At 39.6% G+C, this 144,179-nt stretch overlaps 1 protein-coding gene and 1 non-coding gene across 6 annotated transcripts; one reads left to right on the top strand and one right to left on the bottom strand.

Moving 5' to 3' along the window:
* Positions 1-43,944: 43,944 nt before the first annotated feature.
* Positions 43,945-137,869, bottom strand: PHF8 (PHD finger protein 8). 5 transcript variants are annotated; one of them, XM_032847990.1, is made up of 22 exons: positions 137,740-137,869; positions 136,508-136,697; positions 115,236-115,321; positions 114,760-114,868; positions 110,032-110,192; positions 109,269-109,410; positions 107,675-107,861; positions 105,012-105,174; positions 96,547-96,634; positions 96,072-96,178; positions 94,469-94,560; positions 91,561-91,650; positions 89,406-89,708; positions 88,542-88,645; positions 84,080-84,258; positions 83,691-83,776; positions 83,038-83,171; positions 82,115-82,428; positions 57,900-57,995; positions 50,043-50,152; positions 45,447-45,783; positions 43,945-44,491 (listed from the first exon to the last, which is right to left on the bottom strand). In XM_032847990.1, the coding sequence occupies exons 2-22, from the start codon at positions 136,603-136,605 to the stop codon at positions 44,403-44,405; spliced, it is 3,075 nt and encodes a 1,024-aa protein (XP_032703881.1). In that variant the 5' UTR covers positions 136,606-136,697; positions 137,740-137,869; the 3' UTR covers positions 43,945-44,402. The 5 variants fall into 5 exon arrangements, with proteins under 5 accessions (XP_032703881.1, XP_032703879.1, XP_032703883.1 ...); XM_032847988.1 differs by having other exon boundaries at positions 137,618-137,808; XM_032847992.1 differs by lacking the exon at positions 137,740-137,869 and adding an exon at positions 136,909-136,993.
* Positions 137,870-140,163: 2,294 nt separating this feature from the next.
* On the top strand, positions 140,164-140,270 carry LOC116861437. The gene has a single exon (XR_004381488.1). It is a non-coding gene; the product is annotated as a U6 spliceosomal RNA (small nuclear RNA).
* Positions 140,271-144,179: the final 3,909 nt, after the last annotated feature.

Here is a 144,179-nt window from a genome sequence, read left to right as displayed (position 1 = left end):
AGTGATGAATCACTGAATTCTACTCCAGAAACCAATATTGCATTGTATGTTAACTAAAATTTAAATTAAAAAATAATTTAAAAAATGTAGAAATCCTTCAACAAAAAAACCCCTCAAATACATTCTGAGATTATGTTAAGAGATTTCATATTGCTTGGTTCCCAGGGCTAACTAGAAAACCTGATCAAATATATTGGCCAAGTATACAAATTGAATTCATATCATAGCCTCTTCAGGGATCTTAAATGAAAATCAGCATATTATTTGGGAAATAGTGGAACTTTGACAATTGGAATGGGGTTCTGTGAGATGATTTATGGAAATTCCTTGGTGAAAATCCAACCAACTCAGGGTGAAAGAAAAGTCAAACTTGTGGGGAAAAGGCCAACACAATATGAGTATTTGTGAGAATAGGTTGTGAGAGTCCCTGGTGGAAACAGAGTTTTAGTTTGAGCTGGATCACCAACATGGATGCACTTTTAAGCTTTAACAACTACATGTGGCTCTATGAGTTTCCAGGGATGGTTAACAGGAACTAGATCCATTCCTCATTCTCTCTAAAACAACATGAAATAGCAGAAATCCCTTGGTATGTTGTATGGAAAATGTACTAAAAATGTTGGGAAAAACTGGATGGGAACCATCACGTATGTCAACCCACCTCCTGGCTATGTCACCTGGGTGTGACTATAGAGTCACTCTCCACAATTTGAGAATATGCTGGTGAAGAAAATGGAAGCATATTTTAATGATGCTTTATCAGATGTTCTCAACTGACATGGAATTCTTTGAGGAGACACTGAAGCAGAATTGGAAACCCTGGTCTAGATGAGGATGTGGAAATACCTGAATGGCAGTGATCAGGTAATAGCACTTAACCATCACAGGGAATGTGAGTGTGGTGACCATAATGGACATCAAGGTCAAGGTGGTAGTAAGAAAGGCTTGATGTTATAGATCACTGACTATAGTCAATTAATCATGGAGTCTGAAGGAATAAAATTGATGGGTCCTGCAGGATTTGAGGAATTCTTTGTGGTGGCCATATCCCCTATGAACAGAACATTTGACATATTAAGATAGTTTGGAGTGCTGACTCTGAGCTCATTCCTGAGTTCCTAAAGGAGGAGTGGCTGAGGGAAAATTCATTTAATATTAAAAAAATTGTTTAGCAAGACTTGTCAAAAAGAGAGAGAGAGAAAGGACCCAAATTAATAAAATCATTAATGGAAGAGGAGAGCTCACAACCAACACCAAAGAAATACAAACAATTATAAGAACATATTATAAGAAAACATATGCCAACAAATTAGGCAATCTGGAAAAATGGATGCATTGCTAGAAACATATAAACTACTAAAATTGAAACAAGGAGAAATAGAAAACTTGGACAGACCCATAACCATCAAGGATATTGAAGCAGTAATCAAAAAACTCTTTCTGGAAAACAGTATGGAGTTACCTCAAAAAGTTGAAAAGCGGGGCGCCTGGATGGCTCAGTGGGTTAAAGCCTCTGCCTTCGGTTCAGGTCATGATCCCAGGGTCCTGGGATCCAGCCCCGCATCGGGCTCTCTGCTCGGCAGGGAGCCTGCTTCCTCCTCTCTCTCTGCCTGCCTCTCTGCCTACTTGTGATCTCTGTCTGTCAAATAAATAAAATCTTTAAAAAAAAAAAAAGTTGAAAAGCTACCCTACGACCTAGCAGTTGTAACTAGGTATTTACCCTAAAGATACAAACGTAGTGATCCAAAGGGGCATGTACACCCAAATGTTTATAGCAGCAATGTCCACAAAAGCCAAACTATGGAAAGAGCCTAGATCTCCAGTGACAGATAAGTGGATAAAGAAGATGTGGTGTATATATACAATGGAATACTATGCAGCCATCCAAAAAACCCCAAATCTTGCCATTTGCAATGATGTGAATGGAACTGGAGGGTATTATGCTAAGCAAAATAAGTTAATCAGAGAAAGACAATTATCATATGATCTCACTGATACAAGGAACTTGAGAAAGAAGACAGAGGATCATAGGGGAAGGGAGGGAAAAATGAAACAAGATGAAACCAGAAAGGGAGACAAACTATAAAAGACTCTTAATCTCAGGAAACAAACTGAGGGTTGCTGAAGGGGAGGCAGGTGTGAGGGATGGGGTGACTGGGTGTTGGACGTTGGGGAGGGTATGTGCCACAGTGAGTGTTATGAATTGCGTAAGACTGATGAATCACAGACCTATACCACTGAAACAAATAATACATAGTATGTTAATTAAAAAATTAAAAATTAAAAAAATATCCCAACAAACAAGACTCCAGGGCTGGATGGCTTCCCAGAGAAATTCTACCAAACATTTAAAGAAGAATTATTATCTATTCTTCTGGAGCTCTTCCAAAAAATAAAAATGGAAGGAAAACTTCTGAACTCATTCTATGAAGTCAGCATTACCCTGACCCCAAAATCAGACAAGGACCCCACCAAAGAGAATAATTACAGACCAATATCCCTGATAAATATGGATGCAAAAATTCTCCCCAAGATACTAGCCAATAGGATCCAATAGTGCATTAAAAGGATTATTCACCATGACCAGGTGGGATTTATTCCTGGGATGCAAGGATGGTTCAACATTTGCAAATCAATCAATGTGATAGACTACATAAATAAAAGAAGAGACAAGAACCATATGATCCTTTCTATAGATGCAGAAGAAGCATTAGACAATTTATGGCATCTTTTCTTGAGTAAAACTATCCTTCGTATAGGGATAGAGGTAACATACCTCAATATCATAAAAGCCATCTATGAAAACCCCACAGCGAATATCTTTCTCAATGGTGAAAAACTGAAAGCATTTCCCCTAAGGTCAGGAACATGACAGGGATGTCCACTCTCACCATTGTTGTTCAACAAAGTTCTAGAAGTCCTTGCCTCAGCAATTAGACAACAAAAAGAAATAAAAGGCATCCAAGTTGGCAAAAAAGAAATCAAACTTTCACTCTTCACAGATGGTATGATACATTATGTGGAAAACCCAAAGACTTCACACAAAAATTGCTAGATCTCATACAGGAATTCAGCAATGTGGCAGAATATAAAATCAATGCACAGAAATCAGTTACATTTCTATACACTAAGAATGAGAGAGAAGAAAATGAAATTAAGGAACTGATTCCATTGACAATAGCACCAAAAACCATAAGATACCTAGCAATAAACCTAATCGAAGAGTTAAAGGATCTCTACACTGGAAACTCTAAAATATTCATGAAAGAAACTGAGGGAGACACATAGAAATGGACAAATGTCTTACATTTGTGAACTGGAAGAACAAATATTGTTAAAATGTTTGTTCTTCCCAGAGGACTAGAAACCTTCAATGCAATTCCTATCAAAATACCACTGACATGTTCTCAGAGCTAGAACAAATAATCCTAAAATTGTTTGGAACCAGAAAAGACCTTAAATAGCCAAAAGAAAGTTGAAAAAGCAACTGGGTGAAGGGCATTAAGGCAGACACATGATGTGATGAGCACTGGGTGTTATACGGAACTAATAAATCATTGAACACTACATCAAAAATTAATGATGTACTGTATGTTAGCTAATTGAATTTAAATTTAAAAAAGAAGATAAAAAAGAAAACCAAAGCTGGTGTCATCACAATTCTGGACTTCAAGCTGTATTACAAAGCTGTAATCACCAAGATAGTGTGGTACTGGCACAAAAACAGACACATAGATCAGTGGAACTGAGTAAAGAACCCAGAAATGGAACCTCAATTCTATGGTCAACTACTCTTTGACAAAGCAGGAAAGGATATTGAAAGGAAAAAAGACAGTCTCTTCAACAAATGGTGTTGGGGAAATTGGATAGCCACATGCAGAAGAATGAAACTGGATCATTTTCTTACACCATAAACATAAATATACTCCAAATGGATGAAAGACCTAAATGTCAGAAAGGAATCCATCACAATCCTAGAAGAGAAGATAGGCAGCAACCTCTCTGACCTTGGCCACAGCAACTTCTGGCTAGACACATCTCCAAAGGCAAGGGAAACAAAGGCAAAATGAGCTATTGGGAGTTCATCAAGATAAAAAGCTTTTTCACAGCAAAGGAAATAGTCAGCAAAACCAAAAGACAACCTACAGAATGGGAGAAGATGGTTGCAAACATCTTATGAGATAAAGGGTTAATATCCAAAATCTGTAAAGGATTTATCAAACTCAACACCCAAAGAACATATAATCCAGTCAAGAAATGGACAGAAAAAATGAACAGACATTTCTCCAAAGAAGACATGCAAATGGCCAAAAAACACATGAAACAATGCTCAACATCACTCAGCATCAGGGAAATACAAATCAAAACCACAATGAGATACCACCTCACAGCAGTCAGATGGCTTAAAATTAACAAGTCAGGAAATGGCAAATTTTGGCAAGGATGCAGAGAAAAGGGAACCCTCTTACACTGTTGGTGAGAATGCAAGTTGGTACCGCCACTCTGGAAAACAGTATGGAGATTTTTCAAGAAGTTGAAAATAGAGCTTCCCTATGACCCAGCAATTGCACTATTAGGCATACACCCCAAAGATACAAAAGTAGTGATCCAAAGAAGCACCTGTACCCCGATGTTTATAGCAGCAATGTTCATAATAGCCAAACTATGGAAGGAGCCCAGATGTCTAGATGTCTATTGACAGCTGTGGGATGGATACACACACACACACACATACACACACACATACACATACACACATGCATGCACAATGAAATATTATTCAGCCATGAAAAATGAAATCTTGCCATTTCCAATGATGTGGATGGAACTAGATGGTATTATGCTAAGCAAAATAGGTCAATCAAAGAGAGACGATTATCATATGATTTCATTTATATGTGAAATTTAAGAAACAAAACAGAAGAGTATAGAGGAAGGGAGGGAAAAGTAAAATGTAATAAGACATAATAAGAGAGGGAGACAAACCATAAGAGATTCTTAACTATAGGAAAGAAACTGAGGGTTGTTAGAGGGGAGGACTGTGGGGAGATGGGGTAACAGGGTGATGGGTGTTAAGGAGGACAATGTGATGTAATGAGCACTGGGTGTTATACACAAGTGATGAATCACTGAACTCTACTACTGAAACTAATAATATACTATATGTTAATTAATTGAATTTAAATTTTAAAAAATAAAATTTATTGATCAAAATGTATGTGCTAAGCATTGTGGAAACACTGGGGAAATAGTCATGAGCCATGGTACCTGCTACCATAAATTAGAAGGGAAGGTAGATGTGTTCAAAGCAAACAGTATAATGGTGTTGTAGAAGTACAGGGGCTACAGAAAAATAGTTGTAGCAGGGATAGTCAGAAAACTGTTCCTGTAGGAACTGGCTGACAAACTTAGACCTGAAGCATCAGAATGAGTTGGCCAGGCTAAATAAAGGAAAGGGGGTATTTTCTGCTGAGTAAATGCCACGTATGGAGGCAAGGAGATGAGAAAGAAAAGGGAAGGTAATTAAACAAATTAAAGAATGAGTCTGTCTAGAAATGTATGATTATAGATATATCCTTCTAACATACTACAAAACTCCTGAACATGTTAGACAAAGTGGAGCAAACATTCTTTCAAAATATAACTGAAATCACAAACAGACTAAAGCATATTTACAGAGGCTAAGAAAAAAAAAAAAAAAGGAAACCAAAACACAATGCTGTAAGCACAAAAGCTGACACCATAGCTTCCCTGAGGGAGGTTAGTGGTCCCAGTAACATAGCATTTGGGTTTCAATGACCATGTGAGGATGAGAGACAAGGCCTTAAATGTACTCCCAGGCTGATGAGACTTTGGTCTTTTTGCCCACCAGGAGCAAACACAAAACTTCTCTGGAGGGGCATTCTCTATAGGACTCTCACAAGGCCCTGCCAAATAGAAGACCAAATTCTAAAATCACAACACATGGGAAGAAAGACTCTCCCATGAGCAAGAGTCAACAAACACAACAAACAGCACAATTAGACCCCTAGGAATTTCAGCTAATAGAATGACAATATGGAGATTTAGAAATATGTGGTACAAAAACAATGAATACTGTTATGCTGAAAATAAATAAAAAAAAAAGAAATAGTGTATTTATGTAAGAGACATAAAAGAAGAAGTGTAAAAGTAAGAAAAGAGCAGGTTATTATTTTTAAAAGATTGATGTGAAAAGAATCAAGGGAAGCTTCTAAAATTGAAAAATATAGTCACTGAAAACGAAAACCTAATACTCAGTTTAAAGAGACCATAGCCTGGTGATGGGTATTAAGGAGAGCACATATTGCATGGAGAACTGGGTATTATACACAAACAATGAATCATGGAACACTACATCAAAAACTAATGATTTATTGTATGGTGACTAACATGACATAATAAAATTTAAAAAATGGACCATTAACCTGAAAAGAGAAGCAAAGACTTAGAAGATAGATTTGATATGTTTGACCAGAACACAGCAAAAATGGTATAAAGAGGGAGACAATGAAAGAGAGGTGAAGAGAAGTGGAAGGAAGACATAGAAGGGCCAATATGCTTCTAAAATATGTTCCAGAAGACAGTCCAGAGAAAATATTTTAAAGGTTAATGGCTGAGAATATTTCAGAATTGCTGAAAGACATAAGTCCTTACATGAAAGAAGCACAAGACCTGAGCTGGATTAAAAAAAGGAAAAAAAGAGAAATCTATAACTCAGTATATTGTAGTAAAACTACAGAACATCAAAGACAAGGCAGACAGAGTGATAATGGAGATTACCACTATGGAATGACAATCAGACTGATGGAAGCTCTCAGGAGGAACAATAGAAGTCAGGAGACAATCTGGAAGCACATTCCCTATAATATCATTTAAGAGTGAGAACAAAGTAGGAATTTTAAGGCAAATAGGGATTGAAAGAACTTTTAAACAGATACTACTAGAGGAAGAAAGTTGTACCCAGATGCAGGAACAAGTGTTAAGGAAACAGACTGGACTAAAACTACTTGCAAACCAGCATGTTTTATTTGTGTAAAGACAATTTAAAAAAAAAACTCTGGAGGTGTGTTGAAGAGTCATTTGAATCACCATCCACTGAAATTTAGTCCCTGACATGGGTCAATTAATAGACCCAGACTCCCTCAAATTAAGGTAAATCCAGGGAACGAATGAAAATGTATAATGTGAGGGCACCTGGACAGCTCAGTTGGTTAAGTGACTGCCTTCAGCTCAGGTCATGATCCTGGAGTCCCGGGATTGAGTCCTGAATTGGGCTCCCTGCTCAGCAGGGAGTCTGCTTCTCTCTCTGACCCTCTCCCCTCTCATGCTCTCTCTCTCTCACACTTTCTCTCAAGTAAATAAATAAGATCATTTTAAAAAATGTATAATGTGAACCATAATTCTAATATTTCTCCAAGGAACATTTAGATAAGTGTATATGCACTACTGAAGGGGAAATATTCACACTTTTTAATGCTTACTAGACATTGACTTAAAGTTGATATTAATGCCTTGCAATGCAGAATGTCACCATGGTCCATCAGCCAGAGGGAAGCTAATGATGGCCAGACAATCAATTTTGAATGGGAAGAAACTGAAGAAATCTCCATGTTGCCTCTGTTGCACATGGAATAAGAGCTACTGTGCTAAGAAGGGCTAAAAAGTAACTAAATTGTTCCCTCCCTAACAAGATACTAAATGAAAAGTGATATCACATGCTTGTAAAAATATCAGATAATTTGTGCCACCAACTGAGTATTATAAGATGCAGAGATAGTGATTTATATCTCATTCTGATTCTAATTTTATTCAGTGTAAGAGATGGATGGTCCTCGGAGCATGAGTGGGATTATCATAAATATAATCAGGTGGTGACTCCAAAGCAGTTGCTTTCCCAGATGTGGACTCCTTTCTGAAATAAACCAATCCTCTTTTCTAGACTGCAGTAAGCAGAGAACACTAAAAGCAGTTTGCTTTCTTGGGCATAGAAAATTCTATACTTATGTATATTGTATCTCCAAGTCTGAGCTCCAGTTTAATCTTTGGAGATTTTAACTACACCACCATCCAATAGGAATTATGCTAGTCAATTTTTTATGACACCATCCTGATAGAATCTAGAGAGGAGAAAGGGGCAAGTACCTTAGATACCTAGGAAAGGATCATGAGGTTCCAGAGGTTTTGAATTAAATCCCTTGAAATGATAGGAGCCTATGTCTGTGAAATTGCTTAGGGGCCTATTTGTTTAGACATGTCAAGTAATTCCTTCCAATGTGGAGGAAAATTTGCTTCAATTTTTTTCCCTTATCAGTAATGAGGCACAATGCTTGCTGGGCCAACTGGGATTTTAAAGATAAAATTTGTCATATTCTGTAATGTGTCAGGATACAAAATCAATGCACAGAAATCACTTGCTTTCTTATACACTAACAATGAAAATATGGAAAAAGAAATTAGAGAATTGATTCCATTTACTATAACACCAAGAACCATAAGATACCTGGGAATAAACCTAACCAAAGAGGTAAAGGATCTGTACTCGAGGAACTACAGAACACTCATGAAAGACATTAAAGGCACAAAAAGATGGAAAAGCATTCCATGCTCATGGATCGGAAGAATAAACATTGCTAAAATGTCTATATTGCCCAGAGCAATCTATAGTTTCAATGCCATTCCGATTATAATTCCACTGGCATTTTTCAAACTGCTGGAACAAACGATCCTAAACCTTGTATGGACCTAGAAAAGACCCCGAATTGCCCAAGAAATGTTGAAAAAGAAAAACAAAACTGGCAGCATCACGTTGCCTGATTTCAAGCTTTACTACAAAGCTGTGATCACCAAGACAGCATGGTACTGGCACAAAAACAGACACATAGACCAGTGGAATAGAGTAGAGAGTCCAGATATGGACCCGCAACTCTATGGACAAATAATCTTTGACAAAGCAGGAAAAATATCCAGTGGAAAAAAGACAGTCTCTTCCATAAATCGTGCTGAGAAAATTGAAGAGCTATGTATAGAAGAATGAAACTGGACCATTCTCTTACACCATACACAAAGATAAACTCAAAATGGATACAAGACCTCAACGTGAGGCAGGAATTCATCAGAATCCTAGAGGAGAACATAGGCAGTAACCTCTTTGACATCGACCATGGCAAATTCTTTCAAGACATGTCTCCAAAAGCAAAAGAAACTAAAGTGAAAATGAACTTTTAGGACTTCACCAAGATCAAAAGCTTCTGCACAGCAAAGGAAACAGTCAACAAAACAAAGAGGCAACCCATGGAATGAGAGAAGATATTCGCAAATGACACTACAGACAAAGGGCTGATATCCAAGATCTATAAAGAAGTCCTCAAACTCAACAGTCAAAAAACAGATAATCATGTCATAAAATGGGCAGAAGGCATGAACAGACTCTTCTCCAAAGAAGACATACAAATGGCTAACAGACATATGAAGAAATGTTCATCATCATTAGCCATCGGGGATATTCAAATCAAAACCACATTGAGATACCACCTTACACCAGTCAGAATGGTCAAAATTAACAAGACAGGAAACAACAAGTGTTGGGAGGATGTGGAGAAAGGGGAACCCTCTTACACTGTTGGTGGGAATGCAAATTGGTGCAGCCACTTTGGAAAACAGTGTGGATATTCCTTTAAAAATTAAAAATAGAGCTAACCTATGACCCTACAATTGCACTACTGGGTGTTTACCCCAAAGATACAGATGAAGTGAAAAGAAGGGTCATCTGTACCTTCAATGTTCATAGCAGCAATAAACAATCACCAAACTGTGGAAAGAGCCAAGATGCCCTTCAACAGATGAATGGATAAAGAAGATATGGTCCATGTATACAATGGAATATCACACCTCCATCAGAAAGGATGAAAACTCAACTTTTGTATAGACATGGACAGGACTGGAGGAGGTTATGCTGAGTGAAATAAGTCAAGCAGAGAGAACCAATTATCATATGGTTTCACTTACTTGTGGAGCATAAGGAGTAACATGGAGGGCATTAGGAGAAGGAAAGGAAAAGTGAATTGGGGTAAATCAGAGGGGGAGAAAAAGCATGAGAGACTGTGGACTCTTAGAAACAAACTAAGTGTTTTGGAAGGGAGGAGGGTGGAGGAATGGGTGAGTCTGGTGGTGGGTGTTAAGGAGGGCACTATTGCATGGAGCACTGGGTGTGGTGCATAAACAATGAATCTTGGAACAGTGAAAAAATAAAATAATTTTTTTTAATTGCCATATTTGGTTGTCCTGCTCTAACCCGTTTTGTAGGTGACAAGAAAAACAGCCAGTACTGAGTGTGGCCCAGAGCAAATGAAGGCTCTCTGATTCTCTTGGGCTCCAAGTCAAGCAGCTCTGCCACCAAGCCCTTATGACTCAAGAAATTGAACAGTGCTTGAAGCATCTATAACAGATCATGGTACCATATAGAGTCTGCAGTAATTCCTGGTAACAGAATTATATTAGTAGAGCCTAGAGTTGAAGTAAATCCATAGCTCCATCAGCAAGTAGCTATTGTCTTTTAAAGAAACTATTCCTAGCTCGCTACTGGCACTGGTAGAGAATGACCATGAGAAGAGAGGTGATTGTGTGACTTCAGTTCCCCAGCACACACTGGGTGTTGACTAATCTACTAAGCCATTAAGTCTAGTGTAGCCAGTAGGACTTCATCACCAAAGATAAGTGGTATATACAAAACTGGGTTTTTATTCCTCTCTCTGCTGCCATCTGTTCCTCAACCCACACATGTGAGTTTAATGGGAGTTTCTCATGATCTGGTGACTGAGGAGGAAGACTCTCTAGTCTGGTTTAATGAAGGGTTCTATAAGATGTGCCGGAAACATGTGGAGATAGGCTGCTGTGTTATTACAGTAATAATTAGATGCGGACCTAAGCACTGTGGGAAAAGGAAAATCAAAACAATGAGGGGAACTTTGATAAATGCGTGATACTCTTTTTCCTGAAAATTTTCCTGAAAAATACAGAAGCCTGAAATCAGGACTTGCACCAATGTATAGGGCTGTGGTTAATAATAGGAAGATGCAATGAGACTGGCGAAATTGTAAAAAGACTTGAGGAGGAGGTATGTGGATGGAAACTCTCCAGATGGGCCCAGAATTTGAGAATATTTGTGTCCAGTGTGAAGCTCATAGAAGGGCAACCACTGTAAAAGAGGCTCTTACTGATTAGGTGAATTATAGGGGACTGTCTGTCTTTTTTTAAAAGATTTTTTTAAATTTATTTGAGAGAAAGAGAGATCGCATGACCAGTGGGGAGAGGCAAAGAGAGAGGGAGAAGTAGACACTCCACTGAGCAGGGAGACTGATGTGGAGCTTGATCCCGGGACCCTGAGATCATGACCTGAGCTGAAGGCAGATGCTTAACCAACTGAGCCACCCTGGTGCCTCTTTAAGGGACTCTCTATGCAAGCAAGTCAGCCTTTTTCCGAGGGCTTGAACAACACTGCAGTGAATACTTCTACATATCTCCTTTGACATGTGTAAAGAGATTCTGTAAGACAGTGTTTAATATTGTTAAAATATCTATACTATCCAAAGCAATCTACACATTTAATGCAATCCCTATCAAAATACCAACATCATTTTTCATAGAACTAGAACAAACAATCCTAAAACTTGTATGGACCCACAAAAGACCCTGAATAGCCAAAGCAATTTTGAAAAAGAAAAGGAAAGCTGGAGACATCACAATCCCTGACTTCAAGCTATATTATAAAGCTGTAATGATCAGAACAGTATGGTACTGGCACAAAAACAGACACATAAATCAATGGAACAAAATAGAGAGCTCAGAAATGGACCCTTAACTCTATGGTCAACTAATCTTTGACAAAGCAGGAAAGAATATGCAATGGAAAAAAGATAGTCTCCCCAACAAATGGTGTTGCAAAAACTGGAAAGTAAATGGAGAAAAATGAAACTTCCTTCACCATACACAAAAACAAATTCAAAATGAATTAAAGATATAAATGTGAGGACTGAAACCATAAAAAGTGCTAGAAGAGTGCACAGGTACTAATTTCTCTGACATAGCCCATAGCAACATGTTTCTAGATATGTCTTCTGAGACAAGACAAATAAGAGCTAAAATAAACTATTGTGATTACATCCAAATAAAAAGCTTTTGCAGGGGTGCCTGGGTGGCTCAGTGGGTTAAGCCTCTGCCTTCGGCTCAGGTCATGATCTCAGGGTCCTGGGATCGAGCCCCGCATCAGGCTCTCTGCTCAGAAAGGGAGCCTGCTTCCCCCTCCCCCTCTGCCTGCCTCTCTGCCTACTTGTGATCTCTCTCTCTCTCTCTCTCTCTCTAATAAATAAATATATATTTAAAAAAAAGGTTTTGCAAACATTTTTGACAGAGACCGCAGAAAGAAATACATTTTGTATTATGCCTTGGAAATCACAAATAGACATACACATACTTATTCTACATATAAGGAGTCACATATATTTATAAATGAAATAAAATTTTCATAAAACATTACTTATGCATTATGTATTGCATGGAGCACTGGGTGTGGTGCATAAACAATGAATCTTGGAACACCGAAAAAATTTTAAAAAATTTAAAAAGTAATTATTAATTAAAAAACATTACTTATGCTTAGTACATGCAATGAAATCTGATATTTTCTATTCTGTTTTCCTCAAGTTAATTTAACAATAGTCACAACCCACTACACTAATTTCACAACACATTCACTGAAGTATTGTAGCCAGCAATTTGAAAAAGTATTGTTCTATGATATACACCTAAAAGTAGAATTTGCTGGATCACAGATCACGGGCATCTTTGACTTTACTAGGTTATTCTAAATACCTATAGTTGGATGGTATATATCAATCATATATAATATTTTATATTTTTATACTATATATATATATATATATATATATATATATATATATAAAATACATGTTCCTGATATGAAACAGAGTTTAAAAGTGGTTAAGAAAGTAAAAGAAAGCCAGTAATGCTAATCTGGAGATTGAGGAGGACCAAGGCTGAGATGAAACTAGAGAAGTAGTTAAGGTTCACATCACTTATGGTCTTTTAGGCCCTGTAAGGAGTTTGGACTTAACTCTAGGTTAAGTAGGAAACCACTAGAGAGAATTAAGCAAAGGGATGGCCTTGATCAGACACATTTCTTTAGAAACACTATTGCTGGTTTTTGAAAAAGTACTGGAGATGGGCCAGAGGAGATGTGTTAAGAACGATTTTCAGTAGTCCAAGAGATAGATGCTGTGAAGTTAGACTGGAGAGGTAGCAGCAGATATGGAAATATTGGAGAGATATTTAAGAAGTAGAATTGACAACATTGGGTAATAGGATATTGGGGTGTGTAGCTACAGAAGATTCAAAGGAAACTGATGTGTTTCTGACTTAGACAACTGAGTTGATGGTGTGAAAAGTTACTAAGATAGAGGAGACTGGGGCGTGTTCGTGGCTCAATGGGTTAAGCATCTGCCTTCAGCTCAGGTCATGATCTCAGGATCCTGGGATCAAGCCCCGCATCCGGCTCTCTGCTCAGTGGGGAGTTTGCTTCCCCCCCTCTCTCTCTGCCTACTTGTGATCTCTTTCTCTCTGTTAAATAAATAAATAAAATCTTAAAAAAAAGCTGGAGGAGACTGAAAGAGTTTAGTGAAGAGAGGCGTGCCTTGGTGGCTCAGTGGGTTAAACGTCTGCCTTCAGCTCAGGTCATGGTTGCAGGGTCCTGGGATCGAGTCCCATGTTGGGCTCCCTGCTCAGCCAGGAGCCTCTTTCTCTCTCTCGCTCTCCCTCTGTCACTCCCCCTGCTTGTGCTCTCCTGCTCTCTCTCTCTTTCAAATAAATAAATTGAAAGTGTTCAAAAAAAAAGTTTAGTGAAGAGGATCACGAGTTCACTTATGTTCATTTTGAGGAGTGGGCATCACTAATTCTTTCAGCTGCTGACACCAATGCAGATGCCAACAGAATGCCCAGTTAGGGGTAGTTGAAACAAACAAGACCTAAACTTCCACAAAACGAAAGGTCTTGGTGTGAAGATGGTTGTTGGAGTTGGTTCAGTGATTCAAAATGTCAATGCTGAGGGAGGAGTCAAGATGGAGTAGAAGTAGCAGGCTGAGACTACTTCAGGTAGCGGGAGATCAGCTAGATAGCTTATCTAAAGATTGCAAACACCTACAAATCCAACGGGAGATCGAAGAGAAGAAGAACAGCAATTCTAGAAACAGAAAATCAACCACTTTCTGAAAGGTAGGACTGGCGGAGAAGTGACGAGAAGATAGACCGCGGGGGGAGGGGCCGGCTCCCGGCAAGCGGCGGAGCAACGGAGCACAAAATCAGGACTTTTAAAAGTCTGTTCCACTAAGTGACATCGTTCCAGAGGCTTAACCGGGGTGAAGCGCACGCGGGATCAGCGTGGCCTCAGGTCCCGCAGGATCACAGAAGGATCGGGGGTGTCTGAGTGTCGCAGAGCTTACAGGTATTAGAACGGGGAAGCCGGCCACAGAGACAGAGCCGAGGAGTGAGCTCTAAGCTCGGGTTTACCTTGAACCACTCACAGGCTCGGTCAGCTCGGAGCGCGGCCGGAGGCCAGGGTGACGGGAGCAATTGGGCGCTGTTCTCTGAGGGCGCACTGAGGAGTGGGGCCCCAGACTCTCGGCTCCTCCCGGCCAGAGACTGGGAGGCCCCCATCTTCATTCCCGTCCTCCGGAACTCTACGGAAAGCTCTCAGGGAACAAAACCTCCTGAAAGCAAACCTGAGCGGATTACTCAGCCCGGCCCCTGGTAAGGGTGGTTCAACTCCGCCTGGGGCAAAGACACTTGAGAATCACTACAACAGGTCCCTCCCCCAGAAGATCAACAAGAAACCCAGCCAGAACCAAGTTCACCTACCGAGGAGTGCAGTTTCAATACCAAGGAGAGCAGCGGAATTCCAGAGGAGGAGAAAGCAAAGCACGGAACTCATGGCTTTCTCCCCATGATTCTTTAGCCTTGCAGTTAATTAAATTTTTTTCTCTTTTTCAATTTTTTTTCTCTTCTTCTGCTAAATTTTTTTTAACTTTTACCTTTTTCTTTTTTAACGTTTTTTAACTAGTTTATCTAATATATATATATATATATATTTTTCCTTACTGGTTTTCTTTTTTTATTTGTTTCTTTTTTCTTTTTTTTCTTTTTTTCTTTCTGAACCCCTTTCCCCCCTCCTCATGATTTGGGATCTCTTCTGATTTGACTAAAGCATATTTTCCTGGGGTTGTTGCCACCCTTTTAGTATTTTACTTGCTCCTTCATGTACTCTTATCTGAACAAAATGACAAGGTGGAAAAATTCACCACAAAAAAAAAGAACAAGAGGCAGTACCAAAGGCTAGGGACCTAATCAATACAGACATTGGTAATATGTCAGATCTAGAGTTCAGAATGACGATTCTCAAGGTTCTAGCCGGGCTCGAAAAAGGCATGGAAGATATTAGAGAAACCCTCTCGGAAGATATAAAAGCCCTTTCTGGAGAAATAAAAGAACTAAAATCTAACCAAGTTGAAATAAAAAAAGCTATTAATGAGGTGCAATAAAAAATGGAGGCTCTCACTGCTAGGATAAATGAGGCAGAAGAAAGAATTAGCGATATAGAAGACCAAATGACAGAGAATAAAGAAGCTGACCAAAAGAGGGACAAACAACTACTGGACCATGAGGGCAGAATTCGAGAGATAAGTGACACCCTAAGACGAAACAACATTAGAATAATTGGGATTCCAGAAGAAGAAGAAAGAGAGAGGAGATCAGAAGGTATATTGGAGAGAATTATTGCAGAGAATTTCCCCAATATGGCAAAGGGAACAAGCATCAAAATCCAGGAGGGTCAGAGAACCCCCCTCAAAATCAATAAGAATAGGTCCACACCCCGTCACCTAATAGTAAAATTTACAAGTCTTAGTGACAAAGAGAAAATCCTGAAAGCAGCCCGGGAGAAGAAGTCTGTAACATACAATGGTAAAAATATTAGATTGGCAGCAGACTTATCCACAGAGACCTGGCAGGCCAGAAAGAGCTGGCATGATATATTCAGAGTACTAAACGGGAAAAACATGCAGCCAAGAGTACTATATCCAGCTAGGCTATCATTGAAAATAGAAGGAGAGATTAAAAGCTTCCAGGACAAACAAAAACTGAAAGAATTTGCAAACACCAAGCCAGCTCTACAGGAAATATTGAAAGGGGTCCTCTAAGCAAAGAGAGAGCCTAAAAGTAGTAGATCAGAAAGGAACAGAAACAATATACAATAACAATCACCTTACAGGCAATACAATGGCACCTAATTCATATCTCTCAATAGTTACCCTGAGTGTTAATGGGCTAAATGCCCCAATCAAAATACACAGGGTATCAGAATGGATAAAAAAACAAAACCCATCTATATGTTGCCTACAAGAAACTCATTTTAAACCTGAGGACACCTTCAGATTTAAAGTGAGGGGGTGGAAAAGAATTTACCATGCTAATGGACATCAGAAGAAAGCAGGAGTGGCAATCCTTATATCAGATCAATTAGATTTTAAGCCAAAGACTATAATAAGAGATGAGGAAGGACACTATATCATACTCAAAGGATCTGTCCAACAAGAAGATCTAACAATTTTAAATATCTATGCCCCTAATGTGGGAGCAGCCAACTATATAAACCAAATAATAACAAAATCAAAGAAACACATCAACAATAATACAATAATAGTAGGGGACTTTAACACTCCCCTCACTGAAATGGACAGATCATCCAAGCAAAAGATCAACAAGGAAATAAAGGCCTTAAATGACACACTGGACCAGATGGATATCACAGATATATTCAGAACATTTCATCCCAAAGCAACAGAATACACATTCTTCTCTAGTGCCCATGGAACATTCTCCAGAATAGATCACATACTGGGTCCTAAATCAGGTCTCAACCGGGATCAAAAGATTGGGATCATTCCCTGCATATTTTCAGACCACAATGCTCTGAAGCTAGAACTCAATCACAAGAGGAAATTTGGAAAGAACCCAAATACATGGAGACTAAACAGCATCCTTCTAAAGAATGAATGGGTCAACCAGGAAATTAAAGAAGAATTGAAAAATTTCATGGAAACAAATGATAATGAAAATACAACGGTTCAAAATCTGTGAGACACAACAAAGGCAGTCCTGAGAGGAAAATATATAGCGGTACAAGCCCTTCTCAAGAAACAAGAAAGGTCTCAGGTACACAACCTAACCCTACACCTAAAGGAGCTGGAGAAAGAACAAGAAAGAAACCCTAAACCCAGCAGGAGAAGAGAAGTCATAAAGATCAGAGCAGAAATCAATGAAATAGAAACCAAAAAAACAATAGAACAAATCAACGAAACTAGGAGCTGGTTCTTTGAAAGAATTAATAAGATTGATAAACCGCTGGCCAGACTTATCAAAAAGAAAAGAGAAAGGACCCAAATAAATAAAATCATGAATGAAAGAGGAGAGATCACAACTAACACCAAAGAAATACAGACAATCATAAGAACATATTATGAACAACTCTATGCCAACAAATTTGACAATCTGGAAGAAATGGATGCATTCCTAGAGACATATAAACTACCACAACTGAACCAGGAAGAAATAGAAAGCCTGAACAGACCCATAACCAGTAAGGAGATTGAAACAGTCATCAAAAATCTCCAAATAAACAAAAGCTCAGGGCCAGACGGCTTCCCGGGGGAATTCTACCAAACATTTAAGGAAGAACTAATTCCTATTCTCCTGAAACTGTTCCAAAAAATAGAAATGGAAGGAAAACTTCCAAACTCATTTTATGAGGCCAGCATCACCTTGATCCCCAAACCAGACAAGGATACCACCAAAAAAGAGAACTACAAACCAATATCCTTGATGAACACAGATGTGAAAATTCTCACCAAAATACTAGCCAATAGGATTCAACAGTACATTAAAAGGATTATTCACCAGAACCAAGTGGGATTTATTCCAGGGCTGCAAGGTTGGTTCAACATCTGCAAATCAATGTGATACAACACATTAATAAAAGAAAGAACAAGAACCATATGATACTCTCCATAGATGCTGAAAAAGCATTTGACAAAGTACAGCATCCCTTCCTGATCAAAACTCTTCAAAGTGTAGGGATAGAGGGCACATACCTCAATATTATCAAAGCCATCTATGAAAAACCCATCGCAAATATCATTCTCAATGGAGAAAAACTGAAAGCATTTCCGCTAAGGTCAGGAACACGGCAGGGATGTCCGTTATCACCACTGCTATTCAACATAGTACTAGAAGTCCTAGCCTCAGCAATCAGACAACAAAAAGAAATTAAAGGCATCCAAATCGGCAAAGAAGAAGTCAAACTATCACTCTTCGCAGATGATATGATACTCTATGTGGAAAACCCAAAAGACTCCACTCCAAAACTGCTAGAACTGGTACAGGAATTCAGTAAAATGTCAGGATATAAAATCAATGCACAGAAGTCAGTTGAATTTCTCTACACCAACAACAAGACAGAAGAAAGAGAAATTAAGGAGTCAATCCCATTTACAATTGCACCCAAAACTATAAGATACCTAGGAATAAACCTAACCAAAGAGACTAAGAATCTATACACAGAAAACTATAAAGTACTCATGAAAGAAATTGAGGAAGACACAAAGAAATGGAAAAATGTCCCATGCTCCTGGATTGGAAGAATAAATATTGTGAAAATGTCTATGCTACCTAAAGCAATCTACACATTTAATGCAATTCCTATCAAAGTACCATCCATTTTTTTCAAAGAAATGGAACGAATAATCCTAAAATTTATATGGAACCAGAAAAGACCTCGAATAGCCAAAGGAATATTGAAAAAGAAAGCCAAAGTTGGTGGCATCACAATTCCAGACTTCAAGCTCTACTACAAAGCTGTCATCATCAAGATAGCATGGTACTGGCACAAAAACAGACACATAGATCAATGGAACAGAATACAGAGCCCAGAAATAGACCCTCAACTCTATGGTCAACTAATCTTCGATAAAGCAGGGAAGAAGAATGTCCAATTGAAAAAAGACAGCCTCTTCAATAAATGGTGTTGGGAAAATTGGACAGCCACATGCAGAAAAATGAAATTGGATCATTTCCTTACACCACACATGAAAATAGACTCAAAATGGATGAAGGACCTCAATGTGAGAAAGGAATCCATCAAAATCCTTGAGGAGAACACAGGCAGCAACCTCTTCAACCTCAGCCGCAGCAACATCTTCCTAGGAACATCGCCAAAGGCAAGGGAAGCAAGGGCAAAAATGAACTATTGGGATTTTATCAAGATCAAAAGCTTTTGCACAGCAAAGGAAACAGTTAACAAAACCAAAAGACAACTGAAAGAATGGGAGAAGATATTTGCAAACGACATATCAGATAAAGGGCTAGTGTCCAGAATCTATAAAGAACTTAGCAAACTCAACACCCAAAGAACAAAGAATCCAATCAAGAAATGGGAAGAAGACAGGAACAGACATTTCTGCAAAGAAGACATCCAGATGGCCAACAGACACATGAAAAAGTGCTCCATATCACTCGGCATCAGGGAAATACAAATCAAAACCACAATGAGATACCACCTCACACCAGTCAGAATGGCTAAAATTAACAAGTCAGGAAATGACAGATGCTGGCGAGTATGCGGAGAAAGGGGAACCCTCCTACACTGTTGGTGGGAATGCAAGCTGGTGCAACCACTCTGGAAAACAGCATGGAGGTTCCTCAAAATGTTGAAAACAGAACTACCCTATGACCCAGCAATTGCACTGCTGGGTATTTACCCTAAAGATACAAACGTAGTGATCCGAAGGGGCACGTGCACCCGAATGTTTATAGCAGCAATGTCTACAATAGCCAAACTATGGAAAGAACCTAGATGTCCAACAACAGACAAATGGATAAGGAAGAAGTGGTATATATACACAATGGAATACTATACAGCCATCAAAAGAAATGAAATCTTGCCATTTGCGACGACGTGGATGGAACTAGAGGGTATCATGCTTAGCGAAATAAGTCAATCAGAGAAAGACAACTATCATATGATCTCCCTGATATGAGGGAGAGGAGATGCAACATGGTGGTTAAGGGGGTAGGAGAAGAGTAAATGAAGCAAGATGGGATTGGGAGGGAGAAAAAACATAAGTGACTCTTAATCTCACAAAATAAACTGAGGGTTGCTGGGGGGAGGGGGGTTGGGAGAGGGGGGGTGGGGTTATGGACATTGGGGAGGGTATGTGCTATGGTGAGTGCAGTGAAGTGTGTAAACCTGGCAATTCACAGTCTTGTACCCCTGGGGAAAAAATATATGTTTATAAAAAATAAAATTAAAAAAAAATGTCAATGCTGACATCCCTGTAACTCACTTGGCTTTTTTCCTCATGGCCACAAATGCTGTTCAAAGCAGGAAAAGTTTTTCTTCCTTCGAAACTTCGTCATTTTGTACAAAAAGGGAAGTTTCTCCCTGGAAGAATTCCTCTTGTATCACATTAGCCTCGCTTGCATGCCCACCCTTAGGCCAATCAATAACTAAGAGGATTCTGAACACTATCGCTCATTTAGATCAATTCTCACTTCCTCCTTGAAATCAAGGGATCTCTGTGAAATATCTGCATGGGAAAGGTGAAGCAGGAAATTGTTGTGGTAGGCCAAGGACAGTGGTTGCAACAACATAAAAGGGGGGATGCCGATGACTCCACTGGTTATATGAATCCAGAGAAGAAAGTGAAGTCCAGACTGGAAATATAAATTATGCCATCAGCTGCCAAGAAAAAACATGGTGGCCTAGATTCAAATCACAGAATTTCCCTCCTCCTATGCCTACTAAAGTGAGCTCCGAAGAAACATAGCAAAATCCAGCAAAAAGCACACAAGGCACAACAAAACAAGGAAGGAAGCTTACCTCATGCCATAAATTTGAAAAGCGTTAGAGCCCTGATACTCTGAGTGACTACTCACCACCACCACTATTACCACCATTCTGTGAACCCTTGAGCTAACAGTGAGATGGACCATTAGACACACATCCTACAGTGTAGTCCTGAGAAGGGGGAGAAAATTTTCCAGATAAACTAAATACGAGTGTGGAAGAATTGATCTACTGCATATCAGAGAAAATAGCAGACTGAACATGGCTTTCGATTTAAGTATAAGCAGCATGAAAAGAAACAGGCTATTATGCTAACGTAGTAAAGTAAAAAAAAGTAAACAGGAACATAATATGCAAAGACAGGTTTAAAAACGCATTTGAAGGAAAACACAACCCAAGGGACAAAAGAAAATTGCCCACTAGTGCATTATCTTCTAGAAGAACTTAATGACATTTTCTCATGCATTGGGAGATGTCTGAAATGATGTTCACCTGATGTTAACGATGGCTAATTTGGAGTGTGGCATTTTAAGGTGATTTTTTTTTTTTTTTTGCTTTCTTCTTTGTACTCTTCTGTATTGCTTGGATTTCTTATAATAAGCACTTTTTATCAGTGCACAGGTGGTACTTAGATCCATAGGTGTGTGATTTTTTTAAGAGGTATAGTATAAAATGCAGAAGACCTTTAGGAGATATCTCTGAGGAATTTTTGTATTTAATGGTTACATATAGTGAAAGTTCATAGCAAAATAGGCTTAGAGTAGTAACCAGAGAACAAGAGGATAATGCAGTATGTTGTGGGTGACATTTAGATGACAAGAGGGAAAGATAGGAGGATGGGGCAAATGGAAATAGGTTTATAGATTTAGTGGTAGAAGGTAAGTCTCATCTATGTTTTAGTATGTTTCAGTACTTCATCTGTTTTTATGTCTAAATAATATTCTATTGTACTGGTATAACACATTTTTAAAACCCATTCATTCATTGATGGACATTTGGCCATTGTGAATAGTGCTGCTATGAATGTTCATGTATCAGTAGTTGTTTAAATACCTGTTCAATTTTGGGGGTTATATACTAGGAGTGGAATTTCTTCGTCGTATCGGAATTCTATATTTAACTTTTTGAGGAACTGCCAAACTGTTTTATACACTGGCTGCACCATTTCACAGTCCCATCAGCAATATACATGAATTCCAATTTCTCTGTATCATTGGCAATAGTAGTCATTTTCTGTTTTCTGTGTTTTTTTTTTTAATTATTATAGCCATCCTGGGCTCCTGGTTGGTTCAGTTGGTTAAGCATCTGACTCTTGGCTTTGGCTCACATCATGATTTTATCTGTTGTGAGATCAAGCTCCATGTCAGGCTCCATGCTCAATGGGGAGTCTGCTTGAAGATTCCTTCCCTCTGTCCCTTACTCCACTCACTCTCACTCTCTGTCTTAAAAAATCTTAAATTATAGCCATTCTAGTGGGTGTGAAGTGGCATCTTATTGTGCTTTGGATTTATAAAACCCCAATGACTAATATTGAGCATCTTTTCATGTTCTTATTTGCCATTTGTATATCTTTTTTGGAGAAATATATATCTATTCAAGCACATGTCTTAATAGGGGTTGTCTTTGTTGTTGGATTATAAAAGTTGTTTTTTTTAATATCCTGGATATTAGACCTTGTCAGATATATGATTTGCAAACATTTTATCACATTCTGTAGGTTGTGTTTTCACTTTCTTCATGGGGTTCTTTAATGTATAAGCTTTTAATTTTGATGAAGATCATTTTATCTTTTTTCTTCTTTCTTTTTTTGAGAGAGAGAGGGCACACACAAGAGTGGGGGTAGGGCAGCCGAAAAGGGAGAGAGAGAATTCTGAGCAGACTCTACAGTCAGGACAGCGCCTGACACAGGGCTCAATCCCACCATCCTGAGATCATGACCTGAGCTGAAATTGAGAGTTGGACACTTAACTGAGCTACCCAGGAGCCCCTCTATTTTTTTCTTTTGATGTTTATCTTTTTCATGTCATTTCTAAGACTCTATTGCCAAATCCAAGGTCATAAATATTTACTTCCATGCCTACATTTTCTTTTAAAAGTTTTATATTTTTAGTTCTTAAATTTAGTTTTTTGACTCATTTTAAGTTAGTTTTTGTATATGGTGTGCAACTTTATCTTTCTGCATGTGAATATTCAGCTGTCCAAGCACCAGTTGTTAAAGAGTATTCTTTGCAGTTGAATGGTCTGGAAACTCTTGTTGAAAATCAATTAACCATAGGGGTATGAATTTATTTCTAGACTCTCAATTTCATTTCATTGGCCTATATGCCTATATTTATGCCAAGACCATACTCTTTTGAAAACTGTAGCTTTATATTATGTTTTAAAAATAGGAAAGTGGGGTGCCTGGGTGGCTCAGTGGGTTAAGCCTCTGCCTTCGTCTCAGGTCATGCACGATCTCAGGGCCCTGGGATCGAGTCCCACGTCAGGCTCTCTGCTTGGCAGGGAGCCTGCTTCCTCCTCTCTCTCTCTGCCTGCCTCTCTGCCTACTTGTGATCTCTGTCAAATAAATAAATAAAATCTTTTAAAAAATAGGAAAGTGTATATGTTCTGTCTTTGTTCATGTTAAGATTGTCCTGGCTATTTTTGGTCCCTTTCAATTCCATATAAAATTTAGAATTGGCTTTTTGTATTTCTGTAGAAAAGGTCATTGGGATATTTCAGATACTTCTGGAAGTGGTGATGAAAGGGGGACTAAAAACAGAGGAATTGCATGAGTGTTGGTTTAAGAAGCACTTAGATTTCAAGATTCCCTTGTCATTCTGTGAACTGGGTGATTTATTTCCTGTGTCCTGACAGAAGACTGAAGAATTTTTCTTAGCAGAGGGTAAACCAGAGGGTGTCTGGAATGGGCGACTCTAGACAAAACTGAGGCTAGGAAACCTATATTGCAATAGGGAGTTAAGGGAACATGTTTACAAAGACTATCAGTCCCTTGAGGAAAGTCTGAACATGAAAACAAGGGATGGGAAGAAATTTGAAGGAAAGTATGCAGTAAGAAGAAAGCTTTGTTTAAAAGCTATTAACCATTTCTCAGAAGTAAGATAAAATATTTATGAAACAAGAACAAAACACAATTTTTTAAACAACAAAATGTGCTCTTTGAAATTAAAAAATACAGTTGACCCTTGAATAACTCAGAGGTGGAGGACTGACCCTGGTGGGGGATATGAGTGAAATAGGTGATGGGTATTAAAAAGAACACTTACTGTGGGACACCTGGGCGGCTCAGTGGGTTAAGCCTCTACCTTCAGCCCAGATCATGATCCCAGGGTCCTGGGATAGAGCCCTGAATCGGACTCTCTGCTCAGCAGGGAGCCTGCTTCCTCCTCTCTCTCTGCCTGACTCTCTGCCTACTTGTGATCTGGGTCTGTCAAATAAATAAATAAAATCTTTAAAAAAAAAGAACACTTACTGTGATGAGCACTGAGTAATGTATAGAATTACTGAATTATTGCATTGTACATTTGAAAATATCATAACATAGTATGTTAATTACACTAGAATTTTAAAAATAATTAATAAATAAATTTTTAAAATCTGTATATGGGGCACCTGGGTGGCTCAGCCACTTAAGTGTTTAACTCTTGATTTCAGCTTAGGTCATGATCTTGGGTTGTGAGATTGAGCCCTGTGTCAGGTTCTGTGCTGAGCATGAAGTCTGCTTAGAATTCTCTCCCTCCCTCTGTCCTTCCCCTCATCTGTCTCTAAAAAAAAAAAAAATCTAAATATAACTTTTGACTCCTCTGAAACTTAACTACTAATAACCTATTGTTGACTGGAAGTCTTATTGATAACATAAATTGTCAACGTATGTCACATATGATATATACTGTATTTTTATAATAAAGTGAACTACAGAGAAGGTTATTAAGAAAGTCATAAGGAAAATACATATATTATACTGTGCTATATTTACCCCCCAAAATGCATATAAGTGGACCCCCACAGTTCAGACACTTATTTTTTAGGGTCAACTATATTAGCAGAAATTAAAAACTTGTTGAAAGGGTTGGCTGATACATTTGAAGAAATACTCAAGGAAGTAAATCCAACCAATTAATATGGAGAGAGAGAGAGAGAAGAAATAAGAGGTCCAGACCAGAAAAGCTAATTTCTAATTAATAGGGATTGCTGATAGAACAGGAGAAAGCAGAAAGAAAGAATCAAAAAATGAAGAAAAATCTCTAGAACCAAGGGTTATAAGTTTTTAGCTAGAGCAAGGGCAGAAGGAGCATGCGTGGCACTTTTAAGGAACAGCAAGGAGGCCAGTGTGGCTAGACTAGCATGAACCAAGGGACAGTGGGAAAAAAGGTCAGAAAGTTGTTATGGGTGATATGGGAAGGCCTGACAAACTAAAGATTTGGACTTTTACTCCGAGTAAAGTGAGGAATAATTGCAGGATTTTGAGCTGAGTAATGATATGATTTGACTTGCATTTTTAAATTTTTTTATTTTAAAATTAGGTATTTTAAGACCATTGCAGAGACAGTTTAAAGGAGTCCCATGTTCACCCTGTTTCGTTTAATAGATGGATCTTACATAATTATAGTACAATATTATATTGCACTATGTGTGTGTGAGTGTGTGTAACCAGGAATTTGATGTTTTTGTTGTGTTGTGTTGTGTATTATTCTGTTATTTTATCACATGTGTAGATTCAGGTAACCACCACAATTAAGACACAGCATTATTCCACCACCATAAAGATCTTCCTCATGCTTTCCCACTGTTATAGTAACACTCCCCACTTCCCTTACAACCATCCCTAATCCCTGACAACCAATAATCCTTTTTTCCTTTTCTATAATTTTGTCACTTAAAGAGTATTATATGTCCCTTACACAGAGCAAAATTTGATTAAGTCCAATTTATCAATATTTTTATGGACAAGTTTTTGGTGTCATGTCTAAAAACTCTTCACCAAGCATTAGGTCCTGAAGATTTTCCCCTGTGGTGTAAGTTTTATAATTTTATATCTTACATTTAAATTTATGATCCATTTTGAGTTAATTTCTGCATAAGCTGCAAAGTCTAGGTTGAGGTTCACTTTTGCCTATAGATATCCAATTGCTCCAGCACCTTTTTTGTTGAAAAGACTTTTATCCCTACCAACAAACAAGAGTCCAGGGCCAGATGTCTTCCCAGGGGAATTCTACCAAACATTTAAAGAAGAATTAATACCTATTTTTCTGAAACTGTTCCAAAAAATAGAAATGGAAGGAAAACATCCAAACTCATTCTAAGAGGTGAGCATTACCTTGATTCCAAAACCAGATTCCAAGCTCACTAAAAAGTAGAATTACAGGCTAATATCCCTGATGAATATGGATGCAAAAATTCTCAACAAAATCCTAACAAATCAAATTCAACAGTACATTGAAAGGATTATTCACCATGATCAAGTGGGATTTATCCCCAGGCTGCAGGGGTGGTTCAATATCTGCCAGTCAATCAATGTGATACATGACATTAATAAGAGAAAAGATAAATACCCTGTGATCCTCTCTATATATGTAGAAAAAAACATTTCACAAAATACAGCATCCTTTCTTGATAAAACCCTCGACAAAGTAGGGATAGATGGAACATACATCAACATCAAAAAGGCCATATATGAAAGACTCACAGCTAGTATCATTCTCAATGGGGAAAAAAATGAGAGCCCTTCTCCTATGGTCAGGAACAAGACAAGGATGTCCACTCTCACCATTACTACTTAACATAGTACTGAAAGTCTTAGCCTCAGCAGCTGGACAACAACAACAACAACAACAACAACAAAAATAAAAGGCATCCAAATTGGTAAGGAAGAAGTCAAAGTTTCACTCCTTACAGATAACATGATACTCTGTATAGAAAACCTGACAGACTCCACCAAAAAATTGCTAGACCTAATAGAAGAATTCAGCAAAGTTTCAGGATGTAAAATACATCGATCAGCCTGTTGCATTTCTATATACCAATAATAAAGCAGCAAAGAGAGAAATCAAGAAATCAATACCATTTGCAGTTGCCCCCCAAACCATAAGATACTAGGAATAAGCTTAAACAAAGAGATAAAAGATCTATACTCTGAAAACTATAGAACACTTGTGAAAGAAATTGAAGAAGCACAAAGAAATGGGAAAATATTCCATACTTATGGATTGGAAGAGCAAATATTTTTAAAATATCTCTACTACCCAAAGTAATCTACACATTCAATCCAATCTCTATCAAAACAACACCAGCATTTTTCACAAAACTAGAACAAACAATTCTAAAATTTGCATGAAACCAGAAAATACCATGAAGAGCCAAAGTAATGTTGAAAAAGAAAAGCATTAAGGAGGACACGTGTTGTGATGAGCACTGGGTGTTATATGCAACTAATGAATCATTGAACACGACATTGAAAACTAATGATGTACTATATGTTGACTAATTGAACATAATAAAAAATAAACTTAAAAAATAATAAAGAAAAAAATAAATAAAATAGAGCTACCTTACATCCCAGCAATTGCACTACTAGGTATTTACCCCAAAGATACAGGTATAGCAAAAAGAAGGGGCACATGCACCCCAATGTTTAAACAGCAATGGCCACAATAGCCAAACCATGGAAGAATTGAGATGTCCTTCAACAGATGAATAGATAAAGAAGGTGTGGTTCATATATGCAATGGAATATTACTCAGTTACCAGAAAGGATGACTACCCACCATTTGCATCGACATGGATAGAACTGGAGAAGATTATGCTAAGTGAAATAAGCCAAGCAGAGAAAGACAATTATCATATGGTTTCACTCATATATCGAACATAATGAATAGTCCAGAGGACCACAGGGGGAGGGAGGGAAAACTGAATGGGAAGAAATCAGACAGGGAGACAAACCATGAGAGACTCTGGACTCGGAACAAAACTGAGGGTTACAGAAGGGAAGGGATTGGGGGGATGGGGTAACTGGGTGATGGGTATTAAGGAGGGCACATGTTGTGATGAGCACTGGCTGCTAAATGCAACTTATGAATTATTGAACACTACATCAAAAACTAATGATGTGCTATATGTTGGCTAACTGAACATAAAAAAAAAAAACAAGAAAGAATATCCAATGGAAAAAAGTCAGTCTCTTCAACAAATGGTTTTGGGAAAACTGGATGGTTACACACAGAATCATCATTCTGGCCCAGAATGAAACGACCACTTTCTTATATCACACACAAAAATAAACTCATAATGGATGAAAGATCTAGATGTGAGACAGGAAACCATCAAAATCCTAGAGGAGAACACTGGAAGTAACCTCTTTGACCTTGGCTGTAGCAACTTCTTACTAGACATGTCACAGGAAGCAAGAGAAACAAAAGCAAAAATGAATGATTGGGACCTCATCAAGATAACTTCTGCACAATGAAGGAAACAGTCAACAAAACTAAAAGACAGCCTATGGAATGGGAAAAGATGTTCGCATTGACATATCTGATAAATGGTTAGTATCCAAAATCTATAAAGAATTTATTAAACTCAACATCCAAAAAACAAACAATCCAGTTAAAGAAATGGGCAGAAGACATGAAAAGACACAAAACAAGAAACAGAGAGGGAGGCAAACCACAGGAGAATCTTAACTATAGAGAACAAATTGAAGGTTGCTTGAAGGGAGGTGTGTGGGGAAATGGGTTAAATGGGTGATGGGCATTAAGGAGGGCACTTGTTGTGATGGAGCACTGGTTTTTATATGTAAGTGATGAATCACTAAATTCTACCTCTGAAATCAACACTAACACTATATGTTAACTAATTTGAGTTTAAATAACAACTTGGGGAAAAATGACTATCTTTCCTCCATTAAACTGCTTTTGCACCTTTGTCAAAAAATGAGTTGGCTATATTTGTTTGTAGATAGTTTAGCTCTTTCTGAGTTCTTGTTTTATTGATTTCTGTGTTCATCTTTCTGCAAAACCGCACAGTCTTTATCACTGTGGCTATAAAATTTGCTGAAGTCAAATAAAATAATTCTTCCTAATTTTCTCCTTCCCCAGAATTGTGTTAGCTATTGTCTTAGCTTTCCATTATCTATTACAAATTATCTATTACTGGCCTGGCCCCAAACAACACAAATTTATTCTCTAACAGTTCTGTAGGTCACCTGTAGAGGTGTTGGTAGGGTTGCCCTCTCTCCAAGAGTGATAGGGGAGAATGCTTCCTTTCCTCTTTCAACTTCTGGCGGCTCCAGGTGTTCTTTGGTTTGTGACTGCATAACTTCAATCTTTGCCTCCATCTTCACATGCTTTATCCTTTGTGTTTGTGTCATCTCTTTTAAGGACAGTTGTCATTGCATTTAATGTTCACTCGGATAATGCAGGATGATCTCAAGATCCATAGCTTAATTATATTTGCAAGGATCCTTTTACTGAATAAAGTCACATTCATAGATTTTGGATGTATATTTTAGGGGACCAATATTTTCAACCCATTTCAATTATTCTTGTTCCTTTGCCTTTCCATGTAAATATTAGAATAATCTTATCCACAGAAAAATCTTGCTGGGAGTTTGGTAGGAATTCCATTGAATTTATATATCATTCTAGGAGAAAAAATACCTACTATGGTGTGTCTTCTAATCAATGAGCACAGAATTTCTCTGTTTATTTAGATCTTTGATATCTTTCATTAGCATTTGGTAGTTTTCAGCATACAAGTCTTATACATGTTTTGTTAGATTTACATATAAGCACTTTGTTTTTTAAGTAATTGTTCATTTTAAATTTATATGTTTTAATTTATATAACCTTAATTTTATGCTAGTATATAAAATACAATTGATTTGTTTTTTGCATGTTGATCTTGTATGTAAATAAGGCCTAGCTGAAGTCACTTTTCAGTTCCAGGAACTGTGTTCAACTGGGTCATTTCTATTCTATCTTCAGTTTCTCTGGTTATTCTCTCATTTGTCTTCATTCTGCTGTTGCAACCTTCCACTGTTTTTAATTTTAGTTATTTTATATCTTAGTTCTAAAATTCCCATTTGGTTCTCCATCCATGGTTGGTTAAGCATCTGCCTTTGGCTCAGGTCATGATCCCAGGGTCAGGGAATCAAGTCCCCCTTCAGGCTCCTTGCTCAGCAGGGAACCTGCTTCTCCCTCTGCCTGCCACTCCCCCTGCTTGTGTTCTCTCTCTCTGACAAATAAATAATAAAATCTTAAAAAAAATAGAACAGATCCCCCTAAAGAAATAGAACAGAGGAGCCTGCTTGGGTTAGTTGACAGAGCATGTAACTCCTGTCCCACACTGGGTGTAGAGCTTACTTAAAACACACACACACACACACACAACAAAAAACGCCTGGACATTTTCAGTATTACTACATGAGACTCTGGACCTTAGTTAAATCTTCTGTTTGAGCTGACCTCTTTGAGAAGGCTCTGGCAGGGGAAGGTGTGGTGTCAACTCATTACTGCCAGGTGGGGGTGGAAGTCCTAGTTCTCCACTTGGCTTTCTCAGATACTACCTTGATGATGGGTGGAGGGAGGTTGGAGACTCTCATCACAACCCAAAAAGTGTCTAGACTCTTCACTTGGTCTTTGTGGGGGGTGTGGGGGTGGGGTGGGAGCCATAGCTTTTCTGTGCTTTGCTGCAGTAAAATAGTCATTGCCTCAAAGTTTTCTATATTGCTAGGTTGCCCCTTTATTGGTCCTTTGGTTAGAAAAATCAGGATATTCTTGTCTGCTTCTGTTGGTGTTTGTGGGTTGCTGGCTTCTCCAGTATTCAGTTTAGGTTGTATAAGGCAAAAAGTAAACCAAGGAATTTACTACAGTGTTGTTCCTCAGGTCCCAATGCTCTAAATGGATCTGACTTCTCTTTACCATTCAAAGTCCTATGCGTGTTTTCAGTATAATATCCAAGGGGTTTAGTTGCACTTAGTGGATGGAATAGGGAAAGGTATATCTTCTTCATCTTCTCTGAAATAGAAGTCTCCAACATTTTATTTATTTATTCATTTTTAGAGAGAGAGCAAGTGAGCAGGGGGTGCGGGCAGAGGGAGAGGGGGAGAGAAAATCTTAGGTAGGTTCCATACCCCTCGTGGGGCCTTATGGGGGGGGTCTCAATTTCATGACCCTGAAATCATGACCTAAGCCAAAATTGAGAGTTGGCCATTTAAACAGCTGAGCCAACCAGTTGTCCCACCAACATTTAAAAAAAATATTTCTCGGGGCGCCTGGGTGGCTCAGTGGGTTAAGCCTCTGCCTTCAGCTCAGGTCATGATCTCAGGGTCTTGGGATGGAGTCCCGCATCGGGCTCTCTGCTCAGCGGAGAACCTGCTTCCTCCTCTGTCTCTCTCTCTGCCTGCCTCTCTGCCTGCTTGTGATCTCTCTCTGTGAAATAAAATAAATAAAATCTTTAAAAAATATATTTCTCAACATTTTATTAGCGATTCAGGGTCTCTTCTGGTTCCATACAAAATTTTTGGATTATTTGCTCCAGCTCTTTGAAGAATACCGGTGGAATTTTGATTGGAATGGCATTAAAAGTATAGATTGTTCTAGGCAGTATAGACATTTTAACAATGTTTATTCTTCCAATCAAAGAGCATGGAATGGTCTTCCACCTTTTTGTGGCTTCTTCAATTTCTTTCACGAGTGTTCTGTAGTTCCTCGAGTACAGATCGTTTACCTCTTTGGTTAGGTTTATTCCCAGGTATCTTATGGTTCTTGGTGCTATAGTAAATGGAATCGATTCTCTAATTCCCCTTTCTGTATTTTCATCGTTAGTGTATAAGAAAGCCACTGATTTCTGTACATTGACTTTGTATCCTGCCACGTTACTGAATTGCTGTATGAGTTCTAGTAGTTTGGGGGTGGGATCTTTTGGGTTTTCCATATGAAGAGTCATGTCATCTGCGAAGAGAGAGAGTTTGACTTCTTCACTGCCAATTTGAATACCTTTTATTTCTCTTTGTTGTCTGATTGCTGTCGCTAGGACTTCTAATACTATGTTGAACAAGAGTGGTGAGAGTGGGCATCCCAAATCGCTAATCAAATGTTGAAAAACAAAAATAAAACGGGGGGCATCACGTTACCTGATTTCAAGCTTTACTACAAAGCTGTGATCACCAAGACAGCATGGTACTGGCATCAAAACAGACACATAGACCAGTGGAACAGTGTAGAGAGCCCAGATATGGACCCTCAACTCTATGGTCAGTTAATCTTCGACAAAACAGGAAAAAATATACAGTGGAAAAAAGACAGTCTCTTCAATAAACGGTGCTGGGAAAACTGGACAGCTATATGTAGAAGAATGAAACTCGACCATTCTCTTACACCGTACACAAAGATAAACTCAAAATGGATAAAATACCTCAACGTGAGACAGGAATCCATCAGAATCCTAGAGGAGAACATAGGCAGTTACCTCTTCGATATCAGCCACAGCAACTTCTTTCAGGATATGTCTCCAAAGGCAAAGGAAACAAAAGCCAAAATAAACTTTTGGGACTTCATCAAAATTAAAAGCTTCTGCACAGCCAAGGAAACAGTCAAGAAAACAAAGAGGCAACCCACGGAATGGGAGAAGATATTTGCAAATGACAGTACAGACAAAAGATTGATATCCAGGATCTATAAAGAACTCCTCAAACTCAACACACACAAAACAGATAATCATATCAAAAAATGGGCAGAAGATATGAACAGACACATCTCCAATGAAGACATACAAATGGCTATCAGACACATGAAAAAATGTTCATCATCACTAGCCATCAGGGAGATTCAAATTAAAACCACCTTGAGATACCACCTTACACCAGTTAGAATGGCCAAAATTAGCAAGACAGGAAACAACATGTGTTGGAGGGGATGTGGAGAAAGGGGAACCCTCTTACACTGTTGGTGGGAATGCAAGTTGGTGCAGCCTCTTTGGAGAACAGTGTGGAGATTCCTCAAGAAATTAAAAATAGAACTTCCCTATGACCCTGCCATTGCACTACTGGGTATTTACCCCAAAGATACAGATGGAGTGAAAAGAAGGGCCATCTGTACCCCAATGTTCATAGCAGCAATGGCCACAGTCACCAAACGGTGGAAAGAACCAAGATGCCCTTCAACGGACGAATGGATAAGGAAGATGTGGTCCATATACACTATGGAGTATGATGCCTCCATCAGAAAGGATGAATACCCAACTTTTGTGGCAACATGGACAGGACTGGAAGAGATTATGAAATCTTGACTTATGAAATAAGTCAAGCAGAGAGAGTCAATTATCATATGGTTTCACTTATTTGTGGAGCATAACAAATAGCATCGAGGACATGGGGAGTTAGGAGAAGGGAGTTGGGGGAAATTGGAAAGGGAGGTGAACCATTAGAGACTATGGACTCTGAAAAACAATCTGAAGGGTTTGAAGAGGCGGGGGGGGGGGGGGGGGAGGTTGGGGGAACCAGGTGGTGGGTATTAGAGAGGGCACGGACTACATGGAGCACTGGGTGTGGTACAAAAACAATGAATACTGTTATGCTGAAAATAAATTTAAAAAATGATTTAAAAAAACATAAAAAAATATTTCTCTTGATTCTGTGTTGAGATTCGACTACAGGGGATAAAAATGGAGGAACAGTGAGATGAGTTAGCAGGGTATTTGTAGTTTTCCACGTAAGAAATGATGATGGTTCTGGCCAAAGTGACAGCAGTGGAGATGGTAAGAAGTGGTCAGATTCTGGAAACATTCTGAAGGAAATTCAACAGGATTTCCCTACAGCTTGGATACAGATTGAGAGAGAACGATGAGTCAGGGATTATCCAAATTTTTTACTTGAGCAACTGGAAGGATGAAGTTGCCATCTACTACTACTGCCATCTATTATGAGGGAGGGCAGAGGAGAAGCAAGTTTGGGAAGGGGAGATCAGGAGTTACATTTTGGATATATTTCCAGGTGAAAATGGTTGTACATTACTTTCCCCCCTTACCCCTATTTATTCCTTCTGCAACTCCAGTTACTCGTTTATGAGAACTTCTCATTGTTTTCCACATATTCTAACCTCTTACCTTCTTCCTCTCTCTTACTCTATGTGCCATTTGCTGAGTAATTTCCTAAGATCTGTCTCCCAGTTAAATGATCTATTCAACAGTGTCTGTTTCATTCATTCATTATTTAATTTCAATTATTGCATTTTTCACTTCTAGAAATGTTTTGGTTCTTTTTTTCCCATTTGCCTGTTGTTTTTAAATAGTGTTTTGTTGAGGGAAATTTGGAACGGGAGATGAACCAGGAGAGACTATGGACTCTGAAAAACAATCTGAAGGTTTTGAAGGGGCAGGGGGTGGGAGGTTGGGGGAGCCAGGTGCTGGGTATTATGGAGGGCACGTATTGCATGGAGCACTAGGTGTGGTGCATGAACAATGAATTCTGTTACGCTGAAAAGAAATTAAAAAAATAGTGTTTTGTTCTTTTATGTTTTTAATTTATTCTTTTATATCCATAATCAATTTTAACATACTTTATTGGATTCCTTTATTATCTGAAGTTCATGGAAGGTTAACCCTACTATTTGTTGTGTTTGCTCTTGCTTATTGTGAATTAATTTATGTTCAACTGAGTTGTATTTATAAAATTCTTGTTCAACCTGTTTACAGACATGTTCATACCGAGAGGTTTGGTGTTTGCTTTTGCCAGATGCCCCAGAGAGACCATTTCTTCTGTACATTTCGTAAGTTGTGGATTCTAGAACCACATGAGCAGTATAGGCTTGAATCACAAACCCATGTGAAACTTCATTAACTGATTAAGAATTCACATAGGAGAAAAACTTGTCCCCTTACAAAGCCCAGGCCAAGACAGACAAGCTACCTCATTGTGTCCATATGCCAGTGGGAAGTCTATTTTAGAGAATATACCTTTCCCTGAGGATATAGATCTTTGAGGACTTCCTCATCTCAAGTGGGTCCATGAGCTTATCTCCTATGTCTTTTGTGTTGACTCAATCCCCTAGGTGCTACTTATTATGCTTCTTTTTTTTTAAGATTTTATTTATTTATTTGATAGAGAGATCACAAGCAGGCAGAGAGAGAGGAGGAAGCAGGCTCCCTGCTGAGCAGAGAGCCTGACGCGGGGCTCGATCCCAGGACTCGGAGATCATGACCTGAGCCGAAGGCAGCGGCTTAACCCACTGAGCCACCCAGGCGCCCCCTTATTATGCTTCTTGAACTGGGTAATGATTACACAGATGTGTTCACTTTGTAACAATTCCTCAATCAGTACATTTGGAGATTGTGCCCTTCTCTGTATGCATATTATACTTTAATTAAAAATTATATAAAAATCTACAAGTATTTAAAAACCTGCAACATGTTAATTCTCTCCAAATTGATCTACAAATTTAATGCAATTCCTTTCAAAATACCAGCACAGAAAAGCTTTTATTCTAAAATATATATAAAAAGGCACAGGGCCTGGGATACCTAAACAACCTTGTGAAAGAAGAATAGAGTGGGAGGAATCACTCAACTTGATATTAAGGTTTACTATATAGCTACAGTAATCAAAACAGTGTGGTATTGGTAGAAGGATAGAAACATATGATCAATGGAACAGAATATAAACTCCGGAAATAGACCCATATAAGTACAGCTACCTGATTTTTGACAAAGGGCAAAGGGAATGGAATAGAGAAAAGACAGTTTTCTCAACATATGTTGTTGATATAATTAGATATTTCATAGGCCAGAAAAGAACTTTGACCTAAATATCTTACAGTATACAAAAATTATCTTAAAATGGATGACAGATATAAATGTACAACATAAAAGTATAAAACTTTTAGGACACTGGAGAAAATTTTCATGACCTAAGGTTAGTCAAAGAAATTTTAAGCATGACAATTTATAAAATAAGTAAAATTGATAAATTAGAATTTGTCAAAATTAAAATGGTTTGCTCTACAAAAGATACTGATAAGAGAATAAAAGGATAAGGTACAGACTGGGAAAAATATTTGCAAAGAATTTATATCCTAAATACATAAAAAAAATATCAAATCAAAGAATTTATATCCTAAATACATGAAAAGTTCTCAAAGTTCAATTATGAGAAAACAAACAGACCAATTAGAAATATCAAAAAAACTTGAACAGGCACTTTCTACCCAAGAGGATATGTAGATGGCAAATGAGCACAAGCAGATGCAATGTGTTGTGTGCCACCACCTTGTAACCATGAAGACGTATCCAAAGACAAAGTTAATACACACATGAGGGCAGAACTGAGATAATCAGAACCAAAGCTCTGATTAAACTGTGCCTAAAATCCACGTACTTCTAGACTTTGCAATTACATGAGTTAATGTTCCATGGTTGACTTGAGTTTTCTGTTATTTGTAATTTAAAACATCTTTATGCCTACCAATCTTATTATCAAAGTAAACAATCTTCAAGAATTAACTCCTCTCACCTCCAGGAAATTTTTCATGGCTGCTAAATGCTCTTTTTCCCTTTTTCTTTTGAGCTCCTCCAGTCCCAAGAGTGTAACATTCACCTTCTATTTCCCTGTTCCCCAGTCCCCTCTCCTCTACACACATATGCACATACACTGCAAACCCTTGTGGCATTTATGTTTTACCTCATTTTCCATTCTCTCCCGTTACAACACTGACCGCGGTGCAATGCAACATTCAACATTTGTGACATTGAATTGTGACCATGAGTGTTTGTCTCCCCCTGCAAGACTGTAAACTCCTGAGGGCTTTGCAGTCCCATGGCTCCACTCTTCTCTGCTTCACTGTTTCATGTACTGACCTATAAAGATGAGGCTCTGCAGGGGGATTGGAGAGGTAGCAAGGCATCCATTCAAGCTTGTTTACTAGTGCTCATTGCCTTATGACTTCACTGGAGAGGGAGCCACTCAGGCTTTCTCCACCTGGATCATCTATTTTCACACATTTCAAATCCTACACATTCAAACTCAAGGGCTATTCTAGAAGGGGAGAGGGCTGTGACTGACTGGGAAGGGACATGTGGGAACTCCCTGGGTCAAGGATAATGTTCTGTATCTTGATAGGAGTGTAGGTTACATAGGTATATACACTTATCAAAACATATGAAACTATACTCTTAAGATACCTGCATTTCATTTTATGGAAATTTTAGCTAAAAAATTACAAATGTACATTCAACTCTAGTTAATGGCATGCATGCAGAAGTGTTCAGGGGACATATACAAATGTCTAATTTGAAGTACATAAAAAATAAGATGGGTTGATGGAGAGATACAAGGATGAATAGGTATGTGTGACAAAGCAAGTGTAGTAACATGCTAATTGTAAAATCTAGATGGTGGATATATATATGGGTATTCACGGAATGATTACTTTTTTTTTTCCCCAAGACTTTATTTATTTGAGAGAGAGGGAGAGCACAGAGGAGTGAGAGGGAGAAGCAGATTCTCTGCTAAGCAGAGAGCCCGATGTGGGCTCGACCCCAGGACCCTGAGATCATGACCTGAGCTGAAGGCAGATTCTTAACTGACTGAGCCACCCAGGCTCCCTTACTTTAACTTTCTGAATGTTCAAAAATGTTCATAGTAAAATGTCAGGGGTAAAAAGGGAGTGTGGTTTAACGTCTCTAGTATCCTTACAGCCACTTCCCTGGTTTAGACCTCATTGCATCTTAACTGGGATCTTGCAACCCCTTTCACACTGGCCTCCACACTAATCCACTTCTGTCTCTCCTGCCCCAAGGATCACCAGAGAAAACATCCATGATCAGATCCCTGCCAACCGCCTTAGCTTCATTCCCTAACACTTGCCATCTTACTCTAGCCTTTACACCAACTTACTCAAGGGCTTATAGCTCCACCCACACAACAAGCTTCAACTTTCCACTTTTGCTTATGCTATTCCTTTTGCTTGGAATGCTCTATTCCAATACATTCTTCTGCCTTCCCTTGCCTAGTGAATGCCCTTCGATATTCAACTCAGAATTCCTAAGTCTTTTCTGCTTCTCAGACAGGGTTTGATGTCCTTTTTTCATGCTTCAATAGCACCCCATATTTATTTGTAACATAATATTTATCCCAGCACGCTGTACTTGGGTTTCCAAGTCTGGGTACTAAAACTTTTGCTCCGTGAAGATCGAGCCCTCCAAAGGCATGCACAGGGACAGACACAAGAGCGTTTAATAAACCATTGTAAAACTGAACCAGTGATATTGAATTAGCATGGATGATACTCTGGCACTTTTCACCAACTTCGTGTCCTGGATTTAGTTTTATCTCCTCTACAGGAGTGTAAAGCTCACCACATTTATTGACTCAGTCATTTCTCTGTCTTTCAAGCACTTTCATATGAAGCCAACTCATTTTCCTGCCACGGTTTGGAATATTCTCTTCAATTCCTTTGAAGGCTTGTTATATTTCTGTAATCATTATAAGATTATAGGATTTATTGGGAAAATTTTAAGTGGGTAAAATTCACTGATCACCTGAGTGTCAGATGTTGAATTAAGTTCTTTAAAGAAACTAGCTACTTTAATTCCTCCCAACAACCCTGTGAGGTAAGAATTATATCTTTATTTTACAGATGATGAAACTGACTCAAGGAAATATAAAGTAGCCAGCTCAAGATTACATAGGTGGTAGAGCTGGAATTCAGTCATTGGTCTTTTCAACTTCCAGGCACATCCTTCTACCACAGACCATTGTCTTCAGGTTGGGCCAGGTTCTGAAAAGCCTTGAAATCCAGAAGGTATAATAAGAAGCAGGAAGCCAGGAATGTTCTTGTGCAGGACGGGATGATGAAAAGAGGACTTTCAGGAGATAACATTGAAAAGCTGTGTATGATAGAATGGAATGTGAGGGAGGCTTACTGGGCTCCTGACAAGAAAAATATAAAATGGGTATTGTAGATCTCTTACCACATTCATAGGTGTATGCTGGCATTATGTTGTGGTCCTATGGGGAAGGAGAGGGCCTTAAAAAGTGAGCTATTTTGAGAGCTAAAAAGCCAAAAGTGGGATAAAGGAGTGCAACTTCTGTCTTGTGGGTTGTATGAGTGGACAACTCCATGGGTCTGCCTCCTGGAAATAGCCTAGGATATCTGACCTTTATGAGATGTACAAGTCTAAGAAAAGGTCTGAATTGACTTGACAGTCGGGTGAAGGCTACCTTAGGGAAGTGGCATTTTATGGGGCATTAGAAGATAAGATGGTGCCCCCTCCGCCTCTTCTTCAGTAACTTCCTCACTGGTCTTCCTGACTTCATCTTGCTTCCCCTGAATCCACTCCTGAGTTGACTGACAAAGGGATATTTTTAAAAAGCAAGTTGGATCATGTCATTTTCTGCTTAAAACCCTTTAGTGGTTCTGTTATTCATGGGATACAGTTAAATCTTTCGACTAACATCAAAATTACATCTCCTCCAATTACATATCTGATATTAAAAATAAATATCATGGCTAAAAACTAATCAACTTTGATCATGTCTTCTCCAACTACACATTACCTCTTGGAGATTCTTCATGATGATCCCCCAGGTCAAAGTCACAGCTGCAGTTATACTAAATTGCTTGTCCTCTATACACATGTATGCCCCCCTCCCACTTGTTTTTATTCATGCTATTGCCTTGGCTTGAACTATTCTTCCCACTGTTCTCCACCAGATTGGCTAATCACTTTAAATGCTTCAGCTCAGGCCTCACCCCTGACAGGAAGACCTACCTGCTTCCTGAATTCCCTGCTTTTCTTCAGGACAGATTCCCTGACTAGCATCTTGTGCTCATCTCTATCACCACACTGTACCATGTGGTGCTCTTCTGCTCCATTCAGTTTAGTGGAGGGCAAGTGCCATTTCAGTCAACTTGGCATGAACAGGGTCCTATTAGAAAGGGAAGGGCCTGTGTACTTGAGGCAGGGAATGCAATATGAACAAGCAGAATTGGGGATCTGTTTCGGTTTGGGAATCAACAGTATCCAGAAAGTTTGGGGGTGACCATGCTTCTAGAAGTTTTCATAGTTGAAATAATTCCATCTGGGCAATGTAGAAACTGAGATCCAAACAATGAGAAATATCACCCAAATTACTTGGTCACTGAGAAGGCAGGCTCTTAGTGACAAGTCCTATGTATTTTTCTACTCCATATTGGAAAGAGGAAAGACTGAAGTTGGGTGCTCTTGTTTTCCTAATTTTTAGACAGGAGCCTCTGATCTGCTGGCACCTCCTGCCTAAATGAGAAGGTGACCAAGACTCTTTATCCTTTAACCTGAGGCTGGTGACAGTGCTTTGGGTCCCTCCCTGGGAAGGGTGGGTTGGGAGCTGATGACAAAGAGAACCCACCCCACCATTCCTGCAAAGGCTCTGAAATCCCTCCCCTCTTTTCTGAAGCATTTCTACCAAAAGACACAGCTCCCCATGGCCCAGACAAGAACCTTTGCTCTTTAGATCCTAATACAAAGATTCAGATTGAAAGAGTGGAGGAGGCCATTTAGCCAGTAGGTGTCAAACCCAGAGAGTCATCCCAGACCCACAGTAGTAGAATCTCTAGGATAAAGAAATTCTCATTGGGTCCAAACTCCTTTTACAGTGAGTCTCAGACAGTAAGCAGTCTATCCTGGGTCACACAGAGTCAGGGCGGTAGTGGATCTAGAACTGAGGCTCCTGACATTATCCCATTGGGCTCTCTTCAGGACATAATTCTCAATGCTACATTTTGCACACAACAGGTGCTCAATAAACATCTGTTGGGTCATTGATCTGCAAAAGATTTTCTAAGACAGTGAGGGTAAAGAACATTAGTTTTGGAGTCAGACAGATCCTTCTGTGGAAGACCACTGGCAAACTTCAGTCTCCTTCACTGTAAAATAGGACTAACAACCATCTCAAAGGTCGTCAGTGAGAATTAAATGGGATATCCTAGTAAAACCTCAAGCCCATGCCTGGCACAGAAAAGGCACTTAATAAATAGTAGTGGTTATCAGTAAGCTGTGGTATAGTGATAAGAACACACACTCTGGAACTAGGCTAGCCCCACAACTTAAGATGTTTGATGCTGCAAGGTTTCTTTGCCTCTGTTTTCTGCATCTGCAGAAATGAGGATGTCAGTGAGGACAAAATGAATCAATATACACAGAACACTAAGAGTAGTGTCTAGCACAAGGAAATGAGTGTGTCATGTTAGCTCTAATAATTATATTCTATCCCTTGAACTGGACCTAAGCATATTAATCAAGTTCAGCCTGGAAGAGCATTTCAGAAAAAGAGGGAAGAAAAACAAAACCCCCAAACTCCACATTCAAAGAGCATACAGGTGTAGCTACTAAAAATAGCCCATGGGAGATATGGAAAGGCTTCCCAACAAACTTGTCAGGCCACTCTGAATTGTTGCCCCCTTTGTTTTCTGTTCACTGTACTTCTTTTTTTTTAAAGACTTTATTTATTTGACACACAGAGAGAGAGATCACAAGTAGGCAGAGCAGCAGGCAGAATGAGAGGGGGGAAGCAGGCTCCCTGCTGAGCAGAGAGCCTGATGTGGGGCTCAATCCCAGGACCGTGAGATCATGACCTGAGCCGAAGGCAGAGGCTTAACTCACTGAGCCACCCAGGTGCCCTCACTGTACTTCTGATGATCTGTTTCTGGTGTGTCAACTGTATCTCTCATGAAGACTGGGATTCTGTCCCTTCCCCACCTCAGTTGTAAGTTTGTGCTGAGTTCATGAAAGGGAGGGACAGAGAAAATATAAAGAGAAGGCGGCACTCCTGGACCCATCCCACCACTCACCACCCACTACCCACTACCCACTACCACCACCACCAAAAAAGAATTCCAAGCAAAGCAATTGCCAAGATAAATCACTTTTATCTCTATAGGAAAGGGAGGATCTAAAAAAAATATAAATTACATTAGTAACACAACATAAGAAAAAAACAGGGGGAAAAAAACAACAGCGAAGTCTGTATGATGCTATTCTAACCTGTTTATAAAAAGGCCCTGCATCAGAAATTCACAATCCTACCCACTTCTAAAAATATATTTAGACATGTACAGAAGCGGTGGGCTTGTTTTTAAATTGTTTGCTTTTTTTGTAAAAATATATTAAAGGTGAATAGAAATCCTCTCTCCCTGCCCCCTATCCAATCCCCAGCTCTGTGCTGGGGATTGGAGACCAGAGGTAACTCTCACCATGTTCTACACCTTAGTTACTACCACTCCCAACCCCTCCCCAACTTACTTCATCACTTAGAACCTGATAACATTAAAAAAAAAAAAAGCACACTAGCCTCTTTGGAAAAGCATAACTCTGAGGGTAAACTTGCTTTTCATTTAAAACACAAAACAACAAACAGGAGGCTCTGAGAGCCCAACTAAACTAAATGGAAACCCAGTCAAATGGAGGTTGGGTTTCAGCTCCACAGAAACTTCTAACAAAGAAACAGAGGGGAAAGAGGCCCGGAACCAGGGGGATTTGCTAGCAATTAGCTGCCTTTGAAAGATCAAGGGGGTGGGTGTTAATGGGCAGAAGGGCTGGGGTCCTGGTCTTGGTTACAGCAGTCAGGGCCTAGTCAGGCAGTTGCCTACACAGGGACACAGGCTGCCCCCCTTCCCTCCCCTCACTACCCTCTGCTGCCTTGAAATCCCCAAGAAAGCAAAGCTGGGTGGAAACAGAGGAGAGGGGAGTGGGGACCTCACATGCTAGGGGGGAGGTAGCCAGGCTTTTTGCCTTTGGTGTGACTAGATGGAGGACTGCATGGCCCCTGGAGTTCCCAAAATTAAAAAAAAAAAGCAGATGGTTTTAAGGGACCCCTGATTCCAAATAAGGAGAGTAGATGTGGGCTGTAGAGAAAAGAGAGACAAATTGGAGACACAAAGACGATATGGGAAGCCTCACATACTCCTGTGGCCTGCATGGTAGCTGTTAAGCTCCCCAGAAGCACTAGGCAAACTGGGGTGAGGTCGAAGTGGGAAGTAGAGGGCAAGGATGCTCTCTACTTGCGCAGTACCAAAATGGAGGGAGTGGGACATTCTCCATCCAGTCCAGGGTGCCAGGGAGGCAAGACAGGCAGAGGTGGAGGGAGTTAGGGGGAGGAGAAGGAACAGGGAGAGGGGTTGGGCATTGTCTGAACAACAGAGACAGCCACAAGGGGAAGACAGGGAGTGGAGGATCAGAAGATCTGCTCCTTTACAGATGGGCATCTCCTCTCCCAGGCTCAGGCTCCCGAGTAGTGCATCTGCACTCTGCTTGGGCGTTGACCTGATGTCTGGGAGCACAAAGGCCAAGAAGTGAAGATGTGAGTTCTGAGGTCTTCTTCAGACCAAGACCTCAGGTGGGGAAAGAAGCAGGGAGGCTCCTGATGGAGAACCCAGGGGTGAGCTCTCCTGTCACATCCTCTCCAGAAGGTCCAGACTGTGCTCTGTGGTACAGGTGAAGAGAGCAGGCTGTACATAGGGCCAGGGTTATCTGCTTCAGTGGTAGGAACTCTCAGACTTTTGGAAGATGGTTTTTCACCTGTTGGGGCCCAGCTACAGCCATGTGGATAATGTTCTGTGGGACCTCAAAATCCAGGCAAATCCCTGAAGCTCACCCTGGGACAGGGGACCTCATCTATAGCCACCTGAAAGTAGCTTCCTCCAGTGGGCTCCAAAGTCATGGTCAAAGGCTTGGGTGTCAGTCCTCTCCCCACCTTGAGAAGTGATAGAAATCTCTCTTCTTCCCAAAGGTGAGTCAAGTCAGCCCATAACCTTTCAAGTCCACCTCTGAAAATGGCCCATGGTGGGGCAGGAAGGAGACTCTGGAATCTCCTCTTTATTTTCATGAAGCATTTGGCAAGAGGGGGCGGAGGCTAGACCCTTCTCCCAAGAACAAGTCTGGAATGGGACATGTCCACTAGGCTAGGGGGAAAAAGGGGAAGGAAACATGGACAGGCTTCTGGAGACAGGGTGGGAGCTACAGCAAGTGTTGAGCACTGGGCGTCCCACTTCATGACTAGGGAAAGAACAAGGGACCCAGGCTCACTTTATGCCTCTCCTGAACCTGTCTTCCAGCTTTAAGTGGGAATAAGAATAAAGGGCAGACAAGGCTGGTAAAAAGGAAATGGGCTGGAGCAGCAGAAAAGAGGGCTCTAGTCAGCCAGAAACCTCTCCCATTCACTGCTACTCAGAGGTATGGAGAAGGCAGGATGCTTTAGTGGAAGTAGGGAAGGGAGTTAGGGGAGTTGGTGCAGGAGCCCGTTGGGGAGTCCGTGCCTTTGGTCAGTTCCAAGAAAGCAGGACAATGCGCCTCAGCACCTTGTCCGGGGCAGAAAGGATCCAGGAGTGCCCCGAGAGTTGACAATGGAGAAGGCAATGGGGGTGAAGGGGTGAGGGGCAGGACATGAGGGGGCTCACAGAAGTAGTTTGCCATTTCTGTGGATTTTCAGGATACGGCCAAGTCTCTGCTTTGCTGTGGCCAGACCCTTTTTAGGACGCTTTCCTGTGAGGAAAAGAGAGGTAAATAAAAGGCTGTGGCACTGGCTTTAGTAGCAATTCCAGCATCAACTATCTTCAGTCTGCCCCCCTCCTCTGTTCCTCTGCCCACAGAGTCTCCCCATCCTTATGCTGGCTCCAGCACATATTGGGCAAGAAGGCTTCCTTAACCACTTCCATCCAATACCACATGCCTTGGTTCTTCCTATGACCTCCCGCAGCAGCTATTAACCCCCTGGTTAGTCTATCTGGTTCCTTTTCCTCAGATTTCTTTGGTCCCAATCATTTTTCTTCCTAAATTCTGTGGGGCTGTGGTTATGCCTCCCTGTCCTCTTATCCTGAGCACTGTTATTAGCTAAGAGCCTGGTTAGTGATTATATTTGGTGTCCCAGAAGGTGCTATCCCCAAGGCCTTTTTTCATTAGAAACCCCCATCTTCAAAAAAAAGAAAGAAAACCCCATCCTCATTACCCAAGGCCACACTGACCTCACTACCCTTGAGCTGCATGCTCTAGGGACTGGGCTTTGAGGGCCAAAGTAAGGAAAAGGGGGGATTAAGCCCTCGTCCCATCACCTCTTCCTCTCTCTCCACACATCAAATCATCTCTCAGGTCCCATGTGACCTCCTCCGTATTTGATCAATTTATCCCCTCCCTCTCTGTTCCCTCTGCTATAGCCTCAGCCTCTCTTCACTGCAGCCTGAACCTATGTATATGCCTCCTCCCTAGACTTCCCACCTGCAGCCCACCCTCTGGTTACCAGAAGGCTCCTTCTAAACCCACACCTGAAATTCCTCTGTTTAGCACCAGTTAATGTCTCTTCATGGCCTAAGAGATCAAATCCAAGCATATGAGGTTGGCCATCAGTATCCCTCCCAGGTATTCCCATCTATCAGAGTGCTTAGGGTTTGGAGCTGGTGACCCTAAGATCCTTCTCAGTTTTGCAACCATATGGCCATCATACCTTGTCCTGCTTGATTGCTCTGGGAGCCAACTGAAGGGCGCCGCTGGGTCAAGAAGACACCAGGGGCCATGGGTGTGGTGCTGCGGTTCGCCTGGGCCATACCAAAGGCATTGGGACGAGCAGTATATTCGTGGTCAGCAAGACTCCCTGAGAGGGCCTCTTGTTTAGGCTCAGGAGGAGGCGGGGGCGAGGAGGAGGTGAGAAGCTGGGGTGTAGTGGCCAGAGCTGGAGCTGGTGCTGCCACATTGAGAATGGACTCCTGAGGGCGAGGCTGTTCTACCTCCTTCGGTAAAGGCTTCTTCTTGATATATTTCTTCTTTTGGGCTTTCTGCAGCTCCTGAAATACAAGCCAGGTGGAAGGAGAAAATTCAGAAGTGGAGAAAAGAAAAGAATTGCCCAGAAAGGAAACTAGACACTGGTCAATGTGGTCCTGCAGCCCACCCCCACCCCAAGTCTAGCCTGGATGTATGTATACACAAGGCACAGGGCTTCTAACACCTAAGATCATCTCTTTGGTACCATCCATCCTTAAGTTACCACTGCCATGAATCAGTACAGGGGTAACAAAAGGGTAAATGAATTCAGAGACGGGTTTTGGTCCTAGCACTGCCATTTATGAAGTGGACAATGGACACTTCTAATAAGAATAGCTGAATTTATGACAGCAGCTAAGGCCCTTTGTACAGTTAACACTTGAAAAACATAAGGGTTAGGGATACTGCCCCCCCATGTGGGCGAAAAATCCACATTTTAACTTTTGACATCCCTAAAACTTAACTACTAATAGCCTACTGTTGATTGGAAGCCTTACTAATAACATAAATGGTTGATTAACATATATTTTGTTATGTTAAATGTAATATTATAATAAGGTAAGGCAGAGAAAAGAAAATATTAAGAAAATCATAAGGGAGAGAAAATACATTCATAGTACTACTATAATTTAAAAAATCTACTATAATTAAAAAAAAATCTATGTTTGAACCTACATAGTTCAAACCCATGTTGTAAAAGGGCTAACTGTATACTTCATTTATTCCTCATAGTAGCCATGAGAAGGAAAATGCCTCAGGTTATAGAGGAGAAAACTGAGGTACAGGGATATTAAGTTGAGCCCAAAGCCTCACAGGTGAAAAGTTGTTGGGTCTAGGATTCAGCCAGGTCTAACTGAATACCCACTGTGCACACTTCTCAAAAACGGACCTCTGGGTGTGAGAGAGTAGTAGCTTTGGAATGAAAGAAACTTGGGTTCAAATCTAGGTTTGTGTTCCCTAAATGGGATGACCCTTGTCAAGTTACTTACTAACCTTTGTGAATCTCAATCGCCTTATCTGTAAAATGGGCAAAATAAATCTGTTTTTTTAGGGTTGCCAGAAAGATTAAATAATGGTGTAAAAACTCATAGCACATAATAAGTACTCAACAAATGGAAAACTGTTATTCTATGTTCATCTCTTACAATGGTTTCTCTTCCTCTTGCTGGTCTTTTCTTTTAATAGAGGACTTGGCAATCCTCCAGGTCGCTGGGTCTTAAAAACCTCAATTCTGGATGGGAGGGATGAATAAGGAGTTGTGTCAATTCTCCCAATATCTTGGATTTCATCCATCCATTGCTTTATGGATCTACTATCCACTGTGTAGTGGGTACCTGTATAGTGGGCATCTGGAGCCCTGAGAACCTGGAAAGGTGGTGCTGAGAGCATGTGAACGACTTCACCTTCTGAAATGCTACACAGCCACACAGACCAACTCAGTGATTACATTTCTTTGCCTTGGCAACACGGGCCTACTCCTGCCTTCGGAAGATCTGACAGGCTGTGGCTATCATAGGAATTTCTGGGGGATAAGAATAATAATATTAGTAATACATGCCAGGTACTGTTCTATAATTTAACTCATTTAATACTCAGAAGAAGTATGAGAAGAAAGAATGAAAATCCCATTTTTAGGAGAAGAAACTGTGGCACAGGGAGATTAAGTCATTTTTCCAAGGTTATAGGACCAATATGTGACCAAGCTTGGATTCAGACCTAAGCCATCCGGCTTCAGAATCTCTTTTCTCAACCACACTGCTATTCCACCCATACCAGAAAGTACATTTCTGCCCCCATTTCTCTCACCTGAATCCAGAAATTATCTATTCACACCTCAATCACATAGCCTAAATTTTTCTATTGTCATTGCCAATCTCCTTGTATAATTCATCCAGATTCCCTCACTAAAGACTAGACCATCTTAGGACAGGACCACTTACACCTTGCCAATCCTTGCTCAAAAACCTGTTAGCATATCTGACATTCATGTTTGGTCATTCATACTTACCCAATCCATAATGATAACACTGAAAAACTAACACATCTATAGTACTTTGCTCTGTGGCAAGTGCCATGCTCACAGCTTTCCCACACATTACCTCATCTAATCCTCAAAGTTTATGAGGAAACTGAGGCACAGAGAAATCAAGTAATGTGCTAAAGTGGTAGAGTGAGGATTCGAACTCAGGCAGGCTGGCTCTACAATCCCTTTTTAAATCTGAATCTATCTTATTCCAGTTCCCAACATGCAGCTTCCAATGCAGAAAGATCTGCTCATTCATTCATGCATCCATTCACTCACTCGCCCAACATGGATTAAACACATGTTTAGTATAGTGGGGATATCAAGTTAAATTAGATATACCCCCACCCTTGAGGCACTCACAGTTTAATAGGGGACACAGGAAAGCATACTTACAAGTACCATGAGAGAATACTACAAAAGCACAGAAAGCCACTGAAATAAACTGGTGGTAGGTGGTATGAAAGAGTGTTAGGTAAGGCATCTGAAAGGGATGATCCCCAATGGGCAGAGGGAACAAACTGTGCAAAGGCACAGAGGCATGAGACAGTGTGATGTACACTAAGTGAACTACAAGCACCACAGTGCAATAGTATGGCTGGTGCAAAGCACGTGTATGAGGGGCTGGTAGGAGGTTAGGGAGGAGAGGTGAATACAGACCAAATTAACAGGACCTTGGGTGCTTTGCCAAGGATTTCCCTTCTCCTGGGATGCCTCCTGTTCCTTCTAAAAGTTGAGCCTGCCAAACCACTTCCAAATTTCAAATTCTCTTCTTTGAGGTCATCCCTGACCAAACCGAACAGAAGTGAACTCCTTAGGAGGCACTAGTAGTTTTCACACCTTTAATTAATTTATCTGTTTATTTAAAAGAGTAAAACCCCCCTCCCTCCCTTTTTTACCAAATTACATCTTAGATGGCACCAGGATATACATAACAGAAGTTCTGGTCAAAGAAGGCCTGCTTGGTCTGCTTGGTCTCTGCTGGCTCCCAACAACAGCCACTGAGACATTTCTAAGCAACTCTAGAGCTCCATATAACAGCATATTAAAAACATCATTCTATTAAATTTTATTTAAATAGGATATAATTATTAAATTATATAAACATTTAACTATTTTATTGAAGTAGCAAGTAACAGGAAATTTGAAGTTAGAGGATATGAGTTTGAATCTTGTCTCCTCCATTTACTGGCTGTATTATCCTGGACTAGTCACTTAAAGAGAGTCTCATTTTCTTCACCTGCAAAATGATGAAAATATCACCTATTGAACAGGGCCACTGGCAGATTATACAAAACATTGTACATGAAAGTACCTAGCGGAAAACAGATGCTCAGTAAATGCTCTAAGCAATAGGATGTTGCCTAAGGAGCCAAGGGGATGTTAATAAGGAGAGAATCAAAAAATTCAACTCTAACTGTTCCCAGGGTTGCTGAGTACAGTATACACATTAAAGAACTTTGCAAACTGTAACCTGCTAGGAGGTCAAGTTGGTTCTAGTGAAGTGACCCTTTAGGACAAGAACCAGTGGATAAAGTTTTCTTAGAAAGTAGGGGGTAAATATTAAGGCAATAATATTTGGTATACTTCTAGTTCTTTCTTTTGTTGTGAATTCCTCCTTCTAGTCATTTTGCCCAGAGAAAAATGGATGAACAAGAGAACAAAATAAAAAATGTCAACCATGACCCAAGCAAAATACTCATACATGGATTATAAGAACTAGCATAGAGGATCATAGAGGAAGGGAGGAAAAACTGAATGGGAAGCCATCAGAAAGGGAGAAAAACTATTAGAGACTCTTACCTATAGGAAATAAACTGAGGGCTACTAGAGAGGAGTTGGATGGGGGAGTGGGGTTTTAGGTAATGGGCATTAAGGAGGGTACATGATATGATAAACACTGGGTGTTAAACGCAGCTGATAAATTACTGAACACTACATCTGAAACTAATGATGTACTATATGTTGGCTAATTGAATTTAAACTAAAAAAATAATATTTGGTATAGAGGAAAAGGAAAGCCTCTCCCCAAAAAACAAATTCTGATACTGATTGGGAGGCTGAGAACTCAAATATACTCAGCTGGTAACCTCCTCAGGGCTTCATCTGAAGGCAAATGTTCTCATTCAAGGACAGAGAGAAGTTGGCCTGCCTGGTCTCCGCTGGCTCCCAACAACAGCCTCTGAGACATTTCTAGTTTTTGTCCTAAAGGCAAACTGGGATCAGTAGCAGGGTCACTGCCTGGGTGTCAGCACCTACCTGCTGGGCTAGCTTCGCAGCTGCTGCAGCCAAGCCTGTCTCAATGGAAGCTACCCGGGTCCCCTCACGCACAGGACGGTCCTGCTTTGGTAGAGTTGGGGTCACACGGGCTGCAGAGGAAACAGGATGAAAACAATTATCTGAATGTCAAGCATATTCCCTACCTCTGAGCCTCCCCCAAAGGTGGTCTCATCAGTCTCCCAGCTTCTAGCTTTTTATAAAGTCTGATTTTGTTTCCCATCAGGTAAGAAGCTAATTTACAAATGCTCAAAGTACACAAAGCATACAATGATTATAGGATAAAAGTTAAGTTTCCTAAACTGGCATTTAACGTTGTCCATGTCCTGCTCCTGGCTTACCCACCTCCTCAGCCTTATTTCCACATCCATATTCTCAGCTTTTCTAGACAGAATGGATTCCTTATTCTATCTCCAGAATATGTACAGCTCATCCTCTTTCTACTTTCATTCTCACCATCCACATTACCTACAGTACCCTCTTTCCTTTGGCCACATCTTCAAAACCTGACTGTCCTTCAAAGGTAAGCTGAAATCAAACTTCTGTACACAAACCTCTAGGACCTGTCTTGCTCACATTGGTCTCTCCCTCTCTGAACTTAAGATGTATACCAGTCACTTCATATATAGCACCACACCATCCTGTCTCATTCCCTAACTTTGACGTGCTGTTAAGCACATGTTATTTTGCCAGCCCAACAGGCTATGAGGTCCTAAAGAAGACTGTCTTCTTGTATAACCCTTTTATAGTGCCTTAACAACCTTGAATCAAAAAGGAGTTATTTTTTAAAAAACAGTTATTTATCCCACATTTTACACAGTAAGTATATTTTACCAAAGAGCCCCAGATGATGAAGGAAAGCTCCTATTTACAGAAGAATGCCAGCTAATAAATGTAGAAAGAATGACAAAATTGGAAAATCACAGGTTTGTAAGCCCTAATAAAACAACTGATTCTAGGGACCTGGATAGTGACACAGTACCAAACTATTACATACATACTACTTGCTAGTCTCAACAAGGAAAAAACTAACTTTACAATGGTGAGATCATATCACCTCCTTAACTAAGTATTAACTTCATTATTACTAATAGCGAGACAGCTGACTTCATGTACCTCCTGATGCAATGCAATATGAAATTCACAGCATCACCTTGGAAGTAGTTTTGCCAAAGATCTAAAATCAAGTAAGTGGTTCATATTACTTCCAGTTTTTAGGAAACGGAGATAAGAGAACGAGTTAAATGATACCATGAGAAAACAGTCAGACATTCTACAAGATAACTGCCCTAATGTTATTAAAAAGACAATGTCACAAGGAAGTAAACAAATCTAGAAGGTGGGATGGGTCATAGGACAATTATATTACTTTTTATAAGAAATAAATAGCACAAAACAAAAAAGGGGGTATGCTCTAGATTAAGAGAGACTCAAAAGGCATGACAGCCAAATGCTATGCGAACTCTGCTAGATCCTTATGTAAACAAACCCACTGTAAAAATACCTTTTTATGGTTAGACAATTAAAATTTTATTATGGATTTAGGATTAGATAATGTGCAGGAATTATCAAATTATTGCTAATTTTTTTATGTGTGATAACAGGATTGTGGTTATATGAGAAAATGTATTTTTTAGAGATGTACAGTAAAGTACATTGAGAGCAGGGAATGACAAAATATGTAGGATGTGCTTTAAAGAACAATTTTGAAAAAAGGGAACTAATAGATGAATCAAACGTGGCAAAATCTTGATAACTATTAATTGTTAGTGGTGGTTGTATGGGAATTTATTGTACTATTCTATTTTTAATTAATGAAAAAAGTCAATGTCACAGAAAAAAAGAGGTGGTAGTGGTACCAACCTAGATTTGAAGATTCCTTGGTTGGTTAGCTGCTGCTGCTGCTGCTGCTGTTGTTGTTATTGTTATTATTAAAACATTATTATTATTATTATTATTATTATTAAAACCTTTCTGTATACGTAGCATGCAGATTCTAGAATAAGCAATTCAGGGGGCTCAAGTCCCTTCTTTAAAGGCAGTATTTGTTCAAAAATGATCTGAAGCAAAAAGAACAAAGGAAAAAAGGGGTAGTAGGTTTGTTTATTTGAACAAATTATAGCTGAGAACTTCCCTAATCTTGGGAAGGAAACAGGCATTCAAGTCCAAGAGGCACAGAGAACTCCCCTCAAAATTAACAAAAACAGGCCATCACCAAGACATGACAGTGAAACCTGAAAAATACAAAGATAAAGAGAGAATTCTGAAAGAAGGTAGGGATAAAAGCTATTTAACCTACAAGGGTAGACACATAAGGTTATCAGCTGACATGTCCACAGAAACACAGAAGGCCAGAAATAAGTGGCATGATACATTCAAACTGCTAAGTGGGAAAAATATGCCAAGACTACTTTATCCAGCAAGGCTGTCATTCAGAATAGAAGGAGATATAGAGAGTTTCTAGGACAAGCAAAAACTAAGGGAGTTCATGAACACTAAACCAGTTCTGCAAGAAATATTAAATGGGACACTTTGAGCAGGAAAGAGAGACTGAAGGCAACAAAGACTAAAATGGAACAAGAACTTTACAGGTAATGCAATGGCAACCAAATTCATATCTATCAATAATTACTCTGAATGTAAATAGACTAAATGTTCCAATTAAAAGACACAGGGTATCAGAATGGATAAAAAAAAATAAGAGCCATCAATATGCTACTTACAAGAGACTCATTTTAGAACTAAAGATACCTCCAGACTGAATGTGAGGAGGTGGAGAACCATCCACCATGCTAATGGAAAGCTGGAGTAGCCATATCTACATCAGACAAACTAGATTTTTTTGGAGGAGGGGGAGGGACAGAGAGAGAGAAAGAATCCCAAGCAGGCTCCATGCCCAGCACAGAGCCCAATGTGGGGCTTGATCTCACAACCCTGAGATCATGACTCAAGCCAAAAATCAAGAGTCAGATGCCTAACTGACTAAGTCACCAGCTCAACCAGCCAGGCACTCCCAGACAACCTAGATTTTAGACCAAAGACGGTAATAAGAGATGAAGAAGGGCACTATATTACAATAAAGGTATCTATCCAACAAGATCTAACAAACGTAACTATTTATGCCCCTAAATCGGGAGTAGCCAAATATGTAAGTGAATTAACAACAAAATCAAAGAAACTCACTGACAATAATGTAATAATATTAGGAGACTATAAACCACCCCACTCACAGCAATGGACAGATCATCTAAGCAGAAGTTCAACAAGAAAACGATGGCTTTGAGAGGCAGGCTGGACCAGGTGGCCTTAACCGATATATTCAGAGAATTCCATCATAAAGCAGCAGAATACACATTCTTCTTGGGTGCACATGGAACATTCTACAGAACAGATCACACACTGTGTCACAAATCAACCCTCTAACAGTACAAAAAGACTGAGATCATACCATGCATATTTCAGACCACAACACTATGAAACCTGAAGACAAGCACAAGAAAAAATTTGGAAAGACCACAAACACGTGGAAGTTAAAGAGCATCATACTGAAGTATGACTGGGTTAACCAGGAATTAAAGAAAAAATTAAAAAATACATGGGAGCAAAGGGAAATGAAATCATGACAGTCCCAAACCTTTGGGACATAGCAAAGGCAGTCATAAGAGGGAAGTATATAGCAATACGGGCCATCCTCAGGAATTGAGAAAATCTAAAGGAACTGCAAAAAGAACAGCAAATAAAACCTAAGGCCAGCAGAAGGAAATCATTAAGATCAGAGCAGAAATAAGTGATATAGAAATTTTAAAAAACAGTAGAACAGATAAACGAAATGAGGATCTGGTTCTTTGAAAGAATTAACAAAACTCATAAACCCTTAACCAGACTTATCAAAAAGAGGAAGGACCCAAATACATAAAATCACGAATGAAAGAGGAGAGGTCACAACTAACACTAAAGAAATATAAACAATTATAAGAGAATATTATGAGGAATTATATGCCAACAAATAGGGTAATCTGGAAGAAATGGATACATTGCTAGAAACATATAAACTACCAAATGAGAAACAGGAAGAAAAAGGGAAGCTGAACAGACCCATAATCAGCAAAGAAATTCAATCAGTGATCAAAAATCTCAAAAAAAAACAAACAAACAAACAAAAAAAAACCCCAAGAGTCCAGGGCTAGATGGCTTCCCAGGGGAACTGAACCAAACACTTAAAGAATTAATACCTATCCTTCTGAAACTGTTCCAAAAAACAGAGATCAAGGGAAAACTTCCAAACTCATTCTACAAGGCCAGCATTACCTTGATTCCAAGACCAAAAACCCCACTAAAGAAGAGAATTACAGACCAATATCTCTGATGAACATGGATGCAAAAATTCTCAACAAAACACTAGCTAATGGAATCCAGTAGTCCATTAAAAGGATTACTCACCATGATCAAGTCAGACTTATTCCTGGGCTGCACAGGGGTGGCTCAATATTCACAAATCAAGGTGATATACTGCATTAATAAAATAAAGCATAAAAAAACATACAATCCTCTCCATAGGTACAGAAAAGGCACTTGACAAAACACAGCATCCTTTCTTGATAAAAAACCCTCAACAAAGTAGGGATAGAAGGAACACACCTCAACATTGTAAAGTCCACATACAAAAGACCCACAAGCTAATATTATCCTCAATGGGGAAAAACTGAGAGCTTTTCCCCTAAGGTCAGGAACATGACAGGGATGTCCACCCTTACACTGTTGTTCAACATAGTACTAGAAGTCCTAGCCTCTGTAATCAGACAACAAAAAGAAATAGAACACATCCAAACTGGCAAGGAAGAAGTCAAACTTTCACTCTTCACAGACAACATGATACTCTGTAGAAAACCTGAAAGACTCCATCAAAAAATTGTGAACTGATACAAGAATTCAGCAAAGTCACAGGATATAAAAACAACATACAGAAATCTGTTGCATTTCTACACACCAATAATGAAGCAGGAGAAAGAGAAATCAAGAAATAATCCCATTTATAACTGCACCAAAAATTATAATGTACCTAGTACTAAACCTAACCAAAGAGGCAAAGATCTGTATGCTGAAAACTACAGAACACTTATGAGAGAAATTGAAGAAGATAAAAAGAAATGGAAAAACATTCCATATTCTTGGATTGGAAGAGCAAATATTGTTAAAATGTCTATACTACCCAAAGCAACCTACACATTTAATGCAATCCCTATCAAAATAACACCAGCATTTTTCACAGAGGTGGAACAAACAATTCTAAAATCTGTATGGAACCAGAAAAGACCCCAAATAGCCAAAGGCATGTTGAAAAGCAAAGCAAGAAGTATCACTATTCCAGACTTCAAGATGTATTACAAAGCTGTAATCATCAAGACAGCAGGGTAATGGCACAGAAACAGACACACAGATCAACGGAACAGAATAGAGAACCAAGAAATGGACCCACAACTGTATGGCCAAATAATTTTCAACAAAGTAGGAAAGAATATACAATGGAAAAAAGAATGTAAAGAATGAAACTGGACCCCCTTCTTACACCATACACAAAAATAAATTCAAAATGGATGAAAGACCTAAATGTGAGACAGGAAACCATCAAAATCCTAGAGGAGAATGCAGGCAACAACCTCTTTGACCTCAGCTGCAATAACTTCTTAGTAGACACGTCTCCAGAGGCAAGGGAAACAAAATCAAAAACTAAGTATTGGGACTTCATCAAGATAAAAAGCTTCTGGACAGTGAAGGAAACAACTGACAAAACTAAAAGGCAACTGACGAAATGTGGGAAGATCTTTGCAAATGACATGTTGTATAAAAGGTTAGTATCTTAAAATCTACAAAGACCTACTCAAACTCAACACCCAAAAAACAAATAATCCAGTTAAGAAGTGGTCAGAAGAATACACACTTTTCCAAAGAAGACGTCCAGATGGCTAACAAACACATGAAAAGATGCTCAACATCACCCATCATCAGGGAAATACAAATCAAAACCAACTGTGCCCCACAAAATGCCTTTTTAATTTTTTTAAAATTCAATTTAGTCCTTGAATAGAATCTGGTTTGAATAAGCAAATAAGATATTTTTGGTACAATTTGGGGGGGGGATTTGAATAAGGATTTGGTACCAAATGATATGAGAAAATAAATGCTACTCTACTCAGATGTCATAAAATGGTACTATGGTTATAGAAGAAAATGTCATTTTCATATTTATCATATGATCTCTCTGATAGGAGGAATTTGAGAGGCAGGGTGGGGGGATCGTGGGGGATAGGGAGGGAAAAAATGAAAAAAGATGGGATCAGGAGGGAGACAAACCATAAGAGACTCTTTTTAAAAAAAGATTTTATTTATTTATTTGACAGAGAGAAACAACCAGAGAGGGAACACAAGCAAGGGGAGTGGGACGGAGAAGCAGGCCTCCCACCGAGCAGGGAGCCCAATGTGGGGCTTGATCCCAGGACACTGGGATCATGGCCTAAGCTGAAGGCAGATGCTTAATGACTGAGCTACCTAGGTGCCCCCATAAGAGACTCTTAATCTCATGAAACAAACTGAGGATTGCTGGGGGGTTGGGGGGGGAGGGATAGGGTGGCTGGGTTATGGACTTTGTGGAGGGTATGTGCCATGGTGAGTGCGGTGAAATGTGTAAGCCTGATGATTCATAGAACTCTACCCCTGGGGCAAATAAGACATTATATATTAATTAAAAAAATAGGATGGGTGGAATCAGCAGGGGATATCCTGGGGACCCATGGGTATGGAGGTACCAGCACCCTCTGCAGCAGACTGTTGCAGTAATAGCTTTCAATTTGCTCACATCTCCCTGCATGCAGAGGAGGATTCTGCAGTTCGCTTTCTCGAGAGGTGTAATCCATACCTCCACCTCTGGAATTGAGGCTTGACCATGTAACTTGCTTTGGCTAGTGGGACAATGGAAAACATGACACCAGCAAGGGGCTTGAAAAGTGCTTGCAAACGGGGGCTTTCCCTCTCTTGCTAATGGACATGTTTCTGCTTTCCTGTGAAAAAGTTTATGCTGGCTTCCTGGTGGACTAGGAAAAACCACATGGAGAAAGGCACTAGCCACCCCAAATTTGGTCTAGACTCCTGAAGATCTGTTTAGACCATCCAGCCCAGGCCAAGCCAGTCCAGACTAGAACAAGAGCTTAGCCAACCTACAGAATAATGAGAAATGATCAGCTGTCATTGTTCTAAGCCACAAAGTTTGGGGTAGTTTGATAAGCAGCAAAGGCTAACTGACACGCCCTCCAATGTGAAAACCACCCAACCAGTGAGATGAATAAAATTCTTGTATTACACTCTAAATACCACATTCAACTCAATGATCATTCTTTCTTCCCTCCTCAGAGCTGGCCTCTCAGGCAGTACAGGTGACAGTCTAAGGAGCCTTGGGCCTTGTGAAGTTCAACAGTCAGCAGAATTTCCCTCATCTGGCAAAGTATTACCAAAGGTCTGGGATGATGGTAGCTTCTCAGAAGCCTCAGAGTGCTAGGTGGAATCTGCTCAAGGTCTTCTTTTCACCTCAAGCCATATAACATCAGAAGAAACATGCTCCATCACCTCTGACTTTGCTGAGCTGAGTGCATGAAATGTGTCTTATCCACTATTTTTGCTCCAGCACCTAACACAGTATCCTGGCACACAGGTGGTACTCAACAAATGTTTGCTGAATAAACAAATGAGTGACTGAATCATATCTTCTTATGTTATGTATCCCAACTACCCCCAGCCTATTTTCCCCAAACCATACCTACAGAGTTTAAGGACAGAATACTGGATCACCTTTAGGACTCCATGGAGCATCATCTGAGTTCTTCTTTTTCTTGGGTCGAGATTTCAAAGCAGGGTCATCATCATCAGACTCCAGGGAAGGGTAAACTGCAACGAGAGGGGAAAGCAGGGTAAACGGATATTTCATCTAGAAAGGTGAAGACGGAATGATGCCTACACCTCAGCTCTGGCCACTCCCCTACCAGTAGACCCTTTACTTAATCCACACTCAAATGCAGGAATCTCTGAATATACTACATACTTTTCATGTCTTTCTACTTTTGTACCTTTGCTGCAAATGTCCTTCTCCAAGCATCACCTAATTCTGATTCACTCATTCAACATCCATTTAGTGAGTCACTTCATGAATTACTTTACTGACCTTGCAAAACTCAGCTCTAGATTCACTTCCTAAGAAGCCTTCTTGTTCTTCTAACCTGATTCAGATGGCTTCTCAACTCTCCAGAGTATCCTGGGTATACCTCTACTGGAGTTATTTATTATATAGTATTTGAGAGTTGAAAAGTAAATAAGTCACCCCTAACTTACTGTAAGGGCAGGAATAAGTATTATTTGATTTCAAACTAAGGGAGCCTAACACAATGCAGAGTACGTACACAATAAATGTTGGCTGAAATGGAAAAAGAAATGCTATACACGTTATCACACAAAGGGAACAAAAAGACCACTTGGGCTGAACTGACAACAAGATTACTGCAACTGAATGATCTGAAAGGCAAAACACACATATACAAGTATCTCAAGCTATACACGTACACACAAACATCCAGTTTTATCACATTCTGCTCACAATCCACATGCAACACCTATAGGATTTAATGGGACAATGATGTAGATAGATCCTACTGATGAAGTCAAATTCTGTGTCTACTGCTTCTAAACCTGAAAGAGAAGCAAAGTGAGAGTGAAACTTCTTCCTAGTGATCCTACTCATCCAAATGACCAGACTCAAATTTCTCTAGAATTATCCTTCATCAGAGGAATTCTAGTCACATACTTCCTTCTAGTAGGACCTCTTTATAGGAAAATGAGTTCATTTCTCAGGCCTTCCTTTCTTGAGCAAAGAGGTAAAACTCCTGCCTTCTGACTTTGAAAGAACCAAAAAGAGGGGTCACTGATTGTCCCTCAAAAGAAATAGCTTCTGGTAACAACTGTTTGAGAAAGATCCCATCCTTAATAGTCCCAGTGGCTGTCAATATTATTTTGTTGGGTCTGAAAGGGTTTGCCATCTCAAGGAAAGTAGTATGGTATGGTAGAAAAACCGTGAGTCTAGGGATCAGATGTTACTTTGAAATCCTGGACTGATCCACTAGCTTTGTGACTTAAGAAAACTTCTCTAGGTTTCACTATCTTCACCCATAAAATTGAAATAATACTACCTGCCTTGAGAAGTTGTAAGGATTGAGAGATAATAAGTATAAAGTAGCATGCAAAAAGAAATTCCATTCTAAGGTTCATGTCTTATTCAAGAGAGGTTATGATGTAGATAGTAAGTAAGTGTAGACCTTTAAAGAAAATAGAAGTTAAGATACACATATTAAAAATGTAAAGGTAGAAAGGAGTGATGTCCCCCAAATGGAGTTAGGAGCTCCAAGTATTTGTCCCTCCACTGCAGCAACTGTTGAGTAGCAAAAACTGTAAGAATAAACATTTTGGGGACTCTGGAATACATTCAAAAACTTAGAAGGGGAATGCTTAACAACAAAAAAGTCTGCTTAGTTTGGCATTTAAGTAAATTTCTATCAATAAATCTCAGTTGACCACTAAGGCTACAGAACGGATACTTCAGTGACCACATACTAAAGGACACTGTCTATAAAAAGCCTTTGGAAAGTCACTAAATAAACAGATAACTGTAGCTCACAGTAAGCAACAACAGAAACTCTGGGGAGGGAGGAAAATATGACTTCCAGAGTTACCACATTATATAATATTCAAAATGTCTCAGCTTCAGAAAAACTTACGAGGCATGCAAAGAAACAAGTATGTTTTACTCACAGAAAAAAAAATTAATAAAAAAAACTCTCCATGAGGAAGCTGATATTGGAATTACTATACAAAGGACTTTGAATCAATGGTCCTATGTGATCAAAGAGAAGCATGTTTCAACAAAAAACAGAATATCAATACAGAGATAGAAAATATAAAAAGGAACCAAATAGAAATTCTGGAGCTGAAAAGTACAATGTGGTTGTGAAAAATTCACTACAGGGATTCAATAGTAGATTTTGAGCAGGGAGAAGAAATAATCAGTGAATGTGAAGAAAGCACAATTAAAATTATCCAGTCTGATGAGCAGAAAGAAAGAAGAAAAAATGAACAGAGGCAAAGGGACCGGTGGGATGCTAACAGGCTTACCAATGTATTCATATGGGAGTCCCAGAAGGAGAACACAGAGAAAAAGCAGAAAGACTATATGAAGGTATAACAGCCAAAAACTTTCCAAACTTTATGAAATACATTAAGATAAACATCAAAAAACTCAATAAATTCCAAATAGGATAAACTCAGAGATCCACACTGAGCTACATTATATTCAGTCAGTAGATAAAAAGAGAGAATTTTGAAAGCACCAAGACACAAGCAATTTGTCATCTCACAGGATCCACAATAAGATAAACAATCAATTTCTAATAAAAAACAAAGGAGACGAGTGGGCAGTTAGGTGATCTATTTAAAACACTGAAATAAACAACTGTCAACCAAGAATAATACATTGGGTGAAACTGTCCTTCAAAAATGAAGGCCAATTAAGACATTCTCAAGTAGACAAAATCTAAGAGAGCTTGTCATTAGTAAACCTGCCCTTTAAGAAATACTGAATAGTGTCCATCAGGCTGAAATGAAAGGATGTTAGAGAGTAACTCAAAGTTACATGAAGAAACAAAAATCACTGGTAGAAGTAAGTAGAGAGGTATATATAAAAGCCCATATTGTTTTATTTGTGGTTTCTGATTCCTTTTTTTGTTTGCTATATGATTTGGAATTCCAATACATACAATAAAAACTTAAATCTATGTCAATAGAAATACAATATGTAAAGGTTTAAGTTGTGACAAAAATAACAGTTGCAGCAAGACAATTGTATACAAACAAAGTCTTTGTATGCTATGGAAGTGAAATGGTACTGATTCAAACTAAACTTAATAAAGTTATATAGTTAAGATATTAATTATAATCTCCAGGGCTTATCCTATGTGGAAAAGAAATCTTAAAAACATTTTTAAAAATGAGCAGTGAATCAAATCGGTACACTACAAAAAAATCAATTAAACACAAAAGAAAGCAGTAACAAGGAAATGAGGAACAAAATGATACAATAAATGGAAAACAAATAGTAAAAAAGAAGTAAGTCATTCCCAATTGGTAATCACTTTAAATGTAAATGGATTAACAGAAGGAAGGAAATAATAAAGATTTGAGCAGAGATTAAAATGAAATAGAGAATAAAAAACAATCGAATCAGTGACACCAAAAGTTGGTTCTTTGAAAAAAAAATCAACACAAGCAAGTATTTAGCTAGAGTGACCAAAAAAAGGGGAGAAGACACAAACACTGAAAATGAGAATTTAAAGTGGGGATATTACTGCAGACTTTCCAGAAATAAAAAGAACTGCAAAGAATATTATGAACAATTGTATGCCAATAAATTAGATAAACTATATGAAATGGACAAATTCCTAGAAGCACATAAATCACTTAAACTGACTTAAAAAGAAATGGAAAATCTCAACTAACCTATAGCAAATATAGAAATTGAATCAGTAATCAAAAAGACTCCAACAAAGAAAAGTGCAGAACTAAATGGCTTTCCTGGTGATTTCTACTGAGCATTTAAAGAAAAATGAACACCAATCCTTATCAAATTCTTCCAAGAAGTAGAAGAAGAGGGAACACATTCTAACTCACACCTATGAGGCCCTCATATCAAAGCCAGAAAAAGATACTACAGGAAAAGAAAACTACAGACAATATGCTTTATGAATATTGATGTAAAAATCCTCAATCAAATACTAGCAAATTCAGCAGTCTATTAAAAGGATTATACACCATGGCAAAGGGGAATTTATCTCAGGAATGCAAGAGTAGTTCAAAGAAAATTAATCAAACAAAATTAATCTATGAATGCATGATGGATAAAGAAAATGTGATATATGTGTAATGGAATACTAGCCAGCCATAAAAAGAAGGAAATCCTGGGACGCCTGGGTGGCTCAGTGGGTTAAGCCTCTGCCTTCGGCTCAGGTCATGATCTCGGGGTCCTGGGATCGAGTCCCGCATCGGGCTCTCTGCTCAGCAGGGAGCCTGCTTCCCCTTCTCTCTCTGCCTGCCTCTCTGCCTACTTGTGATTTCTGTCTGTCAAATAAATAAATAAAATCTTTAAAAAAAAAAAAAAAAAAAAAAAAGAAGGAAATCCTACCATTTGAAACAACATGGACAGACCTTGAGGGTATTATGTAAAGTGAAATATGTCAGAGAAGGCAAATACTGTATGATTTTGCTTATATGTGGAATCTAAAAGAAAAAAATCAAAATTCATAAAGAGATCAGATTTCTGGTTACCACAGGCAGAGACTGGATAATGGGGGAATTAAATGAAGGTGGTCAAAAGGTACAAACTTTAAGTTATGAAATAAATACATATTAGGGGTTAGTGTACAACATGACAACTATAGGTAATGCAACTGTCTAGCTTATTTGAAAGTTGCTAAGAGAACAGATCCTAAAAGTTCTCATCATGGGGGGGGGAAACCCTCTTTTTTATCTTCTTTTTTGTAACTATACGAGACCATGGATGTTAACTAAACATACTGTGGTAACTATTTTGCAATATATGTAAACCACATCATTATACCATATACTTTAAACTTATACAATGCTGTATGTCAATTATTTCTCTTTTTTAAAAGATTTTATTTATTCATTTGACAGACAGAGATCACAAGTAGGCAGAGAGGCAGAGAGAGAGGAATGGAAGCAGGCAAGGGAAGCAGGCTCCCCGCTGAGCAGAGAGCCCGATGTGGGGCTTGATCCCAGGACCTTGAGATCATGACCTGAGCAGAAGGCAGCGGCTTTAACCCACTGAGCCACCCAGGCGCCCCATCAATTATTTCTCAATAAAGAGAAAGAAAAGTAAAGGAAAAAGGAATATTTTTAGAAATTGTATGAAAGAAAAAATTAAATTCATTTGAGGTCTAATGACAAAAATATATTCCCTTTTCCTAAAAAAATGAAGGTGAATATAATACACAGATTAATAAAATGAAGGAAAACACATCATCTTCTCAGTCGAAGCAGGTAAAGAATGACAAAACCCGGGGCACCTGGGTGGCTCAGTGGGTTAAAGCCTCTGCCTTCGGCTCCGTTCATGACCCCAGGGTCCTGGGATCGAGCCCCGCATCGGGCTCTCTCCTCTGCGGGAAGCCTGCTTCCTCCTCTCTCTCTGCCTGCCTCTCTGCCTATTTGCGATCTCTGTCTGCCCAATAAATATATACATAAATCTTTAAGAAAAAAAAGAATGACTAAACCCATCACCTATTCAAGATAAAAACATTCAGAAAACTAGAAAAGGGCACTTCTTCAATATAGTAACAGGCACTTATGAAAATCCATGGCTAACATCATACTTAAAAGTGAAGACTAGGGGTGCCTGGGTGGTTTAGTGGGTTAAATGTCTGCCTTCAGCTCAGGTCACAATACCAGGGTCCTGGGATAGAGTCCCGCGTCCAGCTCGCTGCTCAGCGGGGGGGGGGGGGGTGCTTCTTCCACTCCCTCTGCTGTGCCCCCCCTACTTGCGCTCTCTGTTAAATAAATAAAATCTTTTTAAAAAAGATTTTATTTATTTATTAGATAGAGACAGTGAGAGAGAGAATACAAGCAGGGGGAATGGGAGAGGGAGAAGCAGGCTTCCCACTGAGCAGGCTGCCCAATGTGGGGCTCGATCCCAGGACCCTGGGATCATGACCTGAGCTGAAGGCAGACACTTAACGACTGAGTCACTCAGGCCCCCTAAATAAATAAAATCTTTAAAACGAAAAAGGCGGGGGGTGGGGAAGGGGCACCTGGGTGGCCCAGTGGGTTAAAGCCTCTGACTTTGGCTCAGGTCATGATCCCAGGGTCCTGGGATCGAGCCCCACATCGGGCTCTCTGCTCAACGGGGAGCCTGCTTCCCCCCCTGCCTGCCTCTCTGCCTACTTGTGATCTCTGACTTGTGATCTCTGTCTGTGAAATAAATAAATAAAATCTTAAAAAAATAGGAAAAAAAAGTGAAAGACTAAAAGCTTTCCCTGAAGATCAAGAATGAGGCAAATATGCCCACTTTCACTACAACTATTCAACAATGTACTAAAATATTCTATCCAGAACAACTAGGCAAGAAAAAGAAATAAAAGGCATCCGAATTGGAAAGGAAGAAATAAAACTCTATTTGCAGATGATCTTATTCTATGTACAGAAAATCCTAAACAATCTTCAAAAAACTATTAGAGCTAATAATAAAAATCAGTAAAGTTGCAGGATATGAGATCACTGTAAAAATCAGTTGTATTTCAGGATGCTTGGGTGGCTCAGTCAGTTAAGTGTCTGCCTTTCACTCAGGTCATGGTCTCAGAGTCCTGGGATCAAGTCCTGCATTGGGCTCCTGGCTCAGCAGGAAGCCTGCTTGTCCCTCTGCTTGTGCTTGCTCTCTCTCTGACAAAAAATTAAATAAAATCTTTTAAAAACTCAGTTGTATTTCTATACACTAGCAAAGAACAATCTGTAAAGAAAACTAAGAAAACAACTCCATTTACAATAGCCTCAAGAAGACTTAAGCAAACAAGAATAAATTTTAACCAAGGAGGTATGGGACTTATATACTGAAAACCACAAAACATTATTGAAATTAAAGCCCTAAATAAATGGAAAACCAGCCTATGTTCACTGACTGGATGTCTTACTATTGTTAAGATAGCAAGAACACCCAAAGCATTCTATAAATTCAATGCAATTCCTATTAAAATACCAATGGCATTTTTTGCAGATATGGAAAAGCTGACCCTGAAATTCTAATGGAACCCAGAATAGCAAAACAATCTTAAAAAAGAACAAAGTTGGAGGATTCCATTTCCCAATTTTAAAACTTACTACAAAGCCACAGTAATCCATACACTGTAGTACTGGCATAAAGATAAACATATAGATCAGTGGAATAGAATTGAGAGTCCAGAAAAAAAAAAAAAACCTACATCTATAGTCAACTGATTTTTTTTTTTAGAGAGAGGGCAAGAGAAAGAGAGCATGTGTGAGCAGAGGGGTGGGGAGGGAAGGGCAGAGAAAGAGAGAGAGTGGGAATCTTAATTAGGCTCCAAGCGCAGTGCAGAGCCCAATGCAGGGTTTGATCGCACGACTCTGATGTCATGATCTGAGGTGAAATCAAGAGTAGAATGCTTAACCAACTGAGTTACCCAGGTACCCCTAGTCAACTGATTTTTGACAAGGGTACCAAGACTATCCTATGGGGACAGGGCAGTCTCTTTAAAAACTGATGTTATACAGGGGTACCTAGGTGGTTCAGTCAGTTACAGTATCCACCTTCAGCTCAGGTCATGACCTCAGGGTCCTGGGATTGAGTCCCACACCAGGATCCCCGCTCAGCAGGGAGTTCGCTTCTTCCTCTGCACCTCCTCCCTGCTTGTGCTCTCTCTCTCTCTCAATCTCAAATAAATAAATAAAATCTTTTAAAAAAAGCTGGTGTTATACAAAGAAAAATAGTAAAATTTTAACTCAATTAATAAATTAAAATCCAATATTAAAATTTATTTAAACAATTCAAATGAGGGGGAGAAATGAGAAAGAGAGAAACAAAAAGCAGAGGAAACAAATATAAATGACATAATAAAATGGTAAGCCCTTATCTGAACATATTATTAGTTACATTAAATGTAAATGGACTAAAAATAGATTATCAATAAGGATTTAAAAAAAACATAAGATTCAACTAAATGCTGGCTACAAAAAAACCCACATTAAATAAAATCATATAGGTAGTTAAAAGTAAAAGGATAGAACAGTCACTTAAATTTACCCTGAAAAATATCTAGCATTGTGTACATTTTTAATTTGTCAAAATGTCATTGTTTCTTAGTTTCTTATTCAGTGCTATATCTGAGATCTGTAGGTCTCTGTGTGTAAATCTAGCTCATTATTTCTGACTGTGCTAACATTTACCATCCTTGACTTCTCCTTTCCCCAAGGGATGGGCCTCAAGGACCCCTACAGGAATATTGGCATACTTGTCTCCTGATGGATTTGTGGGAGACACTGTCTGGGCTACATGTTCCACAGTGAGATTTCATGATTAATTTTCCTCTCACCAGACTGCACCAGCCTGGTCCTACCACCTCCCCGCAAGCACTGAAGTCAGAATTTTTATGTGGTTGTATCCATCTGCATTTTCCTGCTGAAAAGTGAGGTGTATAGATGTTTCCTGACCTCCACTGAATGAGTCAGTTCAATCTTAGAAGCTTATTTTCCTTCCTTTTTTTCAAACAGTGAATACCAGTTTCCTCTTTGATTAGTTGAGAGAAATGAGGCCTCATCTTATTCTAAATTATTTCAGTGAATAGCACTGAGAATAGATTCAAGCTTTTTTCCCTCTTCATTCTGTGTGAATGTGAATCGAATATCACTTGGGAACCAAAGATGAATGACACAGACTGAGTTCTGGGCCATGATAAATATAAATTAATGAATGAATAAATGAACAAATAAATAAATGAGAATATAAAAAGATATACCATACCAACATTAATTTAAGAAAGCTGGATTGACTACTAAGTAACTTTACACCAAGGAAAATTACCTGGGATAGGAAATAACATACTAACATAATGACAAGAAGACATAACCATCAATCAACTTGATCTAATTGAAATTTATAGAACACTCAACCCAACACTAGTAGAATACACATTCTTTACAAGTTCACAAAGCAAAATTATCAACACAGACTAAACCCTGATTGATAAAACAAATGGTGGCAAATATTAAATAAAACCATAAGCAAGTCCTTTGAGAAGATTCATTAAATTGATAAAATGCCAGCAAGAAGGACAAAGAAAAAAGACAAGACACAAATTACTAATATCAAGAACAAAAGATATGCTAAAGACATCATAGACATTAAAAGGTAATAAGGAGTATACTACAAACAATTCTGCACCCATAAATTCTACAACTTAGCTGAAATGCATCAATTCCCTGAATGACACAAACTATCAAAACTCACCCAAGGAGAAACAGATAACCTGAATAATCCTGTACTTACTAAGGAAAATAAAACCATAGTTAAAACCTGAAAAAGAAATCTCTAGGCCCAGGTGGTTTCACTCACAAATTCTACCAAACATTCGGGAAAAAAAAAAAAAAGAAATGCTAATTCTACACAACCGCTTCTACAAAACAGAAGAGAAGGGAATACTTCCTACCTCATTCTTTGAGGCCAGCACTGCCCTGATACCAAAACTAAAGTCAGAGAGTAAAAGAAAAAATTACAGACCAATATCCATCATAAACATAGACACAAAAATCCTCAGTGAAATTCTAGTAAATAAATCAGTAATATATAAAAAGAATAATATCTAAGGTCTATACTATAATTTTAAGTCTGGTTCAATATTTGAAAATCAATCAATGTAACCTACCATATTAACAGACAAAAGAAGAAAAACCATGTGATCATACCCATTGTTGGAACAAAAACACTGGACAAAATTCAACACCCACTCATAAACCCTTAGCAAAATAGGAATAGAAATGAACTTCCTTAATCTGATAACCTACAGCTAACACCATAAGAGTGAAAAAACCGAATGCTTTCCTCCTTAGATTGGAAAGAGGTCGGGGTGTTCACTCTCACCCCATTGTGCTGAAAGTCCTAGCCAGAACAAAAAGGCAAGAAGAAATAAAAAGACTTACAGATTAGAATGAAATGAATAAAATTGTCCATGTTTGCACAGGACATGATCATCTATACAAAAAATCCCAAGAATATATTTTTAAAAGCTCCTAGAATAAGTGAATATACCAAGGTTGCAACATACAAGGTCAACATATAAAACCAAACACATTTATGTATCCTATCATGAAACAATCAGAAACCAAAAGTTAAAAAAGATACCATTTGTATCTCCAAAAAATACAGAACTCTGGGATAAATCTAACAAAACCTGTGCAGGATCTGCATGTAAAATCCATAAAATACTGATAAAAGATATTTTTAAAAGACTAAACACAGAGGGAATAACATATACATAGAACACTCGATATCTAAGATGACAACTGTCTTGCAGTTATTGTAGAAACAGTCTGATGATTTCTCAAAGAGTTAAACACAGAATTACCATATGACCCAGCAATTTGACTCATAGGTAAATGCCCAGAATGAATGAAAACATGTCTACACAGAAACAGATGCAAATGTCTATAGCAGCATTATTCATAATGGCCAAAAGATGGAAATAACCCAAATGCCCATCAGCAGATGAACAGATAAACAAATTGTGGCATATCCATACAATGAAATAATATTTATCCATAAAATGGAACAACATACTGATATATGCTACAACTTATATGAACCTTGAAAACATTATGCTAAAGAAGAGAAGTCAGACACAAAAGGTCACATATTACCTGATTACTCTTATATGAAACATCTATAATGGGCAAATCCATACAGACAGAAAGCAGTTTAGTGGTTACCAGAGGACAAGGAGGAGAGGGCGGCATGGGTAATAATCATGTAACGGATATAGGGAGCTTTTCCAGGGGTGAAAAAAAATGTCTTAGAAAATGCATTAAGTGCCACTGAATTGTACACTTTAAAATGGTTCAACTACATGTTTTGTGAATTTTACCTCAACAAAAAATAAAGATGCCAATTCTCCCCAAATTGATGTATACATTTAAACACAATTCCAATCAAAATCCCAGTAGAAATTTTTTGTGGATTCAGACAAATCAATTCTAAAATTTACATGGAAAGGCAAAATTGAAGAACTCATACTAACTGATCTTAAGAATTGCTATGAAGCTACAGTAATCAAGACATTGAGGTACTGGCAAAGAGACAGATATATACATCAATGAAAAAAAATAAAACAATCCAGAAACAGATCCACACCAATATGGCCATTTGATTTTTTACGAAGATGTAAATGTAAGTCAATGGAGAAAAGAAAGAGTCTTTTCAACAAATGGTCTTGGAACAAATAGACATCCATACACTAAAAAAAGGGTGAACCTCAACCTAAACATACCTTATGAAAAACTTTAGTCAAACTATGTCATGGTTAGAAATGTAAAACAGGAAAACTGTTATGACCTGAGTTTACATAAAGAATTGTTAAATGAGACACAAAAAGCATAATCATTAAAAGATAAAATTGATACATGAGACTTTTTGGAAAATGAAAGTGCTTGCTTTAAGAAAGGAAGTGTTAAGAATGAGAGAAGCTCAGACTAGTAGAAAATAATATATATCTGACAAGAGACCTGAACTCAGACTATATAAAGAATTTTCAAAGCTCAACATTTAAGTAAAAAAAAAAAAAATTAAAAAATAGGCAAAAGTTGGAAGATGGAGGAGTAGGAGGTTCCTGAGCTCACTCTGTTCCAGATAACAGCCAGATCAGTGACACTTCCCCTGAAAATGACACAAAGACTGGCAGAACAGATGTTACAAGGTTCATTATAGACAGGAGGTCACACTGAAAAGGATAGGAGGGATGGAAACAAAACTAACCTTAAACAGAAGGGACAATACAAGCACAAAGAAGTGATAGGATGAGACCCCACTCTAGGCACCCCAGGCACAGAGGACCACGCTGGGAAGACAAATTTCCATAACATTTGGTTTTGAAAACAAATGGGGCTTCATGTTGAGAGTTTTTCAATTAGCAGGGTTTATCCCTGGGTGCTTTAAAAATCAACAGGCTTAGATCCTAGAGAAGGCTTGGAACCTGGAAAGCTGGGGAACAACAAGGAACTGGGTCCCAGCCCTTTATGGGCCAGTGTTACAAATAACCCAGCCAAGATAAAGCACAGAAGCAGCAGTCTGAAAAGCACTTGGGGTATACTGAAGATTTATTTACTAATCGCAGAACTTGTGCTGGAGGGGCACAGGTTTTTAGGAGACCTCTCCAAGAACAAAACTGTTGGTGGGCACCATTTCTCTTCCCCAATCCCCAGCCTAGAGAGGCCACTTGTGGAAACCAGTACAAACACTGTCCACCTATCTTGCTAGCACCATGTGCCTTAACCCCATGCTCTCCTGCCACTCAGTCCATCCAACCTGCCCAAATCAGGAAGCAGCCTTCCCTCCAAAACTACTCCTGTCCCAACACACCCTGCAAGCAACCCCATCAGGGAAGAGTGCCACTCCAAAGTAACTACTGCCCTGGGGAGAAGGGAAGATAACCGAACACACCAGAATGCCCTCAGTCCCAGCACCCAAACCTTATTAACTGGCAGCACAGAGATAGTTCTCCGCCCATCAGTCCTGGAATGGGGGCAGGTATCTGGTCTGTCAGCCCCGCCAACCAATGAAAGCCTTCCAGAGTACAACATAAGGAGACTGCCCTGCAGGTCAATGTGACTGCAGCCCCAGCAGATTGGCTGAGGGCAGGCAAGTGTCTAACTACTGATACCACCCAACTACAAGCTTGTAGCAACCCCAGACAGGCCCTTTAACATCACAGGGACCAAACCGTGCCCTTGTGCCCACCCAAAGTAGGCAGAGAGGGCTATTGCAACCAACTGGACTGAAGGCAAACACAGACTAACTACAACAGTAGGGCACATGCACCAACACAGGAGATACCCCTCCAGATGCCAATTGCCTGGTTCTGGTGAACAGGGGGCATTGTGCTACATGGCACTATAAGATCTCTTCTTCAAAAGGCCACTACTTTCAAGATCAGGAGATGTAGCCTTATTTACTAATACATAGAAACAAAGACAGACAAAATGAGGAGACAGAGGAATATGTATCAAATGAAGGAACAAGACAAAACCACAGCAAAAGAGCTAAATGAAATGAAAATAATTAATATGCCTGATAGAAAATTCAATGTAATGGTCATAAAAATACTCACTGGATTTGAGAAAAGAGTGGAGAATCTCAGTGAGACCTTCAACAAACAGAAAATATAAAAAAGAACCAGTGAGACATGAAGAACTCAATAACTGAAATAAAAATACACTAGAAGGAATCAATTATAGATTAGAGAAGGCAGGAGAATGGATCAGCAATCCGGAAGACAAGGTAATGGAAAGAAACCAAGTTGAACAGCAAAAAGAAAAAAATAAATGAGAACAGATTAAGGTACTCTGTCATATCAATCAAGTGTGATAACATTTACATGATAGGGATTGCAGAAGAAGAAGAAGGAAAGAGAGAGAAGAGGGCAGAAAACTTATTTGAAGAAATAATAGCTGACAACTTCTCTAATCTGGGGCAGGAAACAGATATGCTGATCCTGGAGGCACAGAGAGCACCCAACAAAATTAACCCAAGGAGGTCCATTCCAAGACACATAGTAATTAAGATGGCAAAAAGTGGTGATAAAGAGAATTTTAAAAGCAGCAAGAGAAAATAAAACAGTTACATACAAGAGAAACCCCATAAGGTTATCAGCTGATTTTTCAGTGGAAACTTGTCCAGCCAGAAGGGAGTGGCATGATACATTCAAAGTACTGAAAGGAAAAAAACTTGCAACCAAGAATACTCTATACGCCAAGGATATCATTCACAATAGAAAGACAGATAAATAGTTTCCCAGCTAGGGCCATCCGGGTGGCTTAGTCAGTTAAGTGTCTAACTCTTGATTTCAGCTCAGGTCATGATCTCAGAGCTGTGAGATTGAGTGGTGTGCATCAAGCTCCTCACTGCACATGGAGCCTGCTTAAGATTCTCCTCTTCCTCTCCCTCTGTCCCTCCATCTACTAACTCTCTTTAAAATAAAAGTTTCCCAGCCAAACAAAGGTTAAAGGAGCTCATCACCAATAAACTAGCCCTGCAAGAAATGTTAAAGGGAATTCTTGGAGTGGAAAGAGAAAGTCATAATCATAAGTAATCAAATGATGGGGAAATTTTTCACAGGTAAAATGCAAACACAAAATAAAAGTAGTACATGAATCACTTATCAAACCAATATGAAGGTTAAAGCACAAAAACAGTAAAATCAACTATATCTACAAAATCAGTCAAGGGATTCACAAAATAAAAGGATAAAAAGTATGACATTTTATACATAAAACATGGGGAGTGGTAAAAATTTAAAGCTTTTAAATGGCTTCAACCTTTAGTGACCATGAATTCAATACAGACTGCTATATGCATAAGATGTCATTACGAACCTAATGGTAACCACAACTCAAAAATCTGTAATACATACACAAAACATAAAGGGAAAGGAAGCCAAGCATATCATGAAAGAATGCAATTACACTACAAGGGAAGAGAGCAAAGAAGTATAAAAAAAACCTGAAAAATAACAAAATGGCAATAAGTACATACCTACCAATAATTACTTTAAATGTAAATGGACTAAACTCTCCAAACAAGACACAAGGTGGTGGAATGAATAAAAGAGTAATAAGACCTATCTGTATAGTGCCTACAAGAGACTCGCATCAGACCTAACACATATGCAGATTGAAAGCGAAAGGATGGAAAAATGTTTACCACGCAAATGGAAGCAAAAAGAAAGCTGGGTAGTTATACTGAAATCAAACAAAACAAACTTTAAAACTAAGACTGCAACAAGAGACAAAGAAGGACACCACCTAATGATGAAGAGAACAATCCAACAAGAGGATAGAACAACTGTAAATATTTATGCACCCAACATGGGAGCACCTAAAAACATAAAGCAACCATTAACAGACAAAAGAAGAAAGTGACAGTAATATAATAGTACGGGACTTCAACACCCCACTTATGTCAATGAAAAGATCATCCACACAGAAAATCAAAAGGAAACAACAGCTTTGAATGACAAGTTTGACCAGATGGCCCTAACAGACATATTCAGACTATTCCACCTAAAACAACAGAATACACATCCTTTTTAAGTGCATGTGGAACCTTCTCCAGAATAGATCACACATTAGGCCATGAAACAAGCCTCAATAAATTTAAAAAGCACGAAATTCTACCATATATCTTTTCTGATTACAACAGTATGAAACTAGAAATCAATCACAAGAATAACTCTGGAAAGAGCATGAATAAATGGAGGCTAAATAACATGCTACTAAACAATGAATGTGTCAACCAAGAAATCAAAGAAAAAATTTAAAAATACAGGGAAACAAGTGAAGATGAAAACACAATAGTCCAAAATCACCGGGATGCAGCAAAAGCTCTTCTAAGAGGGAAGATTCCAGAAATACAAGCCTACTTAAAGAAATAAGAAAAATCTCAATAAACATCTTAACCCTACACCTAAAGGAGCTAGAAAAAGAAGAACAAAGGCAAGCTGAGAAGAAGGAAGGACAGAATAAGGTGTAGAGCAGAAATAAATAAAACAGAGACTAAAGAAACAACAGAACGCATCAATGAAACAAAGAACTGGTTCTTGGAAAATATAAACAAAATGGATAAACCTTTAGCCAGATCCATCAAGAAAAAAAGAGAGAACTCAAAGAAAATCAGAATGAAGGAGGAGAAATAACAATCACACCACAGGAATACCAAGGATTTTAAGAGAATTCTATGAAAAATTATATGCCAACAAATTGGACAGCCCAATAAAAAAATGGATAAATGCCTAGAAACATACAACCTTCCATAACTGAATCAGGAAGCAATAGAAAATCTGAACTGACTGATTACCAGCAATGAAATTGAATCAATAATCAAAAAACTCCCAACAAACAAGTCTAGGACCAGATGGCTTCACAAGTGAATTCTACCAAACATTTAAAGAAGTGTTAATACCCACCTATTCTTCTTGAATTATTTCCAAATTATTGAAGAGGAAGGAAAGCTCCCAAATTCATTCTGCAAGGCCACAATAACCCTGATACCAAAACCAGATAAACACACTAAAAAAAAAACAAAAACAAAAACAAAAAAACTACAGACCAGTATCTCTGATGAACACAGATGCAAAAATCCTCAACAAAATAGTAGCAAACTGAATCCAACAATGTATTTAAAAAATCATTCACAATGATCAAGTGGAATTTATTCTCAGGATGCAAGGGTGGTTCAATATTCACAAATCAATCAATAGCACACATCACATCAATAAGATAAAACCATATGATCATTTTAATAGATGTAGAAAAAGCATTTAACAAAGTACAACATCCATTTATGATATAAATTCTCAACAAAATAGGTTTAGAAGGAAGATATACCTCAACACAATAAAGGCCATCTATGAAAAACCCACAGCAAACATCATACTCAATAAGGAAAAACTGAGAGCTTTTCCCCTAAGATCAGGAACAAGACAAGGATGTCCACTTTCACCACTTTTATTCAACATAGTACTGGAAGTTCTAGCCATAGCAGTCACACAAGAAAAAGAAATAAAAGGTATCCAAATTGGTAAGGAAAAAGTAAAAGTTTCATTATTTACGGAAGCATAATACTATAAATAGAAAACCCTAGGAATGTCTGGATGGCTCAGTCAGTTAAGTGCCTGCCTTTTGCTCAGGTCATGATCCCAGGGTCCTGGGATCAAGTCCCACATCCGGCTCCTTGCTCAATGGGGAGCCTGCTTCTCCCTCTGCCTGCTCTGCCTGTTCTGCCTGCAGCTCTCCCTGCTTCTGCTCTCTCTCTCTCTCTCTCTCTCTGACAAATAAATTTTTAAAAAATCTAAAAAAAAAAAAAAAAAGAAAGAAAGCCCTAAAGACACCACCAAAAATCTATGAGAACTGATAGATGAATTCAGTAAAGTTGCAGGAAACAAAATTAAACACACAGAAACCTGTTGCATTTCTATATACTAAAAATTAAGTAGCAGAAAGAGAAATTAACAAATCAAGTTACAATTGCACCAGAAATAATAAAATGCCTAAGCATGAACTTAATAAAGTGAAAGACCTATATTTAAAAAAAAAACAACTATAAAATGATGAAAGAAATTGAAGATAACACAAACAAATAAAAAGATATCCTATGCTCATGGATTGGGAGAACAAATAATGTCAAAATGCCCATACTAACCAAAGCGATCTACAGATTTAATGCAATCCCTTTCAAAATACCAATAACATTTTCTCACAGAATTAGAACAAATAATACTAAAATATGCACAGGACCAAAAAAGACCCTGAATAGCCAAAGCAATCTTAAGAAAGAAGAACAAAGCTACAAAACTGGAAGTATCATAATCCCAAATTTCAAAATATATTATAAAGCTGCAGTAATCAAAACAGTATGGTATGAGCACAAAAACAGACACATCAATTAATCAGAAAGAATACAGAACCCAGAAATAAGCGCATACTCATACAGTCAATTAGTTCACAACAAAGGAGGAAAGAATATACACTGGGGAAAAGACAGTCTCTTCAATAAATGGTTATGGGAAAACAGGACAGCTACATGCAAAAGAATGAAACTGGACCATTTCCACTGGACCATACACAAAAATATACTCAAAATGGATTAAGGATCAAAATATGAGACCTGAAACCATAAAACTTCTAGAAGTAAACATGGGCAGTAATCTCCTTGACATTGCAAGTAGGAACATCTTTCTAGATAAGTCTCTTCAGGCAAGGGGAACTAAAGCAAAATTAAACTATTTGGACTACACCAAAATACAAAGTTTTGCAGAGCATAGGAAACCATCAAAACAAAAAGGCAACCTATGGAATGTGAGAAGATATCTGCAAATGATATATTCAGTAAGGGGTTAATATCCAAAAAATATTAAAAATTTATATAATTCAACACCAAAAAAATAATCTGATTTTTAAATGGGCAGAGAACCTAAAAAGACACTTTTCCAAAGAAGACATACAAATGGCCAAGAGACACATGAGATATGCTCAATATCACTAATCATCATGGAAATACAAATCAAAACTATAGTGAGATATCATTTTACATCTGTCAGAGGGCTAAAATCAAAGACAAGAATTAACAAATGCTGGCAAGGATGCAGGGAAAAGGGAACTCTTATGTACTTGGTGTACTTGGTGGGAATGCAAAATGGTATGCAAAATGTACATATGCATTTGGTGGGAATGCAAAATGGTGTGGCCACTGTGGAAACCAGTATGGAGGTTCCTTAAAATTAAAAAGAATTACCACATGATTCAGTAACTCCACTACTGGGTATTTACCCAAAAGAAAATGAAACAATAATTTGAAAAGATATATGCACTCCTATATTTATTGAGGCATTATTTATAATAGCTATGATATGGAAGCAACTCATCCACAGATAAGTCCTTCCACAGATGAATGCATAAAGAAGATATAAGACAGATATATCTATATATCTATCTACACACATACACACACACACTGGACTATTTATTACTCAGCCACAGAAAAAAATGAGATCCTCACATTTGCACCAATGTAGAGGGACCTACAGGGTATAATGCAAAGTGAAATAAGTCAGTAAGAGAAAGACAAACACCGTATGATTTCAAGTATTTAAGAAACAAAACAAAGGAACAAGCTAACAAAAAACCAGAATCTTAAATACAGAGAACAAACTGCTGGTTGTCAGGGGAGGTGGTTAGGGGGAATGGGTGAAATAGAAAAAGGGGATTAAGAGTACACGTATCTTTTTTTAAAAAGATTTTATTTATTTGACAGAGAGAGAGAGAACACACAAGCTGGGGGAGCAGCAGCCAGAGGAAGAAGCAGACTGCCCCTTGATCAGGGAGCCTGATACACAGCTCGATCCCAGAACCCTGCGATCATGACCTGAGCTGAAGGCAGATGCTTAACTGACTGAGCCACCCAGGCACCCAAAAGTACACTTATCTTGATGAGCAATGAGTAATGTACAGAACGGTTGAATCATATACCTGAAGCTTATATAATATTCTATGTTAATTATACCTCAATAATAAATATAGTCGAAAGTCATTCAAAGTGTCTCTTTAAAGACATCTCAGAAAAGAGGATGTATGCATGAACAGACAGTAGATACACCATTAGCCATTAGCCAAGCCATTAAATGAGCTATTCACTATAGCCTTATTAGGATGGCTAAAATAAATACAATGACAATACCAAGTGCTGAGCATGTGGAACAACTGAAATTCACACATTACTGATAGGAACATAAAATGGCACAACCACTCTGGGAAATACCTTTGCCGTTTCTTATACACTGACCAGACAGTCCAGCAATCCCATTCTAAGGCATTTACCCAGAGAAATGAAAACTCATGTTTACACAAATGCCTGCATGTGCATGTACATAGCAGTTCAATTCATAATCACCCAAAGTTGGAAACCATCCAAATATCCTTCAGTGAGTGAACGGATGGTATACAATGGACTACAGCAATAAAAAGGAACAATATAGTCAAACACAGCAATATGGATAAATCTTAAGGGCATTATGCTGAGTAATAGAGGCTAATCTGAAAATATTACAGTATTATGCAACTCCATTTACGTGACATCCTGGCAAAGGCAAAAACCACAGGGATGAAGAGGACCTCAAGTGGTTGGCAGGCCTTATGGGTAGAGGGAGGGCATGACTACTAGGGGAAAACATAAGGGAGTTTGAGGAGATTCTATATGCTCATTTTGGTGGTAGTTACAAGAATCTAAACGTGTATAACAACAAAGCTGATCTTACTCTGGGTTAATTTAAAAAATAAATTTTAAAAAACCCTTTATCAAAAGGGAAAACAGACTGAAAATAAAGGAAAAGAGCTTTCAATCTAAGATGTTGTACAAAGAACACTTAGAGAAAGGAGTGAAATAAAACCAGAAATTAACAGTAAACAAACAAGATGATTAGCAATCAAATGAACTAAACAAAATTGTTAAACATTAGGATCAAGTACAGCCAATCCCAAGAAGGAAATGTCAACTCAAAAGCAGTAATTCTGGGATGCCTGGGTGGCTCAGGTCATAATCCCAGGGTCCTCAGACTGAGTTCCACATCTGGCTCCTTGCTCAGCAGGGAGCCTTCCTCTCTCTCTCTGCCTCTCCCTGCCACTCTGACTGCTTCTGCACACGCTCGCTCTCTCTCTGACAAATAAATAAATAAAATCTTTTTAAAAAAGCAGTAATTCTTACTGTAAACCACCATTAACAAATTAACAGAGAAAAACTATGTATTTATAATCAAAAGATGTCAAAAACCATTTGCTAAAACCTAATTCCATTTCTGATTTAAAAAAAAAAACCTCTCAAACTAGAGATAGATATTCCCCTGAAGTTCATGAACATAGTCTATCAGAGACCTACAGAGCCCAATGTATTAAAGTGGGAAACACTGGCAGCATTACCTTTAAAGTCAGAAACAAGACAAGGACTATTCAACACCATAATAAAACTAGAAAAATCTAGACATATGAATACGTGAAAGAAAAGGGGTATTATGAGCTAAATCTGTCTCCCAACCCCCCCATTCATATGTTTAGTTCCTAACCCCCAGTACTTTAGAATGTGACTTATTTGGAGATAAGACTTTCAAAGAGATAATTAAGTTAAAATGAGGCCAATAGAGTGGGCCCTAATCCAACTTGACTGTATCCTTTTAAGAAGAGATTAGGATATACACAAGGACATCAGGGTCCTCTGTTCACAAAGGTAAAATCAGATGAGGAAGCAGCAAAAGGGTGGTCATCTGTAAACCAAGGAGAAGCCTCTGGGGAACCCAACACCACTAGCACTTTGATCTTGGACTTTCAGCCTCCAGAACTATGAGAAAATAAATTTCCGGCATTTAAGTCATCCAGTCTGTGGTATTTTGTTATGGCAGCCCTAGCAAACTAAGACAGGGAACGTAGATCACCTCCTTCAATAGCTCAAGACAATTAACTGAAAAATTAATAGAACCAGTAAGAGTATATAGTAAGGCAGTCTGATACAGGATCAAAATAGAAAACTCATACATTCCTCCATACTTGCAACAGTCAAATGGAAAATGTAATAGATAAAGTATACATACATCCCATTATAGCAGATAAGGCTTCTGATGAAAGATGATAGTTTCCATAAATTTATCTACAAATGCCATGCAATCTTAATTTAAAAATTCCAGGATTTTCCATGGAATTTGACAAACTGATTCTAAAATCCAACTGGAATAGAAAAAAAACCTCAATAATGGCCTAGAAATTCTGGAAAAATAAGAATAAATAGGTTGGCATCTCCTTCTTATTAAACTGCCTTTCTCATGTCACTAGGCACACTAGGAAGCAGAGGGGAGTAGTTAGACCAGGGGCAGATGTTTTAGCTGTAGGTTGATGCGACTGTCTGCTGAAGGTAGGGTGAGTAGCCAGGGGAACTTGGCGTGCCCTTAAGATCAATCACAGCTCCATTCAGAGATGATGGGCTTGCTGAACACCTGTGCTCTCCCTAGGTCTAAAGCAAATTCTGCAGAGGGGATTTGCCCTACCAGATACAAGGCCTATAGTAAGTAACCAATGCAGTATCCCAACAGAAAGGGACAAATTTTATAGAACAGAAAAATATTAATAATATCTAACACACAGCCCTTACCACGTGCTAGGCAATGTCCTAAGTGCTTTATGTGTATTGATTCATTCAATCCTCAAAAAAAACCTGTGAAGTAGGTACTATTCTAACAGAGAAGCACAGAGAGGTTGCCCAATGTCACATAGCTATTAAGGGACAGAGCTGGGAACAGAGCAGAAAAACAAATCCACATTCACATGGAAATTTACTTTATGACAAAAGAGGAACTTCAAACCAGGGGGATAATGATGAACTAGTGAATAAATGGTGTCAGGGCAAATGACCAACCATATGGAAAAAATTAAGTTAGATTCTTATCTCCCACAATTCATAAAACTTAATTCCAAAGAAAGAGGTAAAATTTTAATGTCTATACATATTTTTGACAAAAATATGAGTCTTCTTACACAAGACAAAATTTAAAAAATTGATAAAGGTAACTATGCAAAAACTGAAATCTACACGCTAAAAGATACCATAACTAAAATTAAAATATAAGCAGCAGACTAAAACATTTTGCAACATTTCCAGAATATATTAAAAAAAAACCCTAAGAAATCTATAATATAGGGGCACCTGGGTGGCTCAGTGGGTTAAGCCTCTACCTTCGGCTCAAGTCATGATCTCAGGGTCCTGGGATCGAGCCCCACATCGGGCTCTCTGCTCAGCAGGGAGCCTGCTTCCCCTCTCTCTCTCTGCCTGCTGCTCTGCCTACTTGTGATCTCTCTCTGTCAAATAAATCAATAAATCTTTAAAAACAAAAATCTAGAATATATAAAGAACTACAAATCAATAAAAAAAATCCCAACCATCCTAATAGAAAAAATGGTTGAAAGATTGAATGAATTAATTCACAGAAAAGAAATAAAGAAGGGGTACCTGGGTGGTACAATCAGTTAAGTGACCGACTCTTAATTTTGGCTTGAGTTGTGATCTCAGGGCTGTGATCTCAGGGACTGAGTCCCACATCAGACACCACACTCAGTGCAGAGTCTGCTTGAGACTCCCTCTCCCTCCCTGTGCTCACTCACTCTCTCTCTAAAATAAATAAATTTTTAAAAAAAGAAATAAAAAAGAGCCAATAAATATACAAAACAAACTCAAACACCATTTTTTGCTATCAGAGTTCCAAAAATTAAGAAGACTGATAATATCCACTGCTGGTAAGGTTCATACACTGCACATACACTGGCCCTTTCAGAGGGGAACTTGGCACTATTAACATTTACTTTGTACATACCCTTCAATCTAGCAGGTCTACCTACCCTACAGAAATATTAGCTGGCACATGGGCACAAAGAGTTATTTACAAGAATTTTCTTTGCAGCGTTGTTAGTCAAACTATAAAATTAGAGACAACCTCAATGTTAATCAGTAGGGAATGGTTAAAAATACAATGGAACATCTATGCTATAGACTACTACACAACAGGTAGATTTCAGTGTGGTGATGCAATAGATAGATCTCTATGTACTGATGCTGAAAGATGTCCAAGCAAGTTGTAGAACCATGAACACTACACAAAACTGTATCTATTTGTGTTTACATGTGGTTATAAGTACAAAATGAAAGTTATGTATCAACTGGTTAACACAGTTTACCTCTGGGTAACCTGCCTCAGAGAAAGAAGAGTATTAGTCAAAGGGCACTTTTATTTTCTCCGTCTTGTTCAAATCTTAGTCAATGAGAATTAATTTAAAGGTGCTATATGCAACTAATGAATCACTGAACATTATGTCAAAAACTAATGATGTATTATATATTGGCTAATTGAATTTAAATTAAAAAATAATATTAAAACCCACATTAAAGTCAGTTACACTATACAAAAAGGTGCATTATGTAATGTAGTACTTAACAAATCTTAGCTTAAAAAAAGGTCATCTCTTAAATGCAAGAAGTCTGCCGGAAGATCATTATGTATCTTTGCAAGGGATGAACCAAACAACAGAGAAGGAAATGGAAGTGACAGAAATAAAACACGCCAAGAGGGTTTGAAAAAAAGTTTTCAGTAAAGAAGGTTAGGCAATTTTAAAAATGGATGACAGCTGGGGCACCTAGGTAGCTCAGTCAGTTAAGCACCTGACTTTTTATTTCAGCTCAGGTAATGATCTCAGAGTCATGAGATCAAGTCCTGTGTTGGGCTCCACACTCAGTGTGGAGTCTGGTTGAGATTCTCTCTCCCTCTACCCCACCCCCCACCACATTCTCTCTTTCTCTCTCTAAAAAATAAATAAATCTTTAGAAAAATGGATAGTTAATTATTTTCTGAGGGTCTTCCATAAGTAAGACAATGTGCCAGGTGCTCTGTACAAGCATCATCTCTAATTCTTGCATCAACCTGTAGATATTTCCACTTTATAGATTAAGAAAACATGACTCAGAGAAAGCAAGTATCAAGCTTAAGGCAAGGTCTTTGCTCATTATTGTCACAGGCCGTCCTGGACAGGGAGTGGGTTTGAGACTGGGGTGAGGGGGAGCACTTCTGGCCTGGACCCAAGTGCTTGGTGGCCCTTACTATACTCTGCATCCTTGAAGCATGCTCCCAAGCTGTCCTGTTCATCCAGACTGGCATTCTCTTCCTCCTCCTCGCTCTCGGTTTTCCAGTATGCTGGCCGCTTGATGGGCCGCTTCCCTGGGGTGCGCTGGGAAGCAGGACTGCTAGACACTGTGCCCAGTCCACTGCTGGAGCTCCCACTGCTTCGGTCCTGGCCCCCAGTCCACCAGGCCTGCAGGCTGGAGGTAGCTGGTGAGGATGATGAAGACTGCAGGTTGGCCATGCACAGCATGCCCTGGATGGCCTCCTGAGTGCTGGGAGAGGCAGGGGCCTCGCTGCAAGGGACAGAGGAGAAATGCTTGAGGGAGTTCTCTAGCTGTCGGAGGAAACCAGTCATCAGAATAGTCAGGAAGGAGGGACAATAGCTACAGGAGTTAGGGTGGGAGGAAGGAGGAGAGGACAATTCTAGATAAGAAACCAGAAATTAAACCAACAGATCAAGATAGTACCCCAAAGGCTGTTTTCATGTAAAGGTCAGTCCTTCCTGCCCCAAGTCTTTCCACAGACAGCAAGGAAGGTGGCAAAAAGAGGGGTGTACTTCCTTCCCTGTTCACCCATGCTGAATTCTTCCATTAAAAAAAAAACAGGGCCCAGAAAAGGCTCAGCTTTCCTTCCATGCCTCTTCTAGCCCCTCTTCCAAATCCCAACGTACCCAAAACCAATCCCCTTAAAGTTTATACCTCTACTTTCCGTCAGATCTTAAGTTCCTCAGGACAGATTTCATGTCTACTTTATTCTTTCAGCCCGAATGCCCTTGCTAAGTCTTTGCCCCTTTAAATGGCTCAATAAATATCTGTTGATTGGCTCATCTAACCTTTTAGGTGGTGGGGGGGAGGGTGTGCTGTCTGATCGCCTGGAAAGGGGAGATCAAAGCCAGTACTCACGTGAGGGCAGCATAGTCAGGTCCCCCCACCTGCCTGCTGGCCTTAAGCAGATCAAGAATTCCACCAGCACCACTCCCATTCCCAAGCTTGCCTTCGACCCCTTCCACCATATCCTCATCTGTTGTATAGTCCTCCTGTTGGGGAAAGAGGGTATCACCTCAGCTGCTGAGGGTTGGTCTGGTAAGGCCCCAGTACAATGTTGACATTTTCACTCTGGATGCTAGTATCTCCTGAGCACCAAGTACAAACCAAACACTAAGCAGAATATTCGCTCTTTCATTTTAATCTCCACAGCATCTTTGTGAGGTAGGCATTATTATTTTGTGTGTGTGTGTGTGAGGTAGGTATTTTAATTCCCGTTTTACAGGTAAGGAAACTAAGGCTCAGGAAAGTAACTAAGTTGTGTAAGGTCATAACCAGATATTCCAAATCAGATACTCTTTCTGCTACATCACAATGCCTTTTATTCTACTCTGCATTAAAGGATTTTTAGAATATTTCAACTCAATTATGGTCTTCCAGTTATATGCTCAGGTCCACTGCCCTTAGCACACAATCATTCACTTAAAAAATATTTTAGGAATAAATGATAATCTGTCTCTTGTCTCTGTAACCAGAATGGCAGAAGACCAGACAACAGGGCAGGCTCCTACCTCAATGTCAAACTCAACTTCTCCTGGTTCACGAACTCGGTTGGGGTCAGAGCAAGGCTTCGCACGGGGTAACTTTCGGGGAAATTCTAGAAAATAATGAAATACACATATTGTGAAGATAAGATTAGCATCTGAACCAAATACCCAGGGGAAAAAAGTCAGAATATAATTTTCCTAAAAGTAATGACCACAGATACAGGACACAGCTAATTTAGGGAGGTTAGGAATTGGTTTATAAATAAATCTCTAGAGCAAAGAATACATGGAAGCCTAAAGAGCTGGTAAGTCAGAATGTCAACAAGCTCAGGCCTCAGGCCTTTGGTCTATCAGGAGGACCCAAAACAAATGTGAAATAGGCAGGAAAGGAACAAGAAAGAACAGGTACATACTTGGTCTTATTATCAGGGTTGCCTTCTCCTTTCCCAATCTCTCATCAATCTGCAGTTCATCATCTGAATCCAAGTCAAATTCATCCTCCATCACCTGTTCTGCCACCAGCCTAACTTTGTCTGCCTTCTTCGTGAGCTTGGCTCGCCGAGACTTAGATAAAGTTTTTACCCTCTTGGTACTAAAAAGAAAGAGAAGAAGAGCATAAAGATAGTCACTTTCAATATTATTAAAATGGCAACTCCCCCCAAATCGGTCTATAGATTCAATGCAATCCCTATCAAAATCCAGCTAATTTCTTTTATAGAAATTAATAAGCTGATACTAAAATGTATATAGGCACACAGAGGACTTAACATGGCCAAAAGAATTTTGAAAAAGAACAAAGTTGGAGGATTTATCTGCTAAATTTCCAAAATTTACTAAAAAGCAACAGGAGTCAAGGGAGTGTGCTGCTAGCCAAAGATAGACACATACATCAATGGAACACAGCTGTGAGTCTAGAACCAACCCTTTAATTCACAGTCATTGATTTCTGCCAAAGATGCTAAGGCAGGGGCACCTGGGTGGCTCAATGGGTTAAGCCTCTGCCTTTGGCTCAGGTCATGATCTCAGGGTCCTGGGATCGAGCCCGTCATCGGGTTCTCTGCTCAGCAAGGAGCCTGCTTCCCTCTCTTTCTCTGCCTGCCTCTCTGCCTACTTGTGCTCTCTGTCTATCAAATAAATAAATAAAATCTTTTTTAAAAAGATGCTAAGGCAGTTCAGTGGGGAAAGGATGGTCTTTTCAACAAATGGTGCTGAGATAACTGGATATCACATGCAAAGAAATGAATGTGGATTCTTACCTCACATCACACACAAAAATTAACTCAAAATGGATCCTAGATCTAAATGTAAAAAATAAAACTATAAAACTTCTAGAAAAAAATAAAGGAAACTATCTTTAATGACCTGGAATTAGGTAAAATTCAAAACATTTGTGCTGCAAAAGATACCACTAAGAAAATGAAAAGACAAGCCATAGAAAGACTAGGAGGAAATATTTGCAAATCATTCATTTGGGAAAGGATCTGCACCCAGAATAGTTAAGTAACGGTTAGAACCCAAAAATAAGACAAACAAGGCAATTTAAAAATGAGCAAAAGATCTGAAAAGACATTTCTCTAAAGATGATATACAAATGGCCAATAATCACACAAAAAGATGCTCAATATCATTAGTTACTAGGGAAATGCAAATCCAAACCAAAATGAGATACCACTTAATATCCATTAGAATGGCTATAATAAAAAAGACAGACAGTAACAATTGTTAGCCAGTATATTGCTGGTGGGAATGTAAAGTGGAACAGACACTTCGGAATAAATTTTGGCGGTTTCTCTAAGAGTTAAGTATAAAGTTACCATGTGACCCAAAATTTCACTCCTAAGTGAAAAACGGAAACATATCCTTAACAAAAACTTGTACGTGAATGCTCATAGCACCATTATCCACAACAGCCAAAAAGTGAAATCAATCCAAATAACTGTCCACTAGTTAATGGATAAACAAAATGTGGTATATCCATACAATGGTGTACTATTCAAAAATAAAAAGGAGTCAATTAACGATAAACACTACACCATAAATGAACCTCAAAAACGTTATGCTAAGTGCAAGAAGCCAGACATAGAAGACCACATGTTATGTTATTCCATTTATATGGTATGTCTAGAAAAGGCCAGTCTAGGGAGACAGAAAGTAGATTAGTGGTTGCTTGGGCCTGGGGAAGAGAACCAAAGGTGTAAGTGAGTATGAGTGATCTTCTTGTGGTGATAGGAATGTTCTAAAATTGGACTGTGATGATAGTTGCACGTTCTTTAAACTTACTAAAAGTCATTTAATTGTATACTTAAAGCAGGTTAAACAGCAGGTATGTAAAGTATACCTCAAAAAAGCTGTTAAAAATATATAAAGGAAATGAGAAAAACTACGAAATGGGCTTATGTAATCCCATTAGATATGATAAACAGTATTAACCAGTACAAACTGATGAAATAAACCTTATAGTTAAAAAAGAAACAAGCTTTTGGCAAATCAGTCTTCCTGATACATACATTCAGCAAGCAGTCTTTTGGTGAACCGGCTTTCAGTAAACTGGCTGACATTAAACTGACCTGTTTTCTACCTCACAGGATTTTAGGAGGTTTAAATGAGCTAATGCAGAAACCAACACATGGCAAGCGCCCAACAGTAGCTAACCTTATAATTAAGTTCTCTAGGCCTCAGTTCCCACATTAATAAAATGGGGATAACAACACTTACCTTTCAGGGCTGTTGTGAGGACTAAAGAAAATAATGTATTAAACAGCTAAGATAAAGTCTGATGCAGAGCAGGAGCTCAATAAATGGTAGCTATTTATACCCTGATCTTTTATTAACTTTTAAATATGAAAAATGTCAAACAAAAATATAAAAGTATAACTAACTCTCATGTACCTTCCACCCAACTAAGTTCCAGTGATTATCAACATACAGCCAATCTTGTTTCATCTACACTTCAGTCCTTGCGAAACACTGGATGATTTTGGAGAAAAGCCCAGACATAATGTCATATTGTCTGTAAATATTTCTATATCTTGTCTCTCTAGGTTCACTTAACTACAGTCTCTGGCAGCTGCAGGAGGTAACAGAAGCAGCATAAAGACTAGTGGGAAAGGGGAAAATGTCTCATGTCCTCAACAGCCGTTACAGGCTGGACCCTTAGGACTCTGAATTTTCTCCTCCCCAGGAGACCAATGATGGACCAAGGCAATGCTCAACAGTCGCTCTACTATTGTTTAGTAACTAGGTCCCAAACCCCAAGAATAGCCGTGCTGCTTTCAGAATCTGCCCTACTCTCACACTCCCTTTTTCCTTATCTCCCGGCCAGGTGGACCTACTGCACTTGCCCTTGGGATCCGAAGACCTTTTCCCACAAAAAGGCTATGAAGGTATTCTTGGCGCTTGTGTTCCTATACTATTGGTACTCTACTTGACTCTGGACCGCTCCTGTCTGGTGCTCTGAGTGTCCAGATGACCACTCTCACTGTCTTCCTCTGCCTCCCTACGTGTTCCAGGGTTTCTGATGATCCACTTAGCTTCTGGCTATACCCATACCATCTTCACCACCACTACCAGCATCTCCTTTCATCTTCAACATTTTAGTGAAAGAGCTACCACCGATTAAGCATTTACTATGTGCCAGGCCCTGTGATAAGCACCCTACATACATTATCTCATTTAGTCCTCCAACAACTCTAGGGTAAAAGCTTTATCTATAGAAGAGATATAATGAGGACACTGAGGTGCAAGGTTAATTAACCTGCGAAGGTCACACAGTGAATTCGTGTCAGAGCTGGGACCCAAACTCAGGACTGTCTGCTTCCGAAGCCTGTGCTTTTTGTGGTGAACGCTTAGATTTTATTCTTTTAGAAAGTGTTCTGTTAGAAATTATTTTAAGAAAAGCAATACATGCTTATTGTACAAAATTCAAATGCTACTGAAGTGAAAATTTCCTCTCCTGGCTCCCTTATCCTACTTTCCAGAGATAACTACTCTTACAAGTTTGGTGTGACAAGTATAAAATATATAACAAATATATTTGCATAAATATGTATGATTATCCCTAGAAGAAAATCATTGACACCAGTTGTCCATGGGGAAGGGAACTGGGGAACAGAGAGGGGTGGGAACAAAATTTTTCACACTGTACTGTTGCATACTTTTTAAATTTTAAACTGCATATACTAAATTTTAAACCTCTTCAAAAAAGTTTTATTAAAAATAAAGATCTATGCCACTTTTCTACACAAGCATACATACACACATGCACACACACCTTTTTTAAAAATTAAAATACAACTATTACTATGTATTATTTTGTGACCTGATTTTTTCACTTAAGAATATATCTTGGACACCTTTCCATGCCAACAGATTTTAAACTCATTTTCTCTAACAGCTACAGGGTATTCTATTCATTTAACCAACTCTTATTGACAAACACATTTCTAATTACTTACTATTACAAACAACGATGCGATGAACACTGAACATTTCTCATAACACACCTGTGCAAATATTTCTGCAAAATTCCTAAAAATCTAATAGCAAAAGGTATATAAAAAACTAATGCTCTTAATCAGCATGCTATATTCCCCTCTTATTTCTGCCAGTGGTTCTGACCCACTGACTTTCTGAAATTTCTAAAACTCATACAAAATTTTTCTCAGACTGCCAATTAGATTCCAGGCCTCTCCCCCAATGCTACCATGGTTGTTCTCTGAACTAAGCAATGATACCTGATAATATCTGGGTATTTCCCCAAGTACGGTCCCTCCCCCACTCATTTCCCAGACCCAGGTCCCAACTCCATGCCCTGTTTCAGTGACATGTTGCCACTGATAGTCCCAGTTATCTCTGTGTTCCTTCTTCCCACCTCACCTGCCATTAGACATCAACAGGGCCAGCGGGCCCTCATTCCCATCAAGGTCCAAGTCTGGCGAGTCATCATCTGAGTCATTCAGGCAGGTACCAGTGATGTTGAACTGCAGAAGGAGGAGGCTCAGTTGTCACCTGTCTGGGACTCGCAAGTGAATCCTGATGACCAGTTCCTTCCGGTTTCACTGGCTGAGTTCACTGTTAAAACCACCTGAACCAAGGCTTCCTGCTACACTGTCCCCCAGCCCCACCCCAAATGATCGCAAATGATCACAGGTTGAGAATGTATGGCTACCTTAGGGGAAACCTATCAATCTTGTAAAACATGTTCCCTTTTGAAGAGGGAGAGCATCTTTACGTGCCCATGGAGAGCACCACAATCTTAAAGCAAGGTGGAGCCCTGGAGAAGGGCTTTACTTAAGGACCAGTTCAAGACTCCAACCTGACACTCATATACCATGTTCTTAAATGTCATTCCCACCTAGCACTTCAAGATTCAGCTGAAGTGTCATGTCTTCTGAGAAGAACTGCGGACCATCACTCCTACCCAGATAAACTCATCCCCCCTCTGTGTTTGAGGGTCCCCCACACACCCTTGATTACAGCATCCTCCATACCTCATTGCACTCATTTGTTTTTATGCCTGTCTTTCTCACTAGCCTGCCAGTCTCTTGAGGGTAACATTCACAGCACCTATCACAGTGCCCAGCACAGACAAGGTCTCAATAAATGCCTGTTAAATGAGTGGTACTGGTAGCCAAACACCAGGGGCCCTAAGGGAGGTGGGAAGACAGAACAATCCTTTTGATCCCCTGATCTTCCAAGGGACCCAAAAGGGCTGGGCTGAACCCATGGGCCAGCACCCACCTTTGCTTTCTGGGAAGAGCCTGTCTTCAGTGCCTGATGATTGTATGGGTCCATGAGATTATAGCTCAATTGGCCAGCAGGCCCCAAGGCTGAGCTCTCCTTGCCCTTTCGCTCTGCCTTCTTGAAGAGTTCCTTGGGCTTCAGGCCTTTCTTCTTTGAACCACTTTTGGAGGGCAGTGACAGCCTGGACATGGATACTGAAGTGGAATGGACTGGCCTGGTTAAGGGAATGGAGCCAGCTGGGAAGATCCTCTGCAGCCCAAAGATATTGCTCGTCTTCCCAACGTTCTGTTGGAAGATATCCTACAAGAGTATTAGTACACGACGGGGTTAGCGCTTACTCCAGGGTTCTCTCTATGCTAAGAGCAGAGGTCTGTTCATGGCACTGGCAGTACCGCCATGGAAGTGTCTTACAGATGCTCCACATCTAGATGCACACCCTAGATTTTTCACAATGAGTCGGTCATCAGGAATTTACTAGGTGGCATTTCTTTACCCAGCCACTGACAAGTAAGGAGAAGACGAGCAGAAAAAAAGCCCAGCACTACTGTCAAAATTGGAGAAAAGACTCCAAATGCAGCTGGCATGAGACAGAAAGTACTTGAGTACTAAATTGTGTGGTCCCAACCCTAAGGACTGCAGGATTTGAGACAGGGTCTGGTCTGAAGTCTGCTACTAGCTAGCTCTGTGACCTCAGGTAAGTGATCTGACTACTGTTTGTTCGACTATAAAATTAAAGGAGCAGACTGTAAAGGTGGTTGTCAGAGGTGCTCTGTGGCTCCTCTGAACTTCTTGGGAGGAGCCCTGAAGACTGGAGGTAGGTGGAAGGCAACTAAGAGGAACATGTGGAAGTTGAAGCCTCTTGCCTTCCACCTTACTGACAGTAGCTATGCTTTGATTGGTTGGATACTGACCTTCCAGGTAAAATTTCATTTGACAAAAAAAAAAAAAAAAAGGTTCCATCACTTTAAAACACCTGAAAGCCAGTGGACCAGACATGATCCATCTCTCTAAGTCCTTTTCGAATGAGCCCAGGGTTTTGTATATACAAAACTGGTTTAAGCAGAAAGAGCCAGAGAAAAGGTAGGCCTTGTAACTAAACTCTGAAGGATTCTGACAGATGGGAATGGAGGAAAGGGAGGTAGGAGGTGGACAATGTAAGCTATGGTGTAGGCAGTGAAACATGCTGCAGGCGGTGCGGCTAGAAGCCCAAACTCCCAGTAACTCACTCTGACCACCCTTCAGCACAGATGTAGTGCCTATACCCTGAGTGCTAAACGGAAATTGACAGCTCCTAAGCTAAACGAGAGTTTAAGCTTCCTTAAGTCCAATTCTCCTCTGGTGCCTCTGCTACTTCACCAGCCCACACCAAGTTCTCTCTTTGCTGCAAAGTCTATTAAAAACAATGGCTCGCATTTATTGAGTACTTACTCTGCCAGGCACTGTGCGAGGGGCTCTACATACATTAGCTCTCGAGCCTAACAGAACTCTGAAAAGGTGGTGTTATTCCCCCTTTACAGACAAAGATACTAAGGCTCTGAAAGGCTTGCAAGTGATGGAGCAGGAACCAGAATCCAAGTTTCTCTGAGTCTCTTACCATCTACACTTACTGCCTCGTGGTATAAGCCACCTGTTGAAAGATGGCGTTGTAATCATGTTTAATCTGGGAGAACTGTCATTTTGTAGAACGTAGAGACTGAGTCAAAATATTAAATACAGCAACTACTACTATGACCTCCACCACACACCACTACCATGACCCACCATCAGAACTTACTGAACACTTACTATGTGCCAAGTACCATTCTTAATGCTCAGCCTGTATTACCTTATTTAACCCTTTTAACAATCCCTGAGTAGGTATAATTATCCCCACTTTAGAAACAAGGAAACTGAGGTTCAGACAGTGGACTTTGCCCAGGGTCCTCTAAAAGATTCTGAGTTCTTTGTGGACAATGAATTATTTACTTATTATAAGCACCTAGCCTAATGAGAAGCACACTCAAGGCACATAATAATTATTTAAATTAATGGAGTCCTTGGTGGGGTTTTCCCAACCCTTCCCCTGGACTCTCAAGCCAACTGAAGAAGCCTGACCTGCCACTTGAGCCTTGAGGCCCTTCCCAAACGCCTCCCCTGCTCCCCTGCTTCTTACTTCCACCAGGCGGATCTCCCTAGCCAGATCTTTAATGAGCTGTACAGTCCGCACTGTCTCCGGAATCTCATCCTCGTGGTCTGGCAGAGCCTGTCAAACAAAAGGCATGAAGAATAGACGCACACATAAATAGACAACCGATTTTTGACAAAAGTACCAAGGTAATTCAATGGAGAAAGGGTAGTCTCTTTAACAACTCATACTGGACCAAATGGATACCCATATGCAAAAAAAGCAGCTCAATCCATACCTTGCACCACACACACACACACACACACACACACACACACACTCAAATAGGATCAAAAGCTGAAATGTAAACTCTAAAACTATAACCCCTTTAGAAGAAAACAGAGGAGAAAATCTTTGGAACCTTGGGTTAGACACCAAGATTTCTAAGGACACAAAAAGCATGAGCCTTAAAAGAAAAATAAGTTGGGCTTAATAAAAAACAAACACTTCTCTTTGAAAAACACTGTTAAGACAAACCAGAGACTGTGAGGAAATATTTGCAAAACCTGTCTTAGATAAAGGACAGTGTCAAGGCGTGTGAGTAACTCTGTGGTGGGCTTGGGCCATACCCCTCAAAAAGTCAAGAACCTGGAGGAGACCCCTGGGGACAACCTGGCCTCTCCACTTTTAAGGACAGAGCTCAGGTGTGAGCAGCTACAGGTCCAGTGCTAGCTCCACAGCAACCTCAGCTGAGACCTCTTGGGTGTCTCACTTTAAATTTATTTGCAATCTTTTTGAATCCTCAAGATTTACATCTTTATGTAGACAGAGCTCTCAGGCTTTTCCCTTTTGATTTCTTCCACCAGTTTTCACTTCACTTCTGTATGCAGAGGACTGACAAAACTTCTTCAGCATTACCTTATTTACCATGGCTTTGATTCTTTTTTTCTTTAATTCTTTTAAGCCATCTGGAATCTATTTTGGTGGCTGGACAGGGGTGGGGTCTGAGAACCCATGTGATCCAGCTGGATAAATTTAATAGCTCCCTCCTCCTGGCCCAGGGGCTCTGGAAAGGTGAGGGAGCAAGTACCCCCCATGGAAATCATCTTCATTTCACAAAAGACTACTTCCATGAGATGAGAATGGGCTCCTCAGATCTGTGTTCTACTCTTCTCCAGCTCCCTCTGGCCACGCTATTTGGGGCCATCCTGGCTCAAAGCATGAGTAATCAGGACTCACTCCCCTCCCTTTTGTTGTTCCTGGGGCAGTCACTCTAAAGTTCACTTCATTGAACTTTCATTGAACATTTTTAGAAATGAAACATAAGGTAGCCACACCTGAGGGATATGGAGAAACAGAAGACTAGACTAAGGCCCAGGTATAGGTATGTTCAGAGAGAAAAGAAGGCCCAAAACATGAAGTCCAAGAATATCTGAGGGAAGGCCGGGAACGGGAATGGGGAGGTTGTGCAAGTTAAGCCTACAATGGCTGAAAGGTCTCCTTAAGCCACTGTACGCAAGGGGAAAGTCTGTAAAGAATATCAAAAGCATAAGGAAATATATTAATATTTCTTCTTTTACTTTGTTGCATTTCTTAAAATTTTTTTAAAGTCAACATTTTGAGTAGGTAATCCATTTACATAGCTCAAAAATTGAACAATATAAAAAGATACACATTGAAAAGCCTCAAAATATATTTGTCCCTGCCATAAGTGTCATTACCCCACACCCACAGGTAACCACCTTTATTACTGTCTTCTGCATCCCTCCAGATTGTGTCTGCAGGCAAATACAAGCACATAAAAAATCCTATTCTTGTTTTCCCCCCCAACCTTTTAACACATAAGGTGGCACATCACACACATGGTTGTACACGTTTACTTGACAAATTCTAGAGATCTTTCCAAGTCAGTACAGAGAAAACTTCCTTAATCTCTTTTATAGCTGTTTCGTATTCAATTGGATAGATGGATATTGGTGTTATTTCTAAAAAGCCATTTTGGCAGTATGCGTCAAGAGCCTTACATTTTTTCATATACTTTGAGCCAGTAATTGCTCTTCTAGGAATCTATCCTGAAGAAACAATCAAAAGATGAGGGACAAAGGTTGGTGCAAGCACACAGTCACTGCATGATTTGCTGTAACTACTCCCCCAAATAAATAAAGCAACAATAAACAAGTGGTGAGGTAATAAGGACAGTACATCCTTGTAAAAGAATATCATTTAATCTCCCTGATATGAGGGAGAGGAGATGCAACATGGGGGTTAAGGGTGTAGGAGAAGAGTAAATGAAGCAAGATGGGATTGAGAGGGAGATAAACCATAAGTAACTCTTAATCTCACAAAACAAACTGAGGGTTGCTGGGGGGAGGGGGGTTGGGAGAGGGGGTTGGGGTTATTATGGACATTGGGGAGGGTATGTGCTATGGTGAGTGCGGTGAAGTGTGTAAACCTGGCGATTCACAGACTTGTACCCCTGGGGAAAAAAAATATATGTTTATAAAGAATAAAATTAAAAAAAATATCATTTAACTATTAAATGTTTGTGGAGAACTTTGAGGACACAGGAAAATGAACATAAGCCAACAAACTCAGATACAAAACTGAATGTACAGAGTGATAGCAATCATGTTTTTTAAATGCATATAAAAAAGACCAGAAGAAAATATAACCAAATGTTAATGTTAATTCTGAGTGTTAAAATTACAGGTGATGTTTTTCCCTCCTTATACTCTTCTTCATTTTTTCTAATTCTCTAGAATAAGCATGTGTTACTTTTTATAATCAGAAAGAAAGGTTCTAAAAATGTTATCCGGGAGTCCTAGTTCAGTCCTCTATTCTAACTCCAGGAGCCCACAAGCCTCCCTGGTCTCTACCACCTCCCTGAAGCATCTACCCAAAGCAAGCCTCTACTGAGGGCAGAACTCTAGAGGAAGTAGAGAAAAAGCGTATTTACTTCTTTCCTTGTCCAGGCTCTAAAGGCCAAGTTCAGAGCTTTGCCACCATGGACCAGATAGGATGCTGGGTGCCTCCTATTCTCTCGCAAACCTAAAGGGGGAAAAAGGAAGGCAGAAGGTCAATGAAGCCATGTGGGGAAGTGAAGGACTTGTTACTTTTTTTCAGGCAACCAGATAAAGTACTCAACGTTCTAAGCACAACTCCAGATCTCAGTTCTTATAATAGTGTTCATTTAATAAGTACCTACTATATGCCAGGCATTTAATATCTACTATCTCACCCATCCTCTAAGCCAAGTATCATTATCCTCACTTTACAGTTCAGGAAACTGAGGCTCAGAGAGGCAAAGAGACTTAACCAAGGGGACATACCCAGTAAGAGCCAGAGCTAAGACCATGAATCTGAGGCCTGAATCTGAATCCTTCCACTACACTGGAAGTGCTCTGCCTCTTGGGTTTCAAAATGCAACCACACTCAGGAAGACCTTGATTGCCACCTACACAGAGCTGAAGGGCCATTAATAAATGCTCTCATTCTGAGTTACTCCAGGAGGAGGTTATGACAAATAGCTGGATTTCAGCTCAATACAGAATCTTCTACTGAACCGAGCTGTTCTGAACAGGTAATAACTGGTTAGTCATCTAGCCTCTGATTGAACACTTAAGTGACAGCCTGTCTAGGTAGCAGAATAAGGGCATGAAGTAGTGGGTAGGAGACTGTACTCATTGGCCTCCGAGATCTTTTTTTAGATTTAATTTATTTATTTATTTGAGAGAGAGAATGTGTGTGCATGCGAGCAGGGAGAGGAACAGAGCAGGGAGGAAGGGGAAAGAATCTCAAGCAGACTCCACACTGAGCACAGAGCCGAACACAGGGCTTGATCTCATGGCCCTGAGGTCACAACCTGAGATGAAAACAAGAGTCAGATACTTAACCCGACCGAGCCACCCAGGCACCCCTGCCCCTGAGGTTCTTGGTAACTCTAACATACTGATTCCTCGTGGCCAAGTTACCTTGAAGAATCTCAGGTCTGAGCAAGGGAGCTGCTCTAATTCAAAACAGACCAGAAAATCCCAGCAGTTTGGCTTCTATCTGGGCTGATACCTGGGAACCAACACAATGATGCCAGGCTGGTGAGGACTGGGCCTTGTCCCCATTCCATAGGAAGCACTTTCAGGAAACTCTGAGATTGTCCAGATTGAATTTTACTTTAATTATCAGGAACTAGGGATAATTTCATTGTAATGCAATTTTCTTAGCCACCTTTGCTAAATAAAGTTAAAATCCATTTTCTACCTTACATTATACTTAGTAAAAGAGCCAATCTTAAAAGTTCACACACTATAGGATTCCATTTTTATAGCTCTCTTGAAATGACAAAACTACAGAGATAGAAAACAGATCAGTGGTTTCCAGAAGTTATGGATAGTGCAAGGGGAAAGAATGGGTGAGACGATAAAGGGGTAGCACTAGAGGGTCTCTGTGGTGATGGAACAGTACTGTATCTTCTTTGAGGTGATGGTTACATGCATGTACACACACGTGCATGTGCATGCTCAGGGAAGCAGGCCAAAAGGGGCAGCTAGTAAAGGGATCCATACCTCGAAAGATGTCCAGGATGTGCTTTCCCACATACCAGCAGATGGTCTCAAAGTTAGGAAACTTGAAGAGGTCTGCTGTGCTCAGCCGTTTCTCAATCTCATAGGCTCTAGAAGAAGTAGGCACAACAACAATGATGATAAATAACATGGATCCTGTTTACTGAGCACCTACTAGATATGGGGTTATGAATGCTTTGTACCCACTACCTCTAATCCTCACAACTACCCTGTAAAATCCAACTTTGTGGGTTAGGGAACTTGAGCACAAAGATTATGTGACTTGCTCAAAGTCACATAAACAACTAAGTGAGGATGGATTATTCATCCCTAAACTGATCATTATAAGGAACCAGGACCTATTCCTTTCTGATCATCTTGCCTCCTCCAATGCTGCACTTCTCAGTATAGGGGAGAACCTAAGGACTCTAGCAGATGGGAATGGCCAACTTGGGATCACAACAGCTTCAGCACTCACTTGAGCTGCATTTCGATGTTAAGGCTGTGTAAGAAGTTCCCTCCAAAGGCAAGGCAGTCCACTGGGGTCAGCACAGCATGGATCCATCCTGCAGTGTAACATGGCAAAATCATAGCTGGCAGAGGGCCTTACTTCCTCTGGACATCACTGCCCCAACTCAGCTCAAACACAACTTCTCAGAACAGCTAATCTGGCAGTGACTCAGAAAGTTCTAGTTCCTCTACTCTCCCAACACCCATTCTGCCACCATTATAACCCTGAACTGGACCAATTTATGGGGTTATTAAACTCCTTCTACTTCCCTCCTCTAGACTTCCAATCTCTCTGCTGTTTTGCCCATCTGCTCTCTCATCTCTTAGAAGGGCATTACCTCCTTGCCAAGTCTCCCCCTTCTAACTTTACTCTAGGTAAAACAAAGAGCTTTTGTGTTGAACAAACCTGAGTTCAAAGTCTGCCATTTTCTAGCTAAACATCTACTTCAAAGGTTGGTTGTGAAGTATGCACCTAGTTGGAACTCAATTATATTCCTTGCCCTAGACTCTGCACTGCCTTCTGAGACCTTCTAATTTTTCTTCTTAAGCCTCTTTCATATTCATTTCCCTTTCCCCATCCATCCATCCTACCAATGCCTTGGTTCAAAACCCTCATTACCTATCACCTAAGCTATTTGCAACAGCCTCCAAACTGGCTCCTCTATACCAGCAGTTCCCAAGGTATGGTTCAGAGAATCCTGGGGCTCCCTGAGACTCCTTGAGAGCACATGTAAGGTCAAAACTATGCTTATGATGATACTAAGAAGCTATGTCTTTTTCACCCTCATTCTCTCACAGGTGTACAGTGTAGTTTTCCAGAGGGTAAATGACATGATAACACAACATGCAGAAGCACTCTTGAGAATCCAGTCATTTTCTATTAATCCAGACATTAAAAATGTTTGCAAAAATGTAACTGTCACTCTTCTCCCTACATTTCTTGATTTGAAAAGTTATTTTTCACAAAAATTATTATTCATGCTAACATGTAATGAGTTTATTACTTCTCAAATGAGTTAAACAAATATTTTTAAATTTTCTCAGTTTTGATTTATAATGCAAATATTGATGAATATAAACCACATAAATAAAAGCCTTGGGGTCCTCAGTAATATTAAAAAGTATAAAGGGGTCCTGAGTCCAGAGTATTTACAAACCACTACTCTATACCAATCTCAATCTCTGAAGTCTATCCTCCACATCTTGACTCTAAAATACAAATCTGCCCATGTCATCCCTGCTCAAAATACTTCAATAAAATGTACATCCACAGGAGAATGGATAAATTGCCATATACTCATACAATGGAATATTGGAAAGTAAGTAAAATGAGTGAACATGTACCAAAATGAATCTCATAATCATAGTGTTCAGAGAAAAAAGCAAGTTGGAAAGAATTACCTAATATGATTCCATTTATATAACATTCAAAAACAGTAAAACAATACTAGCTATTGACTTGATGAGCTATGACCTGTATAATAAAGGAATAGAAATGCATGAGGATAATAATTGCCACCTTCAGAACAATGGCTAGCTCAGAGAGGGAAAAATGGGAATGGAATTGAGGAGAGGTATATGAGAGGCTTCAAATATATTTGTCATATTTTATCTTTTTAGTTGGGCTATAAACACGTAAATGTTTATTACATTATTCTTTATATCTTTTGCTATATAAACAAATAAAACTTCAATGGTTCTCCAGTCACCTCTGGGGTAAGTTCAATCTGCCTATCTTTTCAGCTTCACTTCCTCCTTGATTTCTATGCTCCTGTATGCATGAACTACTTCACACAGCTTTGCTTTGCTTATGCCTTTTCTCTATGTCTGAGAGGACTCTTCTGCCTTTCTTTCCTTGGTCAGTCCATACTTACCTGTGAGGTGTCACTCCTCTGAGAAGATTTTCACAAACTTCCAGCTAGGCTAAATGCTCTTCTCCATACTCCCACAGCTTGTGGTAAATGCCTCTATTATGGCTATTAGAACATTATACTGAAATGGCCTACTGACCTTTTGTCTCTAGCACCTAACCCCATGTGGGTGTACTCGGTAGACATGCAATACTTGTGGAACTAAGTAGATTTTACCCAGTTCATGGAACTTCATACCAATAAGTGAATTAATCCAACTCAAATCTCTGGTAGGCAAATTCAATTCATTAAACAGTTATTAAATGCCCAGTGTAGAAAAGGTATTTTGTGACACCCTATTAGGCAAAGGACTAAAAGATGAATAAATGAATTAATAAATGCCTGGGCACAGAAAAGAGAAAAGCAGGTGGGTAGGGGGGAAAGTAACGTGCCTCAGCACATATTAAACATTATATATAAAATCAATGTAATCAAATCAACATGATATTGATATATGAACAGATAAATAGGTCTGTGCAACAGAAAAGAAAATCCAGCATTATACAGTATCATATCAGACAAAGATGTGAGATCTATATGGCAGTCTTATTTTATTTTCTTAAAGATTTTATTTATTTGAGAGAGAATGAGCAAGCACACTAGTGGAGGGAGGCAGAGGAAAAAGGACAAACAGATTCCCCATTGAGCAGGGAGCCCGACCTAGGGCTCGATCGCAGGACCCTGGGATCATGACCTGAGCCGAAGGCAGTCACTTAACCAACTAAGCCACTCAGGCACCCCATCTGACAATTTTAAAGGAGCTATCATAATAATGCTTCAGTGAACAATTATAAACATGTTTGCAACAAAAAAAGAAAAAGAGAAGATATAAATAAGAAACAAATGGAAGTTTTAGAACTGGAAAGTACTGTATCTGAAAAAAATAATGAAAGAGTTGGACTCAACAGAAAAATAAAGACAATGGAGAAAAGAATCAGAAAACTTAAAAGACAGAATAGAAAGTACTCCACATAAACAAAAGAGAGAAAACAGAAAAAAATAAATTCAGGGACCTGTGGGACTACAACAAAATATATATAGAAAATATATATAGCATTCATATAATCAGAGACCCAAAAGAAAAGAAGTTAGAGTATGGGACTGAAAAAGTATTCAGAAATAACAGCTAAAAATTTCTTCACTAATATGACAAAAAATATAAACCTACACATTCAGGAAGCTCAATGAACACATTTATTGTAAACCCAAAGGAATAAACGCCAAGACACATTATAGTCAAACTGCGAGAAACTAAAGAAAAAAAGAAATAACAAAGAGCAAGAAATGACACATATAAGGGAAAAAACAATTTGAATGATGGCCAAAATCTCATCAGAAACCATGGAAGTCAGAAGGAAGCAGCACAATATTCTTCCAAGTACTTAAAGGAAAGAACCATGAACCCAGAATTCTATATCCAGCAAAAATATCCTTTAGGAATAAAAGGGAAATCAAGACATTTACAGATGAAGGAGAACCAAGAAAATCTATTGCCAGCAGACCTACCCTAAATTCTAAACAGGGATACCTGAGTGGCTCAGTTGACTAAGCATCTGACTCTTGATTTCAGCTCAGATTGTGATCTCAGGGTTGTGAGATCAAGGCCCATGTCAGGCTTTGTGTTGGAAGCCTGCTTAAGATTCTCTCTCTCCTCCTCTCCCACCTGTCACACTCTCTCTCACTAAAACAAAACAAAACAAAAAAACAACTACAAAAAACACACACACACACACACTAAACAGAGAGGAAATGATAAGAAACTTGGAACCCCAGGAAGAAAGAACAACAGAAAAGTAAAAACACAGATAAATACAATAGACTTTCCTTCACCTGGATATTAGAAATTATGTTTGACAGTTGAAACAAAGATTAAAACACTGTATGAGGGATCCCTGGGTGGCTCAGTTGGTCAAACATCTGCCTTCGGCTCAGGTCATGATCCCAGGGTCCTGGGATCAAGCCCCACGTTGGGCTCTCTGCTCAGTGGGGAGCCTGCTTCTCCCTCTGCCTGATGCCCCCCCTGCTTGTGCAATCTCTATTTCTCTCTCTCTCTAATATAATAAATAAATCTTCAAAAAAAATACTATATGATATGGTTCTCAGTATATGTGGAAGAAATATTTAAGACAAATAAATATATTATAAATGGGAAGGGTAAAGGGATGTGAACAGAGGTAAGGCTTCAACCCTTCCCTCCAACTGGTAAAATGTCAATTAAAATGTTAATACCAGTAGCTTACCATAATATCTATCTTATCTATTATACATATAAATTAAAACTAGAGCAACTACTAAATATCTATACAAACCAGAAGCTAAAAATTCATATGGAAATTCAAGGAGCCCAGAATAGCCATAATAATCTTGAAAAGGAAAAACCAAGTTCGAGGGCTGATACTTCCTGACTTCAAAATTATTACAAATGCATTTATAATGTATTTATTTGTCTTAAATATTTCTTCTGCATATACTGAGAACCATATCATATAGTGTTTTTTTAAAGATTGTTTATTATATTAGAGAGAGAGAGAGTAATTGAAACAGTGTGATATAAGGATAGACATACAGATCAATGGAACAGAATTCAAAGTCCAGAAATAAACCAATACATCTATGGTCAACTGATTTTTGAGAAAAGTGTCAAGACAATTCAAAGGCGAAAGAACAGCCTTTTCAAATCATTCTGGGACAACTGGGATAGCCACATGAAAAAGAATGAAACTGGACCCTCACCTCATACTTATACAAAAGTTGACTTGAAATGGATAAAAAGAATGAAATTGGACCCTCACCTCACACTATATACAAAAGTTGACTTGAAATGGATAAAAAACCTAATGTAATAATCAGAACTACAAAACTCTTAGAAGAAAATACAAGTGTAAATCTTCATGACCTTAAATTATGAATTAGGCAATGATTTCCTAGATATGACACCAAAAGCACAAGCAAATAAAGAAAAAAGTAGATAAACTGGACTTTCGTTCTTCATAGGACATTCTCACCAAAGTGACGAGAGAAAATATTTTCAAATCACATATCCGACAAAGTCTAATGACCAAAATATATAGAGAACTCTTACAACTCAACAATTAAAAAAACAAAATTACCTAATGAAAAACTGGGTAACAGTTTTGAATAGATACTCCTCCATAAAAAGATACACAAATATCCAATAAGCACATGAAAAAATGTTTAACATTAACAGTCATTATGGAAACACAAATTAAAATCTCAGTGAGCTACCACTTCACATGCACTAGGATGGTTATAATCACAAAGACAGAAAAGAACAAGTGTTGGGGAGGATGTGGAAAAATTGAGACCCTATAATGGTGGGGGTGCTTTAGGAAACAATTTGGCATTTCCTGAAGAAGTTAAAACAGAGTTAACATATGACTCAGCAATTCTTTTCTTAGGTATGTTCCCAAGAGAGAAGAAAATATACATTAACACAAAAACTCGTACATGATTGTTCATAGTAGCATTATTCAGTATATTCAAAAAATGAAAACAACCCAAATATCTTTTAAGATGATGAAAGGATAAACAAAATGTGGTACATCCACACAGTGGAATATTATTCAGCCATTTAAAGAATAAGTACTGACAAATGCTAACACATGGATGAATCTTTTTTTTTTAATATGGATGAATCTTGAAAATATTTTGCTAAAAAAATATTTTGTTGAGTGAAAAAGCCAGGCACAAAGGACCACATATTGAATGACAAATATGCAGAACAGGCAAATCCATATACAAAGAATGGACAGAAGTGGTTGACAGGGGTGGGAGAAGGAGTGGAAGGAATGAGGGGTAACTGTTAATGGGAACAGGATTTCTTTTTGAAGTGATGAAAATTTTCTGGTATTAGACAGTGGTGATGGTTACACAACCTTGTTTAAAAAACTGAATGGCTTCTCTCTCTGACCTTCTCCTTGCTCATGCTCTCTCTCACTGTCTCTCTCTCAAATAAATAAATAAAATCTTTTTTTTTTTTTAAAAAGGGACGCCTGGGTGGCTCAGTTGGTTGGATGACTGCCTTCAGCTCAGGTCACGATCCTGGAGTCCCGGGATCGAGTCCCGCATTGGGCTCCCGGCTCCGTGGGGAGTCTGCTTCTCTCTCTGACCTTCTCCTCACTCATGCTCTCTCTCACTGTCTCTCACTCAAATAAATAAATAAAATCTTTAAAAAAAAAAACTGAATGGCACTGAGGCACCCAGGTGTCTCAGTTGGTTAGGTGTCTGACTCTTGATTCCGGCTCAGGTCATGATCTCAGGGTTGTGAGATCAAGCCCTGTGTAGGGCTCTACACTCTGTGCCAGGCCTGCTTCAGATGCTCTCTCTGCAACCCCTTCCTCTCTCACTCTCCCTCTCTAAAAAAACAAAACTGAACTGCACCCTTTAACATGGTAAGTTATTTTCTTTTTTTAAAGATTTTATTTATTTATTTGAGAGAGAGAGAGAGAGAGAGAGAGAGAGCGCACCAGCAATGGGAGCAACAGAGAGAGTTCAGAGAAGCAGGCTCCCCGCTGAGTAGGGAGCCTGATGCGGGGCTCAATCCCAGGACCCTGGGGTCATGACCTGAGCAGACACTTAACTGACTGAGACACCCAGATGCCCAGTGGTAAGTTTTTTTTAAAGATTTATTTATTTATTTATTTTTAAAAAGATATTATTTATTTATTTGACAGAGAGAGACACAGCAAGAGAGGGAACACAAGCAGGGGGAGTAGGAGAGGGAGAAGCAGGTTTCCCGTGGAGCAGGGAGCCCGATGCAGGGCTCGATCCCAGGAGCCTGGGATCAGGACCTGAGCCAAAGGCATACCCTTAACAACCGAGCCATCCAGGCGCCCCAAGATTTATTTTTTAAAAAGACTGTATTTATTTATCTGTCAGAGAGAGAAAGAGAGAGAGCAAAAGCAGAGGGAGCATCAGGCAGAGGGAGAAGTAGGCTCCCTGCTGAGCAAGAAGTCTGATGTGGGATTTGATCCCAAAACCCTGGGATCACAATCTGAGCTGAAGGAAGATGCTCAACTGAGCCACCCAGGCACCCCTAAAGATTTATTAATTTGAGAGAGAGAGAGAGCACACAGGCAAAGGTAACAGGGAGGGGCAGAGGGAAAGGGGAGAGAGAATCTTAAGCAGACTCCCTGCTAAGCACAGAGCCCAACTGAGGGCTTGATCTCATGACCCTGAGATCATGACCTGAGCCAAAACCAAGAGTCCAATGCTTAAAGGTGTTCGTAACATGGTTAAGTTTTATGGTGTGTGAATTACATCCCAATTTTTCTAAAAATACATTTAGCTAAATGAAAATGTAAACACAACATATCAAAATATGTGACACAGTTCAATCAGTGCTGAGGAGGAAATTTATAGCACTAAATGCTTACACTAGAAAAGAGGGAAATCTGAAATCAGTAATCTAAGTTCCTGTCTCAAGACTGGAGAAAGGAGCAAAATATACCCCCAGCAAGCAGAAGGAAGGAAAAACAAAGATAAAAGCAGAAATCAATGAAACTGAATAAAAAGACAACAGAAAAAAATTGATGAAACAGAAAGTGGCTCTTTAAAAAGTTTGAAAAATTGGCAAACCTCCATCAAGACTGACACAGAGTAAAAGAAGGCACAAATAACTAGTATCAGAAATGAAGCAGAGGATATCACTAAAGACTTGGAAGATATCAAAAAGATAGTAAGGAAATATTATGAACAACTGTATACATTCATAAATTTGACAACTTAGATAATATGGACCAATTCCTTGAAAACACAACTATCATAGCTCACCCAGTATGAAACAGATAATTTGAATAGCCTGCTGAAGTTTAAGGAAATTGAATGTTAATAAAAACTTCCTAAAAAAAAAAAATCTCCAAATCCATGTGACTGCACTAGAGAATTCTACCAAAGTTTTGAGAAAATTAAACATTAATTCTGAAAGCAAAGAATGAAAATTAAGAAATCAAGGAAAATCTAAATAAATGGAAAGACATACTGGGTTCATGGAAGACTCAACATGGTAAGAATGTCAACTTCCCCAAATTGAGACAACTGGGGGCATTTTTCAAAACAAAAACTCAGATCCCACCCCAGACCTACAAATTCATAATTCAAGGGGTGAAGCCTAGGCATATATTGTTTGGGTGGGGGGAAGCCCCACCCCACCCAAGTCATTCCGATTTATAGACTGCAATGCCAGCCTCCAGTCACTATCCCTAGAGTCATGGGGCAGAAAGACCTATTCTCTCTCTGTTCACCAAGCTGACATCAGTCCAGTGCAAGGGAGTCCATCAACCTCTTCCTAGACCTTCCCATTTGCAGCTTCATGAAGTGACCATGCTGCCCACTGGCCATCATGTGAATTTTCCTGTGGTCCAGTCTGAGTTACCAGTTGATATGAGAGGAATATCCCACATAATCAGATCAATACATCATGGAAAGGGGCTGACTCTGGTGCCACAACCTCCCTTTCACTTCCCGCCCTTCTGAAACCCTCCCAGAGGGGCCCAGGGAAGACCTGTAGGAATGAAAAGTGTCTGTCCTTGCTTCACAGAACACTTATAGCACTTGTCCACCTGGTCCCCAAAGAACATCTCGTTCTGGTTAGAGGAGCTGCTCCAGCACTCAAAGAGAGTCAGGTTGGCATTTGTTGGGCGGATCAGGTAGAAGATCTTCTCACCCTGAAACAAAAAGAGGTTGAAGTGCCAAAAATAACAGATTTTCCAGAAAAATATTCCAGAGGATCTCCGAAAGGATATTCTCTCTCTCATGCTCCAAGACCATGTAATATGACAGAATTCTTTTCCAACCCCATCCAAGAATCATTTTCATGTGGATTTGAAAAACTTTAAAAGGTCCTTTTGCACTTTGTATTTTTCAGCTTCTGTAAGATTGACAAAATGACTTGGAAAGGGCATCTCAAACAAAATTGTTCGGCTTAGGACAAATGTACACCAAAAGCTCCTATTTTAGATACAACCAGGCCAAATGAGAAATGGCCTCTATAGATGAGAAGATCAATACTACTAGCCCTAAGAGAATTTAAGGCCACATTACTGATGAAAAGAAAATTAAATTTGCCTTTAAATGCCATTTACAAAGAGTGTTCCTTCTCACACCTGCAATCAAAGCTAATAAATGTTTAAAAGTTCAGTAATTGCCCAAGGACTTCTAGAAGATTATATGTTGGGCGATTATCTGTTGGAAAAACATTTTATTTCCTAATTATGTTCTGCCTGGACAATCACCAGATAGATTATTTGGCAGAAAAGAAACAAAAGCCCACTAGTACAAAAACATCCCCAACTGACACTTGATTAGTTTAACTGGTATTTCACGATAATAAATTTCAATGTAGAAAAGCAACAACACTAGAAATTATCTACTGTAAAATTGGAAAAATTTGAATCAGATCAGTAGATTAGATAATAGTATTATATATATCAACATTAATTTCCTGATTTTGGTAACTATACTGTGGTTATATAAAAGAGAATGCTCTTATTTTCAAGAAATACACACTGATTACAAGATAAAGAGACACTATGTCTGTAACTATTCTCAAATGTTTCAGAAAAAAATATATAGAGGGAACTAATTTATTATTTATTACGTTTACTTCAGAGGAAGAATATAATGAAATGGTAACATTAGGAAATCTAAGTGAAGGGCACACAGAAATTCTTCCCACCATTCTGCAATTTTTCTATAAAAACTATTTTATATGTAAAATATATATATATTTCTATAAAAATTATTTTAAAATAAAAGAGTTAGGGGCACCTGGGTGGCACAGTCAGTTAAGTGTCCGACTCCTGGTTTTGGCTCGGGTAATGACCTTCATGGTCATGAGACCAAGCCCCACATCGGGCTCCATGCTCAGCGCAGAAGTCTGCTTGAGATTCTCTCTCCCTCTTCCTTTGCCCCTCCCACTTGTGCTTACTCTCTCTCTCAAATAAATAAAAGAAAAAAGTTAAACCTAACATTTAAGTAACAGTGATCTACATTCTCCAATTTCATGCTAAGCCAGTGGAAACAACTAGTTTAGTATTCACGATCATTTGGACAATAGCCACATCCAAGTTTTTGGCTCTTTCCTTGGCATTTCTTTTATAACTTTTTTTTTTTTTTTTTAAAGATTTTATTTATTTATTTGACAGACGGAGATCACAAGTAGGTAGAGAAGCAGGCAGAGAGAGAGAGAGGAGGAAGCAGGCTCCCCACTGAGCAAAGAGCCCGATGCGGGGCTCGATCCCAGGATCCTGGGATCAGGACCTGAGCCGAAGGCAGAGGCTTTAACCCACTGAGCCACCCAGGCGCCCCTTTCCTTGGCATTTCTGATAAGAAAATTAAATAGCATGATGGTGGAAAAGAATCAAAATTACTTAAGAAATTTGTTTTCCAGACCTCAAAAGTCCTTCATAGTCACTAACAATCCATATGTTAATTACAAAAATTTTACAACCACTAAATAGGAAACTACCCATAGGAACATTGACATTAAAAAAGACTTGTTATAGGGGCGCCTGGGGGGCTCAGTGGGTTAAAGCCTCTGCCTTCGGCTCAGGTCATGATCTCAGGGTCCTGGGATCAAGCCCCGTATCGGGCTCTCTGCTCAGCGGGGAGCCTACTTCCTCCTCTCTCTCTCTCTGCCTGTGTCTCTGCCTACTTGTGATCTCTCTCTGTCAAATAAATAAATAAAATCTTTAAAAAAATAAAGACTTGTTATATATGCCCTATCTGATGGTAATGGCACTTATGTGACTATATATGACTGTCAAAACTCATCAAACTATACACCTGGAATAGACTAATTTTATGGTGTATAAATTATACCTCAATAAAGATGGTAAGGGGGAGGGGAAGTTTCTCATGTTACCAAGAATTTCTACAGTAAATATGGACATTTCCATACACAGTCATAGGAGTATGGATTGGTTCAATTAAGATTAACAGTCAGAGAAAACCTTAGGTTATTAAAAAATGTTAAGCATCAAAACTGTAGACACAGTTTATATGGCATATCCACTAAGTGCCCAACCCCAAGAGAGCAGTTATATGGAGATGTCACCAAACAATCTGGGAGGTGGGTAGACCTTAGCAGCCTGTTTTGTGCTACCACCTGAAACAAAGAGGGAGGTTCAAGGCCAGGCTGCCTCTAGAAGTCACATTCATTCCTACCTTGAGCACATGGTACCAGACCGAGGTGCCACCAAAGTCAATGTGAAAGTCTGTATAGCTATCCCGCACACTCATGAGGCAATATTTCTGCACATTGGGCCTCTCAAATATACACTCCTCTGGCCACAAGTTCTCCACCCACGAGAGCTTCCGAACGATCTTGGGAGTCTCCACAAGGTTAGAAAGCCTAGCAAGGAAGGGGTGGAAAGCAGATGTCAGCTGATTGGGAATTAAAGGTTAAAGCCTGAATAAAATGTTCCCCATCCCAGTGAGAGTCAAGTAAGACAAAAAAATTCTTTCTGCAGAATCCCTAAGGGCACCTAGCTCACTTATTCCTGTAAGTCTGGTCAGCATCCTCATTCCACTCAGCTCCAGAAGTCCTAAGTTTTAGCTCCACAGCATCCCCCAGTTAAAGGAGATCATTTCCTCCACTAAATGCTCATGACTCTCCCAACCTAGACCCACTCACTTGGTACTTGGTCAATAACAGTTTTTGTACTGTCCCCATCCCATAGGGTCTTTATGAGGAAGCATTAGAGAAACTTCTCAAAGGCTCAGTTTCAGCTAAAGAAGTACCTCTCCCAAATACCTGATTGTTTTTGTCTTATGTAAAAACCACAAACCTTATAATGCTGCACTTCCTTCCTTGTCCTGACCTTCAGGAAATTTACTGAACACTCTACAGTCCTTCTCTACCAACTACCCAGACACTCATACACACATTTTGTGTGCAGATTACCCTCCAGATGCATCCTATTTCCCCTTTATTTTCCTTTTGTTCCAATTTTGTCCATTTTTTCCCTCTGTATCTCTGTAAGCTACTTCAAATAGTCTTTCAAGATGAAGGGAGATATAAACAACCATAGTTTTTTTTTAAATCCTCAGGTTGTTAAATTTGTATGTTAAAACCAACAGCAAGGGTTTTAATATTGTACTACAGTTATGTAAGATGCTGCCATTGATAGAAACTGGCTGAAGAATACACAGGACCTCCCTGTGTATTTTTTTGCAACTTCCTGTAAATCTGTAATTATGTCAAAATTCAAAGTTAAAAAAGTAATCAGACAGGAAGCTTTCTAAGTACAAATGGATATGTTATATAATACTTTGGGAACTCCCACAGTTCCGAGCACAGAGAAGACTACATATATCTACTGAGTGCATGAGTCCACGTAGAATCATTTAAAGGTTATTAGCTTTTGTTTTTCTTTTAAATCTAAGAAACCTTATCCTTAGAGAAACTACTTGGGGTTAATTCAGTAAATCTATTTCCAAGGACAGCGGACCTATCCTGAGAGTTAAACAGTGGCCATGCCACAATCTAAATACCAAAAACAAGGTCTAAGAAAGCTGCCCTATCTCTTGAAGGAGACAAAAAATAATTAAAATAGCTACTGCATACTCTATCTAACGCTAGAAACTGTAAAGAGAAACACAATTTAGTTGTTATAATGTGATCATCTACCCTAGAAAGTATAAACCATCTCATCATCCCAAAGGAAGAAACTACCAAGAGGAAGGGAAAGGAACACTTATACTCAGTATATCACAAGTTCCAAAGACTTTGTTTTTTACTTACCGCTGCCCTTCCTACCTGGTATCAGAGAATTCCAAACTAATGACATTGAGGACTTTCTCCCTCTTTCCACTGTAATAATATTTCACAAAATCACCGAGCTTCATCTTGCAGTCGGCCTGGCGGGTCACATCAATCACATCAATCTCTTTGTCAGAACCTGGAATAAAGAGATGGGTTCTGTACCAAGTGGCCTTGGACCAGGGAAGCCTCCCTCCCCTCCTCACCTGTCCCTACAATGGACTGACACGCAAAACTTCTCACCTCAGACACACTGCATTTGTGTGTGCATGTTTTAGAGGTAGGGGTAGGAATCCCTCATACTCTCCTTAGATCTACATGCTGGGTCCAGGTCTGCTACAGCAACAGAACAGCCTGACATACAGCATCACTCACAGTACAATCCATGTGCCTGGGCCCTATTTCCTCACTTCTCTTGCTATCCCCAAAAAGTCATGCCCAGGAGACAACTGGCACATGAGGGCAAAAGTCAAAGGCTTTCTCATCTCAACAGAAAAGAGACCATCATGATCCCTGGAATTCTCCAGGTTAAAAAAAAAAATGGGGCTCAGCCTAGGTGTTTGTGGCCTACAAGGAGGAAAAGGAAAAGAAAAGCAGGATTTTGGTTCTAGCTTTGCCAAAGAATGACTCTGGGTAAATCCCTTTGCCTCAGATTGCCAAGATGGCTAGAAAAGAAATGTAAAAGTAGACTGGAGGGGAAGGGTCATGGGACTTGATGAGAATAAACAATGTCACAGTTAAGAGGATCCATGGTGCTTACCAACATAGTGTTCCACATCCCTCACAGTGAATGATGGAGAGGGCAGTGTCATCCCCAATCCATCCTTCTTCAAGACTAGGATGGGCACACTGAAGCTATTCTCTTCCAGGAATTCCACGGTCAGCTGACTTCCAGTGGGCTTCAGAATCACTTCATCTGAGCTGTGGGCCACATGAGAGAAAGCCTGAGCCCCAGAGGCTCTGCCACAGAAGGCCTCACTTGATGCTGCTATTCACCCAAGGGGTGGGGCCTTCTTTAGTGGACCTTAATGTGGGGTAGAAGCTAATGTCATACACCTCATTTGCCAGGGAAGAAATGACCTATCCTAGGCAAGAAGCCTGGTCATTGGCAGAGGTGAGGAGCTAAACTTAGGATATATTGTCAATAGGGTACTCTTCTCTGAATGCCAAAAAAAAGAAATCAGCCAACAGCCTGTCCAGAAAGTAAAGATGTGTCTGCAAATTTAGCTAATTCACTCTAACCCAGAGCAGCATCACCCATTTAAAGACTGGCAAATAAAGAGAAAAGACTGATTTTTGGATGACATATCCAATAAAGGGTTAGTATCCAAAACATATAAAGAACTTACACAACTCAACACAAAAAAACACAAGTGATCCAATTAAAAAATGGTCAGAAGACATGAACAGACACTTCAAAGAAGACATAGAGATGGCCAACAGACACATGAAAAGATGTTCAACATCATTCATCACCAGGGAAATGCAAATCCAAACTACAGTGAGCAATCACCTTACACCTATCAGAAAGGCTAAAATCAAAAACAAGAAACAAGTGTTGGCGATAATGTGGACAAATAGGAACTCTCATGCACTGTTGGTACGAAGCAAACTGGGACAGCCACTGTGGAAAACGGTATGGAGGTGCCTCAAAAAATAAAATAGAACTGTCATAAGATCCAGTAATCACACTACTGGGTATTTACCCAAAGAATACAAAAACACTAATTTGAAAGGATATATGCAGCCCTATGTTTATTGCAGTAATATTTATAATAGCCAAATAATGGAAACAGCTCAAGTGTTCAATAGTTAATAATAGATGAATGAATAAAGATGTGGTGTACATATGCACATACACACAAACACACACACACAATGTGTACTATTCAGCCATAAAAAGGAATGAAATCTCACCATTTGCAATGACATGGACGGAGCTACAAAGTATACTGGTAAGCAAAATAAATCAGTCAGAGAAAGACAAATACCATATGATTTCACTCGTATGTGGAATTTAAGAAACAAAACAAAGGAAAAGTAAAGAGACAAACCAAAAAACAGACTCTTAACTATAAAGAACAAACTGATGGTTCCCAGAAGGGAAGTGGGTGGCGGGATAGGTGAAATAGGTGGTAAGAATTAAGACTACAGTTATCATGATGAGCAATGAGTAATGTATAGAATTGTTGAATCACTCTATATTGTATACCTGAAACTAATATAACACTGTATGTTAACTATATTAGAATTAAAATTTAAAAAGAAGAAAAAGACAAGACTGATTAAAAAAAAACAATTTTTTCAAGCACCTTCTCAACACATATACTTAGTTAACTAGAAAACTAGAAATCATGCTGGAGATAGACTATTTGGCCAAGTTGCATTGGAACAAACACCTGGAAAAATATTAAGCTCAATGTGTATCTCACTCTTTACATAATTCTAAATGGATCTAAGATTAAACTGAAAAACATGAAGTCACAGAGTAGTAGAAAAACATGGGAGAGACAAGGCCCAGTGGTAATTAAAAATAGCAATAAATAAATTTAACTACATAAAAATTAAAATTTCCTACAAGGAAACTTAGGGGTGCATGTATCTTCGGTGTTTTTTCTCTTCTTTGGGTAAATACTCAGTAGCAGAATTACTGGATTATAGGACATTTCTATCTTTAAAAATTTTCCACGGTGGCTGTACCACAGTGGCTGTACCAGTGCATAAGGGTTCCTTTTTCTGCACATCCTCTCCAACACTTGCTATTTCTTATCTTTTTTATTCTAGCCATTCTGACAGGTCTAGGGTCTAATAATCTCATTGTTTACTGTAGTATTATTTACAATAGCTAATACAGAGAAGCAACCTAAATGTCCATTCATAGATGAATGGATAAAGATGTGGGTGTACATATACACAAACAATAGACTACTACTCAACCATAAAAAAAAATGAGATCTTGTCATCTGCAACATGGATGGTTCTAGAGGACATAATACTAAGTGAAACAAGCCAAAGAAAGACAAATACCATAGGATTTCACTCATGTGGATCATGATGATCATTGAGTAATGCATAGAATTGATCATTTATACTGTATAGTTGAAAAACTAATAAAAGACTCTATGTTAATTATACTTCAACAATAAATACATGCTTAAATAAAATTTTGTGCAAGAAAAGCTATTATAAATCAGTAAAAATGGGCAGTAACCCAATAGAAAAATTGTCAAATGACATAAGCTGGCAGTAACCAGAAAAAGAAATAAAGATGACTTATAAAAGCACAAAAATATATGTACCTTCTGTGCACCTGAATGTTTATAGCAGCAATGTCCACAATAGCCAGACTATGGAAAGAACCTAGATGTCCATCAACAGATGAATGGATAAAGAAGATGTGGGGTGTGTGTGTGTGTGTGTTTGTGTGTGTGTGTGTGTGTGTGTGTGCATATATAGTGGAATACTATGCAACCATCAAAACAAATGAAATCTTGCCATTTGCAGTGACATGGATGGAAATAGAGGGTAGTATGCTGAGAAAAATAAGTCAATCCGAGAAAGACAATTATCATATGATCTCTCTGATATAAGGAATTTGAGAGGCAGGGCGGGGGGCTTTAGGGGGTAGGGAAGGGAAAAACGAAACAAGATGGGATCAGGAGGGAGATAAACCATAAGAGACTCTAAATCTCTTGAAACAAACTGAGGGTTGCTGGGGGGTGGGGGAGTAGAGATAGGGTGGCTGGGTTAGGGACACTGGGGAGAGTATATGCTAGGGGAGTACTGTGAAATGTGTAAGCCTAATGATTCACAGACTTGTACTCCTGAAGCAAATAATACATTATAGGTTAATAAAAAATATATATGGTATCATCGCTTTGGAAACAATTTAGCAACATTTATAAACATTTATTTAAGATTTTATTTATTTATTTTACAGAGAGAGATCACAAGTAGGCAGAGAGGCTGGCGGAGAGAGGGGGAGGCAGGCTCTCTGATGAGCAGAGAGCCCAATGCGGGGCTTGATCCCAAGACCCTGATATCATGACCTGAGCCGAAGGCAGAGGCTTAACCCACTGAGCCACCCAGGCGCCCCCATTTATAAACATTTTTAAGGCACATATTCTTTGGTCTAGCAATTTCATTTTTAGGTAGTAAATCCACACATATACTCATCCACATATACAAAAACTTAGGTACAAAGACATTCACTGCATACACTGCAACACTTTTTTCTAACAGCAAAATACTAGAATCAATTTAAATGTTCAATATGGGATGGGTTAAATAAATTATATAACCATACAACAGAATACTAAATGTTCATGAAAAAGAATGAAAAACATCTGCATATGCTATTATGGATTAATCTCCAAGATATGTAATTTTGGTTTTAAAAAAAGCAAGATGCAGAATACAGAGTGTATTAATGCTTTTTCAGAAAAGCAGGACACACACACACATACACACACACATTTATATTAAAAAACTATTTCTTAATGAATGCACAAGACAGTGGTTGACTGGAGAAGAGATCTAAGGGAGGAGAAAGGAGACTCACTGCCTCTGAACAAACAAATCAAAGAATATTAAGTTGAAGGAACACATAATCCTAAATAACATTTCAATTACAGGAAAGCTGAAAATGGTTGTGCAAATTAAAAACCAAGCAAAAGACAGTGCTTTATTCATTACTTTTTCTAACTCATTACTTTTATTCAAGTAATTTATTTTTAATAAGCCCATTTTAATATTTTTTAAAGGGAAAAAAAGCCACCTGGCTGGCTCAGTCAGTAGAACATGACACTCTTGATCTCTGGGTCATGAGTTCGATCTTCATGTTGGGCAGAGAGTTTAATTTTTAAATAAAAATTTTTTAAAATTAAAAAAACAGATTAAAAGGGGAAAAGTATTTTTTTTGATTTAAAAGAAATGCATGACCACTCAAACATTTTTTTTTAATTTTTAAAAAGTTTCCTTTTCTCTACAATGAGAGAATTAAACTTTCTGATTTTTAGACTCCTAGTTGAAGCATTCCTTGGGTGCATGTAAATATCCTCTCCTGACAGTAAAAACTGATTCCCAATCTACCAAAGGTTTTTACAAGCAGATGTTAACATACTCTGCATGTTAAGTGAAACTCTAACAATGTTTCTTAGAAAATGACTAAAACAGGGGTGCCTGGGTGGCTCAGTTCATGATCCCAGAGTCCTGGGATGGAGCCCCATGTCAGGCTGCCTGCTCAGCAGGGAGTCAGCTTCTCCCTCTCCCTCTGCCGGTCCCCCCGTTTGTGCTCTCTCCTCTCTCTCTCAAATAAATAAATAATCTTTTTAAAAATGACTAAAACAGAAGATCCATCCCCAAAGGGAACACACAGAACCCTAAAGACATTCCCAAATGAGGGAGGCACCTAACAGGACAGCCAGTGGGAAAGTTGGGAAGAGATGGATCCTAGCCTCCCAGAGCCCTGGCATTCACCAACCCTCACCTGTCAAAGGTCCTACTCCGGAGCTCTCGAATGAACGTAGGGCTTCCAGTCTTCACTGGCTTCCCCTTGTGTGTATCATGCCCTTTGGAAGATACACGGCGTTTTTTCACTAAGCCAGAAAAAGACATGAGACTGTGAGTCAGAATGGCCATGCGCTATGGTTCCAGGAGCAAAGGATATAGCAGATCCTGCTTCTCTTCCAACCTAACAACTTCTTGGAACACTTGGGAGTCAAGGAGGCCCTCACAAACTCAGGGAAAGCTCCTGGTGAAGCTGGTGCTTTCTCTGAGGAAGTCCCTAGGGAGATAAAGCTCTGCACTTCTGCCCTCTCAGTGGGGCAGCTACTAGCCTGACGGGTCTACACAGGCTTTTGCTATTTCCCAAGTATTCAGGCAAAGGCAATCTCCCTTCCAAGCTTCTTTTGCTTTGTCTCACCTCTGGACCATCTTCTCTTGGAAACCCCAAGATCTACTTACTAATGGAGGGCCCATGTAAGACTTCACAGTTGGGGCAGTGGTAGAGGTCAATGTCAGCAGCCTTTTCCTCTTCGACACCAACACAACTAGAAAAGAGAAAAATCAGTCAAGGATTATAAGGAAATTTTATTTCTCATAAGGTATAGAACTGTGCTGTCCAGTACACATGCTATTTACATTTAAATTAATTCAAAACAGGGAGGAACAACATGATCATACTAGCTACATTTCAAAATCTCAGTAGCCACATGTGGCTAAAAGTTACCATATTGGGCAGATTATCAAACATATTCATCAATACAAAAAGTTATACTGAACCACACTGGTCTAAAACGATTATGACAGAGCTAAAAATATAGACAGCAAAGCTTCATTAAGACTCAAAATGGTCAAGGGCTACCTAGGTGGCTCAGTCAATTAAGCATCCAACTCCTGATTTCAGCTCAGGTCATGATCTCTGGGGCCTGAGATGAGCCCTGCATTGGGCTCTGTGCTCAGCAGGGAGTCTGCTTTAGGTTCTCTCCCTCTCCATTTGCCCCTCCCCCCTCTCACACACTCACTCTCTCTCTAAAATAAATAAATATTTTTTTAAAAAAGACTCAGAATGATCAAAGCTAGAAGAGACTCTAGGACATGTTGTCCAATACAAATATAATGTCCAATACAAACACAAATAGCTGCATTAAAAAGGTAAAAAGAAACAGGTGAAATTAATTTCAGTAATATTTATTTTAACCAATACATCTAAAATATTCTTACTTCAACATGTAGTCAAAAATTTAAACTTTAGGGGCGCCTGGGTGGCTCAGTGGGTTAAAGCCTCTGCCTTCGGCTCAGGTCATGATCCCAGGGTTCTGGGATCGAGCCCCACATAGGGCTCTCTGCTCAGCACGGAGCCTGCTTCCTTCCTCTCTCTCTGCCTGCTTCTCTGCCTACTTGTGATCTCTGTCATATAAACAAATAAAAATCTTAAAAAAAAGGAAAAAGAAAAAAAAAAGAAAGCCAGATTTTAAAAAAAAATTTTAAACTTTATTTAGCTATTTTACTTGACTAAATGAAAAGGACTGAAAAGAGTATTTTGTAATCGATAGTGCTTCTGAGCGAAGGACCACAGGTAATCGTTTTTTTCCTCCTTATTTGTATTTTCTAATTCTCTACAATGGATATGTATTACTAATTTCATACTGTAACATCTAAAAAAGATTTATTTCATTTTGAAAATTTAAGTTTGCATGTATGTGAGGTGGAAATCTTACAAAATTAAACCCTTCTTCACCAAAGAAGTCACCAGCAGCCCTCCTAATAACTTCTGGCTAAGATCAAACTCCTGAATTACTTGGTCAGCATAAAAAAAAGGGCAGAACTCTGTAACTGTTTTGTCCAAGATCATGTTCACAAACTGACTTCCTGGGATCAGGACCCCACCACCATTCCAACTGCTAATCCTATGCCCATAAAACCTGCTGCATATCAATATAAATTGGGGATATCACCATCAACTAGGTAGAGGGTTTTTTTTTAAGGGCTCAGGGAACGTATATATAGTACTTAGCACAGTGAGCACAGAGAAGCACATGTCACCCTTCACCTGCCTAAACTTTCTTTAAATATATTCCCCAGACCTTGTAGCATTAACTCACTTCCTCGGACTTGTTTTCAGTCTCACACCCATTAGCCTGGGACACTGCTCAAGAAGGAACTGCTCCACTCGTTCCTCCTTCCTGAACTTTCATCCCATCAAACATCCACTGGTCACTGACATTCCTAACTTTTCTCTTGTACCCCCAGCAACCTCATTCCTTGGTAAGCAGACCTCTCTAATTCACATCCCCTTCAACAAACCCCTTCTTCACCTTCCTGGCTTAACTGACAGCAGTGTCTCCTAGAAGAAAGCCATTTTCCCTACACGAATGCCAGTCAGCTTGATCCACAGACTACAGACCACAGTTTTGGTCAACAGCTGTTTCCCACAGCTCTGTGGTAAATACAAAAAGTCAGAGCAAGCATTCAAAAAACTTGTATGGCAATTTGGCTGAGTAATTTTATGTCTACTCTTGAATCTAACAATAAAAAAATTGGGACTTGTATTTTGTATAGCTTTTTTTGTTCAACTATTTTTCTATTAATTCATTTTTTATTTTGCCAAATGACAGGTCCATTATAGATTGGAAAGTTAAACCAACCAACCAACCTGGTTCTTAGCCACAGAAAGTCTAAGAAGCACTATGCTAGAGCCGTGTCAGGCAGAAGCTGTGCCTTCTACCAGACCCTTATAACTCGGGGCTGCACTGGGGGTAGACATTCCCCTCACTTTCTAGTGAGACTTTTGAGATCATCTCTCCTCTACTCCTGTGTAAGATCTCTTACTCCTTTGAGCTTCATATCATCTAGCCATGCCTCTTCCCACTCCTCTTCACTGCCAGCTACTCAACTCCCCAACATAACCCTTTTACTCATTAAAGAACCGGCTCGCAGATTTCTCTCCATCCCATGTCCTGCCAACATCCCACAAGATGTCAGTATTGATGCAGAGGCCCAACAACCTGGCTCCTTAGCTCTTTGACCTTCTCATCTTCAGAGGCTACTCTGCCGACTTCCCTTTCAGCTATCCATTCTCATGGTCATCACTTGTCAAAACTTGCAATTGCTCCACATCTGGAATATGAAATTCATGTATCACACAATGTGACCACAAATGTAATCATCCAGCTCTCATTCATTATACCTGTTCTTTGCCCTCAAAAATCCCTTGATCCTACTTTTCACCTATTCTTAACTTCACCCTTCTTCCCCAGTCTACCTCAGATTCTAGCATTCCTCACTTCAGCCATTGTCGTACAGATATCCTCCCTTGCTCCGCTGCCTTTCCATCACCCCCACATGCAAATCCCAACCCTGACTCAATCCAACCATGTAACACTGGACCATTGGACATGGCTGGAGAAAAATTACCCACTGGATAGATGCCACAAAAAATTCACACTATCCAAAATATCTGAGTCACAGAATAGCCAACACAATATCGAATGAAAACAACAAAGTTGGAAGACTGACACTACCTAACTTCCAAGACTTACTGTAAAACTACTGTAATCAGGGGCACCTAGATGGCTCAGCCAGTTAAGCAGCTGCCTTCAGCTCAGGTCATGATCCCAGGGTCCTGGGATCAAGCCCCATGCTGGGGTCCCTACTCAGTGGGGAGTCTGCTTCTCCCTCTCCCTCTGCCCCTCCCTCTGCTCATGCACACACTCTTTCTCTCTCTCTCAAATAAATAAAATCTTTAAAAAACAAAAAAGGGTGGCTGGGTTATGGACACTGGGGAGAATATGTGCTTTGGTGAGCGCTGTGAAATGTGTAAGCCTGATGATTCACAGACCTGTACCCCTGGGGCAAATAACACATTATATGTTAATAAAAATAATTTTTTAAAAAAACAAAAAAGATTTGAAAAGAAAGTAAAGCTACAGTAATCAAGACAGTGTGGTACTGATGAAAGATAGAAAAACAGATCAATAGAACAGAATAGACATCCCAGAAGTAGATCCACATAACTAAACTTTGACAAAAGAGCAAATGGGACAACAAGATGGTCTTTCAAACAAATGGTACTAGAACAACTGGACATCCACACACAAATGAATCTAGACACAGACTTTGCACACACAAAAATGAAACGAAAATGGATCACAAATCTAAATGTAAAATGCAAAACTATAGCGCTCCTAGAGGATAACACTGGCTAAATATCTAGATGAGCTTGGGTATGGCAATACTGACATTTTAGATGTAACACCGAAGGCATCATCCATAAAAGAAGGAATTGATAAAATAGACTTCATTAAAATTAAAAACCTGATCTTTGAAAGATACTGACAAGAGAAGGAAAAGACAAGCCAAACACTGGGAGTAAATAGTTTCATGAGACTTATCTGATAAAGGATGTTATTCAAAATATACAAAGAACTCTTAAAAATCAATAAAACAAACCCAATTAAAAAATGCACAAAAAGATCTCTCTAGAAACCTCACCAAAGAAGATACGCAGATGGGAAATAAGCAGATGAAAAGGTGCTCCGTATCATATGTCATTAGAAAAATGCAAATTAAAACAACAGTGAGATATCATTATACATTTATCAGAATAGCCCAAATTCAAAACACTTACAACACCAAATGCTGATGAGGAGGCAGAGTAAAAGAACTCTCATTCACTGCTGGTGGGAATGCAAAAGTGGTACAGCCAAATATTTTGGAAGACAATTTGGCAGTTTCTTACGAAACTGAACATACTCTTAACATACAATCCATCAATCACACTCCCTGGCATTTACTCAGAGGAACTAAAAACTATGTCCACAAAAAAACCTACACATGGATGTTTATAGCAGCTTTATTCATAATTGCCAAAATTTGGAAGCAACTAAGATGTAGGTAAATGGATAAATAAACTGTGGTATACCCAAACAATGAAATATTTATTCAGCACTAAAAATAAATGAGTTATCAAGCCATGAAAAGGCATGGAGGAAACTCAAATGCATATTACTAAGTGAAAGAAGCCAATCTGAAGAGTCTACACATTTTATGATTCCAACTAATGGATATTCTGGAAAAGGCAAAACCACGGGGACAGTAAAAATGTCAGTGATTGCCAGAGGTTAGGAGGGGAAAGAAAGATGAATAGGCAGAGCACAGAGAACTTTTTTTAGGGCATTGAAACTATTCTGTATGATACGAAAATGCTATAAGGGTAGGCGCATGCCATTATACATTTGTCCAAACTCAGAATTTATGCTGCCAAGAGTAGACTCTGGTGCAAACGATGAGTTTGGGTGATAATCATGTGTCACTGTAGGTCTGTTGATGGTAAATGCACCACTCTGGTGAGGAATGTTGACAGTGGAGAGGCTATGAATGTGCGGGCAATAGGAATATGGAAAATCTCTGTACCTTCCTCTCAATTTGACTGTGAACTTTAAACTCCTCTAAAATATAGTCTGTTGGGTCATGCTTCCTCATGATGCACCTGTACTTGCCTGCTTCGGTATCTCTCCCATTATCCACAGCGGCTATTTCAAATCCTTGATTCTACTACCTCCCTTTTCTCTCTCAGAAAATGATACTGCCTGTTTCTTAGACAAAATGAAGTAATAGGAGGAGATCCACCTCAACTTCCCACACTGAAACCACCTCCTTCTGCACCATCCTTCCCTCCTGTTACAAAAAAAGGACTATCCTTCCTCCTTTCTAAAGTCAGCTTTTCCACCTGGTTTACATCTTTTTTATCTTCTCAATCAATCAATCAACCCTTTCTTTGGTATCTTCAACCTCTCCTGCCTTCCTTTCTTCCTTCTCCTTCACAACAGCATTTAAACAAGCCCACCCGGATGTTTACAGATGAAAAAGAGAAGGCACTCCCTCCTGTCTGCCCCTCTGCCACTTCACAGCCAAATATCTTCTTTGTTTAAACCTGTGCAGGTTCATAATGACTTATTTGGATAGTTGTCACTTACACATGGTACAAAACTCAAAAGGTACAAAACTGTATACAGTGAAAAGTCCACCGACTTCTTGCCACCTGGTATTGTCCAGAGACATTTAACCAGAGCCAAAAACCTGTAAGAGGAATGTTCCAGAGTTGCTTTGTATACTTTCTCACCCACTGCTATGGTCTGATTTTAGTACCCACCTTCTTTAAAACAGAGCTCATCAATATTCTGACCTTCTTAGTGATACAAGCAATAAGCACTTCTCTCCTTTATCTCACTTGATCTCTTAGTGGGATTATCACACAGTGCTGACCCTGTGCTCTCTCCACTTGACAAGCTCTCTACCTTTGACTTCCAGAACAACCCCTCTGTCTGATGTCCAGTTCTTCAGTTAACAGCTCATGAGCATCTGCCACGCCCTAGTCCAAGTGCAGGGGAGACAAAGAACAAAGCATCCAAAAATCCCTGCCTTCATGGAGCTCACATTCTACAGAGCAAACAAGAAACAAAATAAATCAATGTAATCAGTAAAATACATTGTATCATAGTGAGAAGAGCCAAGCAGAAGAATCCAGCAGGAAGAGGAATACATATATATATATATATGCATGTGTATATAACTACACACAGACAGAGACACAAACACAGGCACACGTGCACACATACACACACACATATACATTGGGGGTGGAGGATGGCAACAGTGCTGAAATTTACATAAGAAAGCCGGTAGATACTAAAATTTTACGTAGCAACTCACTGACAAAATGACTTTTTAAAAAGATTTTATTTATTTATTTGACAGAGAGAGAGTGAGTGCACAAGCATGGGGAGTGGCAGGTAGAGGGAGAAAGAGAAACAGGCTCCCCACCAACCAAGAAGTCCAATGTGGGGCTAGATCCCAGGACCCCAGGATCATGACCTGAGTTGAAAGCAGATGCTTACCCCACTGAGCCACCCAGGCACCCCAGAAAATGACCTTTGATTAAAGACCTGAGGGGAGTAAAGGAGCAAGCCATATGGATATGAGGGAAGAACATCACAATTAGAGAGAATAGCAAGGACAAAAGCCCTGTGGCAGGAGTGTGCCTAGATTATTAAAGCAATGGAGAGGAGAACAGTGTTCTGGAATAAATAGAGTGGGGGTGGGGGACCGTGATAGGTCAGAAAAGTAATGGGTTCATGCAGTAGGGTCTTGTAGGACATCATAAAGGACACTGGCTTTTCCTGAGTGAAAAACCAGGTGAATCCATGGAACAACTATAAGCAGGGATGTGATGTGATCTTAGTTATGTCTTTGGCTGCTGCTTCTGTTTCCCACTGCACTCTTTTTCTTCTGCCCACTCCTTAAAGGTTGATGTTTCCGCAGCCTTCTTGCCTAGGCATCCTTCTCCCCTCACTTCCCCTTGTTGATCTTACTGCCAGGACTCCATGTGCCCTCTATACCCATAAAACAGGAAGCCAGATCCTTCTGTTGAGTTTCAGACCCTTCCCTCAAAATGCCTCCTGGTACTTCTACAGGATAGCCTCATTACCTATTTCAAATTTCACATATCAAAATTCAAACTCTCCTTCTGCCCGCACTCTAAACCAGCTCCCTCTCTTGGCAGTTGCCACAATAACCTCAGACTGCCTGAGTGTATATCCCGGCTGTCCCTGTCGCTTATTAGCTGTGGGATCTTGGGCGTGTTACCTCTCCGTGCCTCAGTTTCCTCATCCCTAAAGTGGGGATAAAAACTGTACATACCTCATAAGGTTATCAAAAATAAATGAGTTAATCCATACAAGATGTTTACAACAGTACCTAGTGCACAGTTAAGTGTTCTGTATGTGTTGCTACTACCATTCAAGTTATCATCACATCCTATCTTTCTATCTTGTGATTAGCCCTATTGTCACCCTTCCTGCCGTTGCTCTAATCCAGGCTCCTATTATCTCTAACTGGGATTACGTTGTCTTCCTAACTGGGCTCCTGGCCTCTACTCTGTCCTCGCCCAACTGGCTCTCCCCACTATAGCCGAAGTGATTGTTTAAAAAACCCTTGCTCAGGGGCGCCTGGGTGGCTCAGTGGTTTAAAGCCTCTGTCTTCGGCTCAGGTCATGACCCCAGGATCCTGGGATAAAGCCCCACTTCGGGCTATCTGCTCAGCAGGGAGCCTGCTTCCTCCTCTCTCTCTGCCTACTTGTGATCAGTCTGTCAAATAAATAAATAAATAATCTTAAAAAAAATTTTAAAAAATCTTGCTCAGCAATGTCCACAATAGCCAAACTATGGAAAGAACCTAGATGTCCATCAACAGATGAGTGGATAAAGAAGATGTGGCATATATACACAATGGAATACTATGCAGCCATCAAAAGAAATGAAAGCTTGCCGTTTGCAATGACATGGATGGAACTAGAGGGTATTATGCAGAGCGAAATAAGTCAATCAGAGTAAGATAATTATCATATGATCTCTCTGATATGAGGAATTTGAGAGGCAGGACTGGGGGTCGTTGGGTGTAAGGAGGGGAAAAAAATGAAACAAGATGGGACCAGGGAGGGAGACAAACCATAAGAGACTCTTAATCTCACAAAACAAACTGAGGGTTTCTGGGGGGAGAGGGAGGGATAGTATGGCTGGGTGATGGACATTGGGGAGGGTATGTGTTATGATGAGTGCTATGAATTGTGTAAGAATGATCATTCACAGACCTGTACTCCTGAAGCAAATAATACATTATATGTTAATAAAAATAAAATAAAGTAAAATAAAAACCTTTGCTCAAAACCCCTCACATGCTTCCCAATTTTTTAAGGTAAAGTTTAAACTTACCACAGTCTAAAAGGCCTTGCCTCTCTACCCTGACCTCTGGCCTCTGACACAATGTCAGCTACATAATTTGTGAGGCCTGGTGCAAACGAAAACCAGAAAAAAAAAAAAAGAAAAAAGCTTCCTTTCTTCTGGGTCTCTCTCTCAACTTGTCATAGAGCTTTTTGTTATTTATTGTCATGCTCCCTTAGCATGAGAATACTCAAGGGGAAGTACAGGCCACGTCCTGTGACTCAGTGCACAGGATGTATGAATCTAACCCTGACTCTCTTGCACTTGCATTCAGACCTGGTGCCCCAGGCAGCCAATCGAGAACCTGTTTAGGGAGTGGAGAGGCAGTAGGAGGGAAGATCACATGTGAGTGAAAGCTCGAAGTCCCTAGGACACACTGCATTAACTGGATTTCACATACAAAACACAAATTCAAAGGTCAAGTTATTAAGAATTTCAAGACAATAACCACAGAACATTAAACCTCAATCATGGGGTCCCCTAACAAATATGAGGCTCTGTGTGACTGGTCACTTGCCCAAGAAGTCAGTCCTACTCTAAAAAGTCAGCTGCCGTGCTTCTTCTGGTCTGGGTCTCATCACACATGGCTCTCTGTGCCGAGAACATTCCTGTTCTTCCCCTTCCCTGCCATCATGGCATGCCACACACACTATCCTTACTTCAGCACTCACCACATGGACTTGCAACTGCTCATTTACTTGCTATCTGCCCCCACTACATTCGGCAGACAGCACTGATCTTGTTCACCAGAAATCTTTACCTTACTCATTTCCCAGTCTTGTTTTATTTATTCTTCAACTCAATTCAACAAACATTCATTGGGCTAGATAATTCCTCACATCAGGAAGAAAGATGGATGAAAATGAGACTTCTGGCTGCACTGTCTCAATAATTATCACCTGGGACCAAGTGTCCTAAATGCTAATTTGCTTCCTTAGTGAAGAGGCCAATTATCACAGCACCAGGTCTCAAGACTAAGATGACTTATCCCCACTGTGCACCAGAAAGCCTAGTACATGGTAGACAGTCAGTCAGTATTTGTTAAAGGAGTGAATGCACAAATTCAATAAATTTTGATAGAACAGCCACCTCCCTCATGGAGTGGACATTCTAGAGGGGAAGATGGACAAGTGGTGCCAAAAGTTTCATAAGTGGTAAAAAGTAAAAGAGCAGGCTAAGGGGATGAGGGGAAAATGAGTGAATTTGGAGCCTGCATAGAGTAAACTGAGGAGAAAACTGAGCTATGAATTTTATATGTATATATATATATATATATATATATATATAATCATATTTAATCTCCACAATCAATCAGGGCATTCTATAAAGTATTCAGAGGCACTACAGCACAGAGGTTAAAAATACAGAGTTGGGAGCCAACTGCCTAGGTTCAAACCACCTCTGCCACTTACTGGATGTGTGAACTTAGATGGAGAGAAGAAGGCAACCTGACTAGGGGCAGCAGGACCTGAAGTAGCGGGTGTCAACAGAGACCAAGAGACCCAGACTTCTACTCCCACCTGTCAGTAACTAAGTCGCACCTGTCAGTAACTAAGTCACACCCCCTTCACCTGCCACTAAAGTGCAGTGTCTAAAAAGGCCTGCAAAAACAGAAGATATAATAATACCCAGAATCTCATAATACCCAAAATATCCAGGATATCATGAAAATAAGCACTCATTATATCAAGAACAAGGAAAATCATAACTTGAATAAGCAAAGGAAATCAATAATCTCAACGCTGAGAGGACACAGATGTTGGAATTATCTGCCAAGGATTTTAAAGGAGTAATCATAAAAATGTTTTAATGAACAATTACAAACATGCCAGAAACAAATGAATAGATAGGAAATGTCAGCAAAAAAAAAAATGGAGAATTTCTGCAAAGTAGAAGATAAAGAAAAGAACCAATGGCACTTTTAGAACTAAACGCTATAATAACTTCAATGAAAATTCACTGGATGGGCTCAACAGCGAAATGGAGACAACAGAGGGGGGAAAAAAAACAGTAAACCTGAAGATAAACAGAGATTACCCAATTTGAACAACAGAAAGAAAACTGACTGAACTATGAACAACTCTACACCAACAAACTGGACAACCTATAAGAAATGGATAAATTCTTAAAAACATAGAATCTACCAAGACTGAATCAGGAAAAAGTAGAAAACGTAAGCAGACCAATTACTAGTATAAAGACCGACTCAGCAACAACAACAACAACAAACTTTCAGTTAAGAAAAGCCCAGGACCAGGTGGCTTCACCAGGGAATTTTACCCAAATATTTAAAGACAAATTAATTACAATTCCTCTCAAACTCTTCAAAAATAATCAAAGAGGAAGGAAGACTCTCAAACTCATTTTAGTAGGCCAGCATTATCAAATAAAACAAAGCAAAAGCCAAATAAAGACACTAAGAGACACTATAAGTACACACTAATATCACTAATATCCCTGATCAGTACAGATGAAAAATTCTCAACAAAATACTAGCAAACTGAATTCAGCAGTAGATTAAAATAAGCATTTACCATGATCAAGTATGATTTATCTTCGGGATGCAAGGATGTTTCAATATAAGCAAATCAACAAAGGTGATACATCACATTAACAGAATGAAAGAAAAAAAATCATGTAATCATCTCAAAAAGCACAGAAAAAGTATCTGGCAAAATTCAACATCTGTCCATGATAAAAACTCCCAAAAGACAGGGTATGGAAGAAAGGTGCCTCAACATAAAAAGGCCATATATAACAGGTCCACAGTTGACATCACACTCAAAGGTGAAAGGTTGAAAGCCTTTCCTGTAAGATCAGGAACAAGACAAGGGTGCTCATTCTCACCACTCCCATACAACACAGTATTAGAAATCCCCCAACAGAGCAATCAGGCAAGAAAAAGAAAAAAAAATGCATCAAAATTAGAAAGGAAGAAATAAAATTGTCTCTATTTACAGATGACATGATATTATGTATAGAAAATTATAAGATTCTCCACCAAGAAACTTAGATCTAATTCATGAATTCAGTAAAGTTACAGGATACCAAATTAATATACAAAAATCAGTAACATTTTTCTACACTAACAACAAATCATCTAAAAAGAAATAAAGAAAATCATCCCATTTACAAAGTATAACAAATGTAAAATACTTACAAGAAGGTGAAAGATCTCTGTACTGAGAACCATAAGCCATCAGTGAAAGAAACTAAAGATACAAATAAATGGAAAGAAAACCCGTGTTCATGGATTAGAAGAATATCATTAAAATCTTAAGTTGGTATAGCCACTATGCAAACAAGTATGGAGGTTCCTCAAAAAATTAAAAATAAAACTACCACATGATATAGTGATTCCACTTCTAGATAGATATCCAAGGAAACAAAATCACTATGTTGAAGAAATATCTGCAACTCCATGTTCACTGCAGCATGATTTACAATAACCGACTCATGGAAACAACCTAAGTGTCCACCAAAAGATGAATGGACAAAGAAAATGTGACACGCACACACATAAAATGGAATACTATTTTATTAAGCCATTAAAAAAAAAGAAATCCTACCATTTGCAACAACATGGACGGGCCTTGAGGGCATTACACTAAATAAGTTAGTCAGAAGAAGAAAAATAACATAGGATCTCGCTATACACTTATACATGGAATCTAAAAAAAAAATAAAACAAGTATTAGAAGTCCTAGCAACAGCAATCAGACAACAAAGAGAAATAAAAGGTATCCAAATTGGCAATGAAGAAGTCAAACTCTCTCTCTTCGCAGATGACATGATTCTTTATATGGAAAACCCAAAAGACTCCACCCCCAAACTACTAGACCTCATACAGCAATTCAGTAACGTGGCAGGATACAAAGTCAATGTACAGAAATCAGTGGCTTTCTTATACACTAACAATGAAAATACAGAAAGGGAAATTAGAGAAACGATTCCATTTACTAGAGCACCAAGAACCATAAGATACCTGGGAATAAACCTAACCAAAGAGGTAAAAGATCTGTACTCGAGGAACTACAGAACACTCATGAAAGAAATTGAAGACACAAAAAGATGGAAGACCATTCCATGCTCTTGGATCGGAAGAATAAACATTGTTAAAATGTCTATACTGCCTAGAGCAATCTATACTTTTAATGCCATTCCAATCAAAATTCCACTGGTATTCTTCAAAGAGCTGGAGCAAATAATCCAAAAATTTGTATGGAACCAGAAGAGACCCCGAATCGCTAAGGAAATGTTGAAAAACAAAAATAAAACGGGGGGCATCATGTTACCTGATTTCAAGCTTTACTACAAAGCTGTGATCACCAAGACAGCATGGTACTGGCATCAAAACAGACACATAGACCAGTGGAACAGTGTAGAGAGCCCAGATATGGACCCTCAACTCTATGGTCAGTTAATCTTCGACAAAACAGGAAAAAATATACAGTGGAAAAAAGACAGTCTCTTCAATAAACGGTGCTGGGAAAACTGGACAGCTATATGTAGAAGAATGAAACTCGACCATTCTCTTACACCGTACACAAAGATAAACTCAAAATGGATAAAAGATCTCAACGTGAGACAGGAATCCATCAGAATCCTAGAGGAGAACATAGGCAGTAATCTCTTCAATATCAGCCACAGCAACTTCTTTCAAGATATGTCTCCAAAGGCAAAGGAAACAAAAGCAAAAATGACCTTTTGGGACTTCATCCAAATCAAAAGCTTCTGCACAGCTAAGGACACAGTCAAGAAAACAAAGAGGCAACCCACGGGATGGGAGAAGATATTTGCAAATGACAGTACAGACAAAAGGTTGATATCCAGGATCTATAAAGAACTCCTCAAACTCAACACACACAAAACAGATAATCATATCAAAAAATGGGAAGATTTGAACAGACACTTCTCCAATGAAGACATACAAATGGCTATCAGACACATGAAAAAATGTTCATCATCACAAGCCATCAGGGAGATTCAAATTAAAACCACCTTGAGATACCACCTTACACCAGTTAGAATGGCCAAAATAGCAAGACAGGAAACAACATGTGTTGGAGGGGATGGGGAGAAAGGGGAACCCTCTTACACTGTTGGTGGGAATGCAAGTTGGTGCAGCCTCTTTGGAGAACAGTGTGGAGATTCCTCAAGAAATTAAAAATAGAACTTCCCTATGACCCTGCAATTGCACTACTGGGTATTTACCCCAAAGATACAGATGGAGTGAAAAGAAGGGCCACCTGTACCCCAATGTTTATAGCAGCAATGACCATGGTTGCCAAACTGTGGAAAGAACCAAGATGCCCTTCAACAGACGAATGGATAAGGAAGATGTGGTCTATATACACTATGGAGTATTATGCCTCCATCAGAAAGGATGAATACCCAACTTTTGTAGCAACATGGACCAGACTGGAAGAGATTATGCTGAGTGAAATAAGTCAAGCAGAGAGAGTCAATTATTGTATGATTTCACTTATTTGTGGAACATAACAAATAGCATGGAGGACATGGGGAGTTAGAAGGGAGTTGGGGGAAATTGGAAGGGGAGGGGAACAATGAGAGACTATGGACTCTGAAAAACAATCTGAAGGGTTTGAAGAGGTGGGGGGGGTGGGAGGTTGGGGGAACCAGGTGGTGGGTATTAGAGAGGGCACGGATTGCATGGAGCACTGGGTGTGGTACAAAAACAATGAATACTGTTATGCTAAAAATAAATTTTAAAAATGATTAAAAAAATAAAAATAAAACAAGAAAATGCAAACTCATAGAAAAAGAGCTAAGACCTGTAGTTACTAGAGGTCGGGGGGAATGAGGCTGGGAGAATTGAAGAAAGACTGTAAAAAGGCACAAACTTCCAGTTATAAGATAAATAAGTACTGGGGATGTAATGTAAGATATGAGGACTACAGTTAACACTGTTATACTGTGTATCTGAAAGTTGCTAAGAAAGTAAATCTAAAAGTTGTTATCACAAGGGAATAAAAGAGTTTTCTTTTCTTTTTGGGGGGTATCTATATGAAGTGATAGATAGTAACTAAACTTATTGTGGTAACCATTTCATAATATATAAGTGAAGTACTTATACTCTACACCTTAAACTGATACAGTACTGTATGTCAATTATACCTCAACAAAACTGAAAGAAAAAATAGATTAAAAAATACAAACAGAGCTTGCCCAACCTATAAAACTAAAACCAAAGACAAACTGAAATATTTCTACACAGAAAAATAGCATACTCAAACTCCTGAACACAAAAGACAAAGGAAAAAATCTTCATCTTTTTTTTCAGAGAGAGAGAGAGAGAGCACATGTGAGCAGAGTGCAGGAGAAGGTGGGGGAGCAGGAGAGAATATCTTTAGCAGGCTCCATGCCCAGCATGGAGCCCAACATGGCGCTCAACGCCATAATCCTGAGATCATGACCTGAGACAAAATAAGGAAACGGATGCTTAACTGACTGAGCCACCCAGGCACCACCAAAGGAAAAAACTTTTAAAGCAGTGATAAAGAAATGACACATTACCTAAAGGAGGACACCAATTCAAGTGAATAAGGATCTCTCATCAGAAACTATGGAGGCCAAAAGGAAGCAGCACAATAGTTTTCAAGAGCTGAAGAACTAAAAACCCAGAACCTAATATCAAATGAAAAGACCGTCAGGGGCGCCTGGATGGCTCAGTCACTTTAAGTTAGCAGCTGCCTTTAGCTCAGGTCATGATCTCAGGGTCCTGGGCTAGAGCCCCGCATCCTGGGATAGAGCAGGATCCCTGCTCAGCAGCGAGTCTGCTTCTCCCTATCCCTCTGTGATCTCTCTTGCTCTCACTCTCTACCAAATAAATAAATAAAATCTTTAAAAAAAAAGACCTTTAGGAATCCAAGGGAAATCAAGACATTCTCATATGAAGGAACACTAAGAGTATCTGTTGCCAGCAGACCTATCCTAAAAGAATGGCCAAAGGCAGCTCTCTAAAAAGGAAGATGACAAAGGAATCTTTGGGACAATCAAGAAACAAGCCAGAAAAGGGGAAGGAGTAAAAATATAGGTAAATAGAGTATACTTTCCTTGCCTTCTTGAGTTTTCTAAATCTGTTTGACAGTTGAAACAAAAACTGTGACACTATCTGATGTGCTTCTCAATGTAGGTAGAGAAAATATTCAAGATAATTATATTATAAACCTGGAAGCATAAAGGAGTTTAAAGGGTAGTAAGGTTTCTACTCTTCACTCAAATTGGTAAGATGTCAATAATAGATGATTGTGGGATGTTATGTATGTATTATGTTAGTACCTAGAGCAAGCAGTGAAAAAAGCTATACAAAGAGATATATTCAAAAACACAACAGATAGGTCAAAGTGGAATTCTAGAAAATTCCATAGGATGGTAAGATAAAGAGAAGAGAGAAAAGAGGAACAACCAGAAAATAAAACAAAGCAAAATGACAGACTTAAGCCCCAATATATCAATAACCACATTAAGTAGAAATGGTCTAAATATAACAATTAAAGGAGAGAGGCAGAGTGGATAAAAATGATACTAAACTAACTATATGCTATCTACTACAAAAAACTCACTTTATATACAATGATGTAAACTGAAAGTAAAGGGATAAAAAAGGATATATGATACAACCTTTAATCCGAAGAAAGGAGTGGCTATATTAATATCATATAAAGTAGACTTCCATGCAAAAAATTACCAGAGACAGAGAAGGACATCATAATAATAACAAGGTCAATCCACCAAGACATAGCAATCTTCAATGCATATGCATCAAACAACAAAGCTGCAAAATATGAAGCTGAACTGATAGGAAACAAACTGAAAGGAAACTGACAGAACTGAAAGGAAACAAATTGACACTTGTAACTGGACACTTCAATATTTCCTTCTCAACACTTGACTGAACTAGATAGAAAATCAGCAAGGACAAGGAACAATTCAGCAACACCATCAACCAACAGGAATAAATTGACATTTATAGAAAATCAACCCAGCAACAGCAGGATTCTTTTCATGTGACCATGGAACATTTACCAAGACAGAGCATATCCCAGGCCACACAACAAACCTCAATAAGTTTAAAGAAAGTGAAATTAGAGAATATTCTCTGACCACTATGGAACCAAAACAGAAATCAGTAACAGAATTAACAGGAAAATCTACAAATATGTGGAAACAAAACAACACACTGCTATGCAATTCATAAATCAAACATGAAGTCTCTAAGGAAATTGAAAATTACATTGAACTAGAGGCACCTGGGTGGCTCAGTTGGTTAAACATCTGACTATTGGTTTTAGCTCAGGTCATGATCTCAGAGTCATGAGAATGAATCCAACATCAGGCTCCATGCTTAGCGTGGAGTGTACTTGAGGATTCTCTTCCTCTCCCTTTGCCTCCTGCCCTCTCTCTCCAATAAATAAATAAATCTTTAAAAAATTACATTGAACTACATGAAAAGGAAAATATCAAAATTTGTGGAACACAGCTATGTCCATACTAAGAGGGAAATTAGTAAGACTAAATACTTACATTAGAAAACGGGAAAAGTCTCAAATCAATAACCGAAGGTCCCACCTCAAGAAATTAGGTAAAGAGGAGCAAAATAAATCCAAAGCAAGCAGAAGGAAATAATAAAGGCATAAAATCAATGACATTGAAAACAGAAAGACAATAGAGAATGCCAACGAAACAAAAAGCTTGTTCTTTGAAAAGATCAACAAAACTGACAAATGTCTACCAAGTCTGAGAAAGAAAAAAGGAGATGCAAATTTTCAGTATCAGGAATGAAGTATCACCACAAAGCTAGTCTGTGGGAATACTGTCAACAATTCTATACACTTACATTTGACAACTTAAATGAAATGTATCAGTTCCTTGGCAAGCACGAACTACCACAACATACCTGATATTAAATAGATAACTTTAATAGTCCTAAAACTATTAAATAAATATAATCCATAATTTTAAAATGATTAAATTTTTAAAAGATTAAACCAAGTTAATTAGGCAAAGTATTTAGCATAGTGGCTGACACATTTGCTAGTACTTGGTAAACAAAGGCCATTATTTTTTTTTCATTATCATTTTATTTAAATTACAACCACTCTTGGGGAAACTAGGCTTCACAGAGATGAAATCCTTTGCTTAGAAGAGTCAGAATTCGAACCCAGTTCTGAAGCTAGTGCCATTTCCTCCAGAGTTCAGAGTCACCCCTGGAGGCTGTGCCAACCAATACTTCCTTTCTAGACAGGAACACTGCAAAGGAGTAACGTTTTGCCAAAGCCCCAGACATCAATAAATGCTCACCAACTAACTCTCCGCCAGTGTACAACAGTGATTCTTGAAAGTTAAGGTGCATCAGATTCTTCCTTTTTGTTAGAAATTGCTGGGTCCCAGCTCAAGAATTCACATTTTTAACAAATTTCATTAATGAACCACACTTTGATAACACTATACGATAAGGGTATGTTAGCTTGCCCATTCCCTCAACATCAGAAGCTGTCACACTCTGCAGAAAAGGGAACTGAGACAGAATAATGCTATAAATCAGGGATTCTGAGGGTGGCCCCCACTCACCTACTAAATCAGAAACCCTGTAAGTGGGGCCTACCTACCTTGTCTTTTAACAGGTCTCCCACGTGATTCTGATGCACGTTAAAGTTGGGAGAACCACTGCTCTACAAATCAAAGTGACTTGCAAAAAACCCACCCTTTATAGTAGGAGAAATAAAGCTAATACCAACATTTTTCCACTTTTGAGAACGTGGGCTCTGGAGCCAGGTAATTCTAAGTTCAAATATAGACGTTAGAAAGTAATTCCACGAATTATAGATTCTCACCAGCAAAATGGAATGGTCACCTTCCTTGTTATAACCTTTCTAGGAAGTAACTTGGCATTACTATTCCCCAACCGGACTTTAAGAAATCTAGCCTCTGGAAGTCATCAGAAATGTGGACAGATTTATATCACCTAGAGGCATTTGTGGGCTTAACTATGGTGAGCAATCATGAAAAGTCCACAATATCGAGTCATTTTCAATTGTGCTTAAGTACAATCGTATATGGAGCACTGTGAGCCTGGTGTGTGTGCGTGCATGTGCATGTACACAATGCACTGAGTAAGCAAGAGCGTCCCAAGGACCTTATTCTCAGCTGGCTTCCTTGTTTTCTGCTAGCCCAGAGACAGAAGCATGAAGACACAAAAATTTGGTCTCTTTCATAGAAAAAAAAATTAAGGCAATTTGCCTGTGTTGGGGTGTTTACAGAAACATGGGACTCACCATAGAAATGTGATTAAGGAGGAGCGTGGTCCGTAAACCCATTTCCATATTTGTAAATTTGGAATTCTTAAAGACCTCTGTGGCATTCATTATAAATGTCAAGTCTCCAATGTGCAACAATATTCACCATAATGTTTTTCTTTTTGTTTTAACAGAACCCCGTATCAAAATGAAAAACATTTCCAGAATCCTCCAAGTTTCCCTCATATCACAATATTTCATTATAAAATAGTAGAACTAATGTTAAGTATCCAATCACAGAGGAAATGACCAAGTAACTGATGACACATATATATGGTGGGATATCAGAAATGAAGTTTAGAAGAATATTTGACAACCTGGTAAAATACTCACATTATAATGTTCAGTAAGAATACAAATCAGGCTACAAAATGGTATTTATAATACAATCCTATTTTATAAAAATACAGTTTCATATTCTAAGTCAAAAGATAGGAGTTAATGCAACAAAACATTTAACAGTGGATTATGCAGGATAGCAGATTCATAGATGATTTTTATTTCCTTCTTTATAATTTTTCTTTTCTACAATGAGCATGTCTCACATATGCAGTCAGGAAAAAACTTAAAATATTATTTAAAAAAGAAAAATCTAACTTCCAGGGTTGGGTGTGGATTGAAATAATTTATGTAAAGTCCCTGTCATGGGGCCTGGCATATGAGAGAGCATATGGTCCAGTTTTCTGTTCCTAAACTGTGCGGTTAGGGTCTCTACATTGTAGGCAGGAAGAAATTCCTTCCCAAGTTTGAACCTACACACTTTTCACATAAACCAAAGCAAGGCCACAGGCAATAGCTTTTTTTAAGAAGACACATTCATTCATTCATTCATTCAAAAATGCACTCAACCTATGAAATGTTTAGCACTGAGCTAGGTTCTAGGGATAGCAAAACTGAAAAGATGACATATCTGCCCTCAAGTAGCTCTGGCTAATGAGGGACACAGATGTATTTATGACTACGAGATGATGAAATAATTACTTTTGGTAAGGATGTACACAAAGTGCAATAGGAACCAGGAGGATGGAGGCCTTTTACAGAGGAGATAAATGCTATGAGTTGTAAAAGAGAGGACATTAGTAGGAATAGCACACACAAAGAAGAGGCATAAAGGAGTATAAAATTCTCCCAGAACTCTAAGTAGTTCAGTCTCGCTGGGACACAAAGAAACAGGAGGAGGAGTGGCGGGAAATGAGACTGAACAAATAGATCACAAAAGGTCTTATCTGTCACACAAAGGAGACTGAATTTCATTCTATAGGGGAACCACCAAAAGAATTTTAAACAGAGGAGTGACTTGATCAGCAGTAGCAAAGATACCAGGAATCCTGAAAATCATCTTAATCCCGCTAATTTCCAGAGGAAAGGAAAATGCCCCACCCTGTAGGTCTGTCCTCTCTTAAATCAAACAACATGAAGCAGCAAACAGAACGCCACACCTGGGGTGCCTAGGTGGCTCAGTTGGTTAAGTGACTGCCTTTGGCTCAGGTCATGATCCTGGAGTCGCAGGATCAAGTCCCGCATTGGGCTCCCTGCTCAGCAGGGAGTCTGCTTCTCCCTCTGACTCTCTCTCTCAAGTACATAAATAAAATCTTTTTTAAAAAAAGAACTCCACACCTGGCACACAGTAAATACTCAATAAAGATCAGGTGAACATGAACGTGAATGCTCTGCAAGGGGCAATCTCTGCTGAGAACAGAATTTTAGCAGTATCAGCACCTTCAGTCTGGTCTCGGGTAAAACAACAGAAACTCATTTGTAAGGGACTAGTGACAACTGAAAACTAGAATCTAACATGCAACAGGAGGCACCATATACTGTTCTGTTGTACTCCAGTGCAAAAATTCCTCTCATGGTTTTCTTTCCATAACTGGAATTTAAGTCCCAATTATGGGATAACATCAGTTTTTTCCCACACACTAACCTCTCTGGGATCCTGGGTGACAGGTGCTTATGAGCACACATGGTTAACGAGGAAATTCATTAGTGGCCTTATTCCTGCTGTTTTACCCAATATCTCTTCTGCTTAATTCAATTCAGTTGGATGGTTCTGCAGATAAATACTGAAGAAACAGAAATCCTATTGTATTTCTGCCTCCACTCACTGAGAGCATGCAAAATACTTTAAATAATCAGAACAGATATATTAGATATATTAGATATATTTTATAGGCGAAGACAATGGGGCTCAGAGAGGCAAAGCAACTTACCCAAGGACACACTGATTATTAAGTTGCAAAGCCACAACTCAAACCCATGTTTGTTGGACTCAGTTATCTCAAGAATATAGTACTGTATCCTACAAAGCCTGAGTCTAAGGCAAAACACAACTGCCAGGGTACAAAAATGATACATTTTCAAAAATATTTTGCAAATTAAATAAAGTCAAAGGGGGCAAAGAAGAAACATATATGGGAAAAGAGAAAAAAGGAAGACACCAGAAGCCAATGTCAGCTAGGCCCTGGTCTGCAAGAAGGGATGAGAGAACCTGGGTCTGGGAGGTGGATTGGAGGTAATTCTTCACTGGAGTGGGGGGAGGGGCGCGGGGTGCGGGTTGTTTTCTGAGCGAGAACCTAAAACAGGGGAGAGAAAGGAGCGAGCAAACGAGCACCTGCCCAGCCTGGCCTGCCCTCCTTACCTGCCATGAAACCAGTCCTGGCACATGTCACACTCGATCATGAAGCGGGTCACATCATAAGGCAGCCGGCAGAGGCAATACACTGGCACTGAGGCCATCTTCGCCCGGCCTTGGAGCGCTCTGCGGCGGGCCAGGTTCGTAGCGTCAAGAGAAGCAGCAGGCAGCAGCACGCGTCCTTTCTGGACGATGGCTGGGCACAAACAACACTTTTTAACCTAGTGAATCAGGTCCCCCAGGGTACCAACCCTCCGTTCACGAATGGGCAGTTAGTGCTGCGGAGATGCAACACAGCTGGTGTGGCTGTAGGGGGCAATCGGAGAAAAGTCCACCGGCCTCCAGAATTTCCTTAACAAATAAAGGACGGCGTTTGACGGTCAAGGGTTTTTTTGTTTTTTCCCTACCTCCTTCGGCCCCCAGAGTCAGTGATAACTTCTTTCCGGGTTTCAGGGAAATATCTGACGCCTTCAGGAAGCTTCTTTGATCCCTCACTGTACCTTGCTCACAACCTTGCTCACAACCTTTCTTCCTAGGGCTCTATTATGACGCAAACGAGAGCCTAAAGAAATACGCTGGGGTACATCAGAAAAAGCCCCTTCTCTCAACCCCAACATAGGGGCAACTAGAGAGAGATGAGGGATCCCTGAAAGTTGGCTCAGATTACTCGACAATTACCTTGATGCCTTCAAGAATAAGGCAAACAAGACTAGGCGCCCAACTCAAATCACAGTTCTGGGTTGTGCTGAGAGTTTAAATGGTCTTCTCCTTCACTCTCAAAATCATTCCATCCCCAACCAGTCAGGAGTATCATCACCCCAACAAATGAAAGAAATCTCAATTTCAGAACTGATCCGATCGTCCCCTACTTCAAAGAGAAAGGGTTCCCGTTGCACCCCCAAAACTAAAAAGGATCTCCTTTAAACCCTTGAAACTGACTAGAATTTCTTCACACTCCTGCAACTAAGAAAGGATCCCCCCCCAACGATCAGAAACGGGCAGGCACTTCCTCACAGCCCCCTCAAAGTGACGAGGACTCCCTTGTCCCCCCAAACTGACAGAGATCTCACAAATCCCAAGATTGACAGGAATATTCTTGCAGCCCCCGAAACTTACGAGATCTCCTCACGCCTCCCAAAATGACAGGAACCTCCTCACGCCCCAAACCTGACAAGAATGTCTTTCGTCCCAAGCCCTACAGAGACCTCCTCATCTGCAAAGCTGCAGGGATTGCTCACACTCGCGAAGTTCAGTTCCAGCGACGCGCCGGGAGCTGGGCTCGCACTGGAGCGCCTGGGCGCCTAGCTGAGCGGAGGATCGGCTAGCAGTTCCGGCCCCACCGGCAGCGCGCGCCGAATTCTGGGATCGTCACGGCAACGCTGCGAGCCTTGCTCGCCTTCCCGCAGAACCACCCGCTGGGTCTCGCGGGGCCCCGGGCGCCGGGTAGTGCTTCAGGGCAGCTTTCCCCCACGGTTTTGCTCCGGGCCCGGCGTTAGGGCCTACTGGAGCCCGCGGTTCGGGCCTAGTCGGTGGCCACCCGGTGAACAAGCAAACAGCGTCGTCGCTGGGCCAGCAGGAGATCGCCGCGAGGAAGCCAACCAGGAATTAGCTGCGCCTGCGGCCAGGTCGGAGAGAAAACTGCCTGAAAAGTCGCCGGGAGCAGCCCAGTGGCAGTGGTAGGCGATTCGAAGTAGTCAATAAAGTTTATTCAAAACAAGGAGGAAGTTGAAACGAAGAGGGGAGGAGAAATATGGGGTAAACAGCTACCATATTGAGAGTGGCGGCGCCGCCGCGGGGAGGCTACCCGACCGCCATCTTATGAGGGCTGGGCACAGGAGGTAACCGCGGCAGAGGCGGGGAAGGGAAGCTAGCGGCTCCCGCGTGACGCCAGCAGAGGCGGGGCGCCACCTTGAGAAAAGGGGATGGGATTTGGCTACCTTTGGTCCTGTTCGTTTCTTCTAGGTAACCAATCGAGGCTGAGGACCTTAAGCCACCATCTTAGGCGAGGCAGTCGCTTGGCTCCATTTTGAGTGGGGCCAGAACCTTCCCAGTTTTCCTCCTCCTCGGGGTAAACGGGGAGTTAAGCACCACCACCACCCCCAAACCCCCGGCGCCAACACATACACACACACACTCACTCACACTCACTCCTCCTCCGCCTCCACTCCTTCCGTACTCCCTCGCCTCCCCCTCCTCAGCCTTCTCGTCCTATGAGAGGAGGTGAACTCAGTGACTGCAAACTGGCAAAACTAATCGGTGACGGTGGGGGCGGGCTTGGGCCAGGGAAGGGGTGGAGTACGCACAACAGCTTCTGGTCTTCGAGCACATTCAGTGGCTAGGCTGTTTTGCACCGTCTCCGAAGCGTTTATTCTTCACCCTGTAAGGGAAGCTCTCTTATTATTCTCAAGTGACCACATGGGCTTAGGGAAGACACGTGGCTTGAATTTCGGAGCCGAGAAGTTGAACTTTGCACCCTCTACCATCCCCGTGTTCTGTCATTGGTCCCTCAATTGGTCCCTCAATCCTAGTTCCTCCATAAAGCTTCTGTCGACTTCCCAGCGCCCTCTGAACTCTCTTTTCTTTGACTCCACTGTTTCAGTTCAGTTTGCTTCAGATACAGTGTTGGAGTTTCATGCACAAGTCCCAAGACTTTCTGACTACAGCCTGAGGGTTGGGTGGGAGAAGGGGTTGAAAGAATGGAGCTCCACACACATGGTTTAAGATGGCGCTGGTGTTTCCTGACATTCTAGAATATTCTCTAGGAATCCTCCTCCTATCCTCCTGTGATGCCATTTCATTTTTTTAAAGGTTCTCATCACTTTAAACAAGAAATTATATGTGTGCACACCAATTTTCTAAGTAGTGGTCCTGGGGATACAATGTTGAAGAGGGACTCTGCAGTGGGAAAATTGCCAGCAGAGGCAGGAGACAAGCTTGCAAGTCAACAATTGGATTACAAGGTCAAGTAAGCACACAGGCACCTCTTGCAAAGTGCAAAATAAAATCATGAAAGTGCATCAGAAGTTGCTTACTGCTGTCAAGGAAGGTGTCAGGGAGATCTGTAGGTCCAATAAATTAACAAGCAAGAGCATGGTAGATAAAAGAATCAACATGTACAAATGCATAGAAGCACATGAGAAAACGTTTACAAAGAGAAATTAAATATTAGATTTTACCCTGTAAGCAATAACAAACCGCTGAAAGTGTTTGAGTGAGAGCAACTGAGTCACATTTGTGTCTTAGCCAGGGAAAAATCGAGGTTTAGTGGGACCTGAAGCTTATACAGTTTGTGAGGTAGGAGTTTAAGAAACAGAATCGTGAATACAAAATTAGGCTCAAAGGTGGACAGAGTATTTCTAGAAGCTATTACCACACCTGGGTAATAATTATAAATCGAAAAGATGCAATGTCTCACCAAACCCAAACTAAATGTAACTCCTAAATCAGCTTTCACTTAGCTGGGTCTCAAAAATGTCTGGCAGCTCCAACACCACCTAATACAAGAGAAAGTGTGACTAGGAGGAAACCAGTGGAAGAGGAAAGCAGTTTTAACCACTTGTGCTTTAAATATAGTTTGCAAACTTTATAAAAACATATGACAACATGACCATATGGCAAGTGATAGGTCCCACAGGTAAAGCCGCCTTAGCTTCACAAGGAGGCAAGATGGACTCATTTTGGCCATAATAAAATTGGAAAGACACAAAGAAGATTAACATGGCCCCTGTACAAGGATGCCATGTAATATTATGAAGTCTTCCATAATAAAAAAGAAAAATGAAGGGAGATAGGAGGGAGGAGGCTATTGCATTAGTAATGAAAAAAAAAAAAAGATGAGGACTGAATCAAGATAGCTGCCACACAGGTAGAAAAGGATTAGATAAGTGGAATATTTTGGAGGTTGAATAGGCAGGGCTTAGAGACTAATTGAAACTAGTACGTGAGGGAGTGAAAGGAGTGTGAGTTCATTTCCGGGTTGGGTGTCAGGAGTGGATAATGATGCCATTGACTGAATTAGAGTGCACAGAAGGAAAAGCAGGTCTGGTGGAGAAGAAGAAACTAAGTTCAGTTTGGAGCATGTTGTGTTAAAGTGTGTGTGAGACATTAATTCACTGACCCAGAAATTCTTGAGGATTTATTATGCACCAGGCACCATGCTAGGTTCTGAGGATGTAGTGATAACCCAGATAAGATCCTGGCCTCCATGGAGCTGACATTCTACTCGGGGATCAGTCAGTAACCAAACAAATAGAGTTTCATTCATATATTTATTGAGCACGTGCTATACACCAGTCACTGTCCTAAGCACTGGGGACTCAAGGCAAATACAAAAAGACAAGGTCCCTGCCCTCCTGTGATTCACATCCCAGCTAGGGAAACAGACAATAAAGTGAGTCAAACATGAAAATTTCAGATTGCAGTGAGTGCTATGAGGGAAATAAAACAAGTTATGAGATAGAGAAGGATTCGGGTAGAAGTTAGTCTGTTTTTAGGTAGGGTACTCAAGGAAGGGTGCTTGGAGAAGGCAGTGTCTAATCTGAGGTCTGAATAATATGAAGTGGCCAGGGACAGGGCAGAAGGAATAAAATGCAAAAGTCCTAATGTGGTGTTGGGGGGGCAGTTCAGGGTACCCTTTCAATAAAACACTTCCTGAGCATTTATGATGAACTGGGCCAGGTACAGGTGGTGACTGGTGTGGGGTCTCCAGCCATGAATAAGAGACCCTGTATTTACCCTTACCGAGTAAACAGTCTAATGAGAGAGTCAAAGTTCGATGAACAACACAAGGCCGAAAACATTCAAACCCTAAGTGCTGCCTCGGCAGGTATCAACAACATATGTGGGAACAAAGAGCCACAGTTAATTCAAACATGTTCACATGGTATGTCAGGAAAGCCTTCACAGGAGCTGGCATCTGACCCAGGTACAGTAGTACTCATCCCCCAGAGTTCCTCCCCGGTGTCCTTGGGCGGCAGGGTGGGCATGCTAAAGGCTAATGGGAAAGGCAAAGCCGACAGAGAGGTGAATCTGAGGCATATTTTGTGGACAAAGGAACTCTTGGCACTGCCATGGTTAGGGAGCAGCTGGCTGCAGTCCTGGAAATGTGTTGTCTGGTTGTGTCCCTCATAGCATCAGTGCATGATGTGAACTGGCTGCCATAGAAGGAGGCTGCCCTGGAGTCTTTCTTCCCCTACCCCACCTCCACTTAGCAGTTATAAACATTTCCTTTTAATTGCAGAAACAATAGTAAATGCATTCCCATTGTAAACATTCAAACAGGCTGAAGATACCCCCTGCCCACCACTCAGTCCCTGTCTACTTCCTTAGGGGGAACCTCAGTGGCCTCTTTTCCAATTCATCTCTCTGCATATGTTATGTACATTTAACTGGTTAGATGAAAAATGATGAGGGCTAAAGTGGACTATAAAATACAGGAGAAAGAGAGGGAAATGGAAAAAATTACATGAGGAAGAACAGGCTTGCTCCAAAACAGACTGAGAAGTACAAGGACAGTGAAAACAAAAGAAAAATAATGACAAGTAGCATTATCTGAGGACTTACGATGTGCTGAGCACTGTTCTAGGCTCCTTATATGCATGCATTAACTCACTCAATCCTTAGAGCAGCCCTGTAAAGTAGGGACTGGTACTACCCCTATTTTAAGTATAAGGAATACAGACATATCTTAAAAATATGGTGGGTTCAGTTCCTGAACACTGCAATAAAGTGAATATCATGATAAAGTGGATCAAATGAACTTTTTGGTTTCCCAGTGCATATAAAAGTTATGTTTACACTATACTAGCCTATTCAGTGTGCAATAACATTTTGTCTAAAAAACCAACATAGATACCTCAATTTAAAAATACTTTATTGTTGGGGCACCTGGCTGGCTTAGGCCGTAGAGCACATGACTCTTGATCTTGAGGCCATGAGTTCAAGCTCCATTGCTAAAAAAGTGCTAACACTCATCTGACCTTTCAGTGAGTTGTAATCTTTTTGGTGGTGCAGGGTTTGGCCTCAGTGTTGATGGCTGATGGCTGATCAGGACAATAGATGCTGAAGGCTGGGGCGGTTGTGGCAATCTCTTAAAATAAGACAACAAGGAAGTTTACCACATCGATTTACTCTTCCTTTATAGAGAAAATTATTTCTCTATAGCATGTAGAGCCATTTGATAGCATTTTATCCACAGTAGAACTTCTTTCAAAAGTGGAGTCAATCCCTCAAACCCTGCAAATACTTCCTCCACTGAAGTCTTGAACACCTCAAAGTCAAAAGTCACCCCTGACTTTTTTTTTTTTTAGGAATAGAGTGCATTTTATTTAAAACCAACCAATCACTGATAAAAAAATATCTATCATGGCAGATGTGATTGCATAGCAAAACTTAACAGTAAGAATTGGGCGTTTAATTCATTCTTCCAATCATGTGCTGGGCCTGGCAGAGGGCACCCACCCCCATCAGAGCCTCAGAGGAAGAATGAAACCCTTGGTGGAGAGGGCTCAGGTGGCAGGCATCCTGCCCTTCTCCAAGCTTGTGAAGGGAAGGGGCCATGCAGGTCTGGTTGTCTGCTCTGCACTGCTCCTGGGCCACGGGGTTGATCAGCAACTCCTTAGTGGCAATGAGTGGAGGGAGAGGGGCGAAGAACTGTCTGGAACTGTGCAGATGAGTCCCCTCTTTCTCCTTCAGTGTGTCTGAAATCCCCCCAGGGGATCTGATGACCATTGCAGGGTCCTAGTTGCAGGCACAAGCCTATGAAACAATCACCTTTTCTTTGGCTGAAGGGGGAAATCAGGGTTCTGAGAGGGAAAACTCTCTGCTTGGAATCAACTTCTTAACTCTTGTTAATGTTGATATGTTGACTTCTTTCAGTGAATCATGAATGTTCTTAATGGCATCTAGAATGGTGAATCCTTTCTGGAAGGTTTTCCATTTACATTGCCTAGGTTCATCAAAGAAATCACTATGGCAGCTATACTGTTAGGAAAGATATTTCTTAAGTAATGACATGAAAGTTAAAATTACTCCTTGATTCATGGGCTAGAGAATGGATGTTGCATAGCAAGCATGAAAACAACATTAACTTCATTGTACATACATCTCTATCAGAAATGTTGGGTGACTGGGTACATTGTCCTTGGGAAAGCAATCTTTTCTTCTGAGCAGTAGGTTTCCATAGTGGGCTTAAAATATTCAGTAAGCCACATAAACAGATGTGTTGTCATCCAGGCTTTGTTCCATTTATAGAGCACAGGCAGAGTAATTTAGCAGAATTCTTTTTTTTTTTAAATTCTGGGGGCACCTGGGTGGCTCAGTGGGTTGAGCCTCTGCCTTTGGCTCAGGTCATGGTCTCCGGGTCCTGGGATCGAGCCCTGCATTGGGCTTTCTGCTCAGCGGGGAGCCTACCCACCTCCAGCCACCTGCCTCTCTGCCTACTTGTGATCTCTGTCTGTCAAATAAACAAATAAAATCTCAAGCCATGAGAGACTGTGGACTCTGAGAAACAAACTGAGGATTTTGGAGGGGAGGAGGGGAGGGGGTTAGATGAGCCTGGTAGTGGGTATTATGGAGGGCACATACTGCATGCAGCACTGGGTGTGGTGCATAAACAATGAATGCTAGAACACTGAAAAGAAATAAAATAAAATGGAAAAAAATAAACTCTGTGTCCAAT

Source organism: Lontra canadensis, unplaced genomic scaffold (assembly GCF_010015895.1).
Source record: "Lontra canadensis isolate GAN:19392208 unplaced genomic scaffold, GSC_riverotter_1.0 scaffold197, whole genome shotgun sequence".
Taxonomy (NCBI): Eukaryota; Metazoa; Chordata; class Mammalia; order Carnivora; family Mustelidae; genus Lontra; species Lontra canadensis.
The sequence above is the reverse complement of the archived record's forward strand: the minus strand, read 5'-3'. Positions and strand labels throughout refer to the sequence as shown.

Coding starts and splice junctions, on each gene's coding strand:
- PHF8 (XM_032847990.1), bottom strand. CDS start 136,605: ATGGCCTCAGTGCCAGTGTATTGCCTCTGCCGGCTGCCTTATGATGTG. Junction 96,179..96,546: donor AACATCGAAATGCAGCTCAA/GTGAGTGCTGAA, acceptor TACTTCTTCTAG/AGCCTATGAGATTGAGAAAC. Junction 91,651..94,468: donor GAGCCTGGACAAGGAAAGAA/GTAAATACGCTT, acceptor TTTGTTTGACAG/GCTCTGCCAGACCACGAGGA.